The 141,852-nt window shown below is 38.0% G+C and overlaps 1 protein-coding gene across 1 annotated transcript; it reads left to right on the plus strand.

Annotated features, from left to right (window-relative positions):
- The first annotated feature begins 8,374 nt into the window (after nucleotides 1-8,374).
- On the plus strand, nucleotides 8,375-117,202 carry dync2h1 (dynein cytoplasmic 2 heavy chain 1). The gene is made up of 96 exons (XM_014987415.2): nucleotides 8,375-8,912; nucleotides 10,206-10,409; nucleotides 10,617-10,793; nucleotides 11,092-11,230; nucleotides 11,794-11,912; nucleotides 12,187-12,331; nucleotides 12,646-12,791; nucleotides 12,924-13,010; nucleotides 15,650-15,784; nucleotides 17,438-17,551; nucleotides 17,629-17,740; nucleotides 18,392-18,516; nucleotides 18,667-18,842; nucleotides 19,185-19,380; nucleotides 19,475-19,570; nucleotides 19,752-19,913; nucleotides 20,050-20,148; nucleotides 22,100-22,239; nucleotides 22,564-22,792; nucleotides 23,322-23,449; nucleotides 23,585-23,700; nucleotides 23,860-23,987; nucleotides 24,250-24,399; nucleotides 24,808-25,013; nucleotides 25,202-25,357; nucleotides 25,447-25,561; nucleotides 26,066-26,236; nucleotides 26,733-26,891; nucleotides 27,477-27,545; nucleotides 27,675-27,829; nucleotides 28,018-28,150; nucleotides 28,244-28,361; nucleotides 28,512-28,624; nucleotides 28,761-28,874; nucleotides 29,044-29,194; nucleotides 32,343-32,548; nucleotides 32,936-33,118; nucleotides 33,635-33,817; nucleotides 34,055-34,278; nucleotides 34,508-34,623; nucleotides 36,205-36,404; nucleotides 36,511-36,642; nucleotides 37,105-37,237; nucleotides 37,366-37,573; nucleotides 37,806-37,935; nucleotides 38,159-38,314; nucleotides 38,399-38,658; nucleotides 40,491-40,737; nucleotides 40,863-41,014; nucleotides 41,128-41,272; nucleotides 41,686-41,788; nucleotides 43,390-43,554; nucleotides 44,165-44,289; nucleotides 44,534-44,782; nucleotides 44,976-45,084; nucleotides 45,569-45,682; nucleotides 46,127-46,269; nucleotides 46,975-47,053; nucleotides 47,544-47,707; nucleotides 47,972-48,109; nucleotides 49,991-50,104; nucleotides 50,216-50,376; nucleotides 50,460-50,583; nucleotides 50,741-50,862; nucleotides 51,104-51,190; nucleotides 53,962-54,088; nucleotides 54,802-54,943; nucleotides 56,248-56,357; nucleotides 57,664-57,762; nucleotides 58,159-58,282; nucleotides 62,101-62,264; nucleotides 62,516-62,635; nucleotides 63,826-63,960; nucleotides 65,600-65,743; nucleotides 69,286-69,375; nucleotides 72,817-72,882; nucleotides 72,990-73,040; nucleotides 73,113-73,166; nucleotides 73,403-73,534; nucleotides 74,400-74,472; nucleotides 80,496-80,656; nucleotides 81,164-81,289; nucleotides 88,675-88,785; nucleotides 91,669-91,738; nucleotides 92,016-92,101; nucleotides 95,048-95,123; nucleotides 95,963-96,189; nucleotides 97,516-97,620; nucleotides 100,900-101,016; nucleotides 102,692-102,799; nucleotides 104,114-104,215; nucleotides 110,347-110,436; nucleotides 113,398-113,507; nucleotides 113,584-113,665; nucleotides 115,343-115,459; nucleotides 116,610-117,202. Exons 2-96 carry the CDS (start codon nucleotides 10,227-10,229, stop codon nucleotides 116,769-116,771), a joined length of 12,915 nt encoding a protein of 4,304 aa, XP_014842901.2. The 5' UTR covers nucleotides 8,375-8,912; nucleotides 10,206-10,226; the 3' UTR covers nucleotides 116,772-117,202.
- The last annotated feature ends 24,650 nt before the right edge of the window (nucleotides 117,203-141,852 follow it).

The raw sequence follows: 141,852 nt of genomic DNA on the forward strand, positions 1-141,852 counted from the left end.
GTGATTGTTTTGTTTCCTTACTGATAGGAAAAAGAAAGCAAATAACCAATGCTGATCAACAAGATTCAGTTCTTCTACCATTTTCCACATCATTCTCTGGTAATGAAAGTGATATTAAATGAACTACTTTTCTATTTGGTTAGACGAATGTTTGAGTCCAACACGGCATCAAACAAATACATCCTCTATTCACCATCTCTAATTTGTTCCAGAATAGAATAGAAGATGTGCTAGCAGCATTAAGGCGTGTAGGTTCGTAAAAGATAAAAATACTTATAAACAGACCAAAATAAAAACATAAAACTAATACATTGTGTAGCAAGGACAAGTTTATCACACGAAAATACTGCGTAGTCATCAGAAATGGAATTTAAAATGTGCTACATTTATGGGCTGAATGACAATAGATGTGATGAATAAAAACTCTACAAACAACAGAGATGTGCAATAACAGAAATGCAGGGATCAATAAAACAGTTGCTGATTAGAAGTTATATAGAGTCAAATGAATCATCTGTCTGTAGATGTTTTAATTGAGGAATCTTTTAACTAATTTATTTATGACAGTGTTAACTTTTTCCATGTTGCTGTGAATATTCTGTAAACTCTGTATTCTGCTGTCAGTCTTGGCCAGCATTCTCTTGCAAAAAGAGATTTTTAATCTCAATGAGATTTTCCTGGTGAAATAAAGGTTAAGGAGAACAGCTCCTGGGAGGAAGGATCTCCTATGACATTTCTTTGTGCATTTAGGATGCAGCGGTGTGTCACAGAAGGAGCTTTCCAGCTCATTAACTGCTTCAAACCACGTTCTCCTGCAGGGATATTGGTCATGTCAAATCCCACGTATAATCAGTCACATGCAGGCTACCTCTTTCCGCTTTTCAATGAATTGTTTCATTTCCTCCCTGAGGCACGTCTGCCCTGTTGGCACTTTCCAGTGAATATGAGTTGCTTGTTGACAAGTTTGTTTTTTAAAGGCCAGGGTATTCCGAACAACCACAACATCCTGCTCAGGTGGACTGTGTTACGGTTGAATCTGAATTAATGAAAAAAACAGGAAGATTGACGCAATTATAATTAAAAACAAATCAGTAGACTCTCACCTTGGTTATCTGTAAAACACCATGCCAAAGCATGACCTTTAAAGTTAAAGTTTATAAATTGCCTATTAAAAATTGGATTGGTGGGTTTTAACTCAGGTGTCAGAATGTAATTAACTCTCCCACAAACTAGTGTTATTTTAACTTTTGTCTCTTGACAGAAGTGCAAATAGATTCCATTTTATTTGCAGTGCGTCTGAATTGCCACAATACATTCAACTTAAAAAAGCTTTTTAACTTATTATTATTTTATTTTTATCATCATTATATGCATGACTCTTGATATCCATAACTCATTGTCTTTATTTATAAAGGAGTTTTCATGGGTGACATAAAACACTTTACATAAGATTAAAGAAAAAAACAGCAATGACCAATAAAACAAACATAAAATTTGGGGCTAAACAAATCTGGGTTGGTTATAACGAACTACAATAGACACAGGTGACATTTGAAGGTCACCTGTGTGAGACGACATATATGCCTGGAGGGGATTTTACTTGTGTGTGTGAGTAAAATCACACGTGTGAGTAAACAAGCACACTAAATACACTAGAAGCCTTTAGACCTGCTCAGTATCAGGGTTAATTAGTTCCAGCAAATTGCGTTGGTGATGATGAGGAGGAGGCACTGAAGACAGGCATTATTATAAACTGCTTTCAATTTCTTGAAAAGAATCTTATGATTAATATAAAAACCAATAAAAAGAGAACTCATATATAATAATTTGCTTACTCAGTGTAATAGTGTAGAAAAAAGGGAGGGGGGTAACCTTAATAACGATGAGCCAAAAAGACGCAGCATCCAGGGTCTTTAATGCCTGCTGGTCTGCTTGGAGGTTGTTCAGCAGGTGAGAGCCATAAGAACAACATAAAGACTTCAGTGTGGTTTTTTGAAAAATATTTTTGAAAAATGTTTTTCAGAAGACTTGTGGGGTGTGTATAGCTTAAACAGTAAATATGCTGAATTCATATAAAAAATGTCAAATCAATAGAGCTAATGCAGACGCTTCAAAATTAGAGTAATGCCAGCTGTTTTTCATCAAAATGGGGTTAAGCCTCTGACAGCTCTTGGAAAGCCTGACTACATAATACAATTATCATGAATGATTGATTTTATGGATGACAAATAATACATTTCAAAATATGTGCCTAATTATTCATGTCACATAAAAGGAATACATAAATACTTGGTGTGGAGAGCACAGCTTTATTACCCAAAGTTGAATAATTGCACACAGAATACAATGGGCTGTTCTGATGGAGCTCTGTGGTTAAGTTTGCGGTTTATATTAACGTCTGTCTTTGGTTGGTGTCTTCACTTGACCCCTTGTGACCTGATCTCACTTCCTCACTTGACTTGCAATTTAAGTCAGAGCCTGCGTCATAAAGCCAGCTTACTGGTGTAAGAGGTCCAGTGAAGACTTTTTAGCTGTAAGTAAAAATGGCAGAGTGGATTTGCTCACTGAAATGAAACATCTAAAAGGAATGATCACAGCCTGAAATATGCAGCATTGCTCTCACCGGCAGACAGTCGAGCAGTATTAGGAGTGTGAAGCTGTGGGTGATTTTTATACTTTGAAATAGGATTAATTGCAATGGCTTTATTGGTCTAAAAAAGATGGAAAACTGTGAACACATCTTCAGCACAGCCTGTAAAACACTTAGAAATTATTAGGTTCTGTGTTTTCTGTGTAGTTATTTTTGAGGTTTTCTGTGTTTAGTCCTGTTCCTGTCCCGTCTTCCTTGTTGATTGCTTCCCATTCCCAGGTCTGTCTAGTTACCTGATTACCCTCCTTGTGTATTTAAGCCCACCTGTTGTCTTTGTCTCTTGTCGGGTCCTCGTCGAATGTCATTCGTCGTATGTCAGTTGTTGTCTCACGTGTCTGCTCGGCAGTAGAACTGTAAAGTCCTGGTTAGCTTCAGCTCTCGTTTTAGGTCCTCTGCCAATCAGTAGCTACCGGTAATTAGCTGTGTGCTAAACTCTCTGCCGTGCCGCCTGTGTTGGACTGTTTTGAGCTTTCACCATTAAATTCATCATTTCTTCTACAGCCTGGGTCCCCGTGTTCAATCTCACCACCTCCAAACCACCACATCATGACAGAAATGTCAGGAGAGATTAAATAAACTAATGTCAAACTTATTCATAAAGCACATAAGCGACAGAACTGCTTTATAATAACCTCCCAAAATATTTCTTTAAAATAAAAATTATTAAAAAAAAAAGCATACAAAAAAATTAAATAATATGATCAAAATAAATTATTTGGAGTGAAAAAATCAAAAGCAGTCACCACTTTTTACTAAACAGATCCATGATGATTCCGCAAAACATCTGAAAAACTTAATCACACTATTCCTATAATCTTTGTTAAAATCTATGGCATTTAATTCATGTTAAATAAACCAGAGATTAGCAACAGATATGTATCTGTTAATCATCTCTAAGGCAGGATTGTAAAACTCCTTCTCATTTGTGGCAACATCAAGATCTTGAATGTCCTAAAAAGAACCAGTTGTGGAAGAATCTAGTGATAAAATTACCCTTTAACACACAGTTAAAATATAAATCAATAACAGTCTGTATTTAATAATAGGGCCTTGAGTTGCTTTTAAAAGAAAAAAAATGAAAGACTTCAACACAATGTTTTAAATAATGTAATTTCATGTAATGATTTTATGAATGAGTCTTCTGTGGTGAATGACGCTGAGGATTGGCACACATTTGGTCAGATTGTTGGGTAGCATCAATTTAAGATAATTTTATGATAATTTATGTTGCTAATGTTTGTCCTACTATAAATCAGCAGTGTATAAACTGCTTCAGGCTAAAACGTCACTGACCTGAGCAATAAAATCTGTTTCAAAGCTTCACTTTAAAATAAATATGACACTCAGCAGCTGCCTGAGGCTGACATGCAAGTAGTAACATAAGAGATTCTGCAGCTTGGTGACAAGTTAGATATTGCAAGTTAAGAAATTATTGTCATTTCATGTGTTTTCACTGAAAAATAAGCTGAATCAGACATTCAAGAACAGCTTCAAGAATTGCTAATAACGTTCAGGGTCTTTTTCTATCACTGTATACTTGGAAACAGAAGGGCGCCGGTTTTTTAGAGTCAGAATGAATTTATATCCCTTTTTTTTCAAATGCTAATCAGCGGGATATTATTATATGAACAAATAAATTGTGGCCTTTTGCAGGTCTTTCTGTTTGTTGAACAGATAAATAACTATTTACAAACATTGTAGTTTACGATTAATTGGACTCCTATAAAACTAGGCCGGTTCCTATAGATGGTGACTTAACCTTCTCAGTTTATATTGACACTTTGTTTACTGATTATCTTGATACGCTGTTTGTGGCCTTTATTCAACACTAGCTTGACAGGAAGAAGGGCAGAGCGAAAAGAGGAAGACGCCCAGCAAATGGCCCAGGGCCGGGAATCAAACTGGGGACAACAGCATTGAGATATGTAGCTTCTGTGCATGGTGCACCTGTGCTACCACTGAGCCATCTGGTGCCTCACTTGACTCTTTTTATGTGGACATGCATTTATGTAACCTGAGTGAGAAATCTGCAGGATGGTGTTAATGCATCCTTTACATCATGTACAAAAGATATTAAGAGTACAGTAAAGCCATTTTTGTTTGATTTCAGTGAATTCACGGCATTAGTCAGTCACGAGTGTTTAGAATCTAGAGTGTAAAACAAGTTAAAGGTCACATCAACAGATCGGGTAAAGATGAGGGGAAAACCCACTATAGTATTTTGTCATTTTTACTTTCTCATTTGTAAAACGCATAATATTGCTGGGAATCAAAATATACATCCATGTTTGGATGGCAACATATTACCAACTATGATTATTAATTTACTATTAAAGTTAGTTTCTTTGAATTGGGGCACTATTCTAGTTTGCTTGAATCATTAGCCAAACTTTTCAGCCTCTTACAAAGGAATAAATTCAAAGTTACAAAGAACACATACTCTTCAGGGAAAGTAAGTTGTGAAGAAATGTAAAGCATTACAAGCAAAATAAATAAATAAAATGATAATAATAATAAAAATAATAAAAAATATATAATAATAATAATAATAATAATAATAATAATAATAATAATAATAATAATAATAAAACATCTCTTAAACTTTGTCCATCTCAGAGAGCACTGCTTAATTTATTTTCCAAACATAATCTGCCAAGGCATTATTGTTCACTAAAACTGATTTGACTTAACTAGAAGAGCATTAATAAAGAGTCCCATAGTAACTCTTGAGGAGTTGCAAATATTCAGAGTTTAGAAGGGAGAATATTTTGATATCCTCCTGACTACCAGGAAAAAAAATATTGTCCAATCACCATTTTTTTTAAATTCCACATTCTGTGTAAGGTAATTAGCATACTGAAAACATTTTTTTTGGAAAAAAAGTTTTTATTTTTGAAATATCATGTGTCCACTACAGTGGACATCGGAACCCCATACATTTGAAATTGAACCTTGATGGCAACCAGTTTGTCCGAAAGAAAATATCCAAACATCAAGATAAGAATGAATTTCACATTGACAAAACTGAGCACTGTTGCCTAGCAAGAAGGCCAAGAACCCAGAACCTGGCCCAGGGTCTTTCTGCATAGAGTTTGCATGTTCTCCCTGTGTATGGTGGGTTCTCTCCGGGTTGGTTGGTTGGTTGGTTGGATAAATGGATGGATGGATGGGTGGGTGGGTGGATGGATAAATGAATGAGTGGATGAATGGATGGATGGGTTGGTGGGTGGGTGGATGGATGAATGGATGGATGGGTTGGTGGATGGATGGATGGATGGATGGATAAATTAATGAGTGGATGGATGAATGGATGGATGGGTTGGTGGGTGGGTGGATGGATGGATGGATGGATGGGTTGGTGGATGGATGGATGGATGGATGGATGGATGGATGGATGGATAAATTAATGAGTGGATGGATGAATGGATGGATGGGTTGGTGGGTGGGTGGATGGATGGATGGATGGATGGATGGATGGATGGATGGATAAATTAATGAGTGGATGGATGGATGGATGGATGGATGGGTGGGTGGATAAATGAATCAGTGGATGGATGGATGAATGGATGGATGGGTGGATGGATGGGTTGGTGGGAGGATAAATGAATGAGTCGATGGATGGATGGATGGATGGATGGATGGGTTGGTGGGAGGATAAATGAATGAGTCGATGGATCGATGGATGGATGGATGGATGGATGGATAAATGAATGAGTGGATGAATGGATGGATGGGTGGGTGGGTGGATGGATGGATGGATGGATGGATGGGTTGGTGGGAGGATGAATGGATGGGTGGGTGGATGGATACAGAAAAAACAGAAAAATAATTACAAATGTCCACTACAGAGGACAATTTTTCAACTTTTAAATACTACGATAAAGTACAGTCAAAATAATTCCTAGAATGTTTTAATATGCTGCTAACAGACTTATTTAGAATATGCCAACAACATTTTAAACCAAAATTTGCACAATAAAAAGTTTTATGCACTTACTTTGTCTCCCTCCATAAAATGTGCTTGTACTGATGAACGCCATTTTTCTGAATTAGAAAAAGGTACGTACAAAAGTCCCACCCCTTCACATGTGGTATCATTGAAAAGCCCTAAATGTCCTCTGTATACAGGTGCTGGTCATAAAATTAGAATATTGTGATAAAGTTCATTATTTTCCATAATGTCATGATAAAAATTAAATTGTCATATATTTTAGATTCATTGCACACCAACTGAAATATTTCAGGTCTTTTATTGTTTTAATTTTGATGATTTTGGCAAACAGCTCATGAAAACCCAAAATCCCTGTCTCAAAAAATTAGAATATTATGAAAAGGTTCTCTGAACGAGCAATAAAAATAATCATCTGAATCAACAAAGTAACTCTAAACACCTGAAAAAGATTCCTGAGGCCTTTAAAAACTCCCAGCCTGGTTCATTACTCAAAACCGCAATCATGGGTCAGACTGCTGACCTGACTGCTGTCCAGAAGGCCATCACTGACATCCTCAAGCAAGAGGGTGAGAAACGGAAAGACATTTCTGAACGAATCGGCTGTTTGCAGAGTGTTATATCAAGGCACCTCAGTGGGAAGTCAGTAGGAAGGAAAAAGTGTGGCAGAAAACGCTGCACAACGAGAAGAGGTGACCGGACCCTGAGGAAGATTGTGGAGAAGGGCCGATTCCAGACCTTGGGGGAAGCAGTGGACTGAGTCTGGAGTAGAAACATCCAGAGCCACCGTGCACAGGCGTGTGCAGGAAATGGGCTACAGGTGCCGCATTCCCCAGGTCAAAGGTCAAGCCACTTTTGAACCAGAAACAGCGGCAGAAGCGCCTGACCTGGGCTACAGAGAAGCAGCACTTTGGACCACTGTTGTTCAGTGGTCCAAAGTACTTTTTTCGGATGAAAGCAAACTTTGCATGTCATTCGGAAATCAAAGTGCCAGACTCTGGAGGAAGACTGGGGAGAAGGAAATGCCAAAATGCCAGAAGTCCAGTGTCAAGTACCCACAGTCAGTGATGGTCTGGGTGCCATGTCAGCTGCTGGTGTTGGTCCACTGGGTTTTATCAAGCGCAGGATCAATGCAGCAGCTATCAGAAGATTTTGGAGCACTTCATGCTTCCATCTGCTGAAAAGTTTTATGGAGATGAAAATTTAATTTGGTCTGGAATCGGCCCTTCTCCACAATCTTCCTCAGGGTCCGGTCACCTCTTCTCATTGTGTAGCGTTTTCTGCCACACTTTTTCCTTCCTACTGACTTCCCACTGAGGTGCCTTGATATAACACTCTGCAAACAGCCGATTCGTTCAGAAATTTCTTTCTGTTTCTCACCCTCTTGCTTGAGGATGTCAGTGATGGCCTTCTGGACAGCAGTCAGGTCAGCAGTCTGACCCATGACTGCGGTTTTGAGTAATGAACCAGGCTGGGAGTTTTTAAAGGCCTCAGGAATCTTTTTCAGGTGTTTAGAGTTACTTTGTTGATTCAGATGATTATTTTTATTGCTCGTTCAGAGAACCTTTTCATAATATTCTAATTTTTTGAGACAGGGATTTTGGGTTTTCATGAGCTGTTTGCCAAAATCATCAAAATTAAAACAATAAAAGACCTGAAATATTTCAGTTGGTGTGCAATGAATCTAAAATATATGACAATTTAATTTTTATCATGACATTATGGAAAATAATGAACTTTATCACAATATTCTAATTTTATGACCAGCACCTGTATACCAAAAGGAATTAATTCAGTAGAATGCAGGGGGTGGGAGATATTCAAGTTTATAAATGTCCTCTACAGAGGACAAAAATGAACTACTGGTAGTCACGAGGATAAGATACCTGTAAATTGTGTACTTCCTAAATCTGACCTTCACAGAGGAAGAAATAACCTATTATTGAAGGAAAGACATGTTCAAAGTTACTAAAAAACAACAGCATTAAAAGGAAGTGTAGAATAGATATTTTCAATGCTATTAAAATAAACTGCTAGGACTACACTCGCAGACCACGACCAGTAAATAAAAAAAGAAAAATACAAACCGAAACCCAGCAAGCAGAAACAGCACTTCTCCTCAGCTGCGCACCCGCCCTACGTAAAGGATGTTAGTAAATTTGCGTAGTGTCACGTGGTACAACGTGTCGTAGTTGCTACCTAGTAACCACGCTGGCATTGAGAAAAGCTCTGTTGGTAACGTTGTAGCGCATAGCGTCAAACCAAGAACTGAATTCTCAAAAGCTGCGACAGCACAACGGTTACAGGTAAAAGGTAAATAAAAGTAAAACTTTCTCGTGTTGCTAACAAGTTGCAGTTATCCTTGCTTATCCCTACGATGAATGTTTATTTCCAAGAGAACAGCTAACGTTAGCTAGTACGTTGGCGTTAGCTGTCCATGCAGAGCTATTGCTTTGCTGTAGTAATAGCGTAGTGACTCAGTTACCGTTTAAACCTACGGGTGAAAACAGAAAAAAAATCACAGCTTTGTAGTACATATTAGTAGTGGAAATTACTTTTGAAGTTGTTAAACAATAATATTTTTGTGCTTCTAATGTTTTCTCTCTCGATGTGAAATTAATCATGGTTACTGATTTAACATATAAACCGCCAGTGCAGTTTGTTTATTTCGAACTGTGTTTAACCTCGAAAAAGTGAAGGGTATTACGATGCTAGGGCATCTGAAGCAAGATCCATTTTATTAGTCGGTAATGTACATATTTTTAAAATACCTCAAAGAAACCCTTGCCCTATAAGGTTTAATGTCTGGATCCAGAATTGAGAAAAAAAAGAAAAGCAGCAACATCTTTGGCTCTTTTAAACTGTGGTGCCTTTGATGACACCTGGACCATTATACCATAAGCATAGTCACATTGAGAAAACCATCAGAATGAAAGTGCTCTCTCTTGTTTTTGCTTTTGGTAGGATATAAGTATACGTGGAAATGTGTCTGTTGAGAGAGTGGAATGTATTCAAGAATGTATTCATTTTTGTTTGTTTGTAAATTAACACTGATGTTACAGCAATAGTCATTGCTTTGAAATGACTATTGCTTTGGTCTTGTAAAAAGTTTGAGCATCACAGTTGTAAACAATATTAGGTTGAACTGCACAATATATTGTCTCAGAATCATCATAGCAATATCAATCAGTGCAATATTGCCATTGCAAATTACTGCTAGGATGCAATAGGTCATTGCATATTAAGTTTCAGATGACATGGATAAAAAAAACTGCCTGTAATATTCTATGCATACTGGAAATGCTTTTACAGCCCTCAGTTCTCAAACCTGATCTAAGTTTAATGTCTGACATGGGAAAGCTCAAAAAAGTATTAGGGGCATTTTGATAAAACAAAAGAACAATTCAGGAATAATGAGGGTGAATTAATGTCACCATCAACATATTCAGCGATAATATTGGAGTTTCTTGTTTTACTTATATTCTATTTCCCTGATATAATGTATTAATGCCTATCTTCCACATGTGGCAGGGGATTTCCTATCTAATCCCAACCCTGTCTTTCAGATAGTGTGACTGTGTTATGTTTTTGCTTTGTCATTATTAGCTCGCAACACTGAACTGAAAAATGCCCCATGGTCCAGAGGATCCTCGGAAAAAGTTTGTCCTGACCACTGCTGGAAACTTCTATGGTGTAAAACCTTCATCATCCCTGGTTGACAACCAAGAGCTGAACAACTTCTTGGATGATGGAAATGAATTTATTTTGTCCTTTACCAGAAATAATAATGAGCTTCACTTGTCGAATAAGGTAACAAACAAAATGCAGCAGAAAATGTCTACACAAGTAAACTTTACAAAGCCAACATAGTAACAAATGTTTAATTTGATGTTAGTAAGGAATGCAAAAGTAATTAAGAGACCTCAATTTTGTTTCATATCTATTTAACTACATGTCTATTCTGTACTTGAAAGCTTTTTTCAAGTCCATTTTTCTTACTGTTTCTTTTTTAATCAGATTGAGGCTTCTGAGGGGAATAGCAAAGAGAAGGTGTTGGTATTCTTCAAACTGCATCCCACTGTGATCACAGAAGACAACCTTCACAGGAGCCTCTTGGTGTCCTCCATGTTGGAATCTCCCATCACCACCCTCTATCAGGCTGTAAAGCAGGTTTTTGCACCTGTACTGCTTCAGGTTAGGCTTTTTACATGCATCTTTCGATCAGAAAGATGCATAGACTGTTGCAGGGTAAATTCTTGTTGGTCATGCAATCGGGGAGAAAAAAAAATTCAGCATGCAAAAAAAAAAAATTGTTTGATTGCATTTTGAGACATTTACCATTTTTTTAAAATCCTTCCTGGCTGAGTAAAAAATAATCGTTCTGAGTTAAAGTATATATATATATATGACTAAATTTTCTTACATTTCGGTCTTCCGTAGGAGTAGAGATTGGCATGTTTTTTTTTTCTTACAAGTCCTTGTATTCTTCAAGGATGAGCGCTGGCGCTCAGCTTTCGACCCTAAGCTCGCAAGTCTGCTAAATGAGCTGGAAGCGGGCCTGGGCTCTGTGGTCCGCCAGTCTGGAGATAAACCTTCTGCCACGAAGGGTCGCACAGAAGATGATGTCCTGGGTATGTTCTTATATAAACTATTTAAAGAAATATCGTGGTCAAGGTAACAGCTCCTTTATGGTTAAAGGTACTTTAACCTTTTAACCCTTTTAGGACAAAAGAATACCCATCTGCATAATATTTGCAGATATTAATATTTAATATTAAGATTGATTTATACTCCAATTTAATAGTCAGCTAGACACCCAAGATTTCTGTTATATTTCTCTTTAGAAAGCAAAAGGTAAATTTCTCACAACAATAAATAAGATATGAGTTATTCATTTGGTAAGTTATTTATTAAAAAAAAACAAGTATTTCAACAAAATTTAAATGATCAATTGATTCTTAAAAAAACTGAAGATCAAATAAAACTTGGTCATCTGCAATATACTGTACACCTTCAATAATATTTTCAATAATGGGAAGCACTGAAAGAAATGCTCTCCACCTAAAGGAGAAAGCTTTGCAGTGTAGATTCAGATCTAATGAAGTATACAAAGAGAAAATATCAATTTGTTAATATTAAATTGTTTTGATGATTATTTTGGTTTGATATTTTATTATTTTAACACTTAATGCAGGAATCCTGACCCCCAATGATGAGTTCCAATTTTGGGCAAATCTTTCTGAGTCTGCAGAGAAGAACAGTTTGAGAGAAAGGGCATCGTATTTCACACAGCAGTTCAAATCCATACAAAAGGTATGCAGGAGTTTTTTTTTTTTTTTTGATATCATATAACAAGCATACTGTTAAGGTAGTAAAACAAAACCATTTACAGTTTGCTACATGAAACCGTTTTCTTTAAGTTGAACATCTTAAAATGTGAATTGTCTGATTTTAGTACACATATAAAAACACTGTCATTACTAAGATATTTTTTTTATTTAGCAAATAAAACTCCACATGGTATATGTGTGTGTGTGTGTGTGTGTGTGTGTGTGTGTGTGTGGGTGTGTGTGTGTGTGTCCACCAGGAATACGTTGGTCTTGACAGCTTGTCCATGTCGGATGTCGTGGATCTAGTGGAACAGAGCAAAGATACTCTTGATGATGTTTGGAGACAGACAGATTTCCAGCCCTATCCAGAGCTACGAATGATCCGGCTAATGGACATTATTGGTGGGAGTCTCACTGACAGACATGAACCAAAACAAGGAACTAAAAACATTTTTTGCTGTTGTAAAGCAAAATGACATCTTACTGTGTTTATATTTAGTCTAATAAACCGCTCTACATCGTTGAAATGGACAGTTTGGAGAACCAAAACTGAGTTTGTTTCCATAAAACAGCTTCATGTACTTAACATTTTATGCTGACACGTATTTTTTTCTTTAAATATGAAAATGCTATTATTTTATTAATAATGTCATTTACTGTACGTGGTATGCTTAAATTAGTCTTTTTTTTTATCTTTGTGGTTGTACCTGTGACAGGTGGAGCTTTAGGAAGGTATGTCCAGAAGAAGCTGAGTGGTCTTAAACTTTTTGAAGAGCCATTTCTATTGGTGAGAGAGAACCTCAGAACAGGGGTCTCCATCTGTGAGCAGTGGGTGGTAGCCTGCGAGCATTTGACTGGACAGGTATGACAGAGGTTGATCTGTACAAAGATTTTATTCAGAGATGCAAGTCTGACTCAAAAATATTGTTGGTCACTTTATTAAAAGAAATACAATGAATGCCAAAATTATGTTTGCCTTTATCTTCTTTCTCAGGTGTGGAAAAGACATGCTCCACACCCTTGGAAAGGAAATAAGCACTGTCCACAAACCCTTCACTGCCTTGCAAAGCGGCTAAATGAGGTAACTAAAGGTTCTAACATGATTTTCATTCAGGAACACGAAAGAATCATTTCTCAAATGTTGTTTTAAAGCAATCAGTGGGTGAAATAACATGCTTTCAGTTTTCCACATTTACGCAGGATTTGACTTGTTTTCCTAAACATGAAAAAGAGGAAGCAACAATGAGCTATTATTAAGAAAAGAATATTATATTTTCTTATGTAGTGTTTTTGTTTTCTCAGAAGGATTTTCAGCCAAAGGGCCTTGTAAATTCCCATTTTTACAAAGTGTAAAACCTACAACTTTTTTTTATAATAAAGGGGAATTCAAAAATCTGATCAAATGGACTATATTGTGAATTTGACTGGACAGGCATGAGGTGTAGCAAAACACATACAACAGAGTAACATGAGAAAACAGCGTTGTATTGAATTGGAGCAGGGGTCTTCTTGTCCAACATTAGTGTTTGACTTATTTCTAGAAGAATGGTTAAAACATTCCCCATAAACATTCTCTTACTCTTGTTCAAAGCCTTTTTTGAAGTCTGTAACGTGTTTATAGCTGTGAAGACTAGGCAGACATGACAAACTCTAAGAGCTAAGGACAGGATGCCATTCAAGTTTATATGCGTCTGAAGACATAGCAAATACAGGTGCTGGTCATAAAATTAGAATATTGTGATAAAGTTCATTATTTTCCATAATGTCATGATAAAAATTAAATTGTCATATATTTTAGATTCATTGCACACCAACTGAAATATTTCAGGTCTTTTATTGTTTTAATTTTGATGATTTTGGCAAACAGCTCATGAAAACCCAAAATCCCTGTCTCAAAAAATTAGAATATTATGAAAAGGTTCTCTGAACGAGCAATAAAAATAATCATCTGAATCAACAAAGTAACTCTAAACACCTGAAAAAGATTCCTGAGGCCTTTAAAAACTCCCAGCCTGGTTCATTACTCAAAACCGCAATCATGGGTCAGACTGCTGACCTGACTGCTGTCCAGAAGGCCATCACTGACATCCTCAAGCAAGAGGGTGAGAAACGGAAAGACATTTCTGAACGAATCGGCTGTTTGCAGAGTGTTATATCAAGGCACCTCAGTGGGAAGTCAGTAGGAAGGAAAAAGTGTGGCAGAAAACGCTGCACAACGAGAAGAGGTGACCGGACCCTGAGGAAGATTGTGGAGAAGGGCCGATTCCAGACCTTGGGGGAAGCAGTGGACTGAGTCTGGAGTAGAAACATCCAGAGCCACCGTGCACAGGCGTGTGCAGGAAATGGGCTACAGGTGCCGCATTCCCCAGGTCAAAGGTCAAGCCACTTTTGAACCAGAAACAGCGGCAGAAGCGCCTGACCTGGGCTACAGAGAAGCAGCACTTTGGACCACTGTTGTTCAGTGGTCCAAAGTACTTTTTTCGGATGAAAGCAAACTTTGCATGTCATTCGGAAATCAAAGTGCCAGACTCTGGAGGAAGACTGGGGAGAAGGAAATGCCAAAATGCCAGAAGTCCAGTGTCAAGTACCCACAGTCAGTGATGGTCTGGGTGCCATGTCAGCTGCTGGTGTTGGTCCACTGGGTTTTATCAAGGGCAGGATCAATGCAGCAGCTATCAGAAGATTTTGGAGCACTTCATGCTTCCATCTGCTGAAAAGTTTTATGGAGATGAAAATTTAATTTGGTCTGGAATCGGCCCTTCTCCACAATCTTCCTCAGGGTCCGGTCACCTCTTCTCATTGTGTAGCGTTTTCTGCCACACTTTTTCCTTCCTACTGACTTCCCACTGAGGTGCCTTGATATAACACTCTGCAAACAGCCGATTCGTTCAGAAATTTCTTTCTGTTTCTCACCCTCTTGCTTGAGGATGTCAGTGATGGCCTTCTGGACAGCAGTCAGGTCAGCAGTCTGACCCATGACTGCGGTTTTGAGTAATGAACCAGGCTGGGAGTTTTTAAAGGCCTCAGGAATCTTTTTCAGGTGTTTAGAGTTACTTTGTTGATTCAGATGATTATTTTTATTGCTCGTTCAGAGAACCTTTTCATAATATTCTAATTTTTTGAGACAGGGATTTTGGGTTTTCATGAGCTGTTTGCCAAAATCATCAAAATTAAAACAATAAAAGACCTGAAATATTTCAGTTGGTGTGCAATGAATCTAAAATATATGACAATTTAATTTTTATCATGACATTATGGAAAATAATGAACTTTATCACAATATTCTAATTTTATGACCAGCACCTGTATGTTTTGACAATGTGCTGAATAGGGTGCTTTTAAAATATCATTACTGTGAAATCTTTTTGGATCTTTTAACAAATTGTGGAAAAACACACGAACCTTGGAAAATTATTTCAGTATTTTCTTATAATGACTCCAAATGTTTTCAGTTAGTACAACATAATGGAGCTTCTTTTCCCTTCAGTTTTGTGCCGTTTCATTTTTTCTCTGCCTTGTAGGAGTTTTTTCTGTTGAAGTTTTAACAGAAAAACTTCAACAGAAGTTGTTGTCTGGTGATGTATCATGTTCATGGATACTTCTGTTTTTGCCAGGTTATTCTAAGGAACCACAATCTAAGGCAAAGTGCAGCTGTTTCTGCTGTGCAATATTAGAGAAAACAATCATATTTGATCCTTGTTGTATCTCTGTGTCTGCTAGGTGGTGACTGTCCGCATGGTCCATGAAAAGCTGCTGTGTTTGCTACCGGGAGGAAAGCAGCAGGCCCTGTCTGCTGACCGTGTGTTTGAACCGTTTTCTGGACTCAATCCTGTACATTACAATCCCTACACTGAGGTCAGATTTAGAGCACTCTGTCAAAACATGGCATCAATAGGCATTTAGAATTTTTTTTTCATTTGCTAAGTCAGTTTTCTGCAACGTTTCCTTTTCAATGGACATAGCAAAATAACTTGCATGACCTATTCTCCTCCATTGCCATAGTAAAATTACATATATTGCATTAAGTCTTCAAAATAAAATTATTTTGAGTATTTAAGAACTAAACATTCTTGATGAAAATACAAAACCAGTTCTGCTCTCATTTTAATTTACAGAAACTTAATGCATAGGCAATTTAATCCAACTTATCCACAATTTAATTAACGGTAGATAACACAGGCCTAATTAGCTTACGCCTCTGCACAGATGACATGCATTGTCACTTTGCTGAAACTGCATCATGTGTGAACTTGTAGCCTGGACTTTTTGTTTTTGCTGACGTGATGTGGTCATGTTATGGTATGTCGGGGACTACACAGCTCCTTATACTCAGTCATTAAAAGACTATAGCTGTGAGATGTAATATGTAATCTCTCCAGACAGGGAAATCCCCTGCCAAATGTGGAAATTCTATCTCAATAAATCTGTTGTTATTAAGTTAATAAGATGTGCTTAAATAGTTGTGACCAATAGAAGTACAAGTAATAGAAAATGTGAACTGAGTGATAGAGCTCTCTCAGAAAAGCCAGTCATAATCCAAAAATTATAAGCCACTCATTATTCTGAGCATAAATGAGTCTAATCTCTTTGGTATTTTTCTTATTAACACCCAGCTTCTGGTGGTGTTTTCACTTTCCATTTGTGAGATGATCTTACTGCTTCACTTTTTGTGAAAATAAACTCATGGCCTATTCCACACATCCAGCAGATATTTTGGTAATGATGTGCTTGAATCTGACCATTAGTTAATTGTGGAGCACCTTAGGTTTCAAAACCAATGATGTCCCTTAAGGTTTTAGTTTTCATTGACAAAAGGAAAAGTTTCTTTCCCAAGAATAATCAACGGCTTCAGTAGGAAATAAACAGAAAGATAAACATATCCGGATGCAACATTGGTATTTTTACAGTAAAGGAAAAACAAACATGGTGAAAGCAGTGAGAGTCTACTCTAATATATTTACATCAATAGCCTCTCTCATGTTGTGGTTTCTCAGTTAACGCCCAAACACCAACCTCTTTTATAGATCACTTTGTTCTTTTGCAGCGTGGCAGGTGATCTACTGAGATCACCCTTCTGCAATAGCAGAATCAAAGAAAATGTAGCTTACAAATATATTTTCCTATCCGTTTCCCCCATGGCATTGCTCTGTGTCGTAGTCCTCATGTGTGTTCTCCAAATGGATTCGGTACTTTAAATACATAAAAAGTTGTGGTGCACCGTCCTCAGCAGGTTTTTATCTGCGTCCGATTCTGCTGAGCAACATATTTCTTGGATCAAGCAGCCATGAAAGCCGGTTCATCATGACTTTGTGTTTATTTCTACCTCCAGAGTTTGGCCAGGGTGTAATATCAGAGGTTCAGTTTTAATTGCCATTTCCATCTGGTCCTTTCAGTTGATCATCACACGAAATAAACATGTAGACATCAATATATATCATGGAATGAGAAGATGTGGAAGCAATGAATTTTTCCTTTGCTCATGCTGTGACTGTCTTGCGTTTATTGTAGCCTCTTTGGAGAGCAGCAGTGGTTCAGTTTGAGCGAGTAATAGCTCCGTCGGAGCAGGAGGTTGCTTGCAGACTAAAGAGCCACATCGCTGATGTGCAGGACAACCCACAACAGGTATTGAAACTCAACAATTGAACAGATGATTTAAGTAACCAGAGGGAACTTATGTTGTGTGTTTGTTTATTATGCAGCTTCTGCAGGTATTTCAGAAACATAAGGAGTTAATCAGACGCCCAACAATCAGCAAAGAGCTCCAGTCAGAGAGGGAGAAGCTGCTGGCCAAGCTCCTTGACTACAACAAGGGTACATAATTATCATGTAAAATCACTGTTACTGTCTCAGATAAGATGTGATTGTGATTTATTGTGCTTACGCAGGATGGAAAATCTTTAAAAAATGGATTGTACATTTGATCGTAATCATTGGACTGTTTGGATCTTATTACAGAATTAAAACAGTTGTTTCAACTTAAAATTGACGATTTAGTCAATTAACTGTGTAATCAGATATAACAGTGAAGGTCAGAGAACTTTTAGAAAGTTTTATTAAAAAGCAGAATCAAAAAGTAGTCATTTCTGAAAAGGAACACGTGATAGAGGTAGTTTCGTGAGAACTACTGTTGTTCTAAATATGTCTTGAAGGTGCCCTCTGTGTCAGACTGTAGACAGCGTTCTTCACCAGTGGAACATGCTAATACACTCACACTCCTGCCTACCTCAATACAGAAATGATTGAGCAAAACCTGAGTTGAGCCTTTTGTTTTTACAGTGAATGCCTTTTACTGGGTCTTTTCTGAAATCACTAATAAATCCACTCAATCAAAGTATCTGAGTCATAAAACAAGTTTTAGCTGAAAGCTAGTCCTTAAAATGGACTAAGTAAAGTGCAGCTTTGCAGTCAGTATTGCTTGTCATTATTGACTCAATTCTGTGCTATTGATTTTTTTTTTTTAAGGCCTGAAGAATGATTTTGAGAGCCGTTGCCATGGAGGCCCTGGAGACAAGACTGGCCCGCTTGTTGGCAGGAACCTCCCTGAGGTTGTCAACAAAATTGTTTGGGTGCGACATCTCTTACACAAGGTAAAGGAGGATGTTTTACATGAGTTAAGAAACTTCCAGTATTACAACGCAAGACTTAAAGAACAGACTCTCTTTGGTTAAATGGAAAGAGAATGACCACATGAAAACGCCCCAACCCTTTTCATTTTTATGCTTGCTCTCTTGTGTCAGGTGGAAGACTCTGTCAGGATATCGGAGGCTCTGCTTTCAGACCTGTCTGGCTTCAAGAGTTTTATGCGGTTCTGCGATGATCTTCTGGAAGTGTTGAGGGCGTATGAACAAGAACAGTTTGAGGACTGGTCCAGAGAGATACTTTTTGGATTGGCTGACCCAAAATTAGGGATCAGGTTAGAAATATAGAATTTTAAAATAAAAGAAGCTTTTAAACTATTTATGCAGAGTTTTGAAATACAGTTCTACTTGATTTACTACAAGTCATTAAGTAGGGCATTACGGTAACGTATAATGCTTGTAATTTACACAAGTTCAAAGTTAAGTCTTAACTTTAATTCAGCAAATCTTACAAAAACCATGTTTTGTATGATTTTTATGTCACAGATACTAAATTCCAATAATGCTTTGCACATAATCAGCATTGGCATCAAAACAAGGAGGTCCAAGTGTTTGTTTGTTTTTTTTGTTCTACAAACAACCTCATGTCTCAAAGTTGATTCCCTCCGTCTCTGTAGCCTTCAAGCCAGTAATCGGGTTATGGAACTGGACCATGTGGATGGCAGGCTGAAGATCCAGTACTCAGACAGATTGGTCAGTCTGCTCAAGGAGGTCAGGCAGCTTTCAGCTCTGGGTTTCCCCATTCCAGCCAAGATACAGCAGGCAGCTAATACAGCAGACAAATTCTACAGGCAAGCCATCGTCCTAAAACAGGTGAGGCAGTAGGTTAGGATCCATAGTGTCTCCTTTTTACGTAAAAATGTATTCTAAATGTAAATGTTCTGTGAACAATGTCTCTGTGTTGTAGGTGGCCCATTTCTACAACACAATTGACCAACAAATGATTCCCTGTCAGAAGCCCATGATGCTCGGTCTTGCATTGGGTTTTGAGCAGGTCATAAAGGTACAGAGGCAAAGCACGAGACAAAAGCATTAAATGTGAAATGTAAAATTATAATATTGTCAGACACAAGTACTTACTGTATCTTGAGGAACAAAGCAGATTGACCGTTTTAAACAGCGTCATACAATTTTGTGCTTTTAGATTTGATGTGATTTTTTTTGTTTTGTTTTTTTTTTGTCAGAATCATCGTTCCCAGTCAAAGGAGTCGGGTAGTAAACTCCAGATCACCTGGGATAATCCCAAAGAGTTGGAGGTATACATCAGCAACCTGCAGTCTGCTGCAGAGAAGCTTTCCACTGAGAACAGAAAGCTACGGAAATGGCACACTGATTTCATCGACAAGGTGATAGCACTGAGACAGAGCAACAGTAAATTGAATTATTGCCATAAGTCTTTGGAGCCTGATTCTTTCCTCACTCAATCAGATAGTGATAATTTGAGGTTATGCTTTTGTCCATACCTCTGGGTGGACTTCTCAGGTGGTGATGCTTATGAATGTGGACCTACTAAAACATCAGCAGAGATGGAAAGATGGCCTCCAGGAACTCCGCACTGGCTTTGCCACTCTGGAGGCTCTGGTATTTACAAAATTATAGAGTTGCATGTATTTATTTGTTTTTTTATTACTATTTTTTTTATTACAGGACAGATTATATTAAAAATGGTCTTATTAACCTGACTGTAAATATTAATATAAACTATAAAAGTATGATACAAAGTTACCGTATTTTCCGCACTATAAGACGCACCTAAAAACCTTCAATTTCCTCAAAAGCCGACAGTGCGCCTTATAATCCGGTGCGCCTTATATATGGACCAATATTGAGCCACAACAGGTCCAGCAACGGACCTTACCACAGGGGCCGCGTTTCATTGGCTAATGCCCATTTTAGGTCACAGTGCAGCTACCACGTGCGTGACCGTCTCACAAACACAAGCTACAGTAGTAAACATATGCTAATGTACATTGTGGACCATCAAAACCATGAATGCCGACTTACCCAGCCTTGCAAGAACAATAGGCATCAGTGATCTTGTCCACAGCTATATTTATGCTGAGGGTGTGAGGATCTGCTGTTTTCCTCATCTATCGGTAGCTTTTAGCTGTGACGCGCACAATGTTGGAGGCATCCAGTGGCTCAAACACCTTGATGTCGTCCAAAAAAGATGACATGAACTTGTTGGTTCCCCTGTCCATTGTCGTGGCTGATATGTTGTGAAAATCCGGCAGAAATGCTACGCTAATTAACTCAGATCGAAATGAAAGACGTCATGTTTACACAGACATGCAGTAGGCTGCTTACGACCAACTACGGTAAGCAGCCGCCAACTTCTTTTTCCCCGTAGAAGAAGTAGTGCGCGGTGCATGCTGGGATAGTTGTCAGAACACTGGTTTGTTAATAAAGTTTGATAATACATTTAAAGGGGGGGAGGGGCAGGGGAAGAGAGACAGAGACTGCAGCGGCAGCGTGTCGGTTGGTCTGTGTTACCCAGAAAGCATTTGGGAATAATATCGCAACACCAACACCGTGAGTGAAACAACGACTGGGCCAGCCTACTATATAAAGTACTCGGGGACCATTTCTTTATTAATGTGGATGTGTAATAATAGAGTATGAAGCGCCTTATAATGCGGTGCGCCTAATGTATGAAAAAAGTCCTAAAATAGGCCATTCATTGAAGGTGCGCCTTATAATCCGGTGCGCCTTATAGTGCGGAAAATACGGTAACTTTAAAGCAGACCACAACAGATTTTTGTTGGGACTTCCCCTCCATCACTGCACCACCACTTCCTACCTATGTTCTGTGCTTGATGAGTTTTTCTTGTTTTTACATTTCACCACAGATGTTTTTCAAGCTTGGATACAAGCAGCAAAAATAGCTTTAAATCCCGACTCTGTTAAAATAACATTTAAGCGATAGCCCTTTTTCTAGAATGTCTGGTGCATAACTTCAGTCATGCCCTGCGACTTCTAGATGAATCTCTTCTGTAACCCTCTTAAACAAATGGCACCTTGCCAGGCCTCCGCAGAGCTAAATGACTGAATGCTGATGAGGGAAATTCAGTCATTTGATTCTTCTGTGATGGAGGAGAAATGAATCTAGAACAGGAATGCTTAAGTTCAGTTCTCAAGATCTACCACTGTGTAAATTTTAACACACCACAATGACCTACAAGTTACAGGATATTAGTTCTTGAGAACTGGATCAGAGCTGGTTAGCCAAAAATTGTACCCAAGAAAGAGTAGCAAAACTTTTACAAATGTTTTACCTAAGTAGAAGTAAAACATAAAAAAAAATGTACTCAAGTAAGAGTAAAAAACTGTGGAATAACTGACATTAAAATGTGATTTAATATTTTATAGTAGTATCATCAGATAGATGGAAAATAAAAAAGTTATGTGCAATCTCTGATATTTTGAAGACAAATAATAATATCCATAAATAACATAGTTACAAGACTTCTTTCTCATTTGAGAGATAACAGTGAATTTACCTGTATCCACATTTCTCTGTATGTTCATATAGGGGTTCAGTTGGGATGACATGCAGGCTTGGCGTCAGCACTGGAACTATCAGCTCTACAAGGCTCTTGAACACCAGTATCAAACTGGTCTGGAAGCTCTGAATAAGAACTTGCCTGACATACATGTTGACCTCATTTTCAAGTAAGCGCACTGTTAGCTGAGAAACTATTTTTCTCTATGTTGCTTTTGCCTGCCTGTGTTTTTTTTTTTTTTTTTTTTTTTTTTTAATATCATTTTTTTTTAATATCATTTTCCCCCCCACTCATTTTCACCCCTATATATATATATATATATGCAGATCGCTAACCAGACTTGTTACTTTGCCTCCCACCTCTGAATTTCCACACGTCTACCTCACATTTTTTCATTTCCTGTCCAACTCTTCCTCTTTTATGAACACTTTTTTTGTGCTGGTATTTGTAATAAATTGTGAGCTCTTTTATAGTATCGTGACCTTCTCAACAGGCAGGGCCGTTTACAGTTTCGTCCGCCATTCGAGGAAGTGCGAGCTCGATATTTCAGGGAGATGAAGCGTTTCATCTCAATCCCAAACCAATTCAAAGGAGTCAGCATCCAGGGGGAGGAGCTTATCTTCAACATAATGATAGACAGAAACGCCTCTGGGTTCCTCACTATTTTCAGCAAAGCTGAGGACCTCTTTAGCCGCCTGCAGGCCACACAAGATAAGTTCAAGGTGAATTACCAGAACAGAATGTGACTTTGAAGATGAGTATAACAGGAAGCTATTGTAGAACTTTATGTCCAGATTGCCTTAACACAAGTGTCAGAAATTAGACCAGATTTGAAGATTTGAAAGAAGGTTAAATATTTACTCTCCTGCCACCTTTTTGCTAAGTGAGTCTTTTCTCAGTTCTCTAATTTGTTTTCTTTGACAGAATGAAACTTTGATCACTCATGCTTCTCCATTTATATACTGTAGCTCTGTTGTTTTTACTGTCAGCATTTTCCCCCTAGGAGTACCCCCTAGAGAACATTAAGGAACAGTTTGCTGTCTTGTCACTTCTGGCACTTAGTCAAGCATATCTAACTCACAGGGGAGAAACCCTCAACCTCATACTTCTCTATTGTCATCTAGTTCTGTTTTTATTTCGTCATTTGTGTTTCATGGTAGGGCGTTCGGTTTCTGTCACCTTTAACACAAAGCTATTTAAAAATGGGAAATAATGCTCTGCGACTAACTGACATTTGTCTGGCTTGTCTAGGAGTGGGTGGTGCTGGGCCAGGTAGATTTAGAGAAGTTGGTCGAGACGCATCTCACGTCTGTGCAGGACTGGGAGAGAAATTTCAAGGCACTCAAGGCCAGAGGGAAAGAGTCAGAATGCCTCCCCAGGTACATGTAACAACAACAGATTTAATCAATTAATAAATCTAATCCAATCATACTAAACAGAATGGTGAATACAACAAAAATGGAAATAGATTCCATAAATACAATTAACAACAGATCTGGTTTTCTGCTCGTCAGCCAGGAGAAGGTAGACTGTATTACAGTCAACTGTGATCCGGTGAAAGCCACCATTGATGACCTGATCCAGAGATTGTTTGACTTGCTGCTCTTATCGCTTAAGAAATCAATACAAGGTAACCACATTCACATTTTCCCCTCCAGTCATTTCATTCTTTGCATTTTGTTAATGCCTTTTTTGCGCTTTTTTTTTTGCTCTAGTGTTAGGCCCAGTGAAATCCCCTTTTACAGTCAGTTTGTTTTTCTATGTTTATTTTTTCCCCCCTCAATTTCAGGCCATTCACAGGCCATAGAGAGCTTTGTTTCAGAGTCAATGGAAGCACTGGTCACACGCCCTGAAAGCATGGAGGAGATTGGTGCAGCTTCTGGCAAATACAACCAAATCGTTGCTCGAAAACCTGAAGTAAGACATACATACACCTGAAACCTGCTTAACTGGAAAAATAGTGTTAATCAGTTAGACTGTGTTGGGTTTGCTACCTTACTCCCTTAAGTCAGTATAACTATTAGAGATATTAGGTTTTGTCAATATTAAGTCAAATAAAATTTAGATACATTTCTTTTTTACAAATGTATCACATTCCAGACACTTACATTGCAATGCAGTGTAGCTCAGATGTTGACTATGTAGTATGAAAAATATTGTATTTGATGTCTGTTCCTAGATCTTCCCTCAGTTCCAGTTTGCTGAGGAGAAAAACTGCCTTCTGCGTGCTGTGGCTGGCGCAGGTCTGGACTCATTATCCTCACTGAGGGCCAAGTGGGACAAACTGGAACTTGTCATGGAGAGCCATCAGCTAATGATCAAAGACCAGGTGAAGTCAACACATATTAACTTAGAATCATTACTCGGCAACTAGGAATGCACAACACATCGGCATTAACATCTGCATCGGTTGATGTTAGTGTTAGACCAATATATATATATAACATATATAATATTGGTAAACATCAAATTTCTGCCACAACAATATTAGTATTGGGTATTGACATCAGCCCAACATTTAATATCGGTGCATCCGTATCTGCAACCCACTGCAGATGCGGATCCAGAGAAGTATTCACATCTCTGGACTTATTTATGTTTTCCAGCTGCAAACTTCACAAAGCAGATTTGTCAAAGTAAAAACATATAGGAGTTCCAAGGACACGAGTAATTTATTTTAGCTACTTTTTGTCCTAACAGGTGATGTTTTTGCTGTTTTTGCTGTGTTTGTTCTTAGGTAGAGGTGATGCGAAATCATGCAGCTGGTCGTATCAGTGCCTACAGGGCAGATTTGGAGCGCTTCAAAGCACGCTGGGACCAACTAAAACCTAAAGACGAGATGCTTGAGACTGGTGATCATGCCGCCCTGCTTGCTTGCCTTCAGACAATCAGAGACAAACAGCAGGAGTTCCAGGATATGGAGGTTGTACGTAATAAACTGCTGTAAGTTTGGTGGAATTTGATGAACTTATGTTAAGGGTAGACAGAAGACCAGGCAGGGGGAACTTCTTCTTGTATAGTATATTCTACATATTCTGCTCTAACCATGGTTTTCACTTCCACCTCAGTTTAGAACAAAGTGAATTTTAATAGAAGAGTAAGCAATATATTTCCACATTGCTTTTTTGCAGTGAAGACTGCACATATTTTAATCTGGAGCCTCCAGATTTCTCCCTGGCAGAAGACACAAAAAGAGACATGGATGAGCACAGTCAGATGTGGAGTCTGTATGAGGAGTGGCAGCAAGGCTTCACAGAAAAGGCCCAGGAAGATTGGATCACATTCAGGTTTGGCTGCCAAGATAGACCCAGAAGATCCTAATGCGCTTATTACGTCGAATGTATTTTCTCATGTGTTTGTTTGCTGGGTTTTACAGGAGTAAAACATATGTGTTTGAGGAGTTTCTCTTTACATGGCAAGACCGACTGAGAAAACTAGAAAAACCAACAGCCATGTCTGTTAAACTCCAAGGAGAAGTGGACAAATACAAGGTATGGACAATATGAAAAAAAAAAAAAATAAATAAAATATATATATATATATAATATAAAATTTTGCTGTGTTGGATTTTTTTGGACTTTTTTTTATTTTTGCAAAAAAAATAAAAATTTTTTTTACAAAGGAGCAAAGAGTTATATCTGGAGATGTTTTGTTGTATTGTTTCTTTAGTTGATACAATCCAGTTGGAGGTAAAGTACCGTATATTATACCTGTACTGGAAATTTTATGTTGATGTACAAATTTACTCTTAAATGTCATGAGAGTTGATGTTTACCTCATTACAGTCGAGTCGTTTGTGTTTTTGCCGTTTCATCCAAAGATTTTCAGGAATTTAGTTTATAAATAAAAATCAAATATTGGTTGTTGCACCTCAGAGGTCAGGAATTGAGCGGTGCATTACAACGAGTTTCTATTCTAGATATATTTGGCTAAACATTTGGTGCAGCGGTTTTGTGTTTGTGTATTTATGTCTGTATTTTTCTCTGCTTGGTCAGAACATGGTGCCTGTGCTGAAGTATGTTCGCGGGGAGCACCTTTCACAGGACCATTGGTTGGACATGTTTCGTCTGCTGGGTCTCCCACGAGGGACCACCTTAGAGAGACTTACCTTTAATGACTTCCTCGGAGTAGCAAATACCATCATAGAGAAAGCGTTGGAGCTAAAGGTTTGTAGGAACATGCTTGTGGATGAGAATTACTGATCTGATCAAAGGTAAATGTGACAATAATTTCAGCTTCCTTTTTTAAAAAAAAAGCATTATTCAAATGTTGATAAGTCAGGTTAAGATATTATCTAAACATTTCTTGGGATGAGATGTAAGATTTACCCCCTTCATTTTTAATGGTTGATGATTCTGAGGGGTTTTTTTGTAAAAAAAAAAAATATATATATATATATATTAGACACTGTACTTAAAGAAAATCTGTTGCAGCTTTGCACATCGAAAAACTGAAATTTATCCATTCTCCTCTGCAAAAAAAGCTGAAGCTCAGTCAGAATGAATGTAGAACAAGTCTTCCAGCAGATTTTTGGGCTATTTCAAAATGCATTAAGCACAGCAACGATGTGAGCCGAGCCAGCAACTTTTAATCATCTCTCTTTAAGAAGCAGTAAGCTCTGAACATGTTGTTGTTTTCTCATGTTTTCTTTGTGTACCGCAGGATCTGAATAGCCGTGCTCAGGCAGAGGTGTCAATCAGAGAAGCCCTAAGGGAGCTGGATTTATGGGGTGCTGCAGCCATTTTCACTCTCACTGAGTACACAGACAGCAGTGGGCGCACACTAAGTCTCATCAAGGACTGGAAGGATATAGTCAACCAGGTGACGTGAAACCTGCTTGTTGATTTAAGTGGATGTGTGTGTACAAGGTCTGTAAAATAATGACTGCTGGGACACAGTGATTACACTTTATTATCATAGAGTTGGAAATGACTTCATTATAGTAAAAAATTAATTTAACAGTAAATATATCACCCCAGAGTGAGTGCTGAATTATATTCAGAGTAACTTACAGGAGTCTGTTTGACTGTTTGCTTACATTCTTTGAGTAGGTGTCACTTGCATGTTTAATTATCTGTTTACTTGCAAATGTTAATAGATTTGGCTCAAATTCTGTCCACTTTCTGCTTCTGAAAAAGGCTGCATGTAAACATTTTAGCATTTAATTAAAAAAGAAGAGAATATTATTATTTAACTAGATAAGCTTTCTTTTTGTTACATCCTTTTTCAGGCTGATCTTAAACTCAGACCTAAGAACTTACCTTAAAAAACTGTTTTAGAGGAAAACATGATGTTCACAAAGATACGTTGTAGGAAATACAACGTTAATTAATGTGGACATTAATGTCCACTGAAATGTTACGGCTTAGCAAACACTGGCTCCATCACCACTCTCTGCCCATACAGGTGGGAGATAACCGCTGTTTGCTGCAGTCTTTGAAAGACTCACCCTACTATGGCAACTTCCAGGACAAGGTTAGATCAGATTATTGTTAAACTTGAATTTGTGAATATTTGTTCCTTAGGATTCGAGAAGTTTAAAGATCTTAACATTTTTTAAGTGGTTATAGCCAAAACGATAACATTGATGCGTTGTCTCGTCAGATCAGCCTGTGGGAGGTTCGCCTGTCAGACTTAGATGAGTATCTGCTCAACCTTAATGCCATTCAGAGGCGCTGGGTTTACCTAGAGCCTATTTTTGGAAGAGGAGCATTGCCTCGAGAGGAGGCCCGCTTCAAACGAGTGGATGAAGATTTCAGGTATTCTGTACTTGGATTTGTTCCACATGCACATACATTCTGTTTGCTAGTTCTTTTTTATAAGTGTGTATTTTTTTATATGATAGTTACACAAAAGACACGAGGAAATAGACAGATAATCAATAAAATGCGTTTTATGGAGAGAAAAAAAAAGAAAAAACATAACATTTTCTTCACGAATGCAACAGATCTATAATGTCAGACATCCAGAGGGACAACAGAGTTGTTTCTCTGAGCTCACGGGCTGGCATCAGAAACTCCCTGGTCACATTACTGGATCAGCTGCAGCGCTGCCAGAAGTCACTGAATGAGTTCTTGGAGGTACATTTACAGACTTTGCTCTGTCCAAATATATTTTTGCTTATTTCGCTTTCCAGCAAATTGTTAAACTGTCAAATTGTGTGGTTTTTGCAGGAGAAGCGTTCTGCTTTCCCACGATTCTATTTCATTGGTGATGATGATCTTTTAGAAATTCTGGGACAGGCGACGAACCCGAGTGTCATCCAGTCTCACCTGAAGAAACTCTTTGCAGGTCGGTCACCTCTGCTGGTTTTCTATCCAGCTGTTTTGATCATCTACGTTGTCCTGATACATCTTGCTTCATTCCATCCTTTTGTTTCCCTGCCGTCCAACTGGGCAGTAATAATTTAGACACTGAAATCTGCATGTGTGTATTGTGCAGGCATCTACAGTGTGGTGTTTGACAAGCCATGCCAGAACATTGTTGCAATGTGTTCTTTGGAGGGAGAAGTAGTCCAGCTAAGAAACGTTGTGCACATCTCCAGTCTTGTTGAGGTAGAGAATCTTCTGAAGGTTTTTAATAGTCCATGATGTATACTCAAAGTTTATGGTAAAAATATTGTTTCCATTGTCAAGAATTGTCTGTTGGTGCTGACCGGAGCCAATGCATTAAGTCTTATGATTTTTCAAGGTTTGGTTAAGTGAGCTGTCCTTGGAAATGAAGGAGACTCTGAAACATCTGCTGAATGAATGTCTGTCTATGGAGAGGAAAGGGGAAGTGGATCCCTCACGCTTCCCTTCACAGGTACACACACAAACACCTTGACACACTTAACTGTTTTTAAAGTCTGGTGAAACTGGACCACACCACTGTTTCAAGTTATTAAGTTATGTCAAAGGTGACTTAAAGTTTAAATCATATAATTCACTCTAAGAAATACATATATATTTAATTTATTTTATGTTTGATGTAGATCCTCTGCCTGGCTGAGCAAATTCAGTTTACTGAAGATGTGGAAAGAGCTATAAAGGAGAAAAGTTTGCATCAGCTGGAGTTGGAGCTTAACAGCAAATTGGAGCACTACACCACAGTAGAAACCAGCTCAGATGACCATCCTAACACAGGTGGGTTGTTGTGGTTAATATTATCTTTAAACATTTTGTTTTGGACTTTTTGTTTCACTCCAGAAAATGGAAACACAACACATCCTGACAACAAACAAATAGATCTGAGATGGTTTTTTTTTTTTTTTTTTTTCAGATCTACAGAGCTCTCTCACTTTTCAATCATTCCACATGCAATTTAACATCTCTGCATATTCATTAGGGCAGGGCAGAGATCATTATATATAATGTGTTTGAATCAAATGGTGTTATAGCAAACGATCCCCACCCCTGATGGTCATCCATTTTTTTGACAAAAACTTGCTGTACTTCGGTTCTATAATTTAGTTAACCGTGTACCAGTTCACTGTCATATTTATTTGATTTATAATGTATATCATTTTGCTCACCCTCAAACAGAAAAAAAAAAACCCCTGCTAGTCTTAAGAAATATTTATTTGCAAAAATATTTTGGACCTCTTTTACTTCTTCATAATTATGTTGTAATTCAGAAATCTCAGAAGACGTAGGAATGTTACCCTAATAACTGTTTTGAAGTTTTTAATCTTTTATTTCCATAAAGGACTATTAATTTCTTTAAAGGCAGCCACACAACTGGTATCATATCATCCTAAATTTTGAAGTTCAGTTCTCACTTTCCCGGAATTTTTTTTTTTTGGAGACAATGATTTGCGTTCTGCATTACAAAACACAACATTAATCACACTCAGGCCTTCATTAATATCATCTTCTGACCCTGTTGACCTTAAATTAGGTTGTTAGACATATAACCCACTAGTGCCATGCCCCTTAAGATAAATTATGATTCTATAATCATTCTTAGTAGTTGTTGTCGCTTCTAGTGTGCACTTTACTCATTATTTTTTGTTTTGTGGAAGTCTTCTTTCAGATAAATTGCATATCATTATGATTGTATAGGAATGTTTTGTGGAACCTCTTTAAAATTAATCTCACATTATCCACTGGTACTCATTTGTTTTATACTTTCTGCACAGTGATGTGTTAGTCAGTAATGTCCCATGATGTAGAAAAATGAAGTAAAGGATTTGTGTGTTTGATTGTTACACAGTCAGACAGAAACTGTCTTTTTATGAACTTCACATCCTCTTGCATTGTTAGTGATCTCGCTGTGATTGAAATGTTTTGTTTTATTTGTACAGGGAACTTTGAGATAAGCTGTTCATGACTGATCTCATGTGAATTTGTTCATAGGGGCAGTACCGTTTAAAACTCTAGACAGTTTCTGACTTAAAGCTATAACGACCCAAGGCTTAAAATATGGCTTCACAAAGTGTGACAATCTTTTTTCTTCTTCTTTCTCATAACTAACATATAAAGAAAGAAAAAAGAACTTTTCTATTTTAATGCAAGTTTGTTATTCATGCATGAGATGAAAAGTTCCTCCCTTGCACTTGTAATGGCGCCATTTCATGGGACGTTGCTGAAAAATGCTAATCCAGCATGACTTTCAAAAATCCACATTCTGTAGCAGCATTGCTTATTTCTATACTTTCATCTGTGAAATGTAACTGGGGGCAATTTTTTCTCACTTTCAGAAACTGGCAAAATGTGACTCCAGGCTTTTAAGCACGGTTATAGAGGACCTTTCTGTGTAATTTATTAAAGCATTGCATTGTAGATTAGGCTTATAAGATGTTTACAGATAACAAGGTTCATTCTGAGACTATTTTGCACTTAAGCCTCAGCTATTCAAATGTAAAATGTTTTCAAGATAGCATCTCATTACATTACGGAATCCCTTAAGTACAACCTGGAGAGGCTGTAGCCTGTTCACAGTAATTAAAGCAGCTAAAGTAATGCCAGAAGGGAACATCTAATTTCCAGATTTACATAAAAGAGCTGTTAACCAAAAAGGAGAAGAGGAACTTTTTTTCCTTTGCCACAGAGACAAAACAGGTTGGCAATTTGACAACATATTTGGCTACATATTTTATCTGCTCCCATGCACAGGCTTGGATTCATCTCTTTTTAACATCAGTGAAGTAAATTTGCTCTCTTTATCTTGGGAATTTTTTTATTTTTTATTGTTGCTTATAAAAAGGGTTAAACATTCTATATTAAATTACATTTTTCACATAAGATTTAGCAGCCATACTCTGCTAAATCTTATGTGTTTGCCCGTGAGAATTAATCTGTCCGATAGCCTTTGAGTCATTTGACAACATATAAACATGGTATTACTTAGAATTAGGCATCACTTTTGTGGAAACATTTTAAATCAGGAAGTTGCCTAAGAGAAATGACCTCCAGTCACAGCATTTGTCGTGCAAGCAAAATTACTGCTGCAGCTTGGAAACGGTCTTTCATCAGCCATGACTCTTCTGTTTCCATTCTGTGCACCAATAATACTCATCTGGATGAGTTGGAGACTAGAGTCACTTTCTACATTGCCTCAAGTGCAATTTTCAGGATTTTATACTTACAACATCAGGCCAAAAAAAAAAAAGAAAAACAGCATCCGTTTTTTTCTGTTCACTGATCTGTATCAAAAATAATAACTATCAACTCATCGACAAACTGTGTGTGATTTGATGTGCTTCTTTGTAGTTGAATAAATATTAGATCTAGGAACATGCTTTGGTGCAGACTAATTCTCACGTAGATTTTTAGTTGTCTCTTGGATTCAAACATTCTATGTCTATTAAACAATTAACATCTTATTTATTTGCCTTTTATGCTGTGTAATCTTTAGTAAATCAACAGTAAATTATTAAATACCGCAATTGGTCTGAAAGAAAAATGGAAATTGGCGTTGGCCAGAAAATGTCTGATCGTTGCATTTCTAATTCTTTCTTTGCATTTCTAATGAGAGCAGCCTGTTTTATAATAGATTAAAAGGTGTCATCTTCTCATCTCCATTCTGTTTTTAGCTTGGAGGAGATCTTGACAGAGTAATCTTCTAACCTGAAGATCGACAAATGAAATAACAAACAGAAAGATTTCCCTGTGAACCAAAAATACTTTGTACATATGATTACATTACACTGTTTTTCTGTTGTGCACTATATTGGATATATTAGGGATTACTGCTTTGCACATGTATCTCTTAATACATGTGACGATCTTTTCATGTGATAAGATTTTGCCTGTTTATGTTACTAATATTTATGCATGTCCTGCTGCTTAGAGTCCAGTATCCTGCAGCTGAAGCTGAAAGCGTTGATCTTAGATATCATTCACAACATCAGCGTGGTGAAGCAGCTCAACCAGGCCGGCGTCGCCAGTACTGACGACTGGGCCTGGAAGAAACAGCTCCGCTTCTACATGGGAACAGACAAAAGCTGCCGCATACACATGGTGGACGCACAGTTCAGCTACACCTACGAGTACCAGGTGGGACGGAAGCAAATAATAATCATGTCAACCACAAACAAGCTGCACGTTAACTTAAAATGAAGTCACTTATTCTTCACACCGTGCAGGGATTTTATTGTACCAGAAATGGTAATTCCTCTTTTGACCTTTTGGGGGCACTGTTTATGCAAATATCACAAGCTCAGAATAACCTTGGTGCAGAGAACAGCTTTTTCCCCACTGCAGTTCTCAGTAAACACATGCTATACTCTTTACCTGTATTTTGTTTCCCTTTTCTTCAAAGATGCCTCATTGTTTGCCTTTTAGTAGTTGTTGACGTGTTTTCGTACCTTTGGTGCCCTTTTGCTAAAATTTTTACTTCTTCTTTTTAACTGACTCCTCTATGTCTCTCTCTCTGTCTCTCAGGGGAATGCTGCTAAGTTGGTGCACACACCGCTGACCGATAAGTGCTACCTGACTCTGACTCAGGCCATGAAGATGGGGCTCGGTGGGAACCCCTATGGGCCCGCTGGCACAGGAAAGACTGAGTCTGTCAAAGCTCTGGGGGGACTCTTCGGACGCCAGGTGTTGGTGTTCAACTGTGACGAGGTGCAAAGAAACTTCATATGTGGGCAGGAATAGTTGACTGTTAAGACTTTCTAAAGGGTATTAATGCTTACAAAGTATTCAAATTACATCCTTCAATAAGGATGTAATTTGAAGAACTTGAAAAATGTTTTAAGTTAGTTGGATGAGACATATTGTTTTATGATATATTTGCACCTTGTTTATGTTCTTTTGGTAGTAGGACTGACACTGTTTCCGATTTCCATTTAGTTCCCACATGCATTTTTTGGGGGAAAAATTTAGATGAGCATAACTATTGTATGATATTCTAATAAGTTGATTATTCAGTAAGGATTTAGTTATTTATTCCATTATTATTAGGCTCCATTATTTACAATGTTAGTGGCATACAGTGGCTCTCAAAGTTTGACCACCCCTGATAAAATACCAGGTTTTGAGATTCCAAAATTTGCCAATGATAAAAGTGATGGGTGGATGAATGGTTGACTCGTTATTGAAGAAAACACAACATTTTTTTCCCCCTCTTTCTTTTCCCAGGGCATAGATGTGAAGTCAATGGGAAGAATATTTGTTGGGTTGGTAAAGTGTGGAGCGTGGGGCTGCTTTGACGAGTTCAACCGTTTAGAAGAAGCTGTGCTGTCTGCAGTTTCCATGCAGATTCAGGCCATCCAAGACTCATTGAAACACCACAAAAAAGCCTGTGAGCTGCTGGGAAAGGAGGTAAGACGATAAAAAAAAATAGAACCTGACAGATTTCTTTTAAACTACTGTTTTGTGTGATTGTGCAAGTTTTGTATTATAAAATTGTGTATGCTACTTGCTTATGGTACAGTGCCTTTTACTGACTTTCACCTCAAGTCAAATTCTGTTTTAATTGGTTTTATATATATATATATATATATATATATATGCTTCGTTATGGAGAAGAGTTTTTTTTTATTTTGTTCCATTTTCCAGGTGGAATTGGACCCCAACTCTGGGATTTTCATCACTTTGAACCCAGCAGGGAAAGGCTATGGGGGGAGGCAGAAGCTTCCAGACAACCTGAAGCAACTGTTCAGGCCTGTGGCCATGAGTCGGCCAGACAATGAGCTCATTGCTGAAGTCATCCTCTACTCAGAGGGCTTCAAAAATGGAGAAGTACTGGGACGTAAGCTTGTCGCAATCTTTAACCTGGCCAGGTAAAAACTATGTGGGGGAGTTTTTTTGGTACCGACATTTGTTTTGAAAACTTCCTGTTGCAATTGTCACTCCGATTTTGTGGTTCATTAAGTATTACAATCACTAGTGCCTAAAAGTGTATGTTAACTTTGTGAGTATATTTTCTCTAAATGTCCAACCTTGGGCGCTACAGTTGGTGCTGAAGTTAACTGAAACTTTGTGGAAATAAGCCTCTATTTGTATATCCAGGGAGTTGTTGACACCCCAGCAGCACTATGACTGGGGTTTGCGAGCGCTGAAGACTGTGCTTAAAGCCTGTGGCAGTCTTCTGCAGCAACAGAGGAGAGGTCATAACAAGGAGAGGAGTAAGTCCCCAACTAGCTCTGTTTTTTTTCTCCAATATTTTTCTGAGGCAATTTTACCTCTCCAATCTCAGAGCATGACAAGAAAATTATAAGGAAATGGTTGCAGTCTTTGCTAATCTCTCAAGAAGCATCCTTTGCTATCCTTAAGCTAAAACACACTTGTGGTACATAAATCTGTCAGTGACTATCATATTTGAAAAATGTTGCAAAAGCAGAGGGAAATATTTGAAAATCCTATTGAGTGGTATGACCATAAATCCATCAACTGCTGAAAGAGAGACATCTTCATTATAGCCAGTTCTACAATCAAATGATATGACTGATGCTTTCTTTCCTTCTGAATTTGAAGTGATTCTAATAAAGGAAGTCATTTGATTTGGAGGATGAATGGAGTTTGGAAGAAAGAAAAAAAAAACTGTAAAAATTGCTGCAAGTGTCATGAATTGATGTTTTGACTGATTACACTCCCTAGTCTGAAAATATTAGTTTATGCTATCAGAACAAAGTTAAATAGATTGTTTTTCATCAGTGCCTGAAGGCAGAGGTTTGATTGTCTGACACTTTCCACAGTAGTATAGTCATGCCAGAATCTAATATCACTAAAATACTGACATTAGATGCTGTGCTAGGAAAATGACTAAATTTGTGGCAACTTCAAGAGCATTTTGAAATGGCTTGCCAGACTTCTTATGCAGTCTGGAGAGGAGTGTAGTTTGATTTCAGGTCTGGGTAAGTATGGAAAGAATATTAAGAAATATTGGTTTTCCACACTCCCATACTTTGCTTTACATTGCTTTGTGGTCCGGTTGTAGTTGTGGATGCAACCTTGACAGCCCTGTTAAAATGCCTAATAAAGCAAAAATCATATATGGACAAAAACATTCTCAAAAATCATTGCTGTGGGAGCTTTAAAAACATGTAAATCTTTTGTGTAAAATTTTGCTGGAAGCAGAATCCTGTCCTTCCTCATATATTTTAATGAAATACAATTTTAGTTTCCAAACACCTCACATGTTTAAGTTTAACTGCAGTATCTCCTCTCCTGCTCTTCAAACCTTTTGTTAGCGGTCTCTTATACCTGGCTGTCATTTTTGCTTTTGTTCCACTCACCACTTCCCTAACTTCCTAGTACTTTCCTCCCTGTCTCTCCTCCAAATCTCTCCTATCCCTTCTCTATATTTCTTTCCTCCATTCTGTTTGAAATCCCAATGGTCCACTACTCACTTTTTATCTGTCCAACATGTGGCCAGACACTCTACGAGTCTCCAAGGTTGTCTTGTTTGTCTCTGTGTTGAGTGTAAATAAATGAATAGAAAATAAGACAAACCGCAATTGCTCCTCCAGGAAAGACAAATGACTTTGGAGAGGACAAAAGTATTGACAAACTCTTAGACTATGACAGGTTTTCGCAGTTAGCACAGTTTTAACAAGGGATGTATACAAGAACAAAGGTAATGATGACTTCAGAAGTTAACTCTATTGTCTTTAATTCTACATCGGCCTTTTTTGTTTTTCTTTACAGTTTTTGATTTAAGGCATGTTTTTAAAGTTGTTTCTGTTGTCTCTTTCATCCACAAGCAGTTCAGGAGAGTAATCTGGTGGTGCAGGCACTGAGACTGAACACCATGTCCAAGCTGACATTTGCAGACAGCTCTCGTTTTGACGCCCTGGTCAGAGATGTCTTCTCTGGAGTTAATTTCACTGATGTGGAGGACCAGATCCTGATAGATGCGTTAACACAAGTCTACTCGGAGGCACAGCTGGAACTCATACCCAGCCAGGTGTGTGTTGTACATTCAGAATGTCCTGACGAAACAACAAATGTTTTGTTAGAACAATTAGAAGTCAAAGAAGCACTACAAAGAAGCTGATTGTTGACTGTTTCAGCTGAAGAAAGCAATGGAGCTGAATGAACAGCTGAGACAACGTATGGGTGTTGTGATTGTTGGGCCAAGTGGAGCTGGCAAGTCTACACTGTGGAGGATGCTAAGAGCTGCTCTCAACAAGACTGGCAAAGTGGTAAGAAAATAATGTCCATCTTGGATTTTCAGGAATTAGTATGCACCTCCATCTCAGTTATCAATAATGGTATTAATAGTCATTATAATAAATAATTTTCTGAGAAAATAAATTGCAGGTTTTTATTAACTTTGAGCCATGATCATCAAAAATGAACTGAAATAAACAGCTTCAAATGCATCGCGTTGCGTGTAATGAATCTTAACTTGCATAAGTTTCACCTTTTGAGTTAACTGAAAGCAGTTGAGCTCTTTAATGAAATTCAAAAATCTGAGGTGGAGCTATAAGTTTAGCATGATCAGTATTGGATTTTAACATCTTTATGTTGCAGTTTATTGTTTAACTTGAAGTAAAATTCTTCAGAAACATCCAGATTTGCAATTGTTGAGAAAAATTTTGGAAGCTTAGTAAGTGAGTTAAAAAAGCGATGTCATCAAAGTGTGCTCCTTATGATCTCTGAAGGTGAAACGGTACACAATGAATCCTAAAGCCATGCCCAGGCAGCAGCTCTTGGGACATATAGACATGGACACCAGAGAATGGTCTGATGGTGTTCTCACCCACAGCGCCAGGACTGTGGTCAGAGAACCACAAGGTAAGATGCACCCAAATTCACTGATATGAGCTGCTTATCAATACATTTTGCAGCTGAGATGGAGTTAAAATACTTAATGACGCTGACTGGAGTATGGCACATGCATTGTACTCCTTTTTGTTTTCCAGATGTGAACTCCTGGATAGTGTGTGATGGAGACATTGACCCGGAGTGGGTTGAAAGTCTAAACTCTGTCCTTGATGATAATCGTTTGTTAACCATGCCCAGTGGCGAGCGCATCCAGTTTGGGCCCAATGTGAACTTCCTGTTTGAGACCCATGACCTGAGCTGTGCCTCTCCAGCAACCATATCTCGCATGGGCATGATCTTTCTCAGGTCAGGCAGTGTTCAAAGAAAGCTTAAACATGCAGTTGCGTCTGATCTTTTCAATTTCTTAGTTTGTGGTTTCATTATTTTTTTTATTTTTATGAAGTATTAGTTTATTGATTTTGGCTGTGTTAAGTCACTGGTGTGCAGCACTTTGGTGCAACGTTTGCTTCTTTAAAGTGCTGTTGAAACAGAATTAACCTTTCCATTTATCCCTTATTCTTCCTGCTTGCATCCCTAGTGACGAGGACATCGATGTTGGTGCTTTGGTGAAGTCGTGGATAAGGGGTCAGCCTGAGGAGTGTCGCAGTAACCTAGAAAACTGGCTGGGGGACTACTTCCAAAGAGCTCTAGACTGGGTTCTTAAACAGGCAGGTTACTTCCAATAGACCATGGGGTCAAACAAAACAATCTGTGATTGTATTTAATTCAAAATCCGTTATTTTTTCTTTGAGGTTTATTTAATGCTGACAGAATTTTACACACCCAAAAACTGTGGCCGTGTTTGCTAGATATAGCTAAACTGTAGACTTGTCCAAACACAGGTGAATGTATTGACTAAGAGCTTAGTTTTTACTTTTTTCTCACCTCCAGAATGACTTTGTGGTGGAAACTAGTCTGGTGGGCACAGTATTGAATTCTTTGTCCCACCTCAATGCTGTGTCTGAGAGAGGAGAGTTTATTGTTGGTCTTCTAAGGGGCCTTGGAGGAAATCTCAATCTCAAGACACGACATGAGCTTGCTAAAGAGGTATGGACTGTTTTTTTTTTTTTTGAGTTATAATCTGCAGGTCTCAAAGTCCTAATTAAGCATTCCTGCTTTTTAATCCTGCAGTTGCTGAGCTGGGCAAGAGAAAGTCCACCAGATGCCAGAAAACCACTTGATACCTTCTATAATTCCGACAGTGGCCACCTAGCAGCTTATGCATTTCAACGTCCTGAGGAGCTCACCTTGGAGCATTTTTTTCACACACATGTTCTGCCTGTAATAGAGACTCCTGGCATGCAGAGAGGTCTGCACGGTTTCTCCCCATGGCTTACAGCTCGGCACAGGCAGCCCTTCATGGTGGTGGGACCAGAAGGCTGCGGAAAGGGGTAGTTACACATGCACTGCACAAGTGCACACAAATACTATATGCAGATATGTTTAAGCCATATAAAAACAGTGAAGTGGTTCCCACCTTTTAGGTTTAATCTGCAGTTTCCTCCTCTTGAAAAGACAGCTTTCTTCACAAGATTTTAAACTGGACTTCACCTAATGACTAATAATGAATTCTTTCGTATCTGTCCTATTTTGAAAGTTGTCGCGACTAAAACCGGTGAAAAACCTTCAAACAAGAAAACACACAAAAAAAAGTGTTGGAAATACAACTCAATAAACCAAAATTAGCATAACTTCAAAATTAAACACCACTTAAACAAATAATAATTATCCTTGAAACTAAGTATAAAAAGCTACCCCAAATCAAGTAAACACTAGTTTAGTTAGTTTTAGCTTTTTTGTTTCAGATGGTACCATTTAAAAATACACATTTTGACTACACTTTAATAAACATAGAACATGTGCAACATGAATTTTAAATTTCCCGATTTTTACCAGACTCAGTTTTTAGTGTGATTTTAGGAGGCAGGTGGAATACTCCACAGTCGAGCACGTACGGGTGTGAATGTTATTAAACACTCCTCCTCGGCACTCTGTGGGTTTGGAAACGGGGTTGGGAGTCAGTGCCTGAGGGTACCTGCTGTAACCTGCAGGTTATAGCGGAACAGTGCATCAGTACTTCAGGACCTGATGGTTCGAATTCCACAACTTAGTTTTTCATGGACTCACCAAGAAGCCAGCCATTGGGAGATTATTGTAGGCATGAAGGCTGAACACAAATACACATTTTACAAAATGTCACATTTTACAGATTTTTTATGGTATAAAACAGTGACATTTTTTCCTCCCTTCTACTTTTTTTTCAAGGCAGTTTTAACCAATAGTAGGAAGGCTGCATGAAAACTCAAGATCTGTATCTAATATATTAAATCATTTAACTCTCATGTGACAAAACAGTATATTATTGAATAAACTTTTTCTTCAAGATTACACACCCAATCAAGGTCCCGTTTAGAAATTGTTGCTATTCCATTTTCTTATGTTGTTCTTTTTTTGGAAGGAAAAGGTTAACAAGACCACAGAGGAGGAGAATTTATTATGCTTTAGAGACAGAGTTGTTTAAATCAAGCCCGAGAAATGACAAAATCACACAATCAGCAACAAAATCAAAGCAACTTTTATTCAAAACTTGACCTTTCTTATGAAAGCACTCACAGCTCAAAATAATAATGCAATCTGTGTTTACTGCTCTCAGGTGTGCATGTGTTCACCAGGAGTTGTTCCGTTAGAAATAATTGCATCCTCCATCAGGCACTAAAAGAACAATGGTCACTCAGTTTGCCTTTTACTCTTAAGTTCAGTCTGTTTTTTTGTTTTTTTTTTCTTATCTTGCTTCCCTCTGTCTAAAAGGTCACTGTTCCATCTAGGTCACTGGGCTTGTCCGTTGATTCCTCAGAAAAATAACAAGAAATTTAGTAACAAGCAATATCAGAGCAAAACTTAATCCGCTTGTACATGCAGTCACTTGCCAGATGTTGTCTCATCCTCATAAAATATGTATCCTTCCCTTTGGGTCTGCTATTACAAACGTTGTCCTAAGATCCAAAGAGACTCTTTTATTAAAAGCAACACAGATGTTAGTTCTTCTCATTCTTGCTCACTGTTCTGACACAATCCAAACAGAAACGATACCGAGCTGTGTTAAAAGTAAGCTGTATATTTAAACTGATCTGAAATGTCGCTGCAGTCTGTGATCACGTCTAGGAATACATTAAGTGCTTGAGTGTTTCATTTGTCCCCTTTTTGTATCTTGCTTACTATCTAGCATGCTCCTGCGTTACGCCTTTGCTTCGCTGCGTTCCACACAAGTCGCCGTGGTTCACTGCAGCGCCCAGACCTCCTCTCGCCACGTCCTCCAGAAGCTCAGCCAGACATGTCTGTTGCTCAGCTCAAACACGGGCCGGGTGTTCAGACCTAAGGACTGTGAGAACCTAGTCCTTTACTTAAAGAATATCAATCTGCCCAAACCAGACAAATGGGGAACCAGTAACCTTATAGCCTTTCTGCAACAGGTAAAGACGATCACAAAGATGGAGATCAGCCAACATTACTAATGTTCCAATCACATTAGGAAAGTGAAGCCAGTCTGACATAATCTTACAGTAGCACCTCTTTTACCCTTTCAATTTTGATCCAGGTTTTGACGTATAAGGGGTTTTATGATGAAAATCTGGAGTGGGTGAGCCTCGAGAATATTCAGGTGGTGGCCTCCATGTCAACAGGAGGTACGGTCGGCACCCATTCACTCACCTCCCGTTTCTCCTCAATCGTACGCATCTGCGCCATAGAGTAAGTATGCAACTAGTTCCGCAGACCCCAAGATGAGTTCATTCCCATGTTCATCGTAGTTCTCTTTTGAACTTTCTATTCTGTTTCCCTCTGTTGTTTTACTCTGGGTCTAGCTATCCAGACAGAGAGCAGCTGCAGACCATCTACTCAGCTTACCTTCAACCAATTCTCCATCATAGCCTGGGGAACCAAGCTGCCTGGGCCAGCACAGGAAAAACGCACCAGCTGGCAGGATCTCTTGTGCAAGTCTATGAACAGGTATTGAGGGTATTTATTTTCCGGGGATGTTTTTTTCCTGACGATATGTCAGGGAAAAACATATAGCCATGGCTATGGCTGATTCAGTTTACATGCAAACTGAATCAGCCATAGTGCTTATATGATTTCCCGTTGACGTTTCCCTGAAAAGAACCGGCTTTAGTGTCAGGAGGGTATCCATACCACAACACTCAGAGTTAATCTCATTTAAATGTCAACTAGCTTAAATGGTGACTTTTATTATTCACAAATGTATTAAAAGCTTCCAACCGATGTGGAGGTGATCCTTTGAGGATTCCCCATGTATTAGATTTTAAAGGCTGTGAACAGAACAGTTCTCCTCACCTGTTGTCGAGGTCTGGTTCACTTGGTTTCATTTTAACATATATTGTTTTTGTTTCTGTCCCCATTAGGTCAGAACAAAGTTTACAGTGGACGACCACAGTCACTACCTGTTCACACCTTGTGTCCTCACAGAATGGGTTCTCAGTTTGCTGCGATATGACCTTACTGCAGGTAACTACAGCCAGTAGTCAAATTTCACTTAAATCAGCATCTGGTCATGTTATGGGTTAAAAAAAAAATGTTTTGCTTTAAAAAAAAAAAAGTAAATCTTTTGAAAAAACAAAAAAAACAAAACAACAATTGGTCTTGTGTCTGTAAATAACTTTGTATCCATTTTAGATCCAAAGCTTATGACAAAAAAAAAAGTGAATTTAATGACAAGTATTAAGTCCTTAAAGTCATTTCAGGAAAAAAAAAAAAATGTTGTGCAAGATGAAGCTTCAGTATTTGTAGTCATAAAAAATCTGTTTGGATGCTCTAAATTTTCACCACCTCCCTTTTTTTCTTTCATTCTTTCTCCTCTTTGTTCAGTTCCTTTCCGTCACTTGTCTTGCTCTCATCTTCTCTTCCTGTTTCTCTTCTTCTGTTGTTCATATTCCAAAGGAATATGTCGAATGTATTCCTTCTGTGATAATCCCATTATTTACTTTAATTAAATGTCGCTTTACAAAATTTATTTTCCTGTGATGATCAATTCTTCTGACTTTGCATCTTCCTCCCATTTCCCTACCTTGCTGATTACCTTCTTTCTGGTATGTATAAACTTTGTCTTCTTTCTTCTGTGGTTTCCCTTGTGCGTTTGTCTTTGCTGAGTTTGGCTGTGCGTGGACGCATTAGTACCATTTTTATTCACTTTTATAGCTTTAGTGTTTAAGTCATTACAATGTGACTTTTTGACAGCAAATTTAAGGCACGAAATCATCTTGTAATCTTGCTATAACATACAGTTCTGTCAGGAATACCTAGATCTGGCTGTGTATATGGATATTACATTTAAAACCGCCACCTATGGAAAAAAAAAAAACATTTTTCAGAATAGTCACCCTCACCTACACACACCTGCCAGAAGGCCTTCCTACAGTGACATCGTGCTCTGAGAAAGAGACAGCTGGGAGCCCTACAATAACTGGCGTGAACATTTTCTAACAGCACAGCCTAATGTGGTACACATAGCCCTCAGACACTCCAAATACCAATTTAATGGGATATGAAGGCGTCTGTAGAATCCAAGTCCACTCCACAGAGATACTAGAACAGTCAGAGCCTAACAAAGAGTCTCTGTCACCCTGGGAAACGTTTGTTTTGTGATTTGTCAGAAAACAAACTTTTCTGAGCAAAAGAGGTTTTAGTAGCAAAAGAGGAATCTACTCGTTGTAGTGGTCTTAAAATTAACGATTTGTGTATAACATGTTTTTTTTTTTTAGTTTTTAATAATGTCGCCAACTTTTTATGTCGATTTCCAGGTATGAATTGTGTTTTTCTTTAGAACTGAGAGAGTTCTGTTTTACTTTTTTTTTTTTTTTACCAAGACAGCTGCCACAGAAACTCAGTTGGTTAATACTTTGCTACTTATTCTTATGTTAAAATATCATACTATTGAGCAAGTTATGAAAAAATCTGTAAAGTTTTTTTTTTTCTTTTCTATTTATTTTATTGAAATAAAAAAAATATGGGCAATAGAAGTTCATAATTTTATTATTCATAGCAAATCTATATCTTTTTTTTGTAAGTCAAAGTGTGAAAATGTCTTTGTGTATCCTCTTCGTTTTCAGCTCAATCTAATTTAACAGACAGCATCTTGGAAGTGGTTGCTTATGAGGGCAGGAGGCTGTTCAGAGACCGGCTGGTTTCTTCTAAAGACATTCACAACTTCGACAACATTCTCTCCTCCATCATTCAGGGAGACTGGGGCTCTGCCGCTCTGGACAACATGAGTGGTATGAAGCCGCTCTTACTCAGCTAAATCATCAGCCGTTATGTTTATTCATAGCAGAAATATGTTTTATACTGGAGATAATTTGCTTCAAGCTGTGCATATCATGTACATTTACCAAATGCCACTCATGCCTGAAGAATAGCTGTAATGTATAACCTCAGAGCTTGTTTGACAGTTTTGCATCTGGCAGTTTTTCTGCTAATGGTCTTTCCACGTTTCTGCGAACCTGCAGCAAATTAATCATTTCTTTCTTTTTCCCAGTCGGTTTCTTTAAATCGCATGACTAACACACACACTGTGTGATTAGTGAAGTAGTTTATCCACTGATTGTAGAGGAATGCCCCCCAGTGGTGATAAAATCTAATTTATATCCACATGTTGCAGGTTGGAGGTGTCAGGAATTGGCTATAAATTGGGATTGTAGGTGTCAAATATACTTTGCTTGAATAAAAATAGATCAAGTCATATATGAATTAAGAATACCATCTCTTAGTTTCTATGCTGTATAGCTCATCAAAAACAGTGTGAATGAGTAATAAAAATTGTGCTTACACCATTTCATTAGCACATAAGTTATTAACTGTTTGGACTATTTCTTTCCCTTTCTGAAGATGGTTTCTACGTGACATGGGGCTCCTCTGAAGGGCCTGTCATGGCTCCAGGCCAGGCTCTGCCTCCTCACGGAAAACAGCTTGGTTGTCTGGGTTCTGCTGATTTGAAACAGGTTATACTGAAGGTATAAAAAGAAAAAAAACAAAATAAGAAAAACTTACATATTTTATGTATCGGCTTCGACTGTTTCATAAATATGGATTTAATTAATCGCATTTTTTACACCTCAATTATAAACACTGTTGTTATGTGCTGCCACTCTACTCTTGTGGGGTCACACGCTTGTTTTTTTTTTGTCGTTTTCTTTGTTGTTCATCACATTTTTTTAATTCATTTTATTGTTTGGTTCATGCTTTCTCTTCTAACAGGGAGTTACACTGTACAGTCGAGACAACAAGGAGCTCGACCTTCTACTGTTCTGGGAAGTGTGTGACTTTGTGTCCAGAGTGGATCGGGTCCTGAGTCGACCTGGTGGCTCTCTGCTTCTGGCAGGAAGGAGCGGAGTGGGCCGGCACACCGCCACATGCCTGGTGTCACACATGCACGGATACACGTTGTTCACACCTAAAATCTCACGCGGATATACCCTTAAAAATTTCAGCAACGATCTTAAGATGGTGAGAAAGGCCTAATTAATTGCCTTTGCCTGGTTGATATGAATGCCAAACAATTGCAACTGTTTTAGCATAAAGGAAAAAAAAAAGTAGTTATTAAACAAAAAAGATTTTCTCTGTATGTCGCTGTTGTATTTATACTGACCTTTTTTTATGCATCAGGTATAACAAATATGTTTGTGTACGTGACACTTAGGTGATGCAAATAGCCGGCCTGGACGGTCAGCAGGTGGTTCTCCTGTTGGAGGATTATCAGTTTGTCCATCCAGCTTTTTTAGAGATGGTAAACAGCCTGCTGTCTTCAGGTTTGTATTACATAATCTGCTTGATCCTTCCATCAATGTGACTCCAAGTACCAAAACAGTTATTCTGAAAATGCTATTTGTGGCATCTATGGAACTTTAGGTGCTTTTTTATTAAATATTAAAAACAAATCTTAAAAGTGGTTATGGCAACACATTTAAAAAGCTGAGAGAAAGGGGAAAAACTTCACAGAAAACTGAAGAATTTTAATACCACTAGAAAAGGCTCGTACATTTATTCCATTGTTTGATGAGCGACGAAAAGTGATGCAAAAAGAAACATCTATGAAAATGTGGGATTCGTGTTTAAACTTCAACCACTGCTGAAACACTAAATCATATTGGTTTCTTTGGATTCACAATTTTAAGCTTGTATCGAAAACACCTGGCAAAGTTAAGTCAGGTAAAGTCACGTACTTTGGCATTAAAAGTGTACAGCAACCCTTGTTCTGCTCTTTTTCTCCCAAACAAACTGTTCTGCATGTAGGTGAGGTTCCAGGTCTTTATACCCCAGAGGAACTGGAGCCTTTGCTTTCATCACTCAAGGATGAGGCGTCCCAGGATGGCTTCACCAGACCACTCTACGACTACTTTTCCCACAGTGAGTGCAGGACAATGATTATAATAATATTCCATATATGCCCATATATTTTTTTATTATTATTTATTTCAGTATGTGCTCATCTGTAAAGTACAGACTGCACACTCAACCTCCTTTCTCTGCCAATCTTTGTTACATGTGTTATTTCCTATCACAACTTGTTCTTGCCTTTGATTTTATCTGACTCTGGTCTTCTGTGTCCCCGCTGTGCAGCGGTGTGTGCTGTAGATACAGTGCCGTGCCACCGAGGCTGAGGTTACTGTGAGGGAATCAAATCAATAGCTCTATTATTGTCACAGTTAACCCCCTAAAAAGCTCCCTGCTCAATTTCACTTTCCACCTCTGCTGCAGCAGTGTATGCTGGAAAAAAATTATCTTAGACACAAAGCTAGTTTCTGTCTGTGTACCCTTTGCGATACAACATCCAGTATTCATGTTATTCAGGAATTCAGCAGAACCTCCACATTGTCTTGATCATGGACTGCTCCAATTCTAACTTCACAATCAACTGTGAAAGCAACCCAGCTTTCTACCGCAAGTGCTCCGTCCAGTGGATGGAAGGATGGTCGGAGAGCAGCATGAAGAAGGTCAGTGCAGGACAACCAATTAACGCTGCTGAGTTTTTCTGCATTTTTATAATTGATTTTGAACTATAAATTAAAGACAAAAAAGTAATGCACAAACAAAATGTAATTGTTTGCTTGATATGAGATTTATATATCAGAAACAGCAGATGTTTAAATGAAAGTCATTTCCTAAACCAGAAGCCTGATCCAGTTTCTCAAACATCCCTTATTAGGAGGTGCTCTGATGGAGAGGTTTATTCTGGGGAAGAAAAATGGTAAATGTATTTTCAATAGGCATTAAAACAGCATCTTTAAAACACTGCAGTAAAGATTAGGTACAGGGAACATGTCTTATGGACAAATTATTGGACAAAACATAGTCTGACTTTATAAATACACCTATAGATCTTCTCTCCTAATGAGCGAAGATTACCTTTAAATGAACCAAGTAGTAGAGCTACTACTGACATTAGCAGTGCTTTGTCAGACTTCCTCTCCCACAGGCAGCGCTTATGGATGAGGGTTTTGTGTTTTTACCGTTTGCCTTTTGGCTTTTCAGAAATTATCCACATTCTTGCTCAGTACAATGAATCTAGTCAGTGACTAAATACATAAAAAGATATAGTTTTAAATTCACATAAAACTAACTTGTTTTATCTGTGACTCCAAAGGAACAGATTCATCATTGCTTTCTATGAAAATCTGACATTCCCTATTTTGGATTAGATTCCTGAGTTAGTGCTGGCGAAAACAGAGGAAGGAGATGAGAATGAACAAAAGAAGGCAACCAAAAGGAAAAGCTCAGGTAGGAGCGGCTGGACAAAAGTACAAATATAATATTTTTAAATTATTTAGGATATGGTTCTATTTGTGTTTGTGTGTGCGTGTGTGTGTGTATTAATGAATTATTTTTGGGTTGTTGTGTCATTTCCTTTTGTGAGTTCATTAATGCATGTGCATTAATTTTTAAGAAATGTATCTGACACGTCCTAATTGTATTGCTCACTGTGTTAATGATCCAGAAACAAATTTGTGTTTTTCAGGCTAAAGTGCTTGTAACAGCTGCATCCATGCGTGCAATAAAAAGAAGATTACTGAACATGTGTCTTGCTAGATATTATTTTTCTATGTTTCGCTTATTTATTATTTTGCTCTCATTGAACTAAATCACTCTTGAAAATAACACTTCAGATGTTCGATTGAGTCCAAGTCAAGACTGATGCATACGTATAAACTAAAAACAAATTATAAGAAGTTTGTGATTAAAACCATTTTTTTTTATCCTTGAATATCAGCGGGGTCAGAACCAGGAGACCTGGGTCGTTTGTTCCTGATGGTCCATGAATCATGCAAGGAAAACGGTGCGACGCCAAGCCAGTACATGGCCTTCCTGCACGTGTACACGACACTACACAGTCGGAAGCAAAACCAGCTTACGACGAGACAGCAGCATCTACAGGTAAGTGTCAGCCACGCGTCATGCACCAAATGGATTTTCCATCTTTACATCTGTTTGATTAAAACAGATTAATGCAATGTTTTCTTAATTTGCTAGAGGATTTGGGATCATGCAATTTTTGCACGATTAGATTAGTCGTTTTGTTAAGGCATCGATCTTAAACATTTACAGGTGAGTGTTTTAGTAAGACGCCACATGTTCCCGATTTGCATAAATCCTGATTGTGTCTCATCTATCACGGCTTAAGTTGGCTTGTGTCTTCAGGCAGGTGTGTCCAAGCTGAACGAGGCCAAAGCATTGGTTGATGATTTAAAGAGGCGGGCTGCCGAGCAGAGCGCGCTGCTGAAAACCAAACAACAGGAGGCAGATGCTGCCCTGCAGGAAATCACCTCCTCCATGCAGGTGTGTTTGTGTCTGTGTTGCTTTCTGTGTACATGTATGTTTGTGGCAATCATTGCTAAGCCGGGCAATTCTCCTCCAGGCTTTCATGTCTTTTACAACCCACCTCTTCTCATAATGCACCAAACTTTTCCTGGATTTCCCCTGGCTGTGCCTTCCTGTAGTGAAAACTTTTTTTTATTTACCTTATGAGCATATATGTGCACTTGTTTGTTTTGTTTCTTCTCATCTCTTGATACTTGTTTCCATTTTGGTTTCCGGGTTCTGTCTTGAGGACAGACGGCTGAATGAAAGGACTGATAAAAAGGAAGCTGAAATTCTTCAGTATTCACTCTGTGGGGAATGTGCATTTTCATTTTGGAGTAAGGAGGGAGAAAAGTGAAAAAGTAAAACAACAAATGTCAGTGGAACCAGTTTGCAGAGAGATAATTAACCACTAGACTCGTCCCCTTGGACTGTAGCAGCGAGGCTGCCTGTGGAGAGCAAAGACAGCAGGAGAGAAAAAAAAAACGAGCTGAGACAACAAGAGGAAAGCTGGAAACACACATCTGTTGAAGCTTAATCATAATGGGAACATTCAATCCAGCGTGTGGTAAAGGCAGTATATTAGTCACCTTTTGACTTTGGAAGAGTTCAATAAATTAAGAGTTTTGCATTGAATCAACTGTGGCTGGACGATAAGGCTGAAAAGTGTATCACGATATAAGCATTTCATATCAGTCGATATCGATAATTATTGATTAATTTTTTTGTTGTAAATATCTGAAAAGCTGCCAAACATCCTTTTCTGTTTTATCCACAGTTTTTACTCTACGCCATTGTATTTTTTAAGCAGGTATGAAGCACAGTAGCAAAACCTTAAACTGTTGTTGCACAAGTTACACAATAAGTTGTTGCTAGGTAACCAAAGAGTGAGTGAATTAGTTGATGCCAGTCACCATGCTTAGCTGGCCGTAAGAGGTTGAGTGGCTATTTCTCGTCCAGTTCTAGTATAAAGACATATGTCATTATTAATAGATCGCAAAAAAAAAAAAAAAAAATTTCCCTTTCCATCCTGATTTACAATTTCTGTCTTTGGTAATCCCAAAACTGGATCCACGAGAAAGGCTTACATAAATTAAAATAGAAATTTCCCATTCACTCAACACTCAGCATGGCATCTAAATTTTAGGCATTTTCAGATGCATGTGAAGTTTTTTCCCTGAATTTTCAAGTTGAGCATTTTTCTGTACATGCCAGCCAATTTCCTTTTTGCATGACAATCACAGTTGAGGTCAGATGAGTGCTTTGATGCAGTGGGGTTTTCTAACACGACACTGATCCCAAACATATATGGAAACTGGTTTTAGGAATGGATAAAGGAGGCATCTGGAATGGCCTTCCCAATGCCTTGTTATGAAAACCATTAAAATGTAGAGTTTTATGCTTAAAAGTTTTCTCTGTTCCAGGAGACCAACTATTTTAATTTTAATTCTAGCAATTCTGCCTAGAAGAGTGGTTAATAAGCTGGGATTATCCCAGAAGCTTTTTTGCTTCAGATTGTGAATTTGAGGTGCATCACAAGGGACTGTTAATCTGATATTAGTTAATCTAACTTTAGTGTGATTTTGATATATTTCTTATTTTATATTAGCAAAAAGCATAATAAATTCAAACTTGAGCACTCAATTTTTGATTTTGTTATTCATTCAAAATAAAAATAAAAATAGAATAATAAGCCTTTGCTGAATGACTGTAAACATTCACAAGAACTGCATAAGCAATAAGTTTTGAATGTCAAAACATTAAATATCCCCTTTTTTTCTCAAGCACTGTGCTATTTTGGAGTTTCTTTGTTTTGTACTCTACTTTAGTTTTTTTTTTTTTTTTTTTTTAACAATCCAGAATGCCAGTGACCAGAAGACAGAAATGGAAAAAATCAAAGAGAAAATGGCTCAGGAAATGTCCAAGATTGAAGAGAGAAAAGCCAAAATAGATGATGAGTTGAAGGAAGTTCAAGTAAGTTCTTGGCTTGACTGCCTTGCCCATTACTAGAAAAGCATGCGGTACATTTTCGATTCTAGCAATCTCATCTGCATTATCGCTCACTTAACCATGCTGCCCCTGCAGCCTTTGGTAGATGAAGCCAAGCGTGCAGTTGGAAACATCAAGCCTGAAGCTCTGTCTGAGATCCGCTCTCTCCGCATGCCCCCCGATGTCATCAGAGACATCCTTGAGGGAGTGCTGAGACTTATGGGCGTCTTTGACACCACCTGGGTCAGCATGAAAAGGTAACTTTTCAACTCCTTACTGACTTATCTGACACCAGAGTGCTCTCTCTCTTGCTTCTCTTTAACTCTGTTGTTTTCTGCAGCTTTCTGGCTAAGCGTGGTGTGAGGGAGGATATTGCTACGTTTGATGCTCGAAACATCACCCCAGAGATCCGCCAGAGTGTGGAAGAGCTCCTCAACAGGAACAAGGCTTCTTTCGACCCTAAGGTCAGACAGCCGTGGTTGCAGCTGAATGAGACATAAATGTGTTTTTTGGTAGATGTTAGTATTCTCTTGATGCTGTTCTGTTTCTGGGGCGTGGAGGTGACACTGTGACTGCTGTGTCGGAGCTGTTTCTGACAGTAGGCGCTGTTTTTGCTCTCAGAATGCAAAGCGTGCGAGTGCAGCAGCTGCTCCTCTGGCCGCCTGGGTCAAAGCAAACGTCCAATACTCCTTTGTACTGGAGAGAATCGAGCCATTGGAAAGAGAACAAGCTGGACTTCTGGAGTAGGAGACAAACACACCTCAGAAAAAACACCTGATGCAATTTTAATGTTCTATGGAAGCACACCATTTTGTATTAATGGATTTTTATAAATTATCTATTCATGTGAAAGTGTGAACAGCACCTGGCTGATAATATTATATTCTACTCTTTCAGAATGCGTAGCCTCTGTCAGTCCTAAGAAAAACACATGTATGGGAAACAATGTTATGTGTGTTTGTGTGTGTTTGTCTGTCTGAACAGAAACCTTAAAAAAACTGAAAGTAGGAAGAATAACCTAGAGGACCAGCTCAACAATGTTGGAGCGAAAGTCAGCAAGTTGAAAGAGAAGTATGCCCTCTCTTGTCTTCCATCCATTTTTATTATCTGTTAATTCTTTTATTTTTGTTTATCCTCCTTGAGAAAATCTTGTGAACTTATATACAGGTGCTGGTCATAAAATTAGAATATTGTGATAAAGTTCATTATTTTCCATAATGTCATGATAAAAATTAAATTGTCATATATTTTAGATTCATTGCACACCAACTGAAATATTTCAGGTCTTTTATTGTTTTAATTTTGATGATTTTGGCAAACAGCTCATGAAAACCCAAAATCCCTGTCTCAAAAAATTAGAATATTATGAAAAGGTTCTCTGAACGAGCAATAAAAATAATCATCTGAATCAACAAAGTAACTCTAAACACCTGAAAAAGATTCCTGAGGCCTTTAAAAACTCCCAGCCTGGTTCATTACTCAAAACCGCAATCATGGGTCAGACTGCTGACCTGACTGCTGTCCAGAAGGCCATCACTGACATCCTCAAGCAAGAGGGTGAGAAACGGAAAGACATTTCTGAACGAATCAGCTGTTTGCAGAGTGTTATATCAAGGCACCTCAGTGGGAAGTCAGTAGGAAGGAAAAAGTGTGGCAGAAAACGCTGCACAACGAGAAGAGGTGACCGGACCCTGAGGAAGATTGTGGAGAAGGGCCGATTCCAGACCTTGGGGGAAGCAGTGGACTGAGTCTGGAGTAGAAACATCCAGAGCCACTGTGCACAGGCGTGTGCAGGAAATGGGCTACAGGTGCCGCATTCCCCAGGTCAAAGGTCAAGCCACTTTTGAACCAGAAACAGCGGCAGAAGCGCCTGACCTGGGCTACAGAGAAGCAGCACTTTGGACCACTGTTGTTCAGTGGTCCAAAGTACTTTTTTCGGATGAAAGCAAACTTTGCATGTCATTCGGAAATCAAAGTGCCAGACTCTGGAGGAAGACTGGGGAGAAGGAAATGCCAAAATGCCAGAAGTCCAGTGTCAAGTACCCACAGTCAGTGATGGTCTGGGTGCCATGTCAGCTGCTGGTGTTGGTCCACTGGGTTTTATCAAGGGCAGGATCAATGCAGCAGCTATCAGAAGATTTTGGAGCACTTCATGCTTCCATCTGCTGAAAAGTTTTATGGAGATGAAAATTTAATTTGGTCTGGAATCGGCCCTTCTCCACAATCTTCCTCAGGGTCCGGTCACCTCTTCTCGTTGTGCAGCGTTTTCTGCCACACTTTTTCCTTCCTACTGACTTCCCACTGAGGTGCCTTGATATAACACTCTGCAAACAGCCGATTCGTTCAGAAATTTCTTTCTGTTTCTCACCCTCTTGCTTGAGGATGTCAGTGATGGCCTTCTGGACAGCAGTCAGGTCAGCAGTCTGACCCATGATTGCGGTTTTGAGTAATGAACCAGGCTGGGAGTTTTTAAAGGCCTCAGGAATCTTTTTCAGGTGTTTAGAGTTACTTTGTTGATTCAGATGATTATTTTTATTGCTCGTTCAGAGAACCTTTTCATAATATTCTAATTTTTTGAGACAGGGATTTTGGGTTTTCATGAGCTGTTTGCCAAAATCATCAAAATTAAAACAATAAAAGACCTGAAATATTTCAGTTGGTGTGCAATGAATCTAAAATATATGACAATTTAATTTTTATCATGACATTATGGAAAATAATGAACTTTATCACAATATTCTAATTTTATGACCAGCACCTGTATATATATATATATATATATATATATATATATATATATATATATATATATATATATATATATATATATATATATATATATATATATATATATATATATATATATTTTTTTTTTTTTTTATGTGTGTATGTTTTTTTTTTTTTGCTGCTGTGGGCAGTGAGCCAAATTATTGATATCAATAACTTAGTGAAAAACGATCTGTATTGAAGTGCAGATAGTCCTGTCAAGCACACACCCTACGTCTCTTTGAATCTATGTTGCTTTGAGTCTTACAAAACAAGTTAAGCTGGTGAAATTACATTAGCCCTTCCTTGGAAAAGACAATGTTTGTTTGAAATTCAGATAAAAGCCTCTCTATCAATGCTCTATTCTTGCATACACCTGTCACTGTTAGTACCACAGATAATGCATTTTGTTGAGAAAAGCGTTTTTTTTTTTACCAGATTGTCTTTTATCAATTTCTGTTTTTTGTAAAAGCAGTCTTGTACATAAACACGTCTAGTCCCAGAGCGCATCCTCTGGTTTTCTGTTGGATTTAATCTGTCCTTCTTTAGTCTCATGTCATATAGTTTCATGTTACATGATAATATTTTTTCCAGGTTCATCGAACGTGTTAGTTATGGATCAGGGTGGAAAAGCATTTTTTTCTGTCATGTTTCTGAGATTGGTCCATATTAACCCTCTGTTCTTAGACCTATTTTCTGTTCTTATTTTCTTGTGTTTCATAATTATCTACTGTTTAGTCATCTAATCGGTAAAATACAAAATGTCTAAACGTTCCAGTGGAAGCCACTGGATATTTTAACACTCTGAGCCTTTGCTAATTAATAAGACCAGATAATCCTCCCGAATATTGTCACATAATTTGAATGAGTCTCAATTTCTGAGATGATCTTTATGTTTGTTTTCTAAATAAAAAATGGCCAGTATACAATCTGAAAATAACTTTGCTTTTCACATTGTTCAGGCAAATTAAAATAATGTATAAAACTACTAAGATGATTCGACTCTAAGCTTATTGTTTTAGCCACAAAAATCCTTCCACACATCTCATCTTCTGAACACAATCTTCACTCCTCAGGTTTCAGCGTCACACTGCCGAGGCTGCAAAGCTGGAGGCTGAGGTGACTAAAGCTCAGGACACGATCACTGCAGCCCAGCAGCTCATATCGCAGCTGGACGGAGAACACACACGTTGGAATGCACAGGTAGCTTGATGCATGGGTGTGCTGACATGCGCACTGCTGTGGTGGGGGGGTTTACAAACGTACTCCGAAAGGGGCTCGTTTACCATGTAAGAAGCAACAGGAGCCGTCAGTGTGAGTGTGCGTGAGAGAGAGAGGCATAGAGGAATGGATCCCGCTGCCTAGGGTCCCCTCTGGCTGTTTTTACTCCTCTCCACAGCATCTGTCTGCGCCTTAATTAAAACACTCAATCTCAGGCTGACACACTCACTCACTCATGCACACACACACTCCCACGCTCCCATGGCCTTTTTCAAGGCAGCAACTTAACTTTCTGAGCACGTATTTCTATACAGTCTCGCTTAAACATATGCACGTTGGCACTTTTTTTTTTTGCACACTCATCACTAACTGTGCATTGCTATATGTTAATTTGTTTAAGCTATTTAACTTTTTTCTCAAAGAAAGGAGACCTGTACTCAATTAGCCTAATTTTATCCTCCGTTATCATTTGGCCTACCACCAAAGTACTTTAAAGGAATCCTGATCAAAACAGAAGTGTGTTGCTGTCACTTAGCCGTCCTGCTTGGCTCGTTCTCTTCTTTCATTCTCACCTTTCTCTGCAATCCTTCCTCTGATTTCTCTCAAATCCCAATTGTGCCCAGTGTTTCATACTTTATTGACCTGCTCCTCCGTCTGCTCAGCAATCTTCTCTGTCTTGTTCGTTTTTGTTTCAGATGTCTGAGATACAGAATGAGTTGGACACACTTCCTCTCAGGGCTCTGCTTGCTGCAGCCTTCATCACCTACCTGTCTGCCGCTTCTGAAGATCGAAGGAGACACTGCCTGGATACGTGGATGGCTCAATCTGGATTACAAAGTAAAATACAGAAATTGTGCCTGTAGCATACTGTGACCACCATATGTATGAGTCGTGCGCTTACAATTCGCACAAACGCTCCTCCACCCACACATGGCCCAATGCCCTGTGCTGATTCTTATTGTGAAAGTACTTACTATGCCTTTACTTGTTTAGCAATAATTTAGGAAAAAATAACCTTTTTTATTTGTCAAATTTGAATGATTTTGCGTAATTTTTTTTAAAACTTGCCTTCTTATTCTGTTTTATAACTGCTGTCTGATCTACTTACACGAGACACTCATTCAAGCATTTGCACATCCTTTTGTTTTATAATTAATTGCTAGTTAGTTCCCAAGACTAATTATACTCATAGCTCAAGCACTTCTGTAAAATATCGGGACCGCAGTGACTGTAAATGAACATTGACAATTACAGTAGAGTGTTTTACTAGTGTGAATTGATTAATGTTCATTCTGTTTTGTGTAAAAAATAAACAACAAAAAACAAATACCATGTGGGGTTGAAAAAAAGGTTAAAACTTTTGAAAGAATGGACGAAGAGAATGAGGAGAGAATAATTCACACATTGCTAAAAATGTTTATTGATATGTCCATTTATGAATTAATAATTTTCCTTTGCTGTCTGGATGAAAAACAAACTAAGGTAATCTAAGAAATAATACTAAACAGGGTGTATTATGCAAAATATGACATTTGTGAGCTTAATAACATTTAATAATGTTACTACCTCATCAAAAACACACATGGAGTGTTACTTTGATTATTTCCTGCATGTTTGAGAAATCCTTGAATCTCCACTGGGTGCCTAAATGTGTGCTCATACAATGCAAAGCCTATTTACCCTAAACCCCTGCATTGGAGCTTCAGTCCCCAGCTGAGCATACCTCCCCTGAGCCTCCCCCACTCAGCGTTACCAGACTAGCACTTAGCAAACACCTGGTGGAACTGCAGGTCTGCTGAGCTTCTCATACAAACGACAACAACTCTAAGAATGACTGTGAACAGAATCAGTGGAGGAGCATTATTGCGATGACCTGCTGAAGGGGGGAGTGTTGGGAAGGAAGGCTAGGAGGTTCTTAAAGAGACAGAGGTTAATTTTAAGGCATTAGGTATGGCTATGATGTGGAGTCAGTTTTTTTTTTTTTTTTTTTTTTTTTAAGATCTACTGGTCTCTGCTATAAAATAGCTCTGTGCGCCAGGAAAAGACTTAATAATGCTCCTTTATAACAACAATAGCATTAAGGTTTAAACAGAACCAAAACACGCAAACTATAGCTGACGATCTCTATTTGTATCTGTCAGAGTTTGACTTGCGATCGTTCCTGTGCTCGGAGAGTGAACAGTTGATATGGAAGAGTCAAGGACTGCCATCAGATGACCTCTCCATGGAGAATGCACTGGTTATTCTACAGGTAAGACAAATACTCCACCATGTTCTACCGGCTTTTGGTTTAATAAAATAAAATGTGCATGTTTATGTCTCAAACATCAACAGCAACAACAGTTATAAACTAGGTTGACTCTGAATGGTTATTTATTTTTTGTGAAGTCGCAGTAATATGGGGATATCATTGGAAAATAAGTAGATCTAAGAATTAAGCATAAATAAAAATGTAAATTTGTGTCACTATTGCACATATAAACTAGGACTACAATTATGGTAGTTCTAGCAATCCAAGCAGAATGTGGTATTTTGCTCATGACAAGTTGGATTTGTTCCCTCAATCAAAGAGGGAACCGATAGCGGACTTGTGATTTTAGTGTTGTGAAATATTTAGATTTATCTATACACATATTAAAACAGAAACTGAAGAACTTAACAGTGTTTGTACTCTTTGAAAAAGGAATGCTTTCATCATTGCCTTTCACCTGTCCTCCATTTGCATGTATTTATTTTGTGTGTTGTTTCTACCATTGCTGCCTTCAGATTAATACTCTCAAGTTACAGGTAAGACGTTGTCCCCTCATCCACCCCCATTTGTCCACATCTAGTTTCTCTTTTGTCTCTCATGTTTTTGTCACCATTAGAAACAGGTCTTTTTTGCTCTTTATGAGGTGACATATTGTTAGTAATGTAAGAAAGGGAGGACATGTTTGTTTCACTTAACATAAATCTCAGCTGATGTACATTTCCCCATTTAATGATGACATTTATTGACATTTCGGGGACACTTGATGGTTTTCTTCATTGCAGTGACTGAATCACCTGATTGAGCCTGTGTTGGTACTCAGAGCTGAAAGCACTAGAGTTTTATTTTCAGTTTGTTCAAAGTTGTTTTTTTTTGTTTGTTTTTTTTTTAGTATAATCATCTGCTATCAAATCCGTGATAGAAGCACCGTTTTGTCAAAAAATGTTATGCATATGAAGGTAATTAAAGTGTGGCTATATTTAATTTGTCTTTAGTTTATGAGACTTAAAAATGTTGTATTGCGTCAAATTACCGTTTTTTCTTTTTTTTTCTCACCTTTTTATTTGGTTATTTCAGAAAAAAGAAAAGAGACAACTAGTCTCCAGAACAGATGTTAAAACTGAGGCATAAAACTGCAGAACTGACAACATGAGAACATTAACCTTCTTTGACTTGACGATTGTGATGCCATTCAAATAGGATGGCAGCACTGTAACAACATGATTCATGAATTCACAATTACATAACCCTTTTCCAAATAATTTTGTCTTATCTTAAAACGTGGTGTTTTATGTTTCTCTCTTGTCAGAGTGTTGCTTGTCCATTCCTGATTGACCCATCGTCCAGAGCCACAGAGTGGTTACGCACACATCTTAAGGAACAGAGGCTTGAGGTTATTAACCAGCAGGTAAAAATTCACCAAGTGATCCAGTTAATCCTTGATTTTTTGTCCACCCCCCTATTTCATCTTTCCAGGTTAATCTACTCCACTAAGGCAATATTTAGGATATAAGTTGCTATAATTTTGGGGTATCGAACAAAAAAAAAATAGAATAACTAAAGAATTTTGAACTTTATTTCTTTTACTAATTGAAAATAAAAAGAATTAGTGTTTTATTCAGATTTTTGAGTGGTAGAGAGCGTGTGCCCCTCATTTACAGCAGGTTTAGTTCTTGGCGCAGCCGTCCTGGAGTCCTGGCCTTGATGCCTCTGCTGCATGTCTTCTCCCCTTTTCCATTTTCTCTCTGATAACTCTTAATAGAGGCCACTAGTGGTTTTTATGTTTATGTGTCTGCCTTTCCAGGACAGCAACTTCATGACATCAGTGGAGCTGGCAGTAAGATTTGGTAAAACACTTATCATCCAGGAGATGGATGGTGTTGAACCTGTGCTCTATCCGCTCTTGAGGAAAGACCTCATAGCTCAAGGTATTCACATCCACATACTGATGCGTTTCTACGATGTCTGCTTCACAATCTTCCTGTAAGTCAGTAAATGCTTACATTTACTGACTTACAGTAAATGTAAGCAGTAAATGCTTACATTTACTGACTTAAATGTCAATGTAAGTCATTGATTGCTTGTAGCTTCAATCAATCAATCAATCAATCAATCAATCAATCAATCAATCAATCAATCAAGTTTATTTGTATAGCAAATTTCAGCAACAAAGCAGTTCAAAGGGCTTCACATCATGAAAACAAAAAATGAAAAATCATAACAACAAACAGTCACCAATTGAAAAATCAGTGACACATATTACATTTTGTTGAGTGTCATCATCAGAATCATGTTGGTCAGTGTTCTTTATTATGGTTCAAAAGCAACAGGTGGGTTTTTAGTCTTGATTTATAAGAAAAGTTGCTTAACAATTCTTATGAAAGGAGACATCAGGCATACAATCGGAAATCTGTAATTTTCTTTCTACTGATAAAACTTTGTAGTATTTCTTTTAGTAACAGTATCTAAAACATGTATTGTTTGTTTAGATGTTGTTACACAGATGCACGCGTGGAGGTAAAAAGACAAATAATGAGGATCGTTTTCAACAATTGATTTTTATTTATTTAATTTATAGAGACAGACTGGTTGTCAATTCTGGGTCAAATATAAAATTCGCTGTATGAAAGTGATGGGCTGTGCCCTTTAAGTGCCCGCTCAATGATTTTCCAAACAGCTATTTGTAATATGTGTAGTAAAATCTAACCTCCCGAGAATAAACCTCTGCTGGCAGAAATCTCTCTGGACATCAGATAAGCCGTCAATGTTCTTTTGAGTTCTTCCATTTTTTTATTACTATAAAAAATATATATTATCCTTACTATTTTTTCATTTGCAGTTTCTCCTAAAAAGGTGTTTACTTGTATTTTAAGCAGATTGAGCAGAATGTTTGAGACGTGAAGCCACTGGATGGAATTTAGTTTGCCAACTATAAAACACCTCTTGGTGGTTTGTAAAAAGAAAAAAAAAGTGGACTGCTGCAGACAGCATTGCCCAAGTGTCATAGCTAAAATCGTTTAAGACTCAATGAAATTTCCTGCAGAACTGCTGGATCACTCACGACATCCACAAAAACATTATCGCCAGCTTGGCAGATTTATAAGTTTAATCCCACCAGTTAAACTCCCTCCTGTACTTCCTCATGCAGCTGCTTTACAGAAGAAGGTTAGAAAAAATAATAACTCATCACCTGGCGTTCTGGCAAGCTACAGTAGTATGAGTTTATTTACATAACTAATTAAAGCAATCCAAGCAGAATGTGGTATTTTACTCATTTTCCAGGAGGCAAATATCCATGGAAACCAGTCAGTTAGGAAAAATCGAGCTGGAATATAAACAGATTTGCTCTAGTTCTGAAGTCAATATTCAAGATTTTATTTTCCATCCACAGCTGTATTCATTATGGTTTGGCAGTCACCAAATTAAGCTGTAGTTGAAACACCCTTGAATGCATTAAAGCAACTTAAAATCCATGTCGAAATCCATCAAGAGCCTGTTGTCTGTCAGAGTTTATTAATGACTGCTGATCAGCTCGCCAGGGTGAGCAGTTTTAACACTGCTGGGGGGCAAGAACGAGTGGCAAAAAATTATTATTGGACCCCAATATTGTTGACACGTGGAAAATAAAACTGAGGTTGGTTAAACTAATTAGTACTGAGTGAAACCAAGGGAAAATAAAGGAAAATCTGATATTTGGAAAAGCTCTAAAAAAAAATTTTCCAACCAAACAAACTAAAGAGCCGGACTTGTGTGTTCTGAGTGGGGCAAAGAGCTTTTACATAACAGACACAAATCCGGCACTTCGGGTGTGAGATGACGCACCTCCTCCTTGCTCCCTAGTCAGAGAAAGCTGTTTTTCAGAGATAAAACTGCAGTTCTCAATACACACCTCAAGCATAGGACCACAGAGGAACTGCTTAGAACGGTGCTGACAAGATGTTTGTCCTCATGATTTGGTTGCTCTGGATTGCTTTGCTGACATGCTTCAGCACGTCGTCAACACCGCTGCTAAACACGGCCGGTTAAGTCTGAAGGACATTCTGCCTCATCCAATGACGGTACGAAGGCATGTTGGGAGAAAAGGAGCAGAGGTTTAGTTGTTTGTGGCAACAGACACAACTAAACCTCTCAGTTTAAATTAGAATTTATGATTTCATATTGAGATTTTTGTTGACTATTAAATTTTGATTATTGTGCTCATGTTCACCTGAGATAAAACGTTCAGTGAATATATACATTTATTTACATATACAGCCTATCAACCAATATGTCAGTGGGTGCAGGTGGTGCTATATATAAATATACCTTTAGACTAAACCAGCACATGACTTAAAGTGAATACACACATTTTTGACAATCAAAATGTTAAATTCCCAGTGCCAAATTTATCAAAGGAGGGACATTTTGAAGGAATTAAAAACAGTGTTTTGAAGTAGCCTATCACAGAATTCAATGGGTGAATGTCATCATAGAGTGTGAATAAATAGCACATATTAAAGAAGAAATGAAGTGTCACATTGGTGCCGCTTTCTCTTAAGGTAATTACTTCGGTTTATTATAAAAACTTGCTCTTGCCTATCAATTTCCATTATTTGCACAATCCAAGAATAAGGGCAGCACCCATCATAAGTGGCTGGTTTTCTTAGCTCCTGAAATGAATGTCTTTATGATCTAGAGATTTTAATAAAAGAGACCTCTGAATATACATACAGTGATAAAGATATACGTATATGTATCTTCTTATAGATTCCTTATTTTGATTGAATGTATTATTTGATCCATTTAATTTATCAAAACAGTCTAGAAACTAATATGACAAAAAAAAAAAGAACACAAACTATCTTGTTTTCTATTTGACTGTTTTGGATTCTGTGATATAACCAATGATATTTATAAGGGTAACACTTTATTCGAAGGGGTGTGCATAAGACGGACATGACATTGTCAAAAACATGACATAACACCTGTCATGAACATGAAGAGTCTTTATCAATGTTTATGACAGTTGTCATGAAGAGTTATTCGGTAAATAATGCCACTTTTAATGCAAAGTTGCTCTAAAAGTTGCATTAAAAGTCCATTAAAAGTGCCAACTTTGCATGATTTTGTAAATTATGATAATTTAATGCAAAGCTGGCATTTTTAATGGACTTTCAATGCAACTTTTAGAGCAACTTTGCATTAAAAATGTCATTATTTACCGAATGACACTTCATGACAACTGTCAAACATTCATAAAGAATGTTCATGACAGGTGTTATTTCATGTTTATGGCAGGGCCATGTCAGTCTTATGCACACCCCTTCAAATAAAGTGTTACCTTTATAAGTTCTTGGTTTACTTGTGGGTAATTGCATACCGATCACATAAATATAACTCCGACTGGAAGCCTTACCTGTGAAAATGAGCATGACTCATAAGGCTCTGAATCTTCCAGAGAAAGGAGGTTGTCAATTTGAAGCTAAATTAGAACAAGTGGAGACAGAAGAACTATGTGAAAGGGCAAGTTATCCACTCTGATTTGATGCTTAACAAGGTGGAAAAAAAAAGAGTGAGGACATAGGCCTGGAAATGCTGCACTGCAGAAACCAGAAGACAAAAAGCAGAGGACAAAATATGAGTAGACAGGTTTTTAAATGGCCATTATAGGCACACTTGCATGTCTGAGTAGAACAGTATGTCATGAAGTGACTCGCACCTTAATGTCGACATTCACACACACACACACACGCGCACATACTTGCAGGTCCCAGGTACGTGGTTCAGATTGGGGACAAAGTTATTGATTACAACGAGGACTTCCGTCTCTTCCTGGCAACGCGGAATCCCAGTCCCATCATCCCCCCCGATGCTGCTTCGGTGGTCACAGAGGTCAACTTCACCACGACCAGGGCAGGCCTGCGAGGACAGGTACCCGAGCTGACACAAACACTCAAGCAAAAGCTCATCAGCTACATATTTTAACAACCCCATTGGGAAATAAAGCAGAGTTACTGAATGTGCTGCCTGTGTATGATTTTTTCCCCCCCAAGACTTTATGAGTTTAATATCCAATGAGCAAAATCTACAGAATTTTTAAGTGGAATATTAGAATTGCTTTGTCTGAGTCGTAATTGCGTTGTATCTCATCTTAAGGCTCTGCGTTTGTGTGAATGTTTTAGCTGCTAGCCTTGACCATCCAGCATGAGAAGCCAGAACTGGAGACTGAGAAAACGCGACTGCTGCAACAAGAAGAGGACAAGAAGATACAGCTGGCACAACTGGAAGAATCTTTGCTAGAGGTAGACATTACACAACATTAACAAGCCGCACATGTTTGACAATTTAAGATCTTTGTTTGTGTGCATATGCAATTATTAACCAGTGCACCAAAAAGAAATGTGTGCGGACAGATGGACAGGTTGTATTCTTTTGTTTCTGGAATAATTACTGTCCACTGCACTGCAGATGTTGAAGTTGCTAAGTTCCACTGCTAGTGTGATGAAAGTGAACTAGACTTTGTAAGGCTTTGTGTACAGGCGAATCAGGAGCAGTGAGTACTGCTGCAATCACTATACCTGTCCAATGTATCAGATGAAGGTAGAAACAACCAGTCCTCATTATTGATCCTATGTTTCTGTGTTGCAGGAAGAGGGCTTTTACTACTGCACCACTCATCCTCCTTAATCAGTGGGTCCCTCTTGGGGGGTCGGGGCGGGGTTTAATGGCTGTGCTTTTCCTTTTGTTCATTGTACTTCTCTGTGTTACTTGGAAATGTACAGATTAAACCCTGTGCAATAATTTCACAACAACACAGTAGGTTGAAGCATACAAAAATGACATTATGTGCCGTGTAGATTCTATCATGATGTTTCCACCCCTCCACATAATCAGAAAGTTATCATTTGCAGTCTAACACCGTAATATTGTCTTCTTGTAACCACAACAGCTCAATGCTGATGTACTTTCACATTCGAAGTTGCACACCATTCTGATGGATATCCAGGCTTAGAAATACAGCGTAAAAATCCTTTTTCGTGTGGTCAGAGGGACATTTGGAAACTCATACACAGAGAGAATTAATGCCAATAGCCAGATGTCGGTGCTTCAGTGGTATTAGACATGTAATTATTCTTGAATCGTAGGAGCATATTTGACTTGACATTTCCATGCTCTGCTGGTTTCTCATCTATTTTACTTGAATTTATTTGAATACATTTTATCACTTCGTTTCAGAGAGTTGGTTCCTCAGAGCTGAGGGGGAGAGTTTTAGAACTCAGTGAGCACTTATTTTAGGAGTTTGAAATTCCTTACACAAGGCTGCTGAAGCCCTAGCATCACCCCTTCTTGCAACTTTTATCAGATTACAGACTTGAGATAAAATCACCGAAACCCAACAACATACTCGCTCTCTCTCCCGTCCCTCTCTTTTTCCCATCTCTCCCACTCATCTGTTACAACCTGTCCATCTGTCTGTTTTTCTTTGCATCAGACTTTGGCTACAGCTCAAGGTAATATTCTTGAGAACAGGGAGCTGATTGACAGCTTAAACCAAACCAAGGCAAGCAGTGCCCTCATCCAGGAGTCACTGGTGGAATCACACAGGCTCCAGGTGTCTTTGGACCAGGTACTGTAAGTCATTTGTGTTCTAAAATCACGAGAAAAAGAAATGCAGTCTACTCCTTTACATGTGTTGGTAATGCTGATACTTGTTTTTAACTGCTTTTTTTTTTTATAAACACACACATATGCAGTGTCTTTTTATCTTGACAGAAACTTTGCATTGACTTCTATTCATGTTTCATTCATTTCTATAGTCCAACCCTGTAGCGGCATTGTGTGTTTGTAAACACAGCAGATGCACGCGCAACTTCACTGCACAAAGAGTCGGCTAGCCTTTACGCAGACTGGTTGCCATGGTTACCGGCATTTGTCTTGCTGTTTTAGCGTTAGCTAGCATGTTGTCAGCGCACCACAACTCTTTATCATCGTGTGATAAAATAAGTTATCAAATTGACATTAGTGAGCCATGAGTGACCCATACACATTACATGCAGGTTAGTGGACAAATGGCCCAAACTTCAGTGGCCAGACATTACTTACAGCAGTATTAAAGCAACTTTGTTCACAGTACGATCATTAACTTTCAATGAGTTTCGCTAAGCAAGACAAGCATCTCCATGGTTGAGCAAGAAGGGCACTGGAATACAGTTTTCCTAAAATGTAAGATTTCATAAAAAAAAAAAAAAAAGAAGAAGAAATGAAATTCATATTGAAAGGTGGATGCACCTTTAACCTCAGCTAGAAACCCCAGTGGAGCTGTGTCTTCTCCATTATTAGAAGATAAGCAAATTTGGTCAGCGGGTTTCACTGCCATTTGCACTGTGCTGTGACTGCTGGAAAAGACAAGTGTTTTGTTGTCGACTTGTATTCAGAAATTGCTTCATTCTTGATGGTTGTGCAGGAGGTTCCACTCCTTTTGCTTCTCTGACCCTGATCAAAAATGCATGGCTATACATTTGCGCATCTGTTGAAGCCTTATTACAGCTCATTCTGAGCTCAAAATAGGCAGAATGGACTGAGTTAAATCTTAGTATCTTAGAAGGATTTTGTGCAGTAAGTGTAAAGAACATGTTTTGTCCATGTAGCCCACTGACCTATCCTAACTTGTTTAAATGGAAGCATAATAGGTCTCATTTAAATATGTGGACCTAAGTTCTTTTTTTTTTTTTTTTTTGATAGATCTTCCTCCAAACTTTGGAAAAATGTATTGAAAGGAATATTTAGACTGAAAATATTGTGTAGCTTACAGCTAAATCTTGTCTAAATAACTACAGTACATGGAGTACTGCTGACCAAGGGAACACAGGTTTGGAAGCATATATGTTGAAGCTGCATTACCAGATAATCCTTTAGGGAGCAGTGTTAAACCAGAACTGATGTTAGTCTTTTCTCTGTTGTTTTTGTTGATGCATTATTCTCTGCTCTCATTTTCTTTTATGCATGTCCTGTTTTTTTCTCACATTCCATATCCCATCACACCTCAAGCTTCCCTCTCTTTCCTCCCATCCTTTTTTTTTTTTAAATAAAAACATAAATACAATCTCTTCTGGCTTTCTGCTTATCGTCTACATATCAGTTCTCTTGTCCATCAGCAACGTGTTGTGTTTTATGTAACTCGTTACAATCTGTAAAATTTCTTTTTTACTGTTTCTTGGTTTCATCTTTTCTCCTGTCTTTTTTGACATGTTTTTTTCCTGCTCTAGGAGAGAGATGCCTACCTGCCCTTTGCAGAGAGTGCCAGCAAGATGTATTTTGTTATCACAGACCTGTCAAAGATCAACAACATGTACTGTTTCAGTCTTGCTTCCTTTTTGCGCCTCTTCCAAAGGGCTCTTCAGGCCAAGAAGGTAAAAGGATAACATTTGTACTGCTTTGATACTTCTCCCATTTTTACCTATATCAAAAGACTCTTAAATCCTTTACCGCATATTGAAATACTACATATTAGGGAACTTGAAAAATTATAACAGTCAAAATGAACCCAAATAAAACAAGTTGTTATTACTGTTCAGGAACTGTGGACATTTTTAGACTCAAATGGACCCTTAACAGAAACACAAAGACTCCTTGATGTGCTGATACAGCCAAACCTGGATTACATCATGTTAAGAACTAAAGCTGTTGTAGAAAAACCTCATTTGTTTTCTTTAGTTTAATGATTTTTGTAATATCGCAGTGGAATTAGCTCTAATTGGAGATGAACTGATACCAACCCCCAGTTGACTGCCTGGTTCCAGGCCTTTTTTGTAAGAACTGCAATAATAAAATAACACATTTAATTTAGAATCGCCTTTCAAGACTTTCAAGGTAGTCAAGCAAGTATGTAGAGCGGGTGATGTTGTATATATGAGCTGTGAAACGTAGGTTTCTCTTAAGGATGACACCAAGGCCCTTGACCAGCCGGGAAGGGAGGACAGTGAAATTGTCAATGGAGAAAAATAAATTAATCCAGATTTGTAGGTTGCGGTATTTTTTGCCGATGAGAAATATTTCAGTTTCACTTGCATTACTTTTGAGAAAACATAGCACCTAAAAGACGAAGAAGAAATTCCTTCGTGTTCTTTCACGTTAGTTTAGAATCCAAGAAAAAAAAGGAATCATATGCAACAGAGCCCCGGTTATTAACTTTTGTCAGATTTTTTTTAAACTCAGTGAATGTTCAATGTCTTTATTGTCTGAAATCTATGAAAAGGAGAAAAATATGTGGAGCCAGTTGAGGAAAAATTGTCTGATTGTGATCTCTGTCCAATCATTATGGGCATCTCTGTTTGTAATCCATCTCTTCCAAAATGTGACAAAAGTGCAAACTATTCTTCTGCTGGGTTAATATAACTGACAACATGATGGATGATGCTGTATTCAATCAACTCTACTAACACCAGACTGTCTTCATTGAGAAACCAGATAAATTTAATTTAGGTGGTTAAATATGTTTTTTTTATTTTTTGTTTGGTTGGGTTTTTTTTCAGTTGAAAGTGGCTTTGTTATTTGTGTGATTAAAACAGAGTTGGTCCAGCTTTGTGGGATAGTGTGACGTTTTTGAAAATTAAGTTATGCTAAGCTTGTTTTTCAGAGTGTTTGGGGAGCTTAGAAGAAACACCCAACAGCAGAAGAAGTGGCTGGCGTCTCTTAGTCAAGTAGTAACAAAAAAAACCAAAAAACACTGTAGCTCCCTGATTAACATGTTATGTATAGTAAGAGCCCTTACTAGTTGCCTGACAACAGTTCAGACACAGTATTTAATCCAACAGCGCCTCTTATATTTTATTTCTCAATACCTTTCATCCAATCTCAAACTGTTGCTTTGAAAATCTGTGTACTTTTGGCTGGCAGAAGGTCATTGATTACTTTTATTTTAAAGGAAGTGATGAACTATTGCTGCTGTCTTCCAAGGATTTTTTTCTTACTTTGCAAAAAAGCGAACAACCTTGATGCCGATGTGTTCTGTATCTATCATAACTTTATTGCACGAACATGCAGCTATCCTTGAGTTAAAATGCAGCAGAACAAGTATTTTTATGTGGCTTGAAGCTTTTATGTGAGGCTAAACTTTGATGCTTACATGGCTTAACAGCAAAGAATATGTTACATAGGATTTCCATAAAATACAACTGTAAAATAAAACCTGAGCAAAGAGTGAAAATAATTGAATGAATAGGAGACGTCGCAAAAAATCAAGAGATGGGGTTAAAACTAAGGTCAGACAGAGAGCAACACAGACTGTCACACTGCTGTTTTCGAACTGAGCTTAAAACACTGCGATAATGAGAGCCCACACCCACACACACATGTAGGTATACAAAGAGTTGTGAGATAGAGAGCACTAATTTCTGACATCCTGTGTGGGTTGTCAGAGCCAGCGCTGCCATCCAAGAGTATCTATCACCTGACGACAGAAGCTTGCCACTGCTATTGTGCGTGTGTGTGTGTGTGCGTGTGTGTGTGCGTGTGTGTGTGTGTGTGTGTGTGTGCATGCAGGAAGGCATGTGGACACTGTCAGCAACTGTCATCATAATGGGTGCACTGATTTACAGAGTCTAATTCACTTTGTGTTGTTCACTTGCTTGGTGTAGTGAGTGAGCATTTTTAATTTGCCAACTGCTGCATGTGGTTCCTGAGATCTGGAAGAGGACTTTACCTTGTAATGGCTGATTTAACACACTGATGTTTTCATACGCATACAACACATCCTGCTTCGCAAAGTACGATGTAGCAGTGACGTAGCAGTGAGGAAAGAAAGGCTACATGGATTTTATGTTTTACAAAAAAAAAAAAAAAGAAAAGAAAGTTCTTGCATTTTGCATTTTGCCTCCTAACCCCTAAGTGAAATCCACTGAAAGCAGTTACCTTCAGACGTCACCTAATGGGTGAGCAGTAAACTCTACTCTTACAAATCATTCATTAAATTATGAATGTGGCTGATTTGTGAAGGCATTAGAGGTTTATTAGTGAACAAACTTCATAGTAGAGACCAAGGAATACGTTGTACACGTCAGGGAGAAATTTGTGAAGGAGGTTAAATTAAGTTTACATTTACTACAGTATCCTAAGCTTTTAACAAAGCTCAGTTCAATCCACAATCTACAGCTGCATTTTATAAAAACAAGGATAGTTACTAAAACTGACAGGCAAGAAGACCATTGCTACAGGATCTCCACATGACATTATCCCTGTACACATCAGAGAAGCAGCAAAAAGCTCAATGGTAACTCTGGAGGAGCTGCAGAGATTCACAGCTTTGTTGACAGCATGTCCAACTACTACATTCTATAACTGGTCTTTATAGAAGAGTGGAGTTGAGAAAACCACTTTTAAAAGAATGCTACAGGAATTTTTTGCCATAAGATGACAAAAAAAATATATAGAAATGCTTATTTTTTATTTTATTGTATTTTTTTTTTACGTCACAGAAATGCAGTTTGTGACAAAATGTGAAACTATTCAAGGGATTTGAATACTAGAGTCGCAACACATAAACAAACACATATACATAGGGAAGCTCCTTTCCTGTTGGTATATGTTTATGCTCTTTCTATGAAGTCATAATTTGTAGTCAAAATGTCAATTTATGTGAGATATGTTCTTTTATGTTAATGTATATCTAGACAGATTTTGTTTTGTCTGTTTGTCCATTAGAGGAATCCATAATGAAACGATCCGGAAGTAGAGGAAGGCTTTGAGGAAAATACACATTTAAAAAGCAATACCATCATTAAAATGTTCCTTATGGTGCTGCTCAAATTCAGTGTAAAGCACTGAATTCAAAAGAACTGAAACAAGCATATCTGTCTCTTTTTTTTTTTTCAAATTCATTCTGATAATAAAAATCCTCATTATATAATCAATGCCCATCAAACTTAACCATGAAATATTTCACTGTACATTTTAGGAGGACCTAAATACCGAAGGCAGGATTTCTGCCCTGGAGAACAACTTGAAGATCATGGTGTATGAATATGTCTGCCGGTCACTTTTCAAGGTAAAATACATTCATGTGAGCGAATGGAATTTCTGAGGATCTATGAAAATATCTGTAATCAGTTTTATTTGTTCAGGTGATGAATGGGTAGTGACAAAGTAATGCTTCCTGCTGGCTGCAATTTGTAAACATCATGTTCTTTGGCAAATTTATTTCAAATCAAGGATAAGCAGTTGATCTAAAATATAAAAACAGTCCACAAATAATATTTTCATATATCCACAAAATCTACTCCCTTTGTCTCTATTAGATACAGAGCTATCTTTTCTTCTTGAGACTAGATTTATGCACTGTTTTATATTCTAAACAGAAATGTGGACTGATACAAAGTGCTTTGATTAGAAATATGACGTCTTACTCTTACCTTGACAAACACCCTTATATTTTTTTAGCAGTTTAATTAGATGTGCATTAATCTCTAACAGTGTTCTTACGGATCCTGTAGGTCAAAGACGCCATCGCATAACCTTAGATATTAACTCCCTTCTGCAGTGTAACCTTTGAAGCCAACACACTAACAATGTGTCACAAGGGTAACAACAGGGTTATTGATTAGGCAGTGGATGTTAATTCTAATGTTTGTGCTCTGAGTGTTGCTATGTTGATCTATCACCTGTGGGATTGTGGGACTTTCAAGCACTGCAGGTGGAGGATAATATATGTATATTTAGTTAACATCACACATCTATGATCAGCAGCAGCTCAGCTACTACCTGATAGAAAACAACTGAATCTTTTCCTCTTCACTCAGGATCAGCATGTGTGCAGCTCACATGATGAAGTGTGGAAAAGATATATAGCAGGTTCACATTAATAGATATAGGTAGGGTGGATAGCTTGCACTGTGGGAAACTAATGATAAAGCTTGAAAAACTAACCCAAACATCTATATGATCAATAGACTAGAAATTGTTACTTCGTACTGTTGAATTAAAAATTTTTTGTATAAAAGCAGATTAATTCAATTAAATTACTAATTTTAACATGGCAGTTTGGAAATATTTCTGGTGCAAAAATACTGTGCACCACCCCTTGTTCTTATTAAGATAAAACTGTTTTAAAACTAAAGTTGTACTTATGTTGTATATAGTAACCTCCTAAAAACTGCTACTAAATTTAGCAGGCAGTATATTCTATTTATAAAAATCAAAATAACTACAAATAAAGGTAACATTTTTTACAAACACAATGGTCAACATATTTACCTGTAGTAGGAATGATCTTTGCTGTTCTGTTTTGAATAACAACTTTTGGGATATCCTATATCTTTTTCATTAAATATTTGGAAAATTTTGTTTTAAAACCATGATACTGTTATAATTTTACTCTGGTAAAACCATCACAATCTCACACTGAGTCATGCCTATTGTTGATTATTGTTGATGGTACACTTCTCACTGAAGAGAACATTACCTGATGGCGCGACAGGAACTGATTAAGCCAATCTAATGAGAATGTTACCTGGAAATGCTGTAAACGGTTTCCACATCTCTGCTCAGTAAAACATGACACATCGTGAAACCGATGTGTGTCCCAAATGCTTGAAATAAAGTGCTAAGCGGAGAAACATTTAGGCTGCGTTCACACTGCAGCCTAAAGTCATCCAATTCCGATATTTTTCGTCAACTCTGATTTTTTTTTTTTTTTGCCGTGGTCGTTCACATTTCCATATAAATGCGACCTGCTTGTGTTCAGCAGTGTGAACGGGAAAACGACCTGAAAGTGTCCCGCATGCGCAGTTGAGGGAGCAATAACAGCGTTCTTGGTGTTCTGCCAACTGCCATAAAAAGAAGAAGTGGTGCTCAGTGTTTGCAGAAGTAAACATGGAGGCTAACGGAGGAGCTTATTTGAAGTTGTTGTCCGACCGGAGCAGCATATTAACAACTTCATCCTCATTATAGTCCGTCATGGTTGTTGTTGTTCTTCCCGCTTGCGCATATCAGGACACAGAATAGTGAGATTTGTCGAGTATCAGTGACATTCAGGTCAGATGGAAGCGACCTGGACGTTAGGTCGCATTTGAATCAGATTCGTATCGGATATGGTCGCATTCGAAAAGAATTTGTGTTGTTCAGACTGTTATGAAAAGTTCAGATAAAGGTCGCACTACATCAAAAAAAAAAAATTGGATTGAGTCACTTCAGACTGCAGTGTGAATGCAGACCTACTAATTTCAAAAAGGGTATGTTATTTGTCCAAAGATTACCAAGAAATTTCTGATTTCTGCTTCTTGCCAAATCAGAGCTGAATTTATGAATCATAACATGCAACAAAGTTCTTGCGATATAAGGAAAGCCTAAGTCTATAGGTTGTTTCACAGCTAAACATAGAGCTGTAACTGTTGATATTAGAAAGCCACATCTGCACCTGTTGAACTATTTATTGTGTGGAGGTCCGTTACTTCATCCTTCTGTATTTGATTAAATCTACAGACTGGATACAAAGTTACACAGACCGGAATTGCAGAAGTAGAATTCCTATGTAACGTTAGCACTCAAACATTTAAAGCAAAAGTTTCCCAATTTGTCTCCAAAGGCTATTTGTTTTTCTCAGATTTACTAGGCTTACACTAACCATTAGCAAACTCTTCAATGGCAGCATTTATGTATGCAAATGGATATTAAGCTCCTATATGTACTTGGTTTACACATAAGGGAGATCTGACTGAAGCTAAGTGATTAGATCAACAAGGTCTCTTAACTCCGCCACTTTACAAAGCACAGCATCGGCACATATTACTCCTGTATTGTAATTCTAATTCAGCTGTCCTTGCGAGCCACTTGTTAAGTGCATAAAAATTAGATTTACATAAATTTGCATGTCAACCACTGAGGCATAATGCCTGTATTTCATTGTGGGTGTAAATAGGGGCACAGTTTCCATGTTTGTTGTGTTGTTACACAGGAAAGAAAATTGATACTGTCACTCCAGTGACCAGCGTTCATTTATAAAGTCCTATCTTCACTCTCTTTGCAACATGAACTCAAAATATAATTCTCAGATATTTAGGAAAACACATACTGGATTAACAGGGTTTGTGTTAACAGTTAAAATCCCTTGGCAACTGTCTCTCCGTTTCTCTCTGTGTGGGAGCAGGATAAGCATCTAGATTAATGGCTGTATCTGTTATCTTTATTCTAAATCACTATCAGATGTGAAAGACAGTGAGGTAGGTACACCAGAGGACTGTTAGTGTTTAAAGATGATTCAGCAGCCCATGCAGTACTTTCAGTCTTCGGAGAGCTTTTTCCTGTCTCTTATGAGCTTTTACAAATTCGCCAGATTGTGCTCTGCACCAACAACATCCTCTTTTTCAGTCAACATACCGTTTGATCTGTTTTCTATCCATTATTAACTATCCATTATTTTTGATATACTGAAGACAGTTAAACTGAATGTATATAATTGACTTTATGTCTCATCTCCCTCTTGTTGTCTCAGGCTGACCAACTGATGTTTGCAATGCATTTTGTGAAAGGGATGTACTCTGAACTCTTCCAGGAGAATGTGAGTAATTTTTTTTTATTTTTAGGTTGTCTGAAGCCAGTGACAGTTTGATTGCATAAATTCTAGTTTTGCCCAGATGCAACTTTTGACGGAGCTGTTTGTTGCAGGAATGGGAAGTTTTAATCGGATCCATTGTTGGAGAAATGTTTAAAAAAGAGGTAGGGATGCTTATTTATTCATTTGCACCATAAAACAAATATATCTGTCTCTAACGGGGTTTTTTTCGTCAGGAATTCCCTTCTTGGATTGATCAGGAGAGGCATGGAGCAGTGGCCATTTTGAAGGTATGTGCACTAAAATATTATTTAACAGGTTACTTTATTTAAAAGGTGATCAAACATTGAAACAGAACACTAGATATTTAATTCAACTCGAGACATCGGTAGTGTAATATGGGATCAATTAACATTTGATGGCAAGTTTATCAGTAAACAAATCTTTCCCCATCTGAAGATTATATTTGCATCTCTAATGTAATATCTTTCATCCTTGTCAATTTTAACCACCTCTTGCTTTGCAGGCTACTTTCCCAGCTCTGTACCAGACTCTGTGTTTGAGTGACTCAGACCTTTGGGTGTCCTTCTTGCAAAGCTCACAGTGTGAACAGGAAATCCCATCTTCCATCACCAGAAAGATTAGTCTCTTCCAGCAGGTCAGCTTCCATTCAGCTTTTAGCTGTGAAGTAATGAAACTAAATCAGATTTTCCCAGCTGTTTGATTAACGCTGGCTTTCTGTTTTGGCCAGCGAAATCCTTCTAATTTCTGTCACGACAGCAAGCTGTCAATCTCTTTTTATTTCTAATAAACTAATAATTTTAACAAATATTTGTTAAGTAAATAAATCATAGAAAAAAATAAGGGAGTGTTAAATTTTCAAAATGATTTAAAAAAATATTAACTATTTCTTCTGACTAGAATATCATCAAATATGTCAATTTATTTCTGTAATTCAATTAAAAAACTCAGATTCATGAGTTATCCACTTGCAGGTGTTTTTTACTTAAGTTTGGTTCATTGTAGCTTAGTGCTAATAAAATTAAAAAATCTGTTTCTCAGACATGTCATGTGTAAGAAACATTTTGTGTCATTTATGTTATAAAGGACCCTTTTTAACAATATGTTATGCTACTGATCGCTTAAAGGTTTTGAGAGGCACGTTTTGAGGTTTTATTTGATCTGAGTTATATTATCCTAAAGTCTGGAAATTGATCACTGTGTGTGGAGTAAAAAATAAAGAAGTGTCTCTTCTTTAACTGAGTTGCTGAAAAAAAAGTATCTTTATATTATATTTGGATATACTGAGATGCACCTGCATATGTTAAAATCCTAGAAATGGCATAAAGTACATTCTTCTTACAATGACTGTACCAGTTGTAAGTTGAAGTCCAACTGTTTAAATGTGTGACTTAACTCCTTCAACATAGGTGAATTCAACCTTTTTTGCAAAGTGTTATTTTCTGATTTTATTTTATTTTATTTTTATTTTTTTACTTGTATGTACTCTACCATATATGCAGCTGCTGTTAATTCAGGCAGTGAGACCTGACCGTCTTCAGAGCGCCATGACAGCCTTTGCCTCTCAAGCTCTTGGTAAGAGTTTTACATTTTTTGTTTAACTTTTAAAGGTTTTGTGGGGGTCCACACTTTATCAGACAAATGCATTTGCACTTCTTAATTATTTCACCTTAATGTTTATTGCGGATGTTGGATGGCATATAATTTGACCAAATAACAGAGCGAGAAAAGAATAACCTTTTTTGAAAGAAATTTAGTTAAATGTTTTCTGTGTTTTCAAAATTCACACATAAATAAAATTGGCTAAAATTGGAGCCATTTGTAGTGGCTTGGCCATCTGGTAAGGATGCCTACTGGATGGCTCCCTGGTGAAGTTTTCTGGCCATTTTGCAATGTTAGGATACCCAGAGGAAGTGGAGAACTATTTTTTCTCGACTGACCTTGGTATTCTCCTGGATGAACTGGCCCAGGGCTTCTCTGATTAGGTTGTTGCCTCTGCAACCCAACCAAGGATTGGGTGAAAGATAATGGATGGATGGGTTTTATCTGTCGGTGCCTATCTCAGTTATTTATCATGACCATCCTCTGGTGGAAGACAAACCTGAGGATGTAGGTTCCTTTTTAACTAAAAGTGTAGCAGCAGGGCTTTACAACATGCGTCATCAGCCTCCTTGAAATATCCACCATTTCCACCCTAATGGGGCAGGGGAGGTAGTGGGAGAGGGTAATTATGTAGGCAAGATTTGAATAGGTGGCTTTGAGAAAAAAATAAAGCTGCCACACAAATCAGCAAAGAGTAGTAATTCACCCAAAATGATGGCAGTATTAAGATATAATAGCTGCTAATAAAAGATATATAAGCTTGCATAATTTGGTAACGAGATAAATGGAGATGACAGTCTGCATTAAGCAAGTTACTGATCAATGTTCTTACCTCCATTATATACAAGACACCCTTTACATGAACCTTACAATTTGTCTCTTTTTTTTTTTTGTAGTATTTTATAGCTATACAGCAGTTAAAAATAAAATTAAAGAATACTTACATTTGCTAAGTCTCAGAGAAACGTTTTTCCTACTGCTGCTTTGTGTCATTGTGGTTCTGCATAGTTTGAAGAACATATTCTTCCCGGCACTGACATTTTTTTTTTTTTTGCCTCACTCTGGAAGAGTCTTGCTGTAACTGTGTCTGTGGGGAGAATATTAACTGGAGACATGTGACCCTCACCTACATTGAATGTATTTAGTAATTCCCTTTCTTGCTCTCACATGGATCAAGGCTCACTGACCAGGATTTCATCTTGTTTCCACATGACTAAAACTAGACCTTATTAGATTTCTACTCCTTCTAACATTTTTGCCAATGAAAAAAATTGCACTAACATATTCATTTTTTTTTTCTCAGAGGTTACACTGTTCTACGTCTGTTATTACTCACTTTCACCTGGTTTTTGTACAATAAAATTGCCATTGCATGAATATTTGCATCATAATTTTAGTCATAGGAAATAAACACTTATATTCTTATAATCTCTGAGGAGTAAAATATATCCCTGTCCGGATGATTCGCAGAATATTCCAAAAGTGATGATGACAAAGTCCTTTTAAGAGTCTGACTAAAATCTTGTCTTCCAAAATTTTAAAATAATTTAGCAATAATTTCATCTTGCTAACATGTAGAGGTTAGAACTTCCAATTTTCAGATTTGAAGAATTTATAAAAATGTTCCCTGATGTTGGAAATCCAGCCGTTAGTAGCCGAAATCTGTTTTGGTATGTAATGAGCACACCCACTGTTTACTGGCACATTTGATTATTTTGATGCTATTAAATTTGTCATCTTATAATTTTTGTAATGCAGAGAAGTACACGACTACTTCTTGTTGAATAATATGTCTTGCGTGAATCTCAAACTCAAGAATAATGAGACGATTCCACTAACACGCCTCAGATGATGTTCGTGCAATGCCCACTTAAATTTATCACATTTATTTGGCTTAAAAGCTTGGACTTTCTGCTGCTCTCTGTGTTCACACAATATGAATAAGAATAACTCTCTTGCTTAAGGTTTTTCCTAATGATTTGCCATCCACATTGCAACACTTTTTGCAATGTGGATGGCACATATTGCATTTATCCATTTTTAAAGGTATATTTTAAATTTTATAAAGGTTTACAAATATGTAAGAGTTTGTGTCTATATATCTATCTATCCATATATATAGATATGTTACGACTGGCTCAAGGTCATAACAAAACAGGAGACCACGCAGTGGTTAAAGTGCATACAAATGGGCTTTTATTAACAAAAACAACAATTGATTGTGGATATCAGTATCAGTGACGTAATGCAAATGCTTGGATGTGTTGTATGATGCATATGGAAGTGTTGAAGTGCAAAAACAAAGACAAACACAAATGTGCAAAAAGGAGGGGAGCTGAGGCCTGGCAACAAAACACCACAAGCGTCAAGCGGCACAGTGGATGCTGAAGGCCACCCAGAAGATGGAGATACCCAGGTTCAAATGCTCTGCGCTCCCAATCAACCTGATCAGCAGACTTTATAATGACAACTTAAACTGTGCACAAATTCTTTATGCTTTAAGTATTTGGGCCAATTGTACCAAAACAAAACAAGATGACATATGTAACCTTAAAAACAACAGTGTCAGTGATACCATTTGTACATTTATTCTTAGTAAAGCATCATCTTTTACATATAGATTGCTGGTTTCTGTCATACCATCTCTTTTACAAGAATAATAAGATTATTTTTTAATTTGCTTTCGTAGGTTCTTCAAAATCTTTAGAATCCTTTTTCTTTCTTTTCTTGTTTGTTTGTTGGTGATTGTATTGAAATGCTAACTTAATCATGACACAGTGATAGTCCTCAAACTCCCAGTGAACTCATTCAGTGAGTGGATAATGCATGAGATGATAAGATTGTGCATGGTTTTGAATTTGGGGGCGGGGGAGGGGAGCATGCAAGACAGAGGGATGAAACATCAGAACAGGACGGCGGAAGAGTTTTTTGTGTATGCGTATGTGTTTTTGGCAGTAAATCAGTATGCTAATGAGGCATGGTCTGTAATCCTCTTACAGCTAATCTCACTCAATCCCTCCAGTCCAGGCCTGGGCACTGCTCTCTGTTCACACACACACACAGGCATGCCTCAGTGAACACAACACACACATATGCAGGACTTTTCAAAAAGTACTAAATCTTTTGCACTTATACAGGTGCTGGTCATAAAATTAGAATATTGTGATAAAGTTCATTATTTTCCATAATGTCATGATAAAAATTAAATTGTCATATATTTTAGATTCATTGCACACCAACTGAAATATTTCAGGTCTTTTATTGTTTTAATTTTGATGATTTTGGCAAACAGCTCATGAAAACCCAAAATCCCTGTCTCAAAAAATTAGAATATTATGAAAAGGTTCTCTGAACGAGCAATAAAAATAATCATCTGAATCAACAAAGTAACTCTAAACACCTGAAAAAGATTCCTGAGGCCTTTAAAAACTCCCAGCCGGGTTCATTACTCAAAACCACAATCATGGGTCAGACTGCTGACCTGACTGCTGTCCAGAAGGCCATCACTGACATCCTCAAGCAAGAGGGTGAGAAACGGAAAGAAATTTCTGAACGAATCGGCTGTTTGCAGAGTGTTATATCAAGGCACCTCAGTGGGAAGTCAGTAGGAAGGAAAAAGTGTGGCAGAAAACGCTGCACAACGAGAAGAGGTGACCGGACCCTGAGGAAGATTGTGGAGAAGGGCCGATTCCAGACCAAATTAAATTTTCATCTCCATAAAACTTTTCAGCAGATGGAAGCATGAAGTGCTCCAACATCTCCTGATAGCTGCTGCATTGATCCTGCCCTTGATAAAACCCAGTGGACCAACACCAGCAGCTGACATGGCACCCAGACCATCACTGACTGTGGGTACTTGACACTGGACTTCTGGCATTTTGGCATTTCCTTCTCCCCAGTCTTCCTCCAGAGTCTGGCACTTTGATTTCCGAATGACATGCAAAGTTTGCTTTCATCCGAAAAAAGTACTTTGGACCACTGAACAACAGTGGTCCAAAGTGCTGCTTCTCTGTAGCCCAGGTCAGGCGCTTCTGCCGCTGTTTCTGGTTCAAAAGTGGCTTGACCTTTGACCTGGGGAATGCAGCACCTGTAGCCCATTTCCTGCACACGCCTGTGCACAGTGGCTCTGGATGTTTCTACTCCAGACTCAGTCCACTGCTTCCCCCAAGGTCTGGAATCGGCCCTTCTCCACAATCTTCCTCAGGGTCCGGTCACCTCTTCTCGTTGTGCAGCGTTTTCTGCCACACTTTTTCCTTCCTACTGACTTCCCACTGAGGTGCCTTGATATAACACTCTGCAAACAGCCGATTCGTTCAGAAATTTCTTTCTGTTTCTCACCCTCTTGCTTGAGGATGTCAGTGATGGCCTTCTGGACAGCAGTCAGGTCAGCAGTCTGACCCATGATTGTGGTTTTGAGTAATGAACCAGGCTGGGAGTTTTTAAAGGCCTCAGGAATCTTTTTCAGGTGTTTAGAGTTACTTTGTTGATTCAGATGATTATTTTTATTGCTCGTTCAGAGAACCTTTTCATAATATTCTAATTTTTTGAGACAGGGATTTTGGGTTTTCATGAGCTGTTTGCCAAAATCATCAAAATTAAAACAATAAAAGACCTGAAATATTTCAGTTGGTGTGCAATGAATCTAAAATATATGACAATTTAATTTTTATCATGACATTATGGAAAATAATGAACTTTATCACAATATTCTAATTTTATGACCAGCACCTGTATATACAGAGTGACTTTGGTAGAGAACTTAAAAAAATATATTTTATTGAATCTATATCTTGGCCTTTACAGCAGCCTTAGTGAGACTTGTGCTGTTATCTTCTTCACTTATATTCACCCTGTTGTCTGTTATGTGTTATTGGGTCCAAGGTGAACTTTTCTATTCACAGGCAGAGGACGGTGGACTGCAGTGCGAATACTGATTATCTGACCATGCCAAAGCCAGTTGTGTATGAATTTTTGTTAGCAGATCTTATGCAAATGCTTCATTTTTTTTGCAGACAAACATCTGTTTTTCTTCGTTTTAGCAAATCAGCTCATTCTCCCAAGACTTTGTGCATGTTCTACTGTGCAAGCCATGGTAAAACACTCTGAATTTGGTAGCACACACCAAGTTAATGTTTAGGTTTGGTCTTTCGCCTCAACCATAGTGGACAGCATTTTGCGCAAGTGTATGGTTGTGTTCACATTAATACTTCTTTTAATATATCCACCAGTAACATCCCATCAAAAATTTCCAGGACAGGCTCTGGTGCTGTGTGGGCAAGCATTTCACTGTTGACTCATACCTCACCATCAAAATCAATACATCACAGGAGCATAAAGGTTTCAGTAAAGCAACACAGACTCAATTACATACTTAGAGTTGCACCTATGTATAAGAGGCTGTTCTCCAAACACCAGCTGGCTGACGAGGTATTATTTTGCTGCGTGGTGATTTCTGCTGCCGCAATCCTACCTCTCAATATGCATAGCACGTCACCCTCCCAAACCCCCTCTCTGTCTTTCTTAGTGTCTTCTTTTTTTTGCCCTCTCCCCTTTCCCCATCATTGCCTTCCCTTTAGCCTCCCCATCCTCCTCACACTTTCTCTCCCAACATGTCTGGTTAACTTACTCTATTCAGACTCTTTCTTTGTTTTATGTTTGCCAATAAACTTCCATATCTTACCACACCTAAAGTGCACCAAATCTGCCTCAGCTCTAATGTGTTTCCATTTGCCTCCAATTTTGTTTTGTTGCTATGCTCCATGATTTCTTTGTCCATCCAGCACATGAACAGTGTTACTTTAACACTCATTGTTATATTATCTTCACACATTAAGGTCTATGATGTTCAAATGCCAATGTTTAATTGGCTAGTTCACTTTATTAAAGACACGTGGGTCTATAGCAAAATGGGGCAGGGGAAAATATTTAAAGACATTTCACAGATATATCTTTCACGCTCCTCATTATCATTTAATATGTCTCCTCCTCTTCTGCAGGTATGAAAGAGCTTTCCCCTCCTCCTCTGAATTTGCGACGTCTCTACACTGAGACAATGGAGTGGGAGCCGGTGTTAATCATCATCTCTCCAGGGGCAGACCCATCCCAGGAGCTTGCAGAACTAGCAGCAGAAACTATTGGCAGGGACAATTACCATGAGGTAGGGAACAGCAGAATACAAATATAGAACACACAGGAGATTAACAGGGGCGAAAGGGTTTTCGACAGACTAGCACAATCACATCCACAGACTAGTGTGCCATAGCTTGTTGAATGTTTTTTGTGTATCGCAGTTTTAACATAAATCCTGTGCCACTGTTCTACCTATAAGGTTTATAATACACCGACTAAGGGAAAGTGGTGTTTAAAGATTTTTTTTTTATTCCTTAAATTACTTAGCATTACATTAAGACAAGAAAGTCAAGTTTTAAAGAGTATTATGGCTAAATAGTGTATGTAAGTAATCAAATAAGTGATATCCATTTTATGCCACTGGCTTTAAATGAGAAAATGCTGACTGAGGACATAGGTGAGTTAAAATGTTAGGCAAAAGTTCAGCTCTCTAATTTTGCAAGGCAGCATTGGACTGAAAGACACAACATGTTTTTTTTCCCAACTGATTCCATTTGTCTCCCCTGTTCCCAACCTTTCCTCTCTACCTGTTTAGATCTCCATGGGTCAGGGACAGGCTGATGTGGCCCTGGCCACACTTAGAGAATGTTCTCGAAACGGAGACTGGCTTTGCTTGAAAAATCTCCACCTCGTCACAGCCTGGCTGCCCCTTCTGGAGAAGGTGGGTTCTTTGTGTTTATGCTGTTTTTGTGGGATATGGCTTTAAGCACTAGATTATATTTGTTTTATATTGTTTTCTGTGTTAGTTTTGTGGTTTTTGCTAGATGACAATGAAATTAATCCACAGAAAGATTATTTTATTAGCAAAATGGATTCAAACTACCCATACTCACTACAGATTTGTATCTTTACTTCTTCAGTCCCTCCAGGATTTCACTTTTTTTTGTGCAGATTATGTGGTGATGTAGAAATTTTGCGATATTTTTTCTTCATATATCTACATATATAGAAGAAAAAGAGAGTCAGTTGACCTGAATTGTCCACCAGAATGAGCCTACTCAAATGTCTCAGGGTTTTGATGTTCATCTGGAGGATGAATATCTCTGCTGCTCACAGTGGAGACTGGAATTACAAGTGTCAGTTCAGCCAAAGTTTTGAATTTGGGAAACATTTCTCGAACTGAAGCAATCAGAAGTCAGAAAAGCTCTGTGAATGAGGGGCAGCGGGAGGAAATCCCACAACATATGTGCTCCTTCTGGTGCACCAGACGTGCTCCTGTCCATAATCCTGCTGCGCTCTGTCAGCTCACAGATAGCGAGATGCATTGAGTCCAGGTCAGAGATGATACTCAGATGAAAAATTTTGATTGAGTTAGTTATCTGTACTCTGTGTGTTAAGTTGAGAAAATGTTTGGATGTCTGCACCTAGTGGTCAGCGGTGTGAATTGTGATTTGTTAAAATGACGGACGACCTTCAGATTTTTCCGTCACCATTTTAAAATTCAGTCAAATGAAAAATATTCCATTAATGCAACCCAGGGCAGAAATAAGAAGTACTATCATTAGTGACTGAGAGTTAGCAGTCACATAAAACCAATGTTTTTAATTGTGAATATATGTATTAGTGCTGTCAATTGATTAAAGAATTTTATCAGAATAATCACACTCTAGCACTGTGGTTCTTGTGGAAATGGTGCCCTGGGTAAATCTCTTCTGACGCACCCCAATTAAAATTCAAGTAATTATCAGTTGTTGTTTTGTAGCAGAGAGCAGATAATGTAGTCTCCCAGTACTCAACAGCAACTGTGGAGTAAGTGAGTAACTGAGTAACTTACTCCACTACACATACATGCAGACTTACAGATAAGATATACTGTATTTTATTTCTTGTGTGGGCCACCCTTTTCTGATGCTGCCCAGAGCAGCTGCCATATAGCCAGTATCAAAAACTTGTTCCTCTCCATTCATTTCCTATGGAACTTGTGTGATGAGTCACCGGTCACCTCTCCTCATCCAGCTGAGTGGCTGGCCTAATTCTTGCATATGAAATTTTGAGCTCGTACACGAAGATGCTTGCACGCAGGCTAGCGATGCAACGCATTAAAGTTTAAAATTTTGTTACTGTCTGCTGTCAAAGAAAACTTGCCTTTCACTGTCATTTGTCACTCTGTGTGTCAAGTTCATAATACGGTGCCATGAACTTATCGACTCTCTGTGGGAGAGAAGCTTCAGAGGTAGTTTGATCAGTCCGTGCTATGTAATATTAACATATATGTATGTATGTGTTTTGTGGTGTGTTTTGGGGGAGGGGGGCTTGTTGTTCTTTTTTTCACTCTTCACAATAAGATCAATGTAGCATACTGAATAAAATGTGATAAACTGAAGCGAAGCTTAGAAAACTATGCCACATAAATTAAGAGAAAATTCTGTTTCAATTTACTAAGTTTAGACAAAGCCTGCCACTCAAAGGAAGTGTGGAACTGAAGACATAAAATCCATCTGTTATGACCTTATGTAGCCGATTCAGAGAGAGAAATACATTTCTTGAAGTCCATTGATTAAAAAAAAATAAAATAAAAAAAAAAGGCACATTGGACTATTCAGCTCATTGCAAGTCTACTTAATTCTGAAATCTGTTCCCTGCACAGAAACATAAAAGAACAAGGGGCTGTTAGATTTTGTAGAAAAGTCTCCACATATGTCCAGTGGAAGTAAGGCAACTTTATACCATCTTTTGGCCAAAGTCAACTTGAGGTTATATGTTTGTTGTTATAATTGGAATTAATAACAACATAAATAAAACACATCACAATAGATTTAGATTAAACAGATTAGAAAATAAAGTAATTGCTTATTTTAAGATTAGGCAACAGCAAATAAAAACGTTTTAACTTTGTTTTGAAGGAGCTCAGGATGGCAGCAGTCTTGTATTGTACAGGAAGCTTATTCCAATTTTTTTGGTGCATAAAACCTTTAGGCTGTTTCAGAATGTTTGCTTCTGACTTTTGGAATAGTGAGTAGGTTTCTAGCCTTGTCAGAGATTTTTAAACTGACAGACTGAAATCATTCATTTTTAGTCTATACTGTTTTGGTCCATAAACTAAACCAGCAATCAATCTGTTCAGTGCATTTAATGAGAAAGGGAGAGCACAGAATTGCTGTTGGTGCAAGAATAAGAGAGAATGCCTTAGAGTATATAGATATATAGTGTACCTTAACTCCGATATTTGCAAAAGCCAGCCAAATTTAGGCTGTTCCATAACGGTTTGTTTAATCCTTTCAAATTGAGAGAGTAATTTTACTATAATGTCCTTAGCCTTTCTGTTATCTGCCAAACATTCAGTGCTCTCTCACATCCTGAAAGGACAACAGAGGTGTCTCAATATGTTGTGATAGCTTCTTGTATCTCTGAGCTTACAGAACTCATCAGCACTGAAAGTAGATGATTTCCTTCACTCACACCATCCACAACAAAGAGTGTTGTTGTTGTTGTTGGGGTTACCCAGTAGAACTTGGGTACATTTACCTACATTAAAATTATTGGGGGTCATGGTCAAGCTAGGTGAAAGTTGCCCCTTTTTTGCAGTCTTTCTTGTGATGGGATCATTTCAGTGCTACACCCCAAAACAGCTTGCTGCATGGACAGTCAAATTCTTGTCTTCCAGAGTGATGGCTGCCCTGGCATCAAAGCTTCCTGTTTTAGTTGGGATTAGGGTTAAAGGTCAGTGGAAAGTACAGCCTGGAGGATGTTTTATCATAATGCTGCATATGTGTCCCTTGCTTCATCCCAGCTAATTAGTGTTTATCTGTAATAGCACACTGCCACACACACACACACACACACACATGCACGCAAACACACATCCTCGCATGTGCATTCTGCTGCCTGGCCAAATTATCATATCTAAAATTACCTTCTGTCCTTTGCTTTCTCATGCACATTTTGCATTCCACCTGTCAGGACATATTAGTGGCTTTGGAGGTGCTTGTGTGCGTGGGTGTGTGTGTGTGTGTGTGTGTGTGTGTTTCCTGCCTTCGAAGATATACATGTAGGTGTGCGTTTTTTTTGATGACATTGGTTAGAGTCTATTTTTTTGGGAATATCGAATCGTGGGGGAATTTATCTATTCCCTGCAATTTCTTAGATTTTGTTTGTGCTCCCTGGTTTTCCTGGGGCTCTGTTTTAGTGTCGTATTAAAGTAGTAGGTCATTTCTTACTGGGAGGCACAACTGTTGGTCATAATTGGTCTATGTGTGTGTGTGTGTGTGTGCGTGTGTGTGTGTGTGTGCGCGTGTGTGTGTGTGTGTCTGTATGATTGCATATATGTGTGCTCTCACCTATGTGGGCGTGTGGACCAGAGATCCCCTTCTGTTTGGGCTGCTCACCACTCTGTCTCATTGTGTGCCCTCTGCATCCAGCTCCTTCCACTTCTACATTTGTTACTCTTCAACTTTTATTGCCAATTTTATTTCTTCAATTGCATGACGTAAACTACTCGTGTTTCTTGGCTTGACGTTTTGCACATCCACTCATAAGACTGAGGTATGAGCTTAAAATGAAAAAGCTACACAACCCTAGGAATAATAGTGGTAATAGGTGGAGGAAAGAAGGAACAAAGCAGTGGAGAGATGAGGTTAAGGAATAGTGAGATGCTGTTCGTAGGGGGAAATCTGCAATGGGAATATTATGTTTGAGCATCTCTCTGTATTTCAGTATCTATGTCCATCTGGTCAGTCTTACTGTATATCTGAGTTGAGCTTCTTCATGATCTTGCGTCTTTTCACCATCTGTCTTTGTTGAGCTCACCTTGTTCTCTTTAGCAGTTGGCTCGTTAAAGAGAGCAAGAAGAGGCAAGATGGTATGTGTTCATAATTTAAGTTGACAGTACAGATGTCATCTCATTCCCATTTGCTCATAATCATTCCTTTTCTTTACATCCCTATTCTCTCCATCTACCCCTCTAAAACTACTGAATTGTTTTGGTTTTCCACATACTGGGTTCATGTGGTTAGGCCTGAAGTTGAGTAAAGTTAGCCAAACATTTGGGTTAAAAACTGTAACCCACTTTATTACATCAGAGAAGACAGACTGCAGTTTTGAAATGCGTCAGACTTCAGTGAACCTTTTCCACAGAATTAGATGAGGGCTGTTTAGATCAGTGTTGACCATTTCACTTTCTCAAAGGGCCACTTGAGTAAATATGATTGTTATTGATTTGATGTCAGAGAATATTAGAAGAGGGCCTGCCTCTTGATTTTAGTCCTTCATTTGATCTTGTCACCATTTCCATTTCTATTTTTTATCTAAGGTCTGAGAAGTATAGTGTGAAATCATGTTTCGCAGGGAAATGAAAATGCCAGCATGTATAAGTCACCACTTCCCATTGTTGTTATTGTTTCTGTACGTGTTCTTGTGTCCTGCATAGTTGCCCTTTGATAGACTGGTGATTGTGCACACAGTATATCCCATCCTCTGCCCACTAATTGCTAGAGAAATTCACCACCCCTGATAAACTTGCAAAAAGAAGGCATGTATAGAAAATTGAAGGATTTAATAAAAGTCTTCTGTATATTTAAAACTCTTTTAACTTATCAAATCCAGGGTTTAGTTTCATTTCAGCCCACTTGGTGGGCTGAATCTTGAACTTAAGTCACTTTAAGCTTGTTTTGGGTTGAAAACCTGACCCACAATGCCAGGTCAAACCTATAACCCCGCTCTCTCTCTTACTTTGTGTTTAATCAATCTGTACCTGGATCCCACCAACCAACATTTGACCCTTGACTAGATCATGTAGATGAAGTTGTTTGTGTTAGAACAGACTGATCTTTCCAAACAGTCTGTTTGTAAATGTTTGTGTATTACAAATTACAGTGACGTTATGGGTGATTTGCGTTTGTTGCTGTTGACAATCACCATTTAATATGTTGTGATTTGTTTCTTATCACTGTTCTAAATAGGGTGTCACGGTATTATCAGGACTTGTAGTAATTCTTATCGGTAGTGTGCAGTTACAAAGCCTGTTGGCTTGAAATATATCCTCATCTATTTTTGGCTAAATGATTTGGCTTTCAGTCTCTCAACTGCATGAATAAATTCCAGCAATGACACGTTTTCATGTCCAGATACTAGAAGAGATTAACTTTTACTTCCATCTCTATTTGCCCTTCATATATCTTCTTTTTTTTTTCTTTGTCCTCTTGTATTTTATGCTGCAGCCATTGTTTCTTCAAGTGGAATTGTGATTATAAACAAATCACAAAAAAAAAACCCCAAAAAACAACACACACACACACACACATGCAAGTACAACAAGGGTATGAAGAGTTTCCTTTGAAGGCTGTCACTTCTCGTGTTCTTTGATTATCTGTGATCACGTGTGCTTCCACAAGAATGAATTAGGCGCCAAATGATGCAGAAACACATTGATTACAGTTCATTGTGTGTGCCCTTGTGTTCGAGTACCCAATCTGATGACACAAGACCCTGAGCTGCCAGGAGGCTATTTTTAACCGCCTTTGAGTAACACAGAGGGAGGTGGGGGATGTGGAGGGATGGCTGAAAGTGAAGTTTGGAGGGGGAAAAATGCAGAAAACTCAAGGACAACAATGAAGACTGTGAAAACAAGAGAAAAGAGAGGAAAGTATGATAGAAATTATGTATAAAAGTAGGTGAATGTTTTGTAATTGTGGAGAATTAGTCACAGTTCAAGGCTTTAAAGAGATTAGAATCAGTGGAGAAAGCAAATGAATGGCAGAAATGAAGAAAGTTATTAAAATTCATTATGATTAGCTTCTACTTTGCTGTGTTCCCGTGACAAAAAAAAAGTGTGTGCTCTTTTTCTCATTATATACAATTACACAGTAAAATATGGTTTATCACATTTATTTATTTATTTGTTTGTTTGCCTGTCTGTTTATTTAGCTCCATGTTTGGTCTTTAGTTGCAATCAGATTTTATGCAAAGCAACTAATTGACAGATTTACAATGTAAAATCAGCTGTGCTCTGTAGTCCATTCATCCATCCGTCTATTAATTCTTTGGCTTCTGCTTTTGTGACGCTGGTCGGTTAGGTAACAGGTCCAGAAATCACTCTCCCCAGTGACACTTCAGCTCATTCTGGTGGTCCCCGAATCCTCTGTCCACCTCCTTGGACTCACCTTCAGGAAGCTCATTCTAACTATCTGGAGTTGCTCTTCCATTCATGATCAATATGACCATAGATGGGGGTTGAAACAGGCCAACAGAACCACATTGTCTGCATGAGGCGGAAACGAGGCCCTCAGGTCCCGAAAGCAGACTCGCTCATCTCCACATCCACACCATTACATCCTGCCCACGAACAGCACAAAAAGAATCTTAAACAAGGAACAGCCCTGACAAAGTCCAGCCCACACTGAAAACAAGTTTTACTTCATGTCGAGCATAAAGGTCCAGCTCTTGCTTTGGTTATGTAAGGACTGAATTGCTCAAGGCTCTGCAAACCTGTTGCTCCAGAACCATGTGTGGTTCCTTAAGACTATCATTCTTAATCATTCTGACATGAAAAGAATATCCAAAAGAGCATTCTGTCTTGAAATAAATATCACAAAAAGACTAATGGTACTTACATACATATGAATATGTATGAAATATACTGTCTCATGCTACTCATAAAATACCAAAGGGTTTTTCTTTAGTTTAAATCTAAAAAGAGAAAATTAAAATGTAGTTCTTTAATGATAACTTAAAACTGATTTTGTTTTTAATTCACTAGCTATTAATCAAGCTTGTGGAGCGTGTGTCTATTTCCAAGAATTAGCTTAGGTCTTGCTGCTCTTAAAGTTTATTTAGTAGGCGCATCCCTACCACTCCATAGTCATGTAACACCTCCAACAAAAAGTCTCAGGGAACAGAGTTTTAAGCCATTTCTAGATGCACGAAAGACATGTTAATTGGACACCAATATCCCTTCAGTTATTTAGTGAGAGTAATTCGCTGCTGGTCCAGCCTGCCACAGTAAGGATGTAAATCAAAACTGAGCATACATAGCCTAGTAATAGTCTAGTTCTGCTCTGAGCTCTTGGTGTGTTTAATTTATCTAATTTCTCCTCTTATTTTCCTTCACAGGAACTAAATGTCCTTCATCCTAAAGCAAACTTCCGTCTTTGGCTGACAGCAGAAGTCCACCCAAGATTTCCCCCAATTTTACTGCAGTCCAGCCTTAAGATCACTTATGAGGTTGGTAACATATAACATTGTAAGGCTAAATGATGCACGATTCTGTGCAACACACACAGAATCATGTACCCAAGCAATTTTTTTTTGTCAGTTTCTATGTATCTATGCTAATATGTCTCCACTCATCCTCCAGATTGAAGTGTGAACAGCATTCACATGTCTCTCTTCTGCTGTTTATACCTTGTAGGGATATGCAGAATTGCACAGCTTGTATGTGATGCATGCTTTAGTGCTCAGTGTGTTGTTGATGGGAGCCATGCTCATGGGGTTAGCTGCTTCAGCAGCCAAGCATGCTGCACCAACAGCCTCTGTCTGTCTGCTTTCTCTCTATAAGTCAGGCCACTTTCTTTTTCCTCCAGCAAGCTCATAGTACAGGTGCTGGTCATAAAATTAGAATATTGTGATAAAGTTCATTATTTTCCATAATGTCATGATAAAAATTAAATTGTCATATATTTTAGATTCATTGCACACCAACTGAAATATTTCAGGTCTTTTATTGTTTTAATTTTGATGATTTTGGCAAACAGCTCATGAAAACCCAAAATCCCTGTCTCAAAAAATTAGAATATTATGAAAAGGTTCTCTGAACGAGCAATAAAAATAATCATCTGAATCAACAAAGTAACTCTAAACACCTGAAAAAGATTCCTGAGGCCTTTAAAAACTCCCAGCCTGGTTCATTACTCAAAACCGCAGTCATGGGTCAGACTGCTGACCTGACTGCTGTCCAGAAGGCCATCACTGACATCCTCAAGCAAGAGGGTGAGAAACAGAAAGAAATTTCTGAACGAATCGGCTGTTTGCAGAGTGTTATATCAAGGCACCTCAGTGGGAAGTCAGTAGGAAGGAAAAAGTGTGGCAGAAAACGCTACACAATGAGAAGAGGTGACCGGACCCTGAGGAAGATTGTGGAGAAGGGCCGATTCCAGACCAAATTAAATTTTCATCTCCATAAAACTTTTCAGCAGATGGAAGCATGAAGTGCTCCAAAATCTTCTGATAGCTGCTGCATTGATCCTGCCCTTGATAAAACCCAGTGGACCAACACCAGCAGCTGACATGGCACCCAGACCATCACTGACTGTGGGTACTTGACACTGGACTTCTGGCATTTTGGCATTTCCTTCTCCCCAGTCTTCCTCCAGAGTCTGGCACTTTGATTTCCGAATGACATGCAAAGTTTGCTTTCATCCGAAAAAAGTACTTTGGACCACTGAACAACAGTGGTCCAAAGTGCTGCTTCTCTGTAGCCCAGGTCAGGCGCTTCTGCCGCTGTTTCTGGTTCAAAAGTGGCTTGACCTTTGACCTGGGGAATGCGGCACCTGTAGCCCATTTCCTGCACACGCCTGTGCACGGTGGCTCTGGATGTTTCTACTCCAGACTCAGTCCACTGCTTCCCCCAAGGTCTGGAATCGGCCCTTCTCCACAATCTTCCTCAGGGTCCGGTCACCTCTTCTCGTTGTGCAGCGTTTTCTGCTACACTTTTTCCTTCCTACTGACTTCCCACTGAGGTGCCTTGATATAACACTCTGCAAACAGCCGATTCGTTCAGAAATGTCTTTCCGTTTCTCACCCTCTTGCTTGAGGATGTCAGTGATGGCCTTCTGGACAGCAGTCAGGTCAGCAGTCTGACCCATGATTGCGGTTTTGAGTAATGAACCAGGCTGGGAGTTTTTAAAGGCCTCAGGAATCTTTTTCAGGTGTTTAGAGTTACTTTGTTGATTCAGATGATTATTTTTATTGCTCGTTCAGAGAACCTTTTCATAATATTCTAATTTTTTGAGACAGGGATTTTGGGTTTTCATGAGCTGTTTGCCAAAATCATCAAAATTAAAACAATAAAAGACCTGAAATATTTCAGTTGGTGTGCAATGAATCTAAAATATATGACAATTTAATTTTTATCATGACATTATGGAAAATAATGAACTTTATCACAATATTCTAATTTTATGACCAGCACCTGTATTTCATGGCCAAGCTTACAGACATTGTACATATTTGCACAGATTTTTGAGTTCATCTCACTGCCAACCAACGTATTAGACACATTGTTTCCTGGCTGCAAGGCAGCTGTCAGTCTTATCATTTAAAACTTAAAATCAATACTGTAAATTCTGCTAATTGACATGGCAGAATTTACAGGCTTTGTGGTATTAGGTTGCTTTTCAAGAAGCTTTTCAACCCGATGAGGCTGACTTAACCAACTGGGTTAACAGCACATATCCAGCAAATCTTAGCAAATTTGGTAGATGCATTAGTGTTTGTGTGTATTATCAAAACCTCCAGATGGGGCTACCACATGCTCAACAAGGCTGATAATACATGAACAAATGCCATTGTGTACTCCTTATTTTTGTTATAAATTGGACATATCTCAAATATTTAAAGAGCCCATTCTAATTACTGGTTAATATAAACTGCCAAATAACAAAAACTCCTAGTTTTAAACGGCACCAAAATGTTTCTGCATTCCAGGTCCCCCTGTGGTAAATACTATGAGGCATCCAACAGTGACAACCTTGCATGTTTATTGCTTTACTTGATGTCTGTATTATTTTCTCATCTCAATAAAATTGGCGGTTGGCAACAAATTGCTATAACAGCGGGGTATCTGTTGATAGTAGAAACGTTTATAAGCCCTTGTGGTATTTTATTTAGTGACCTTGTTCAGAGGATGTGTCTTCCTCTGTGTTTATGTTTTGCCTTACATTTACCAAATCAGAAAGAAAAAAAAATGTAATCATCTTATGTCATATCATATCCTAACCCCAATATTTGATTTGTATAGAAACTCCGGTTTTCATTTATTATGAGGTAAAGAAAATTTTCCTTTCTGCCGGTAACTACGTTACTTAATTGCTTTTTTGCCATCTGCAGGCTCCACCGGGGTTGAAAAAGAATCTGCTGAGAACATATGAGTCCTGGACTCCTGAGCAGATCAGTAAAGGTCGTCTCCCGTCCTTCACTCTCTTTACTTCACTTCTCAAATATTACAAAGCAAAGAGTAAACAGTACTAAACAGTTATCCAGCTAGTCAAAGCCACACTCTTTGTGTCCCTTCTTATGTTTTGTTGTTATGTAACCGCAGAACAGTGCCTGCCCTTTTGTTGTACAATACACTCTGCGACGATATAACAACATGATTGTTAAAACCAAGGTACATATGACTGGGCATTGCATTTGTTGTGGCTGTGAGATGCTGATGATTTTTTTTTTATGTGTAGGAGGCAATCTGGCCAGAGCCCAGTCTCTGTTCTGTCTGGCTTGGTTCCATGCTGTCTGTCAAGAGAGACGGAACTACATCCCCCAGGTAAAACACACAAACCCAGCAGTATGTATTGGATAGAAAAGATCTTTACTCTTTTATTAAAATGCCAGGTTTTTCTGACATAACAAATTGAGACTGCAATGAATCATTTAAAATGATTTTTTTGTGTGTTTTATTGTGGTTTTTAGTATGTGCATTACATCTGAAAAATAAATCTAGGAGTGAATTACAAAATAAAAATGAAATAGATTTACTAACCTGGTTGCATAAGAGTCCACACCCTTTGCAAATATCTTACTTATCCCACGTTTAGATTTAATTTAGGAATTAAGTCTTTTTTGGTAGAAGTCTAACAGCCTGCCAAATCCTAAATAGCAATATTTACCCATTTGCTAAATTTATTAGATTGTGAGAATGTCTCTTTGCTATATCCCTCTTCATGTCAAAACCATAATTTTCTCGCTGCGAAGTTATTTCTTTTGTTAAGTTTGATATAAATTTGGCATCACCGTGATGCTGTTGATGTCTGTTTTTATGTTTTTGTGGCTGAAAGTTCTAGTTTGGTTTTATATAACATATTCTTCGAATGGGAAATATTTAATCCAGTACTAAAGGGTAATTGTTTTGTAAGAAAATGGTTATTTCTTTCAATTCTTGGAAGCCTCCCTTGTCCAGTTTCAGTTTTGTCGTTTCATTCTAGTTTTAACTAGATGCATAACCATAGTGTTCATAATCATTGTGCACATCTTTATATGCAAACACCTGTCTGAATTTATAACTAGTTCATTTACACACATTATCCTCAAGCACTTACGATAAATAGTTAAAGAAAAAACTGTTTCCCCAGAGGTCAGTTTTGTTTTCCTCACTGACTTCTGTAATCGTATTTAACGTTGTGCTGGGCCTCAGGCTTCGGGGAATGTTTCTCTGCGTATGGCCTTGTGCATGAATGTATAACCCTTTATAGAAAGACCGTCTGCTGGCCAGACTGCACACCACACAATTTAAAACTGCGCCCACTTGAAGAATTTAGAGCAGCCTGTTGACCCGATACTCCTCGTTCATGCTGCGGGTAGACTAATGGATCAATACAACTGAATTAATGCTTTTGCTCCCTGAGTTGTCAGACAATGGAAATGTTGGTTCCCCAGCCTCCATAATGTCAGACACTGTCAAGGGATTTTCAGAAGGTGCATGCTTTAAAAATGCAGTCACTTGATGACAAGTGATGGTAGTTGAGGAAGTATCATCAATAATGACATATTGTGACAAAAAATGGAAAGTACAGTCATTTAAGAAGCACCAGCCAGCCCAGAACACCTCCAACACTCTCTCTTCACATAGATATTATATCGTTTTTATGTTTTCTAAGAAATGACATCTCTATAGAAAAATCTCATATATATATATATATATATATATATATATATATATATATATATATATATATATATATATATGTAAATACATTAGTGTGGTAATGACTCTTATGACCCCCTTCATACCACAGTGAGTTTACTTTTTAAAATAACCTTATTTGTCCGTCACATTTTCAGCATTTATTCTTGTATATTATTGTGTGAAGTAATAATTGTGTTCTACAATTTGCATATAGCCTTCATTATTATCCATATTTAATATTGTTTTGATATTTGTCACTTTACTAAACTTATTTTTTTTCATGTTCTTGTTACATTCGCCTGTAATATCTCTCAGTTCCTATCATCCTATTCCAGAATAACCCTCTAATTAGTCAAACTTACTTACACTTTTCTTTATTTAATTCCCTGTCTGCTTTTCATCCTTTGTTCCATATTTCTTCTATTAATACAGTTGTGCAGAAAACACTTAATATTAACCGAAAGTTTCACAGTAGCAAAAAAAGGTTTGAAAAGTGGAGATATGTTTCTTGTTATAGATACCTTCATAGAGGTATCTATGTCTTTATCAGTCGACAAAATAAGCAGCCAGTGATGTATAAACAGAATGAATGCAGACATTCATCTGTCAGCACATTTATCAAATGTGATACCGACCAGTCCCATCACTACGAATGAATGTAAACTGAAGCTCAGAATCACTTCATCACTCACAGTTATTAAAAATACTCTCAAAGTTTTGCTCCAATGCCTTTTCCCACTGCAGCATCCGTAAACGGATTACATCTGCTGACTGGATCGCTGTGAAGCGCATTAAACACATAAATGCAACCTGAGATAGCTCTCACACTCCATTACATTTTAACATCTCTGTCGATTTTCTGAAATGATCAGCACCAAGTAATTGCTTTTTTGTCTTGGCATGTTCTTATGTGTGATAATCTGAGTTGGCTGGGATTGGCCTTTGATTGTTCAACCCTAAAACTCACCTTTACCTCTCAGTGCTTCAGAACAGAGTGTATGTTCCTGTTCTCATGTCAGCTGAAGTTTGTTGCAACAAAGTAGTCGCAGTCCAATACTAAAACATGGACTACTGGCTCAATCAAAGTTCAAAATACCAAAATAAACGATGCGCATGGGATCTAGAAGCTCACAGATGAGCAGAAGTTGTTCTTTTCTACGACTCTTCTTTGTCTTGTTAGTAAAACAAGATGGGTCTCAAGGGTGAATCGTAAATTATACTCGAATGTGATAGACGTGATAGAACTCGATGTTCCACAAACTCGGCTAATTGATGTTTGGATCCAAGTAAAAAGTGTTTCCAGATGTTCTTATAATTAACAGATATTTAACTTTAGCTGCTTTTTGCAACTTTGTGTTGAGGGTTTGTTTTTTAAAATGACGATTAAGGATGGTACGTTTGACGGGTCATTCTGAAGCAAATCTTGCAATATTTATAAATAATTGTCTCAAATTAGAGGCGGTGAAACATAACAGCACTATATTTATGATTATCCAGTTGCAAAAAAAAAACAAAAAAAAAAACACAATTTATCTTTTATCTTTTCAGCTTTAAATTCTTGTAATGTGAAATGTGTTTTGTTTTCAGGGATGGACAAAGTTCTATGAGTTTTCCCTCTCTGACCTCCGTGCTGGCTTTGAGATCATCGACAGGCTCTTTGACGGTAGGAGCTTTGCACACTGGACAGCTGTAGGTAGTTCTTTGCATCTGCAGAAAATTAATAACTGGAAAATGCGAAGACTCCTCACAAATGAGCATCCGTTGAAAATGTCTCACTTCAACAGCAAATATGAATCAACGTGCCTTTGTGGCACTATTTATGGTAAATGGACGGAATTTATACAGGATTTTTTAATGTGTATCCTCATTGAATGTGACTTCACATATGGTCATTTAATATGAGTTCTTAGTGTTAAAGTGCAGCGTTCAAATACACCATGTTTTCATCTTTTTTTTAAAATAATTCACTGCTGAGCTCAGTCTCCGTAGTGGGTGATAGATTTGAGCTTCATCTTTTTAACAGATGCCTGAACCAAAACTGTGAACTGAATAATCCTCTTTACAATGGGATGTGTCCTCAATGGGTTAAAAAGTGAATCTTGCAGCTTCTAAAACCGATTTAATGGATATCTGTTTTAAAATTGGAGGTCATCTGACCTTTAAGACCTTTGTTTCTTTTTTTTTTCTTTTTTTTTTCTTTTTTTCACCTGAACTACAACGAAGCAGTACTCTTGGCTTCTTTTAGTGTGATTTTAGCCATTTGAACACCTTCCTAAATCTTACAGCCCTCATTCACTGTGTAATACAATCAATGAGCAAATCACAGTGTGCGCTGTTCCAACAAATGAAGTGGCTCTGTTCTCTTTATTCCCACAAAATGTTCTTTCGAACAAATTGTTTGGGAACAGTGCAACCCAGACAGGGTTGTTTTCCATTTGAGTGAACTCACTCCACATTTTTATAGCTTACATTTTTTTTCTGTTTATATTCTCTATGTCAAAGGTGGTAAAATTTTCCAGTGGGAGTTTGTCCACGGCCTGTTGGAGAGCGCCATCTACGGCGGACGAATAGACAACCCCTCCGATCTCCGCATCTTGCGCTCTTACCTCGAGCAGTTCTTCTCTGCAAGACACCTTTCATCCACCCACTCTGCTGGACAAAGGAGGAGTAAAGGGGTGGGACGCATTTTTCCATCTCAAATCAGCCTCCCAAACTCCTGCTCCATCATGGTAAGTTGCTAAGATGGCACAGACGGTTAAAAAAAAAATTCAACACTGCAGCAATGGGTAGATCAGTGTTTGGAGTGTGTGACTGAATACAATTAATGCAGCATGGTATGATTTTTGTGACATGGCAGTTCAGTTTTAAAACTGCTTCCCAAGCAAGCAAAAAAAAAAAGTAAACTGAATGATTGTTCTGAATTAACATTGGAACTCTTTTATAGTCGTTTAATATTGTTATCTTGTGCTAGATAAATTTTAGGTTAAAGATACTGTTTAGCAAAGCATTTCCTTTCACCAACAACTGTACTGTGATAATGGAATGAAGCATTAATTCCCACTGTAAGATTTTGCAAATGTGCAAAGTTTTTAATAAAGCTTTCTTATAGAAGCACAGTTTCCATATTCTAATCCCTCTTTATCTGTTTGGGTCAATTGCATCTTGCGAGGCAACAATATCTGACAGCAGTCACTGAGGTTTAAAGTGATCAGATGGCTGTTGTAGATATTTTGAAGTACGAGCACCATTTGGCATGTTCCAATATAGACTCTTAAGCTTTTTAAACTAATCTGCTTGACTTTTTCCCTCTGATGACTACAGCTCAGATTTATAATCGTGCTATATATGAAAGGATTATGGCAACTATAAAAATAATAAAACATGGCTTTTCTTTTCTGCCCTCGCCCTCTGCAGGAATCACTTCTGATTTATTCTTTTCCAAAAAATTTCAGAAATCCAAGCGCACATAATTTATGTATTAGTCTGCAGCCACGCAAAATTAGTTGTTAATACTACGGAATATTTTGTTAAAAACCTTTTAATAAGATTTTAAAAACTAAAGAGAGAAATACTGGTGAAAACGGCCACAGGAACTCTGATTAGTCGACTGCTTCCTTAGGTGACGTTAACAGAGGTTAATAGATGTAATAAATAAAGAATATACACTTTTAGCTACTCCCAAGTTTTGAGATTTATTTTTCTTTATTTATATTTTAGAAAACTATTGATATTTTTTATGGACAGTGTGCTATTTTTTGTTAAAAAGTAATGCAGAATATTACAATATCAGCTAGCTATACTGTTAGCTTTTCTAAGCCAAATCACAAACTATTAAGTAATTTTATTTCTCAAACGTATTACTTAAAATGCAATTGTAATGCTTTATTATAAAATAATTAAAACAAAGTGACAAGCAGTCTACAATATTTAGCTTAAGTGAAGCTAAATCTAAAGAAAGTGACTTATAATAACAGGAACTCAGGAGGTTTCTTTTCTTTCTCTTTCGGCACTATGGCTATGTATGTGAGATGATGTGTCTGTGTGTGTCCTCTCAGGATTACCGCAGTGTGGTGGAGAATCTCCCAGAGGATGACAGACCTGCGTTCTTCGGTCTCCCTGCCAACATAGAGCGATCCTCACAGAGAATCATCAGCTCCCAGGTTCACACAGACACCACCATACAGCCTCCCTCCTTCTTCATTCGCTCACACATCCCAATCAGCACCACACCTTTCCTGAAGACAGACATAATGGTGTAGATCTTTACAGTTGTCAATAAAAATAAAGTAGGTGGATCTTTACACGCAGGGATCCAAAATCTAACCACAAGTTAGGAGGCTTTTCCTGAAGTTTGATTTTCTATTACAGCATTACGTGACAGTGTTTCAGTAAGCTTCTTTTGATGTCAGAAGTGCTTGGCTTCCTTGCCTCTAAGGTTTCCTCATAGAAGTTCAATGGGGCTGAGGTCTAGGGCCCAAAAAGGAAAGTATGTAAAAGTCAACTTTTCATGGTCAACTTTGATCTCTGAGTTGTTTTTGCATACCTTTGAGGTGTCCTCGGGGCAAATATATTCTCTTGCATCATGAACTCTTCTCCACAAAAATGGAAACCGGAAGGTGTGTAGCAAGTTTCTGATGAACCGAGTAGTATGTCTCCTTGATCAGTGTAAACTTACTGTCATTCATATTTCTAACCCTGAAAAAATTACAAGCAGGGCAGGCAGATATAACATTACGCCTACTATTTTTCACTCGGATGTATCAAGGATGTTCCAATCAGTTTTTTTTTTTTTTGTTACCTGATACTGATCCAAGTTTTATATTTAGACCTTGTCCCAAGTTCCAGTCCAGTAGATCATTAAAGTTAATAAAATCAATGCCAAGTACATGCTTGAAATCTTGGCAGCTTCAAATTGCAGTAAAATAACACTACATTTCATCAGTGTTACACTGATTCACTCACTACAGTCTCTTGTCCAGTTTTTCTTTTTTTTTTTTTTTTCCCCAATAGATATTTTGTCCCACCAGAGTTTCTCCAGTTTACTCTCAACATGGTGGTCTAACCACTCCTCCTTTACTCCTCCTTTGTTAACTATAATAAAGCTAATATAATGCAATATTAGCGTTCTTATATATGTTTAGTATATAAGTTTGATTGGCAGATACAACTGCATTGATAGAAAACAATGTATGTGTTGACCAATGTTTCCATTCATACCTTTTCTTTAAGTTCTAGATTAACACTAGCATGTTTATTTTCTGCTTTCTATTGACTTGTTAAAAATCTGAATCATTGCATATTTCACTACAATATTCAGGCAAAGAGTTATCTGGCTTCATAAATGAAGAACTTTGTTTTGAAGATCAGAAGATTTAGTATAGACTTATTATATTACCTTATTCCTTAGTGAATGGTTCTGTTTACTGTTTTTAAACACAAAACATTCTCATAAATCTTTTCAGGGAAATATGAACAACAAATTAACAAAGGTCTGACAGGACAGAAAAGGATTTACTAATGCAAGTTATCAATTAATGAGCTAAACTAAAGTTGATTGATCTTGTTGATCTATGGCTGCTTATTACTTCATAAGCGGCCATTTTCTTAAAAAAAAGAAAACTGAGTTTTCTCTTGTAGCAAGAGGGTCAACCATCTTCCCATAACAGGAAACACTGATTTCTTTTTTATTTTATTTTGTGTGTGTATGTGTGTGTGTGCGTCTGCGTGTGCGTGTGTGTGTGTGTGTGTGTGTGTGTCAGATGTACCACATACTGACTGAATAAACAGGAAATTGCTTTATTTTTCATATATTATTGAACTTAGACATATTAATAAGATATAACAAAACAGGAATCCCATAGGATGCTGAATAGAAAAATCAAAGATAAAAAGAATAAAATATTTGAAGCATTTATTCTCCCATGAAAAGAGAACCGTTACATACTGTAAGAAGAACCACAGACTTTACTTGTCATCACGTCTCAAAGAAAAGGACAAAAAGTGTGATGTGATATCAGGGCAGTCTACAATCTGTGGTGAGAGCAACACTTTGTGCTGTTAGTCATGCTTTCAATTCAGCATCCCTCTGAAAAGGCGGCCATGTTTGCTGTCGCAGGAATGTTATAACTTTGCTCCATGCAGTCCTTTAACTCATGACAGCCCTCAAAATCTACCATGCTTATTCTATTCATGTCTTTCTTCATCAAGTTGGATTTTTTTCTGTGTTTTGTCCTTCAGTTTTGTGTCATCACATCCCCGCCTTCATAGTAAATCAATAATTTCTAATTGAGAATTTAATGCTGCTCTCCACACAACTGATTGAGCGCTAATAAGTTGAAACGTAAGGAACTTGTCCAATGTTTATATTTCAAGGCAGATCCACATAAAGTGGACGCTTTTTCTTTCCTGTTCTGGGATGCCTCCGCCATCTTTACCCCTGCATCAACTCCCCTTAAGGAAAGCTAGCTTCGCCCTCTTCTGGATGGTGGCCACACTACGACACTGAAAGAGTTTCTAGTAAATAGAAATGGAAGTAATTTTAATCTAATAATCAATTAATCAACAATTAATCATAAATTGAATGTTTGCGTCCCTAAAAAGAATAGACTAATTTAGGTCTCGTCCATCCTTGTTTATTTGTAATTATCTTTGGTCTTTGTCTGGTGATCACTCAAACCAGCAACCAAGTTCAATTCATGTAGCACTTACAAGGTACTTACATAGATGTGCTTGTGTGTATGAGTGTTCCTGCATTTCTTTCTTCACCTGTCCTCCACATATGTTACTGTCTCCCCTCCTGCTGTCATCTGTCACCAACACTTTCATGCACTCTCTTTTTAATTCTCTCTTTTCCCCTAATATACTCTCTCTATTCCCTAAAGGACCAATGTGACTGTCTGTGGGCTATGCAACTAACCTTGCACACCCACGCACACATGCGGCAGTTTTAGAGCATGCTGTTAAAAAATTAAAGTCAAATTCTTGTGGGACTGACCTACCTCAGGTCAGAGTGGCTGTGAATGAAAAGTTAGCTTTCCTTTAGTTTACTGTCGCTGGTTAATAATTATTCTCAGTACTGTAGCTGCCAGGTAAATTAATGTCAGTTTTCATCTACTTAATTGATGAACAATACCAGATAATGACATATACTTTCTGTTGAAAAAAATGACAGCTAAGAAGCTATCCTGGTACACTACAGCTTAATAGGAACAAAACATTGTTTTTCCTAGGATAGATAGTCACCAATGCCCAGTTTACTTATGTCTAGGCCTCCATTTCCAATAGGAATTGTCCTTTAATCAGGTCCTTTTGTAAAATCCAGAAAAAGGTTTCAACAGGTTGCATGTAATTCAGTTTTATGTGCAACACACTAATTAGAGATGCATGAATGAAAATATCCCTGTTTGCATATTTGTTTGACTTTTTACTGTTTTTTGTAGGTAATTTCACAGTTGCGTGTGCTCAGCCGCTCAGTGGCAACAGGCTCCAAATTTGATCGGGAGCTGTGGTCAAATGGACTTTCACCTGTTCTCAACTTATGGAAGAAACTTAACCAGGTCAGTTCATCCTTTTAAATTATTTCTGGTTTTCTGAATCAAATATTGGTTTTGCTTCGGCCTTTTAAAATGTCTGTGATTCCTCTGTGTTGGAGGAATGCAATAATGCAATAATTGAAAATGTGTGAATTCCCCAGCATTTTGCGGCGCTAATATCAGAGCAAGTAGCCAAGAGATAATTGTAAATTAGTCGTCAGTGACAGTCACAGTATAATAGATCCTAGGTTGCCCAGTCAGCCAGCAGTCTTGTGTGTGGTTGCTTGGAGACAGGCACCTTTTTCTTTTTTAAGTCAAACGGACATGTACCTTTATATTAAATAATTTAACTTCCATATTCCCGTCCTCTTGCTCTGCTTCTTTTATTCACTCCAGTGCTATAAAACACACATGCTTGCTCTGTCCTTGCACCTTTGCTTTGCTCAGCTTCTCATTGCTCTCTTAGTTCATTTTAACCAGAGTTGTTTTTACCTGCAGAGGAACAGAGAATGTCTGAGTCATTCATTACAGCTGTAACACTTTGTTCTGAATCTGCTGCTGTATGCTTTCAGCTAACTGCTTATCAGTCGTGAGTCGGCCTACAGTGTTTGACCATCAGTGCCTCAGAGTGTGACTTGCATTGTTAAGTTCATTATGCCTGTCAACTGCTGAAGTGTAACTTGTAAATGTCACATTCAAGCACTTCCATGCATACAAACTATTTGTTCACTGTAAAAATGTTTGTCGTTGAGGGAGAAGCGAGAGAAGCGAAACAAAACAGATAATTTTAATGCGGTTATTAGATTATATTTTTGAACAGATAATGGAGATAGGCTATCGCAGCTTTGCTCTGCCGCACTCTTCAACATCCACATTCATGCATCTCACAGCCCTAACTGTGGGTTTGTACAAGAAACGTACAGAACAGCACAGATAAGAAGTCTGCACTCTTCATTAAAAGGGCAGCATCATGTAAAATTGGCGTTGTTAAACTTTACATCATGTTATAATGTCATTCCCTCATCAAAGATGTTGCCTTGATTCTTTCAAGCTTGTTTGAGAATTTTTTTAATTTCCATGGAAACCATCAGATGTGCAAAACACCTGGGTGGAATTAGCCCCGCCTTCGAGGCACAAGCTCCTAGCTTCCGAGCTTCTGCCTCATAGAGAATTGCTCCCCCCGCAACTCCGACGCTCAACTCCTTCAGACTAGTCAGCAGGAATTGGCAAACACCTGGTGGAACTGCGCACCTGCTGAGCTCATTATACGAGCTACTTCTCAATAAAAATGACTTCTAGAAAGGTGGAGTTTGAGAAATAACAGCAGTTTTTAAAGAGACAGAAGCCCACTTTCAAATCATTAAATTACGATGTCAAATTTATTTTACGTCGTATTTGAGATATGCAGCACTTTTATAACAACCGAAGTTAACTTAGTTACTTGATTGTGCTATAAAATGGCACTATGTGTCTGGAAAACACATTATACTTCCCCATCTGAGTTTGTTGCCTTGTTTACTCACCTAACATCTTCTTTATTCTATGCATTAGATTTGTTATTTTTAAATCTTTGCATCTGGTGTTTTATCAGTAATGCACATCCTCTTAGTCTAACTGCACTGCAGAAAAATGTTCTGTTGTGGATGTGGATACCATGCAGTTCTGAAAGCTGATGGTGTCATTGTCTGCTTTCTATCAGGGTTCTACTCTGATCCATCAGAAGGTTGAGCCTCCTACAGAAGGTCAGAAGTCACCAATCCTATCGTTTATTGCTCTGGAGCAGTTTAATGCCATCCGCCTGGTCCAGGTGGGTGTCTGTGACAAAACTATTTTCTCATTCTGTTTAAATGGTGTTTGCTGATTCCTGTGTCTGTTGTGTACGTTTGTGAAAAGGATTTCATTAAAGAGCACAGGGATTCAACATAAATGCCATTGACACAACAAGCTTTTAAATCAGTTATTGATTTGGCAAGCTTTGCCTCACATAGAGTGCCTTACAAAAGCATTCATAACTCTTGAACTTTTCAGCATTTTTTTCATGTTGCAGCTACACATGCACAATTCATATACATGGTTTTCAGTTATTATTTTTACATTAAAATCTGATGTGACTTGCATTTGTATTCACCCCAGTTTACTTTGATACCTCCAAATAATGCACTGAAGACAGTTGTCATCAGAAGACACCTGTTAGGTTATTCGACTTTGTGTAACTGATTACAGTATAATTACAGGTGTTCTGTAAAAGCCACAGAGGTTTGCTGGAAAACATTAGTGAACAGAAAGTATCATGGACACCAAAGTGCAAAGTTTTTGAGAACTTTAAGCTGGTTAGGTTATGCAAACAATAATAATAGCTTAGGCATTATACAGAGCTCTCATCAAGACATCACCTAAAAATGGCCACAAGTGACAAGCTACCATGACATTGCTGTTCATTTAAACATGCTGGGATTTCTTCCATTTACTTGGATTTCCCTGGTAGAATTTCTTGTGGGCCAATCAGTGAACAGAAGCAGAAGTTGTGAACGATGTCATTGACTTTATGCACCACTTTAGAATTATAGTGTGCCGGTAGTTTTAGCAGTGGCAGCGGAGGAAGTAAATGAAGCCATTCAGTCCGAGTTGGTCATTCTTCCAAATATTGAATTGACACTAACGGCTGCCTCGTTCGGAGAGGAGAATGGTAGTTAACAGTGCACACCGTTTCCTGCAAGCTTCATAGCATCAAGCTGGCACATTACACGGACACAGCCAAACGCTAGTGATTGGTTAACATTTAAAACATCAACAGAGTCCCCGCCTTCAGGAAGCAGTTATTTGGCGAGACCCCAAACCCTCTGTACGCAGCAAAGCACAGTACAAGGGGGCTGGTTTTTACCAAGCTACAAAACGGACCTTCTGTGTCTTTAAACTCAGTGTATTTTTCTAATATAAAAAAATTTTCAAATTCAAGTTTAAAAAGAAATTTAAATTAGTGAAAATAAAAAAAGAAGTCTGCTATGGTGTGCACAAACAGTCATTATGGACAGGGTAACTCCAGTAAACCTTTTGGTGAGCAGCTGTACAGTTTGTGTTATGGACAGGATGTCCTGTATTTAAAACGTACTTCTTGTCACAGAGTATTCACCAGTCTCTCGCTGCACTGAGTAAGGTCATCAGAGGAACCCAACTGTTAACCCCTGAGGTTCAGAAACTGGCCACTGCCCTGCTAAATCAAGAGGTAAGAAGCTGATTCCCAGAAGGGGTTACACTGAGAAACGCAGAGTTGGCAGTAAGTAAGACCACCAACTTACTGCCAACGGTAGTAAGTTGCAAGACTAAAACTAGTTTAGTCTTGCTGAGAAATTGTCTATTCAGGTACAGATTTTTTATTTTTTTTTTATTTTTCTTGGTGAATTATAAAGTGGCAAGTAATAAGATGCTGCCTCACATTTTCCCTGAAGGAGTTCCCTGGCACTTGCTGAAAACATAAACTACTTGAATCACTGAGATTTAACATGTTTTCCACAGAAAGATTTATACATTACTTTTAAATATTTATATATTTTTGTCTTCCTCCACTGTTGTATAACATAATGCCTTCCTTTCCCTCAGTTATTTTGGAATTATCGCAAAAAACTTTGTGGAGAAATCAAGGCCACGGTAGCATACGGCACATAGTATACGGCTCTGACATGTAGATATCTTACAAACACAATCTGTATCTGTGTATATCTTAAGGCTGAATTGAGGACAAAAGGGAAAAGATGATGTGGAGGGGAACAGACTCCCAGTTCCCATCTCATTTCTTTTGTGTTTATAATCCCCTAAGAGAAGCCTTGGGTCAAAATCCTTCTTCAGTACATTTCTCCTCTTTTTTTTTGTTTTTTTGTAATGATCAGCAGGTATTAAGTCCCCCTCACCCACTAATCATTTCTACCTCATCATTCTCTAGTTTACAGCTACTTCATTATGCTTTCTATTTTTCCCTATTCCAATCTGTCACCCTTCTACTGTTTTTCCTATGAATTATGTCCATACAATACTAAATTAGGCACCTTTTTTTTATTTAGCATGTGTGCAATTTAGTTTTTAAATAATTGTTTACATCTACCAAAATTAAACAAAAGGGACATCAATGTTCAATGTTTATCAATGTTCAAAAGAAAGGAAGCAGAGGAAACAGATGAAAAGAAATTGACATCATATGAAATTTTATAGTTTTTATAGCTAATAATTTTAAAGATCCCTAGATTATGATTTTAGAATACAAGCCTTGGACAGTTGTTCAACTTTTTTTGTGATTTTAGTGATCACATGAACCTGTGTTGTTATTTATTTATTTTAACATTTAATTTTTTCTATTAAGTTTCCATCTTTTGAACATCCAATGCAGATCCCAAATATGGATACAGTATACTGCATAAGAAAATAAAAAATAAAAAGAAGTGGCAATCCCCCCTGCCCCCAATAAGTATCAAGTGTCTGAAGTTTTATCTGGCCTTATTTAGCGTAATGTATGGTATCTCTTTGTCATTATCAAAATAGTCAGGAAATGGTTAAGAAAACGTAATTGAGAGAGTAATATCGATATGTTAATCACTCTTTGCTAATGGAGGAATAATTGAGTAGGAGTGAAAAGATATTCCACGGGATCTGAAACATCCCTGCCACACTGCTGCGTATCTGCCTGTCATTTCAGGAAACAAGAAGATACAATGTCATAGGTGATTGATTGATTGATCGATCGATCGATTGGTTGGAAAATAAAACTCTGGCATTGCTTTGCTACACATTTGAGTCTATGCTGTTCATCATGATTTCTCCAGTGTCTGTTTAATGAAAAGAAATTATGTGTCAAGCATGCAGCACACAGAGCTGCTATCTGTGTTTTTGCTTTGAATCCCAACCCAGCTGGCCACATAGTCTCTGTAAACACCGTCACACAGTGGAGCTGCAACGTCAAGCTACCATTTTACAAGCCAGCTGGTACACAGCTGTGACTTCTTTGCTAGGTAAATTTGAGGTGTGAAGTAGTGGCAGGTTGACTTCAAACCCCCCCCCCCCCGTTGCACCTTGATCTTTTAACACAACACATGGAGCCAGCAGAAGTGTGTCTTTATGTCAAAGTGCTTTTTGAAAGGGGCTTACTGTAGCACACAATTTGACCAGGCTGCCCCAGATTTTTTGGACATGTCCTCATACAGCAGTAATTTTTGGTAACGGCTTTCACAAGCCAAGATGTACCTCACGTGTGCTTCACTGCAACAGAATTGACTCAAAGGCTACTCAAATATTGCAGCAATGATATAAAAATAGCGTTACACACACGCTACTTAATGTAGATACTTAATTTGGCTTGCAGGATTTAGGAGGATGTTGCTTGGTGTTCCACAACATTTTTATTTCCATTTTCTCTTGTACAAACCTGCAGAACAGCTGGTCCTTGTCCTGTTTTTCAAAATGTCAGCATGCATGGCACGACCAGAACCAGTTTAATAACAGCTTTTGTGTTAAAACATTTCAAAATTGAAGTTAACTATTTATTTATTGAAGCCTCTAGTTTACATTCTGGTGGCTGAACAGATTGCACTGGATAAAGAACGGTTTAACATCAGGCATCTCTCAGGAAGTACGTTTGTATAGCTAAGCCGCACATTTATGAGCTCTGATGGTTAAAGTAGCATTACCCTGTTTGCTGACTAAGCCTGTTTTGTGACATCTACGTCGATCATGATCAGTCACCTTTTAACAACACTTATCCTAACAGTCCAAGGACCAGTGTCCTCAACATTTAGCCTCGTTTCTGCTTCTGCAGACCTGACTCTAATTTTTAGCTCATCACTAGAACTCTAAGATTTGATGCATGGTTAGGAAATATTTTGATCCAGGGGATGTAGGACTAAGCTCTCATCTACAAGTTGCAGGACTGTCTCTTGAGGACTGGAGTTTGAGACCCCTGTGTTAATCTGCTCACATGTTTACCCAACCAGTAGAGTTTCTTCTTCCTGCACAAGAGCTGAAGACTTTGAAAAAAGTTCCCATACAATCCCAAAGAGCACAACAATGAGTCGCCAGAGCATCAAATCCCAAAAATTCAAATTCGATGACATTTTAGGATTTGTGTGTCAAATTTTATCTAAGCTGAAAACCCACAAAAGTTAAAAGGTCTACCACCAAAAAAAGAAAAAAAAAAGTCATGACTGATTTGTGTACATGTACATGTCACTGTATCAAACACATAATGGTTTCTAAAGCTTCAGAGAAACAGCAGTGACTTTCATCTTTGATTATGCTTTTCTGAATTGCCAGGCCGGGGCATTTTAGATGAACACTACATTTATTTGCTGCCAATTTTTTTTTTTTTTTTATCAAACATCTGATGACTTTTGTAGCCACATTTGGCAATGCATTAGACATCACTGTTGTAAGCCAATGTTCCTCCAGCAGTACAAAGAGGACACACAGTGACAAAGTGAAATGAAGTCACCCAGTGCAAATTATTTTTGCATAGCTATGCTGACTTTGGTGCCTCTGCAGGGCTTGTTTTTTTCTCAGAACAGTTTAAGTTAAGGTTACTAATAAAACCAAATAAAATCAGTTTTTATGACCTTCTGAGCTCAAAGACATGAAGCAGTACTTTGGCAACTACTACTTCAAAAAGACCTAATTACATCTAATATTTATCTAGTTAGCAGATGGTGGTTGTCACTGCATCAGAAGCCTGTTTGTAAATGAACTGTGGAGACTTTTTCAGAAAACATTATGATGCATAACTGTCAGATCACAGGCTTCAACCACCCGTCACTGATTGGGCCATTTTCAACTAGGGGGAGAGGACCAGAATGAGCTGGAGAGGTGATTTATCTATTTGGAAAATGGACCGTTTGGGGTTGTAATAATGTAAAGTATGGTATGCATAGCTGTGAGAGATCAGCTCCGCTGCCCCTCTGCTCAGCTGTGCAGTAAAACATAATTAGTTGCTTGGAAAGTGGCCAAGATACCCATCAGGGGAGAGTGGTAAGCAGTACTGCAAAACAGAAATAAATATCTGCAGTGCCTTCCGTTAGGGTAAAGATCATTAATGTGAAGATGTGACGCTGGTAAGACATTTCTTTATCAGAAGTTAAGCAGTCTTTGGCATCCTTGAGTTTTTCAGTACCAGCTGTAATTGCAAGAACATCAATATTTTCTGGGAAAACTTAGGTTCTTGAATAGGTTAAAAAAATATTAATGATCAAATTATCAAAAAATGTAGTTTATGTATCACCCTGTTTCCGTTATTGTTGTTTTCTGGCATCTTTCTCCTTTCAAAATGACGAGTGATTATAGAACATATTTAAATCCCTTGCTTGTACCTCCGACATGACACAGACTAAACGTTAGCTCCTACTTTTAAAGTGTCATCTTAATTAGTTTCTGATATTGATCCTTGGACTATCCCAAATTCACAATCTGTAGTCTCATGTTTTGTTGTATTTTTATATAAGTGTTTGACCTTTCTTTGTTTTTGTCCAAGAGTTCACAGTAAGTACTGCAGGATGCTTTAGCTGTTTGAGACATAACTGTTGTCTCTCATTTTTTAGTTTACATTTTTTAATTTTTTTATTAAAAATGTGAACATTGTAGAATATTTTAGTCTGTAGATCAGCTTAATTCTTTTCTATGCAGTATATTAGAGAAGAAATGTCTCAAATCTCAAACTGTTTTTTTTTTTAATCTGTTCATTTAGGAATATTTTAGCTTTTGAAGAAGAGATAGCCAAATACATCCCATACTTATTAAAGAGACCATTTAATTTAGTGCAGCTGGGAAGGTATAAGTGAGATGCCAACTTTTAATACCGTTAGCAGTAAACAGGTAGCTAAACCTGGTAGTCCCACAGCTAAACCTGGTAGTCCCACAGCTAAACCTGGTAGTCTCACAGCTAAACCTGGTAGTCTCACAGCTAAACCTGGTAGTCCCACAGCTAAACCTGGTAGTCTCACAGCTAAACCTGGTAGTCTCACAGCTAAACCTGGTAGTCTCACAGCTAAACCTGGTAGTCTCACAGTGCTTCCAAACCAATTTGTCTGACACTGTCACTGTTTATTTTTGTAATGAGTTCCCACAATGCTGCTACGCTAATTATTTAAAAGTAGTTGCGGCTTCTTCAATGGTTTTTGTAAATGAGGAGTCTCAACCAGCCTAATGAGAGGTAAACTCCATCAACATTCCTGGGTAACTCAAGGACTGCTTGCTTTCAAGAAGACAGTAACACTCCTTATCAACCAACATGAAAACAATTACACTCGTCTGTGCCTTTGCAATGCTTGTAGGTCACACATCAAAAGGAAATGACTGAGTTATCATCTAAAAATAATGTTATAAGCATAATGCTGATACAACAGTATCAGCAATATATTCCACTCTGCTTTAGCAGTATGGTTCAAATGCATTCTATTATAATAGAATGTATTATGCAATGAGACAGCATGAGCATAATATTACTTGAGTTGATGATTAATTGAGGTTTTATTTACTTACTTGTATGATTGTGTATCGGAGGAGGGTGTGCAATTACCGGTAACACTTTATTTGAAGGGGGGTGAATAAGACTGACATGACACTGTCATAAACACCTGTCATGAACATCAATAAGCCTTCATGAATATTTATGACTGTTGTCATAAAGTGTCATTCGGTAAATTATGACACTTTTAATACAAAGTTGACATTATTCAAAATGTCTTTGTCATGACAACTTGACATTAACCAAGAAATCATTACTGATATAAATTTGTTATAAAAGTATTACTGATTGCACTTTAAAAATTAGGTAACTTTATGTTATTAAAGGTAAAGTTTAAACAGTAATGATTTCCTGGTTAATGTCAAGTTGTCATAACAAAGACATTTTGAATAATGTCAACTTTGTATTAAAAGTGTCATAATTTACCGAATGACGCTTTATGACAACAGTCATAAATATTCATGAAGACTTATTCATGTTCATGACAGGTGTTATGTCATGTTTATGAAAGTGTCATGACAGTCTTATTCACCCCCCTTCAAATAAAGTGTTACCCAATTACCTGATACGTAAGAAAACATGTGGAAGATTAAATCTACTTTTGAGAAGCAAGTATTAGGAGCAGTTAAAGAACAACTGAGCAGAGTTAAAGCTTCTCAGTTATATCTATCTATCATTGGAAATTATTTTATCAGTGAGAGAGAGAGAGCAGAGAATGATAAGAGTCTTTTGTTAAAATAGTTTTAATGTCAAATAAATGCTGTAGCAACATTTATTACATATTAGGTGGAGTGTTTTCTTCATTATATGATCTAAGACCAAATTTTCTGTCTTTTTCTGTGTGTTTGCCAATGCGTCAGTGTCCCATAACATGGCAGAATAAATGGGAAGGACCAGAGGAGCCTATGCAGTACCTCAGAGCTGTTGTAGCACGGGCTGTAGCCACACAGGTAAGGCAACAGTGTGCATACGTGGAATGAATGCTCTCCTCTTAAAAACTGCAAGCTCAGCAGTTTTGCCCAGTAATGGATGCTAGTATAAAGCATTTTAAATTTATTACATCACATGCTTTTTTTTATTTTTCTATTTTATTTTTCATTTATCCAAAGGTGACAAAAATGCCGTGGATGCAGGATTTTAAAGTTTGATTTATAATCATGAGAGTTATTTATAGGTGTGCTTATTAATTAATACACCAGAGAAATCATTTCACAGTTTTCTACATTATCTGATAGCAGAATGGTGTAGGAAGTCTCACTCTTAGGTCAGTGACAGAAAATAAGGGTTCTTCCTCTCAGCTGTGTCTGACTGCACGCCTACCTCAATATGCTCCAACAGACTACTACACACACACACACACACACACTTAGACATCTGAAAATAATTCATTTCTGTGTGGATGCATTTCATTATTGGAGTGCGTCGCAAAGCATTGTGTGCCTGTTTCTGTTTGCAGGCCTGCTTGTCCTTCTCTGTGCATATGTCTTCCTGACACTTCTCTCTTTTTTTATCCTTTATTCTAGCCTCACTGTCTACCTGAACTCTATCAGTCTTCATGTGTGTCTGTCTGGAGGCTGCAGTGTCCTTCACTGTCTCTTTCAGCTCATCAGTGCTGAGCGATAACTGTGTTAGCAGCTTTTCTGTATTCTCTCAGCTAATCAAGGCAGAGCCATCCAGAGCGGCTAAAGAACCGAGAGCCAGCAGCACAGTGTCCCCAGACATATGAATCAACCCTGGCAATAAGCAAGCTCAGATGTTTTAACTCTACCCCAAGTTACCTGTGTATAATTAGCACACACTGCCAAGCTTTAGCATATATTCCTCGAAGTTCGAGCTGCACCAATAAGGGCATTTGTGACAAAAATCTAATACCTGTTTTGTTACAAAACCCTAACCTACTAATCTTTGATTTACACAAATCAAAGGCTGTGTGTGTCTTATGGACAATCATAGAAAAAAAACTAACTTCTGAAAGCTTCCAACATGATTTCTCCTTTTAGACGTAGCTCTTACACATTTTAAGGAGCATTATGTCAGGTCAGAATCTGGAGTTTGCCATAAGTTATTCAAATTTTAATCAAAAAAGTGAAAAAAATACATTCAGTTTGTTTTATTATTTCATTCCAAATGTTGTGCTTATGGCTGCCAAAAGGATAACTGTGACCTGATGAGAATCTGTTTGCTAATAATGTGTTAAAATCACATTATTAGTTGAAAACACATTATTTGCCCTGGAGATTGCTCTGCTTTGTGAATTTCCCATTCATTTTTTTTTCTGCTGCAACAACTTTTACCCAAAAATCTGTCATGTCAATGTGACCATTATCATTTACGTAGAATGTGTTAGCTAGTCAGAGCTACTTGACCATGAAATTGTCAAAGCCGATCAATGCCCAATTTCTAATACAGACTGATACCATGCTATAAAAAATCACCCATTCTTAACAAAGATTAAATGAGTTCACTTTGATTATGACATTTTTTCTTCTGTTACTGACCTAGAGTTTAGGCTGCTCTGACGTTTTTTTGATACGCTTACAGTACCTACAGCACAGAGAAAACTAAATGGGATAAAGCAATGAAATTGTATTGATCAACTTTATGTTATTATATAATTATATTATTATCTAAATAGACGAGCATGTAGATTATCTTGTTGAGGAACAAAAGTAAGGTGGAGAAGTTAGATTGGAAGAAGCGCAGCACACTGTACAGCCAATTCTCACAGCCCTGGCTTGGACACAGTGTCTATACGCTCGGTGTTCATCATGTTGGATTTTTTTTTATGCCCGATTTAAACTCTGTGACGAAGTTGCTTAAATACAGCTGTTTAAGGGAAGAGAGAGTAGATAGAGACCAAAATCAAACATTGATTCTTAAATCTTTCCACTTTTGTTGTCCATGCATAAATGAAAAGATGCTTTGCTCTAAGAATTAAAAAAATATATGCTCAAGTGACTTCCTTTCTGAAGTTCTGCAGCTTTTTCCCCAAAAAACATAAATGTAACTAAAAAAAGATGCAAAGAAGCAGGACAGTGTTCTTACCCGATGAGTTGTCCTGGGGACAAAACTAAATGGTTTTTGCAGTGACACAGAAGGAAGCCGCTTATCTAATCAAAGCAGATGTCTGATCTGATGCCCTAGATCACCATCATGGATAAGGCTCTTATCTCTGGCTCTTATCTCTGGCTATGCAAATATTCACAACATACTGGTTATTTCTGTTTTTCCTTTGGCCCCTTTCTCTCCATTTATGTATTTTTTGTACAAACAGTTACTACTCTGCATGTCTATAGCTCGATGTGTTCTTTGTTTATCAGGGCCTGCCATAGCAATGCATAGGGAGAGCAGTGCTTATTTTTTATTTTTATTTATTTATTTTTTTTCTGGGGATTAAAACAAATTGGATTCTTTTGATTAAAAGCAGGTCAATAATTGTTGTTCTAGTTATTCATTATGTTCTCATTAGCAGGTGATTGTGTTTGCGGTATTTTCAGGTTGTTGTGTGGTAATAAAAAATACAAGGAAAGTCGGAGTAGCTTATTAATCGCGCATTTCTATTAAATATTCTATTTTATTAGTTTATATTTCTAATGTCCTATCTAACTCAGACATGGACTGTCAGGTTGCAGATTGGCTCATTTCGAACATGTCTGTGACCAAATAATACCATTAAACTTGATCAATGGTTAATAGTTTTTTTTTTTTTTTTTTTTTTTTTTTTTTATCCAAACAATTTCATTAGTATAAGTACACTGTAAGTACTCTCATCTTAAAATCACCTGTAAAATTTTTCTTTCTGACTTGGAGAAAATTGATGTAATGCTTGAATTATATATTATCTGAGTCTGTTTATCTTCTAAACGATTGGTTTACAAATCCGTGTGCCTCTTGGTATAATTTTTACACAGAGTTGGGTTGAACGTGCGAGCAGACAGGCTCTCCTCTCTGACATCCTTGATTTATCAGAGCTCTTCCACCCTGATACCTTCCTGAACGCTCTGAGACAAGAAACGGCCAGGTAGGAATGAAAGTTTGCATTTTTTATGTGAGCCAATCACAGTTTAAATCGTTACTTTTTTCTCTCTTTTTTTCAGATCCATAGGCTGTTCCATGGATAGTTTGGTGTTTGTCTCATCATGGAGGAGTCCAATTGCTCAGGCCAAGCTACAAGTCAAGGTAGAGCATATGAAGCAGCTGACAGTCAGTTTAAATGACTTTATTTAGGAAAGTCATGCTCAGTTGCTTTTACACATCATGTAAATTGCACATGAGTATTGATACTAAAGAATCAGTCCAACTATTACTCAACTATATTAACAATGACCAAAGGTAATAATTCATAATCTCCTTCTATTCTTTCCAGATTTTTCACTCGTTTCTAGAGGTTGAATTCTTCAAAACTGACACCAAAACTTAAAAACTCCTCACAGTCTGATGTGATCAGCTACGATTTATCTGACCACTTGGGGGCATTGATAGATTATTAACAACAAGACAGTGATGTTAAAGAAAGTAACATACCTGGTTGTAAGGCAACTGGACACCGAATTTTCTCCCCACTAAGTACTTCAAAGACTTTGCAGGACTCTTGACGTGCCACACAATCCTCTCCATTACGGTTTTATGATGCCAACCCTAATTTTAAAGAAACGTTTCAGGGAGAGAGTGGGAGAAGGTAACAGAACCATCAGGTGCTCACTGCTGTTTCTCTGTCAAATATCCAATTTAAGAGTAACTTCATTGTAGGAGTAGAACTGCTTTAAGTAAAACGAGACGTTTGGAGCAAAGGAGAAGGATCGTCTAATTGAAGCGGCTTGAGGGCGGAGTCAGATGTCCAACTTGGCCTACTATCTGCAAACCTACCTGTAATCTGATTGGATCGGGAAATTTGTGATTGACTTGACCTGGACCAGATAATGTGTGCCAACTGTAGATCCCACCATTGGGTTGCAGAAAACTGAAACCATAATCAAAATGGTGTATGGTAGAGTGATAGGCAATTGCAAAATAATTGAGCAAAAGACAACAAGCAGGGATTTCAAAGATTGAAGCAGAAACTGAGAAGAAAAGAAAATAAGATGGACGGCAAACGGTTTTCTGCACAATAATTAGAGACGGACATGTCTGGTGTCTTTGAAAGCTGTCTTGACTGATTTAGAAATTTGACAGATGGGAATATTTAAGATTTAAAAAAGGCTGTAAATCATCGTAGCAGCACAGCATATTTCTGTCCTTCATGCTGTGACAGAGGTTGATGTAATTTCATTGTCTTTTATCCTGTAGAGTAAGGTTTCATTTCTAGTTATGCCAATAGAACTTGGCATGACTTAAGATGCACTTTGTTAAACTACACAAAGGAAAGAAGGAAGGGTGGAGTCTGCAGCTGCAGGGAGGAAAAGGAAAATAAACATCACACAAAAAGAGAGAGAGGATAATTGTTGAGCTTTCTTACGCACAGATAAATGCATGCACACAATGATCTCTCTTCTAGATTTGTCTCTCCCTCACTTGCTCGTTTTTTTTCTTTTTTCTTCTTCCTCCGATTATAGTGATTTAGAGTTTTAGTCGTCTGTGCTTGTCACATTTGGTGCCAAGGTTTCTTTTGTCTGGCCTGCTGTGGAAAATCCCTGAGTCACTCAAACAGCGTCTCTCATGTAATCTGTTTTGCAACTTCTTCATCGAGTGACCTCAGTGTTCGTCACCCTTTCGTAGTTTGTATTTGCTCCATTAGGCTATTTTAATGCACGAGCCCCAACTATGCCGCTCTCGTCACTCTTCTCTTCGACGTCGATTCCCCTCTTCGTCGTCACAGTCAGATTCATTTTGTTTCCTTCTTTCCCTTTGGATTTGTAGATCGGTGGCCTCCAGTTGGAGGGGTGTCGTTTTGACGGGATCCACTTAAGTGAGAACCAGCACGATTCCCCCAGCGTCTCGGCGGTCCCAGCATGCTACATGGCCTGGGCTCCACAGGTAGCTCACATTCGGCGTTGTTAAACTTCCTTTACATTTACAAAGCTGGCAAGGTTTTCTGAGACTTGGCTGGACTTTAATCAGTTTGCTTCACCTTTGTTTGACATTCTAACTTGTAAAAAAAAAAAAAAGAATTGCTCACATTGAGTAAATTTTGGAGGCTAAATTATTTTTTTATCTAAATGTAACAGTCAAAGTGATTTGCTTAAAAAAAAAGACTAAACGTGCATTTAAGAGTTCATTTTAACATTGCAGCTGAGGTGCACCCTTTATTTGAGCAATCTTCTCTTTCCACAATCCTGTCAGCAGTTTTATAGGTCAAGCAAAAGCCTTGTTAATTCACTGCCTTTGCCTGTGCAAATTGAGTGGACTTGCATTCTGTGTCTACCTCATTTTTATTACAATCAGTGTGGAAACCGGAGAGAAAGGCAGTTATAGTCTACTTTAATCTGTGATGTTTAAATGTCATTACGGATATTGAATAGTGGGTGCAAAGGTAAAGCATGCCTTTACTGAGCTACTGTTGCAGTCTTTACTGACAGGCAACACAGCATATTCTCTAGGAAAATGGAGGCCTGCTTTATAGGAGTGACACTAATTAAAATCTACCAGCTGACGCATAAATTCACAGATTAAATCATTTTTTTAACTGCTTAATTTTAGAGTAAAATAGCTCTGAAATAGAAGCTAGTTTACAGTGACGTTGCATGACTTAAAATTTAAAAATCACTTGTGAATTTCATGGACCACCTTTAAAATTCACCTGTGGTACACAAATTAAAGTCGTTTAAGTCACAGAAAAAAAACACAAGTAAATGTGTATTTGGTACAGTTCTTTGTAATAAAAAAACAACCATGTGATAAACATGTAAAAACAATGGTGTCAGTGTTCACATTTCACTCTCTTTCCGTTTTTAACTTGCACAACATCCATCCATCCATCCATCCATCCATCCATCCACCCACCCACCCACCCACACACACACACACACACACACACACACACACACACACACACACACACACACACACACACACTATCTGACATGCTAATCCTCAGTGATCTCCAACAGTCAACCTGCGAGAGGCAGGGTTTGCACATACAGTAAATATTTTTATATAGATATTGCACTTTTACCCTTTATTCCAGATCTCTACAGCCGACTCCACTGACTCGGAGGAGAGCATCTGGCTGCCGCTGTACACCAGCGCAGAGAGAGTGAAGGTGGTCACTCACATCTCCCTGCCCTGCGGACCAAACCCCAACCAGTGGATACAGACCGGAGCTGCTCTTTTTCTCAAACAACAGTGAAAGGGTGTCATCATCGTGACGAGGCCGAGCACAGAAAGATAGAAAAGAAAAAAAAAATGTCTTCAGTCTCCAGTACTGGTTCTCATTTTGTTGCTTGTGCTACAAGAAGTATCCTAAGTTGGAAGACAAAACCTTTAACTTCTCTGGTTGATGTTGACATCTTAATACAATAAAAGCATTGTTATTGTTCAGTTCTTAGGTTGCAGATGAGTTTATATGTTATTAGCTTAACTTGTGTTAGTTTAATATAATTTGGTTCTGGACATTCTACACATTTCATAAATGAAGGAATTCATATTTATCACCAGGAACACTTAGCCTATGTTATATTCCAGAGAACGGCTTTAATTCTGAATGTTTGCTTCAAAATATTTTTGTTACCGTCATTATTTATGGACCCTATTTATCAAAAATAAACCTATAAAAAAACATCATGGTTTATTTATTTAAATGAGTTTGGTCATGGTTTGCGTTCTGCAAAATGAGAATCGGTACGTTTATCAGGCCTCGGATAATTTTCAGTGTATTTCAGAGAGCAGCTGATCCTCAGTGTCAGTGGGCAGAATGTTTCCACAGTAAACAATACAGATCACCAGGAAAAGCCAGCAGATTGTGATCCTCTCTCAAACACACACACACAAGTCAGTCCCTAACCTTTGTGTGATTGGTTGTGAGTCGAGGTTGAATGGAGTCAGTGAAGCTGTGATGAATGTCCAGAGAGCAACATGGCAGAGTGTGAGGTGCACCTCACAGAAACACACATCCATGGATGTGTGTTTCTGTGTGCACAAATCCAACTAAGAGCTCTAAATTTGATTGATGGACTAATTAGGTCTTCCTCTTTCTCTATTGGCCGACGTTTCAATTGTGTTAATGCAGTTGTACAAATGTTTGATAATATGTCAGCCCGTATGTTTGTGCTCATGTTTGACCGGGAGCGCGTGTGTGTGTGTTTTGTGGAGACAGAGAAAGAAGCTGAAACGAGGGAGGAGCGGGGTTTTGTGTGCGCACTGCAGTGTGACAAAATGGGAGCAGAATGGAACAGCGGGTTTAAAAAAGTGAGAGGATTGGATTTCTGTGAAACGAGGCCCTCTGGGTCAGATGGGGAAAGAGACATGGGGACGGAGGCAGAGAGAGAGAAAAAAATAGATAATGTAGGCAACAGGAAAAAGTAATAAAAGACCATAAAACCTGAGTGAAACAGGAAAGTAAGGGTGGCACAGTTGACATAATTTAAGAGAAAAAGAGCGGCTAAAGGGAAAGATAGGTAGGACTAGTGGTGAGTGATTTGTGTTAAAATTAAGGAAGGGTGCATCAAAGACAAAAAGTAAAACTGTCACTGGTTTACATGTCAGGAAGTCCAAGTTTAGGAACTTTAACGTCTTTATTCAAACATATTTGTGCATATTTACCACTTTTTGCTCGAATAAGTATTGGTCAGGCTAAATTTGCTTTCACATAACTCATATTTGCTACATTTTAACCTATAAAACAAAAGACATTAAAAATATATTCAAGGTTAGATCTGACTTTTTTAAAATAATTTGTGGATTGATCAGGGTTGGCTTGAGATCTCGGAAAATTAAACTTTCTCTATGTTTATTTTCTTAGGGAAGCCTGTGCTATTCAGTGGCAGTTAGCATTTGACCTCTTTTGGTACAATACGTGTGCCAAAAGTGTGTGTTTGCGTGTTTTTACAGATACGGGTAATATACCTATAATATCTAACGTTATTGTTGAATAATTTAATCCAGAATAATTTTCCTTTGGACTTCTCACGCTGTCGTTTGTCTTAAATCATTAGTGATGCCCTGGTAGTGAGCAACTTCAGTGTCTGTAATCATAAGTTGAAGTTAGCAGTGTGTTTGCACTTTGAGAAGATTTATCTGCTTGAAAGTTGAATGAAACCTAATGTTTTTAAAGAGACAGACACCTCAACAACTTGTTCAAATTGGATGATGAGGTTTTGGAACAAAATTGACTTGTAAAAATTCAAAAAGCAAGACCAAATTACTAGTCTGAATTACTTCTAGATGCATCACATTTCACCTGAGTTATTTATTTGTCTACTAAAAGCTTTTCAGAAATTCAGAAACAACTCTAAAACAGCAGCTGCCGTTGAGGAGTTGTTTCTTAACCTTTGAGGACTAATCCTGCAAGCAGAGGTTGGAAAATTGACATTAAGCACTGCAGCAAACAGAAAGTGATTTAAAACACAACAAAATTATTTGTTTCCAGGGTGACGTATTTAGAGGGTTTGTCTTTAAAACACATGAGAGAGATACATATTTAAAGAAAAACGAAGAACTATTGCGGGGTGTGTGTTTTTTATTTTTTATTTTTCCTGTGATGGTGTTCAGCACCTGCTTTTTAGTGAGTCAGTCTGGTTTTGTTTGTAAACCACAGAAGCATCTTGGGAAAAATTCAAATGCAGCACACACCGACTGACAAAGTTATATTTGCATCTGCAAATTGGTAAAACTGGTCTTAAATCAGTCTTACATAAACAAGACGCATACCCATTACAGTCATTTCTCACTACATTACAAAAAAAATGTATTTTGCCTCTTTTTAATTTCTCTCTTTTCTTGGAGACGTTCTCTATTCTTCTTGAACTTCCCCTCTTCTTTCTGCTCTGACGTCCCGCCATTCACTGTGTTCAGAGCCGTAAACACAGAGACAATGCGTTGCTTCTGTTTGCATTTGGATGTCGGACATAAACATTTTATTCCTCACGTGCATATCTCGCATACACATCTTTCAAACCGTAGAAGTGACTAAAATGCAGGAATACAAACAAAAACTAACTTGGGACTTTTCATTTGTTTGCCTTCAGTGCAGATATGTAATCTATCCTGCCTGTGATTGGGGTTGGATTAATTCACTGCACCACATTTATTATTTATTCCTCAATAAAATATCCACACTTTGGTATTTTAGCCTGTGGCAGACAGCACTTTAGTGTGTGTTAGTGTTCATAAAACTACAGTGCTGCATTTCTTTTTTTTAGTTTTTTTTTTTACTTTAAAGTAATCCCAGATGAGCCTCATTCACAGGGCTGCCAAAGTAGCATTACCACTCTGAGCACATCATGTCATTTGTCTAAATTAGCTCAGTGGAAACAATATGAGTGACACTTGATTTTTTTTTTTTTTCATTTTATGCCATCTGTACTTTTTAAATCTGTCTCTGGACAGTCTTCTCTGGGTTTTCTGGCAGTGACATGGGTGGTTTATCAGGACAATATTCAGTCCAAACTTGTCACTTTGCTGCTTCCCTCCAAAAACAACCGCTGGATAAGAGAAGAGGCCACAGTTTGTCTGACATCAGTAGACGGGTTTGATGTAGCCAACAGTGCTAATTGAGATTACAAATCACACTAGAAGAGAGTTGGAACAGATGGAAACACAACATGAGAGATCAAAATGGACGAGATCCATAATGAAATGAAAGCAAAACTGACTGAGGGAAAAAAAAGTAAAAGTAAAATTGTTTTAGTTTATGCAAATGCTAATGTTAGAGAATAGGTGTTTGTAACACCAGGGGAAAAAAATTTCAAACACAGAAATACTTATAACATTTTATTCCTACCAGTCAATTTTATGCCAGTTACCATTTATTCTTGTTAGTTTTGTCTTCAGCTATTTCTGCTGTGTATGTAAACATAATATGGCAAGTGTAAAAAAATAAATAAATAAAAAAATCAATGTACAAACCCTCCAAGTAGACAAAATTCTACATTTTCTTAGTTCTCAGAGAAGATACACACTTGAGCTCCTGAGACAAAAACATTTGATTGAAATATTTATTAAACTAGTAACTAGTCACTCCAGACATTCTTTAAGCATGTTTACCCATAAATCTATCAGCAGCATGGAGTTGTTTCTCAGTGTCTGAGCTAAATATATATATATATATATATATATATATATATATATATATATATATATATATATATATATATATATATATATATATATATATATATATATATGTTTCTTTTTCAACTAACTATGTTTCAGAGCCAAATGTCACTTGTCTTTCACTGAGTTTGGCAGATTGTGTGCTTAGATTTGACAGCTACATTGCTTTAGTGCTGGTAAACCCTCAAAGTAAAACACACAGAAGGGCATATTGCAGACAAACAGTCAGCCACTACAAACCTAAACACAGTTGAAAAAAGATCGTTCATATCTGAAACAAACATGAACAATCTTTTTTCAACGTTGTTTGTTTCAGACCCTCCTGGCAGGAGCGACATCTTTCTGTCTCACAGGGCACATGCAGCGGCGTCCTAACTGGAAAGTTAATAAACTGGCATGGGATGCGTGTGCAGCCAGAGATAGGACGCCAGACTCAGCGTCGGTGACCTGAGGTGTCTGCACAGAGGCCACAGGATGCTAAAAGACAAACCCGCCGCAGCCTGTCCACCCTGCTGCCCACTGGCAAGCCGTACATAAGTATCTGCTGCTGTACCGGCAGGCTTCTTCCCTCAGGCTGTGAGGCTCCGGAGTTCATCTCTGGACTAAAGCGCAATAATAGTTTTATTGTGTCTAACTTCATAACTCATTCATTCATACATACAAAACCCATCATGGTAAATTTCAGCGTATAATCTCTGTCTAAATAACTTTAATAAAACTGAATCTTGACTCATGAATTCTTAACCATTACTTACTGACATTATGGCATTACTAATGCTATAATGGCTTTTTCCATTCTCTAGAAGAGAGCACAGATTATATTTAAAACACTAAAAGCCCCTACTCTAAAAAATGTTTTGCTCCTTGTCAGGTATAAAAATAAAATGTTGCAGGATCACGGGGGCTTTCCTTTATACATAAAGGACTAGAACAATGTGTCAGAGAAATGCATTGCTCTGACAAAAGAAAGCTTTCAATTGTTGTTTTTTCTGATAACATTGTGCAGACGCATTAGATGGTTCAATATGTAGCATTTAAATTAAACATAGAGAGGAAATGTCAAATAGACATTTTGAATAGACGGATCTAAGCATTCGAAATTGAAATTATGCATGTTGGAAAGTAATTAGGGGTCTAGGGAGAAAGGTAGCTCTGCCCTTTGGCTTTCCTTCCTTTTCCCTCCTTGCAGCAGCAGGTGCAGCATCCAGGATTCAGGTGGAAGGCAGGAAACCCTGCCTGGGGCATTTTATGCTGTAAATAGAAGCAGTGTTAGTGAGTGTTTTTCATAAGGTCAGAAACATTAACCAGTTTAATCAAATCAATAAATTATGTTATTTTGCTAGCAAGTTGAAACCATATACCATTTCAAATTACGCAGGTTTTCTCACTTCTTGGCAATAAGTCAGGCTGATTCGTGTTTTAGTTCAGCTCTCACTGCTAAAACGATCAATCTATGATACATTTGTGAAACATGCAAGATTTTTTAGATGGCACTGTCTATTTATTTAAAGTCATATATCTACACACAAGGCTTACTGTAACGTTTAGCAGTTCATGGAGGCTCCGGTGATTTATTCACAACATTTGAGTTAATAGGGGGCCAACGCCTCAAATATTCTGCTCACTTGTTCACAGTTTTCCTCAGCCACTTTGGTGTGTTTCTCACATCGCCATTAACATGACATTCACTTCATTTTTCAAAACGTTTAAGTACAAACTGCAAAACCCGGTTGATAACCTGCAAAAGTGTGTCACTTGCTCATAAATGAATAGTTAATTCCTCAGTCCTTGTGCGTCAGTGTCATCAAAATGAAAGTCCTGACACCATGTTTATGAAGGATATAGTGAAAAGGCTTTGTAATGTATTCAGTGTGACAGCTCAGTCTGGAAGTGTTTTCCAATGCCACTGCACACTATTTCCAGATAAACGAGTGCTTAACACCGAATTCATACTGTATTCTTTACTTTATTACTTTTTGCTATTCTTTTTTTTTTTCCACAGCATTATGCAAATAAAAGTGCAAACTTGTTTGGAACAAAAGAAAAAATACCTTTGGGTGAAGCTGTGGAGAACAACATCAGACTCACCTGATAAAAAAATGGTTCAGTCAGGGAAGCACAATTAAGAAATGCATAAAATTAACAGATTTGGACGTCTAGTTCAACATGTCTGTTTGCAATGACGATTTACTCTAGAGGGATTGACTATTCAGCAATTATTGAGTACAAACCATTTTGACTGACATGACATAAGCATTTCAAGAAGACGTACAACATCATAGTTACTTGAATTGAATTTGAATGTGTTTTTTAATGCCTTTCCATTCAGTAGCCCAGTTCTACCCAGTAAGGAGTCAGCAAGTTGTTTTCCTTGGTTTTGCAAACTCTTTCTCACCATAACTCATTTTATTTATTTATTTTTGTTGTTGTTGACTTGCTAAAACTTATTCAGGTCAAGAAGACACTTTTAGGTCCAATCTGTGCAGCTTGCTTGATCTTGCTGCTTGTGGAATTTATTTACTTTTTCTCCTCAAAAAAATGTCCTACTGACAGATGGCATTGCAATCCTAGAGAAGGCCCATTAGATGTGGTTATAAATGTTATCTATCCGGGGTGAACCGTGTCCTTCTGCTCAGTATTTAATTTAGAACATCTAGATCAAAACATGCTTGCATTTTCCTCTGCCGTGTCATGTATGAGATACCGTGCATATGTCAAAGTAGCTGACAAGTTGAATGAAGTTCAAAGGATGTCGGCGAGTGAAACCCTTTGTGTTGTAATTAGGGAGCATCTTGAGGGAGAGCGGCAGTCGTCGCTTCCACGTGGAAAACAAGCGTTGCATGCTGCAGGAAGTTACCTCGTGCCTTCGCTATATCTGTATGCGTGGAGGTGTGAATGAGAATGTGTGAGGAACACATATGTTCTCCTCAGTGTGCTGCACAATGGTTTTTGTGCTCAAACGTGTTGTGTATTGGTGGGTGATTTTTTTTTTTCTTTCCCCTTCGAGAGATATTCGGCCTCCAGCTGAGTCAGAGGGGCTGACAGATGACTACAAGGTCACTTGCTCTCAAATCTGTGATCCTCTCTGGAGACGCAGACGCACTTCAGGGGAATGTCTGACTTTTTTTCTCTCTCTCTCTCTCTCTCTCTCTCTCTCTCTCTCTCACTGCACTGACTCATCTCTATTCTCTCCTTCTCTACATGCTGCCTTTCTACCATTTCCTCCGAAATCATTTTTATATTTGATGTATTGCTTGCTCTCCATCTGTTGAAAATAACTGGGCTTCTTAGGTAATGAGTCTCTTTGGTTCTGACACTGTTTTTTTTTTTTTTTTTTTTTTTTTTACTTGAACATTTGATAGAGTCAATTGTATCATTACTGCAGTAAATATTACGTTAAATCCCCCTGTGAACTTATAAAAGGAACTATCTGGATTTGGAAGTGCTAATTTAAACAAATAGAAGCTAGAAAATAAAGAGTAAAATCTTTTGTTTAATTTTGCTATCCAGCTTTACATTGTTTCTACTTATCAAACATCAAGAGAGATCAAAATCTGTTGGAAACATATAAATCGTTGTAATGGAATTGAATCAAAGCTTTAGCAGCCCAGCAATATTTAAATACAGAAAAGTTCAGGAGATGATCGTCGCCTTCCTAAAATAATGGCCTTTTAAAAAAAATCATGTTTTGATTTTTTTGGGGGGGGCGAAAACAAAACTCCACCTTTTTCCAAAAGATGTTTTAGGCAAAAAATAATCATGTTTGGCAAAATAAATATGCCTTAGGGCCATTATTTTAGGAAGGTGACAATATGCTGCATTTACATGTAAATTTACCTGTGGGAAAGGTTAAGGAAATAAAAAAACAACAAAAAAAAACAATATATAATTACATTGTATGACTTCATTTACAACTGTCTATGAAATCAAATTATTTACTCATTGCATTAACATCTAATTCTGAAAGCTGTCCTTTAATCATCATTATGGTTCTGACACATCTCAGTGATTTTTGGATTTTTATTTATTTTTTTTTTTTTAAATCAAAAATCCAATCCAAATACCCAATGCAGTGGAATGAACAGCTCTTCCAGACATCACTGCAATGTATTACTTTAGTTGGTATTAAAAACATGCGCCTAAAGGACTAATAACATATGGTTGAATATGCTCTTTCTGTAACCAGTGCCATTCACAAAGCGTGTGACCTAAATAGTAAAACTGTCACTATATCCCAACAGTTTTATGGGGAATTATTGTAGAAGAGAAAAACTAATCTGGTGCTCATCTGCTCTAAAAAAAACAACAACAAAAAAAAAACATAAATGATGACAGATATGTTTCTGAGCCCCCTAATGAGACTAGCTGGAACCTGATTCAATGGAGCCAGCTCAGTTCAGCTGTTACTGCGGCAACATGAGAGTCGATAATAGTTTTGGAGAAGAGGAAGCTAACTGTATGACATTCTGCAAGCACACTAATTAATATTAAAGTGCACAGTTGCATTTCAGAGGCTCGGTGAAGGCTTTTCTGACAAATACAGCATTCCTCCCAATCTGAAATTTGTGTTTGAATTGTTAATGAAAACATAATAAGCTCTATTGCAAGTGGCTTCCAAGACAGATGTGTCTCTCTTTCAACACACCTGAGTCAAATAATGAGGTCATTAGCAGGATGCTGGAGAAGCTGACTGCATGCAGAGGAAGTCATTCAGCCCTTCGACTGCACATGTTCTGGGCCAGGGACGGATTTAAAAGTTGCAGGACAACCGGCCCCTGAGGCTTGGATTTAAGACCACTGATGTGATTCTTCAGGTTTTTTTTTTGTTGTTTTTTTTTTTTTATCTTTCGCCAAATTCAGATTATTACAGCTTCTACATACCAGAGGTAATTTATTGACAACTAAACAGAAATTTACAGAGATGAAGTTTTTGTTCAGACTCATTGTGAAAACATATTCTTTCAATATCCTGTGATCTGTGTCTCCAGCTTTATTTGAGTCCTCTTTTAAACTTCAGACAGTATTTAGAAAGTAAGTCCAGTAGTGTTATGTGTCCACATAAAGCCTTGGCTTCATTGATGTTTTCCATAGAAGCTTAATAAATATTGAGTTATTAAACTTTTCCAAACATGTTTTCAGAAGGAACCTTTTCTTTCCCAGACCCTCAGTCTCTTCAAAGCTATTTCCATTCAGTGCAGATGCTCAACAGATGGCCTGAGCCGCTAAGATCAATCTGTATTTGTGAAGTTGCTGTTTGGCAAAAACCTGTTTTTTTCTTCTTTTTCTTTAAATGAATGATCAACAAATGTAGCACCATACAGACATCTAGCACCGTAATTCTGTCTGAACAACAAAATGGTAAATAAGAGCTTTATTACAACTTACAGTATTTTCATTTTAGATCATCCTCTACAACCTTTTTCACAATAATAATCCAACAAATGAGATACTCAAGATTGTTGCAAATGTACATTTTTCAAATGAATTCCTGAAAATAAATGTGTCGCAGACTGAAAGATTGGGAAAGATCAAGAGGAAATCCTTAAACGCTCAATAGGACAATTGGTTACAAAATATTTAAAAAGTTAAATGAAGAGGCAGGACAAAGAAGCATTGAGCCCAGTTTGGGCCTGGTGATCGTCTGGCCTCCATCTAATATTGAAGAATGCTTCAGATTAGAGAGCTGACAGCAGCTAACTGTCCAGCTGCGGTAACCCCTCCCCTCTGCCGTCACGGCCAATGGACCGGCGTAGATTAATCACCCCTCAGGACCTCGGCCAATTACAAAAGTCGCCACTCATCTCCAGCCAGGGATGCCCTTGAGAAAACACACACATACGCACCCAAGCTGGGGACACACACAAATTTACACTCTCACCACTTAATTCAGCCTTCTGAGGGCAGCGGACCCGCTCAGTGCGGATGTTTATGGTTTCTGTGAAGCTGTAAATCACCGTGGTAACGGCCAGGCAGATTTATGGCCTCAGATTGTCCACCAGCCCTTAGACAAACTGTGGATCACTTGCTCACACGCTTGTGCGCCCCAGAGTGAAGATGATACTGCATGGAGGCTGCTTGTGGTAGCTTCTGACTTCCCATAACTTGTACAGTATGAGTGATGGATCACATTAGAGGCCATTAACGTTTATCTCTTAAAACATAAAAAGACAGAGACCTTTAGTGAACATTTTGCAAATGTTGGCTAATTTTCAGCTGTGATCTCTGAAGCTGGTGGCACAGGCACTGTTTTCTTTTCCTTACCTGTGTCCGTTTCACATTTCGGATGCGTCATTATGACCTTGGCTGTGGTGCTGTAAGCAGGGAGGCGCTGTCAGGAACTGTCCATACCAATCAAGCTGTGAAGGCCTGCCGATTCAGAGCATCTGTGTGCTGACGTTTGCAAATCAGACATCAAGTGGTGAAAAAAGTGCTACTATTCCATCCAACAAAGTACAGTGGCGGGTAGGGAGGGGGTTTGTGTAATTCGTCAGCGGTCAGCATAATAAGGATTTTATTTTTACAAAATTCAGTCCAATGTTGTTTTCTAATATATGAAGTATTTTTGTTAAAGAAACCTTCTCATCTCTTCAGCACAGAACGTGTTGTCTTCTTGACAATGTTTGGAGAATCTGTTGCAGGGTAACTCCCTCCAAGTGCAATGATCCTCCAATCCCCCAGGTACTGTAGTCTCAGTTTCCGTTCAGGTAAATGATAATTAATCCTTTGCTTCTTCTCTCAACAGGAGGAGATTATCTTTAGAGATAAGGAAACTTCCCCAAAGAGGAGATAAATAAACTGAAAATAATTCAAGTACTCACAAGGGATATATTTAGACCATAAAGCAGGTGTCCACATGGAAATGTAATCCTGGCCCAACCACAGTTGTCGGCGCATTGGTAGAGAGGTGGATAAAGCCTTGAAATAAATGAATGCAGCTTCATAAACTCAAAATAATGTTTTCTTTTGTTTGTTTTTTTATTCCAACCTTTTAGTTTTATATACATTTATTCAGTTGGGTGGGGATGGAATAAAATTCCCATTTTAAGAAATAATTAGTTCCAGGTGGCACGCATACTTTAACTCACATCAACTTTTATACATCGATGTAGAAATTGATATGATTTCTATTTATAGATCTAATATACTTATATTTACAGAAATGTGTATTTGTATAAATAGACCTATGTGGGTAAAGTTTTTTTTTTTTTTGTTAATCAAAGTCTCTGAGGATCTTTAATGAATATTCCATGACTTTTATTGTTTTTGAATAGCTCCAGATAAGTCAATAAAATTCAAGAACATGTATTCCTAGTAATTTGAAATCAAATCAGGATATTAGCCACAAATACTGCAAAAGAATGTCTAAACAGAAAACAGAAAAACCTAGGAAACAAAACATTTACTGACTTTACTGCACCATTTTAAGATGTGCAAAAATTAGCATAAGTAACATAACACTGTGTGTTTCATGTAGCTTCATAAGTACCTCTTTCTTTCTATGTTTGTGTGTGCGTGTGTGTGTGTGTGTGTTTGAATGAAGGAGTGGAGTTCTCTTTCTTCCTTATCGTCATCGTTGCATCAGCAGAGTGTTACTGAAACCTGTCCCAAAGTAGTTCTCCTCGGCTCTCTTCTGCCTAACGAATCAAAAGCAGCTGCTGTATCCACGGCATGCGTTGAAGTTCTTTTGATTTTTGTTTCAACAAATTGTCCTTAATATATACTTAGTTTATTAAACCTTTGTTAGGAAAAAGTCAAATAATTTTATTCTCCTTGACAAAAGAAATCTCACTTTCCCCTGGACTCTCTTCACTTTCAGACCAGTAGCTCCAATGCAACAGATCGAGCTCTTGGGCCTTATGCTGTTACATCAATCACTTGGTCTGTGTATTTGTTTGTGTGATTCTACGAGGAGCTGCAGCCAGAGACTGATCAGCTCGGCGTCTCTGCTACTAACATGCTTCATTAGTGGAGACAAATGCAGCCAAGCCGGCAGACGGATGCAGTCTGACCAAACAGATGGACCAGTGGAGACCATTCAGGAAGATGAGTACAGACAGTTGGTAAAAGAGGGGTGGACCAAGGTCATGGGATTTTCAGCACCTATATTTAATTGTGTTTCCACAACAACATACAGATAGATCAAATAATGAAAATCCAGACATAGTTAGTCCAGGTGAAAGATCAAAATATATGTATGTGCAGATGTGACAAAGTTGTAAAAAAAATTAGGATATCCTAATTAGTCTTTTTTTATGTTTTTTAAAGGGGTAGTATTATATATTTTAAAACACATAGTGCTATTCTAAAGCACAGTTAAAAAACTGTCACCTTCATTTGCTATAAAAATCCTGTATATATCAAACATATCATGATGTAAAAGAAATTAACACCTCTAAATTGAGGCTCTGTCTCTTTACGAAGCTCCTGCTCTTCCTGACACGCTGCCTTTTGCAGATCATCACGAAAACGTTCCTCTATTAAGCTTTTAAGATTGTTCTCAGGAGTGTTGGACTGAAAAGTATGATAAGCTCAGCTGAAGTGCAGTTCCAACGGGTGTTTGCTTATAGCTACTGCCACTAGTCTGTAGGAGCTGAGTGGGGGAGTTGCAGGAAGGGTTGCTCTGTGAGGTGGAAGCTTCACTTGCAGACTGCAGTTCAGAGGAGAAGCTGCGTGGAAAAGGTGACACTCTGTGAGGCCGAGCGTTTTGCCCACCTGAATTTTGCCCCCTTAAAAAATTCACACAGCAGTGTTAAAATCTTGTAGAATTATGTACCTGAAGAAGAAATGTATTTAGATTCATTCAGATAATTCAGTTTTAGAATCTTGTTTGTGAAGAACCATGACAGGAATTTCAGAGACTTATTTTAGCATTTTTGCATCCTGCTTTTGGGGTGAACTTCCTTGGCAAGCAGTACCTGGGTATGTTGCAAATCTTTCACCATGTCCTCCATTTGTAGACAGTTTTCCAAACAATAGATCAATGTCATGATCTATGGTGGTTGAATGGTGAGGAAGGACGCAGGCAGGCCCAGGATGAAGTGATGAATGATTTAATGAAAGTCCAACAGAGGCGGCACAGGGAAACAGACTGGTTACACACGACAAGGATCCGACAAGAGACAAAGACAACAGGTGGGACTAAATACACTGGGAGGGTGATCAAAGAAACGAGACACAGCTGGGAACAATCAACAGGGAGGACAGAGACTCACAGGGGAACAGGATAATAAACCCAGAAAACCCAGATCACAACAATCAAAGGTTTTAGACAGTTTTTTGGATCTTCCCATGGAGTCCACTCTCACTTCACCAGAGAGGAGCACATCAAACTAAATATCTGAAGTTTAAACAGGACAAACCTGAGGAATGATCGCCATGATCATGTCCTCTTAAAATTGATTTTTTTTTCAGTATTATAATAACTGATATTTAATACTCACATACCCAAACATGTTGAAACATAACCCATGCAGGCTGTTGCAGGGAGTTTGGATTTCCTTCATGCTTGTCCACCTTAGAGTGACAGAATGAGAGGGAGACAGAGGGATCCACTGAGGGAAATGACAACTCCTTTAAAGGAGGAGTGTTGCATTGACTCATCCTCATCCAAAATGATTTCACACTTTCTTGTTAAGGCGTACATGCAGTTACAGTACACATCACTGAGAGAGGCACAGTGTCAGAGCGCATCGCTTTTAAAAGGCTGTGGAGGGTGGAGAAAATGCTGTTAATGGGTCCAAAATGCTTTTAACACTCCTACCCACACGAGCCAGACTCCTTCCTTTTTTCTGTCTTACTTTCTCCAGCACAATTATGAACCTCCTGTTTGAAAATTAGGATGACGCAAAACCGCTTGCCTCGGAGGTATTTCCAGCTGCTTTGGTGGTAATGCACCATGGTGACTGCAAAACGTCTTCATCGTGGAAAAAATAAGAGTTGCTTTAGACTGTTTAAGTGAATTTATCACCCACTCGAGTGCATCCAGATTGCAATACATTGGCATGTCAACCTATTGACAGACATGATTTGCCATTAAGAGTTGGATTTTTTTTTTCTTCTTTTTTTAAATCTGAGAACTATAGGTAAAACTTCAGCATCTGAAGAAAGAAAGCTCTGTGTTGACAAGGAGTTAAGGATTATGCTGTCACTTTGAGTTATCGGCGTCTTTATGGCCATAACTTGTGACGCTTATTGTGTCACAAACCTTTTAGTCAATCAATTTCCTGATTAGAAGACTTTAGAGAGAGAAGACCAGAGATCATACCTTTAGAAAACACACAATGGAAGATATACAATGTTCACGTAAATCAGTTGTGGTCTAACTCTCTTATTTATTTCACAAACCTGTTTTGTTTTCTTCAGACATGTTGTGGGGGTTAATTTTATCCCGGCTGTGAATCAACAACAGATGAAGTTCACAATACATGGGTCACCATCAACAAATAGAAAGAGAACCCAGGAGTGGCCTGAGAGTTATGCCACTCAACTGAGTATCTGGTGCAAACACAAACTTGGACTAGGACTTCATGCAGTTTCAAACTCCAGATTTTCTTGGTAAGTCAGGAGTCGTTTTCCAAAGAACTGAGGATGTCCTGAAATGGACATTGTTTTATGGTCCCTTTGTTGGCCAAGAGATGAGTGAATCTCCAGTTCATGTGTGACTGTGTGGAATTTGTGTTAGCTTATTTTAACTCCCCAAGAAGTGCAGCATTTTTATTGGTTACTTTAAGGTCTGTAATTTCTTGTTGGCTGAATGAAATATTTCCTCTATGAAAAAAACAGCTGTTGCACATTCACTCACTATCTGCTGGGCAAGTAGGGCTGTTTCATCCCTCACCACTAGGTTTCTATTTGACATATCTCTTAAAGAGGTAAATATGTTGGTTCAATTGCTTTTGCAAATAGCCAAGATTATTTTTCCTAGAATAAAATCAGAAGTAAAAAGCAGTGACTAGACTTTTACATGACAAAGTAGCTAAGTGTGTCATGTATTCTTTTTTTTCTTCACACCGTCTTATCAAGTGTCTGAAGGGCCTACTGAGAATTAACAGATGAGTGTGTTTGCCAGGCTTAATGACTCCGAGGCCTGTTGGATAACTCTGTTATCTTAGAAAAACATCAGGTAGATCAAAGGCAGCAAGAAGAGAGCTGAGAGCCAAAACAATTTTTTCCCCCTTTGAAAACTGAATTGCACTAATAGAAGTAATATCTCTCTCTCTCAGGACATGAAAACTGATCCAGGAGTTTCCACCAAGTTCATCAAAAGCAGGTCAGACACTCATCATAAATTATTTAGCTGATCATCACAGTGTGAAGGCAGTGTGGACATAATGCTGTAATTTTGTGTGCATCTTTGATACTTAATTGTGTGCCGCGGCCATGAGGATCAATATTTGTTCTCCTAGCGTCTGAAGTTTGTTTCTGTGTGTTCTGTGGTTGCTGAAAGCTTTGAGTTATGGCGGTCGCAACGAGGTGTCAGGGAGCAGACCTCCTGTCCCAGAGCTGATAACCTGCTTGCAGCGGTGAACGTGCTGATACGCGCACACACACACACACACACACACACACACACACACACACACACACACACACACACACACACACACATGTTTGTTTTGCTATCTTTGTGGGGACTTTCCATTGACTTCCATTCATTTCTACAGCCTAAACCTTACCTTTATCCTTTTCCTAACCCTAACCATCACATACCTAACCCTAACCAAAACTCAATTCATACCTTAGCCCTAAATCTGACCCCTGACCCAAAAACAGGGTTTCCCCTCGTGGGGACTAGGCTCCGGTCCCCACGAGGAGCAATTGGTCCCCACAACGTAGTATATGTCAGGAAAATCGTCCCCACAATGTATTACAAACAAACGCACACACACACACACACACACACACAGTCCTGGGTGCACACCTGCATGTTGATCATCATGTTCACATAACACACACACACACATTGAGTCCTTTCTCCTTTCTTTCAAAGATGGGAACTGTTCTCATGACTGTTTCCTGTATTGTGTGTTTTTGTCTCTGATGTTTGTCTTTCCAAATCAGAGAAAATCTACGGCTTTTACTTTGAATCCACCTGAGTTAGTGTCTGTCCTTCAAACTGACGTTCCTCTCCCCAGATAGCAGTCTGTGATTTGTCTTTTCATTAACACAATGAAAAGTACCAAAATCTGTAATTGTTTATATTACTTTGGCAACTGTTAGACTCTCCCATTAGTTTGAGTAATTAAGAACACTGTGCTTGGTGGAGGTCTATTGTTTGGCAAATGTCTGGTATGTTAGTGGGAGGTTTTTGTAAAATGATTTATTTATTTTTTACCACTTTTTGAACTTGACACATCAGATTAAGTTAACTTTCATTTTCAACTAATTTGTATGAGATTTTTAGTAATTATTTTGTCGACATTTTTACAAGAAATAAAGCATTTTTTTTTTTTCAAACAATCAAGTCGGAAGTGCGTGCAAGAATCAAACCACCTGTCACCACCCACAGCCTTTGTTCGAAACGTTTAGGTTTGGAACCTATAAGGCCGCGACAAATATATTTGTTTCAATTAATTTAGATTTTCCATCAGGCTCAACATTCAGCTCCATGCACCTCAGTGGCTCATGGGGCATTTGTGTTGCATCAGACAGCAAGTCTGACATAAAACCAGTCACTTTCCACACTGGAGGAATGATGGTTCTTTGTGGTGATGATAAAATAGGTTTTTTAAGCGTTATTATTACATTTATTTTCATTGACTGTTCATAACACTCCTTGATTCTCTCAGTTTGATCCCTGTGTTTTGCTTTACTTCTTGCTTGTTTATGTTTGGCTGCCATGCATTTTGACACCTGCGCATGAGCCGTTAAGGAACCACACAGCTGAACAGGGGACAAAAATTGTTTATTAAAAACAATAAAATAGGAATCTGACGGAGCAGCACGGCCCTGAAGCATAAAGAAAGGTCTGAAGTATTTTCTGAGGCAGAGGATGTAGCTGAGATATGCAAAGGTTCAGGCAGTGTTGGTAAGTTAATCATTGTTGTGCTTCCAGACACACTTTCTGATTTTTTTTGGCTGGTGAGTTAAGAGACAATGGAGGAAGTGAGAATAATCCCCAAACCACTGATGTGCTCACACAAGATCAATTTGATTTATCTACAGAGGAAATAGAAGGAAATATTATACACACGAAGAGTAAACTCAGTTTTATTATGATAATAGAGCCTCATAAGTCCCAGTGTACTTTTTTAATGCAGCTGTTTATAGACCAGCAGTGAAAGCATAAAGTAAACAGGGACTACATAGTGACTGCCGTTTCTATAACCAAAGTGAGGATGTGTTTATCAATCCAGCCTGGAAAGCGACCCTGGAATGCTCAGATTCTCTCAAGGTGTTTGCAGAAGGACTATAATGTGTTTACTCTTGCTGAGACCACAGGCAGATCTCCCCAGCTGCATCTGGGATGATGATTTTATTTATTTATTTTTTGAGTTGCTCAGAGAGTCTTTCCACAAGTTCAGAGGAAATAAGTAACGCTATGAAAAATGCTGTTCTTATGCAAGGTTAGTGTGTACAAGTCAGCTGCGTCCTCAAGTTTTCATCACAGTAGACATAACCTCATGACTAAACACTTTGGGAAATTTTGAGTTATTCGTATTTGCATTTCTGAACAATAGATAAGCTAGCAAGGCTGGTGTGAATATTTTATAAACTGATGTTCGAATGGGATTTTTATGGCAACCGTCTCCCAGGTTTATGGAGAATGGCCCATAAAAGAGGAAACATCCTGGCTGTCATTGAACAACTAATTTCCAGAAAGGAATGTGACATAATTCCTGATGTAAATAGACAACATGTTGATCCTGGAAGCAGATGGGGAGCCGCAGCAGAAGACCAAGCTGGGTCCACTACTGTCAGTTAAACTGAGGCTAAAATTCATGCAGCCTCACCAGAACTAGACAATTAGACAATATACTAAAACTACGTCAACTGGTAAAATAAGTACTGAGTTGTACCACTCAGATGATTTGAAAGAAGCAACATGAAAGTACGGATCCATCCTGGTGCTACTGGTCGTATAGTCTGGGGATTTTCTTGATGCACTTTTGGTCCTTTCGTTTCATTTGAGTAATATTTTACTCTAGATGAGGACTGTTTCTTTATGACTCAAATAATCTCAAACTAGTTTGTGATCCAGTATTAAGATCACAAACAACTGGCGCTCCTTTTGTATGTGGTAAAACGGGAGATCGGCATCATGAATGTGCAGGAACTGTGTCAATGCAAACCAAAATCTCGGGAAAATATTTCTGACACCTTCATGAATCCATCTCAGAAAGAAACATAAGCAGCTCTGAATGGCAGATTTTCCTAATAAAGTTCCTAGACAGTGTAAATTGATAGGACTTTACTCCTTACAGAGATGTAATCTGCACTTGAACTGAGCTAAATTTTCTTTAATGCACATTAGCATGACGTTGTTGCGCTTTAAAGTTCTTACATTTCCACAAATAAATGTATCCCAGTTATTTAGATGAGACACAGAGTTAACCGTATTTTATTGAGGAAAATGATCCAATAGATTTTTTTTCTAAATAAATATTGAATTTCTCATATTTGGCTGAAAGGATGGTAGCTGCCTGAGAAACATTTGTGTCCTCTGTCCTGCAGCACTGTAGTTAAAATCATTGTTATTACATTCTGGTTATTGTATCCTAGCTATCAGTCTATGTTAATCTATCCTCAGGTTGTGTTTTTTCCATTAATACGTCCTATTTGTGCATAAAAATAAACTTTAAGTGCTGGGTTTACTTCATAGGACGAATCCGAAGGCCGATAATCCAACCATGTATGTCTTTTTTTTTAAACTGCCTATGTAGTTTGTGTCAAGGCTGGTACTTGTCATCCAGTACAGAGAGCTGACCACAGTTTGTCTGCTCAGATACTTGGTGATGAGTGTCACACACTTTGCTTCCTGCAGACTGATCCATCAGTTGAGACAGGTGTCCTGACTCACCTGCAGTCGTACGGTGAGTGCAGGATGACTGGCGACCTTTCTTCCTGCTTCTGGTGCGCTAGTCTTACAGACTGCAGGTGCTTGGAAGTTTATCTCATTTTTCTCACAGCAAGAAACATGCAAATCCCTTCGGAGGCTTAGATATTTATGTTGTGTAATAAGGTTTAGACTAAGAGTCAAAACCTTTTTTTTGAGTACAGTTAAAATCGGATTATAAGGTAAACTCGTAAATATCAACTTATTTTTGTATCACTGTCTGGCATCAAATTAGACTAAATGTTTCATATTCTACTTCAGTTAGGATCATAAACATATTTCTATTTGTTAAATGTCAGCGTAAGACAGAATGTTTCTGAGTATATTTTCGTTGCTGCCTGTAGATTCAGAAGTTTTCATTCACCAGCTGAACCCAAGACCTTTTTGCTTCGAGGCAAAAGTATGAACAAATGAATTACTGAGCAGCTCTCGGGAATCCCTGTGCAAAGCAAACACAGAGTCAGACAGGAACTCCAATCAATCGAACCTTAGAGGAAAAGTGTATTTCAGGTTACTCAGTCGTTGGTAGCTTGTCGTCTCTGAGCCGTGTGTGGCTTCATCTGTGTATAATCTCCTCTGCAGACAAAATACCTTTCAGCTCAGTGCTTACGCTAGATTCCTTTAATATGTAATTGCCTCGACGCTCCGCCTGCTTGTAAAACAATTCACTAATTGTGCAGACCATTCTGACTTGTAGTAGCAGTTTAAAAGAATGAAAGTTAGGTTAAATGGTGTAATCTACTGACAGTGTCTACTGTATTTCTCTAGGCGCATTTGTTTGTCTATGATTTTTTTTTATTACTACTTTTGTTGGAATAAATTTCTTTGACTGCAAAAGTCACCAGAATAATAATGAAAGTACAAGGGAAAACTCATTCAACCTGTGCGCTGGGTTCTTCAGGTAAAAGAATGAAGAATCCTTAGACTGCATCAAAAACAAGGTCACACACACATACACACACACACACACACACGCACACGCGCACACACACACACACACACACACACACACACAACATGTCTACTTTCACAAGGACTTACTCTTACATTCATTTTTCATTCATTTCTATAGCCCAAACCTTAACCTACGGTCAGTTCATACTTTAGTCCTGAACCTAAACAGAGCACATCTTCTTATGGGACACTGGGTTTGGGTCCCATAAGGAACGGTCGGTCCCCACCATGCAGTATGTATAAGGAAATTGATCCTCACAAATGTATCAAATACAAGATCACACACACACACAGAGTGAGCCCAACCACTTTCATCAAATTAAAGTAAGTCTGGTGCCTCTGGGCTTTCGTGGTTTTTTTCTTCCTGGACTCTCCTCCTCATTGTCTTTCAGGGTTCTCCTTGCTCTGCTCAGTTGCCAATATGATGCTGCCATAAATTTTGTTTCTATCACCAGGCACTCTTAAGAAATAAATTGTTGCTTGTCTTCATTCCGGGTGTAATTCATCAGCGAATGCATCCCAAAGCCACCGAGTGTGAAATATCCCAAACAAGAGAACAGCTGTAACATATTTTCGCTCTGAGTACGCACTAACCTGCCTCTGTAGTCTGACAAAGAAAATAGGAAGAAATCCTGCAGCTTTACTGTCTGTGATGCAAAACAGCTCAGAGAGAGACAGATATCTCACCTCTTTACTTGCACTTTATATTAATAACTTATTTAATGGAACAGTTTGGATCAGAGAATGTCATTTTTATTGGACTATTTTGAATGTGCGGGTGAAGACCGACAAGTACAGCGCTCCTTTTTATCACTATTTCTGCATATTCCTCACACACGGTCGTTTTCTATAATTCAGGAGAAATATCTAATATTCATACCTAAATGAAAGCTGTTCTATAATGTAGGGTGAAAGAAGGGTAAGATGGGAGCGAGGGACAGGGATGAAGGACCCGAGGTTTGTGGTGAACATAAGAATAATGGTGTGGGTGTTGTAGATGGCTGACTGTTTATATCTGTGTGTGGTTCAGTGACTATAAAATATAGCGCTTTGCAAAAGTGTTTGGTTTTTCTTGAACTTCTATGCATTTTTTTTTTGTTTCCTCACTAGAACCACAGTCGTCGGTGAATTTAATTTTGATTTTATGTGATTGACTGACAAAGAAGTGCTTAAGTGTGAAGAAGAAATAAAGTGATACGTGTTTGTAAAATTCTTTTCCATGCAAAAAAAAAAGAAAAAAAAAGAAAAGAAAATTATGATGTGCATTTGTGATGGGTTGAAATTTGGTTATTTGAAGCAGTGGTCAGATTCAACCAGCAGGGGGATAATAATTATCGCTGGAGCAGAAGCACTGTGTCCGGCTCTTTTATTAAAATTCTCCCCTTCTTCAGGTCTCAGTATATATTTAAACACACCTGTAGACTGTAAATTTGTTTCTTAACTTTCAGAAAGATTGTGAGTTTTTCTTGAACGCTCTGAATGTTAAATTTCGTTGTTAGCTCCATTGTTAGCGCCGTTGCTAACATACTGCTGTTTCAACGTTGATATATCGTTGTGTATGTTTGTAAGCTAACTGAGATAATAATAATCGCTGGAGAAGAAGCACCGTGTCCGGCTCTTTTATTAAAATTCTCCCCTTCTTCCGGTCTGAGTATATATTTAAACACACCTGTAGATTGTACATTTGTTTCTTAACTTTCATAAAGATTGTGAGTATTTTTTTGGACGCTCCGAATGTTAAATTTCGTTGTTAGCTCTGTTAGCTCCATTGTTAGCGCCGTTGCTAACATACTGCTGTTTCAACGTTGATATATCGTTGTGTATGTTTGTAAGCTAACTGAGATAATAATCGCTGGAGAAGAAGCACCGTGTCCGGCTCTTTTATTAAAATTCTCCCGTTCTTCAGGGCATTTACACATTAATATTCAAAGTACACAGTAGTAGTCAAATTGACGTTTGTGGCAGTAAAATGATAAAATGTGAGAAGTTTAAATGACTACGGGTTAAAATGTTAGTGAAAGACTCAGACATATGATGGACTTCTGACAGAAGTGAGGTGAAAAACATCTGAGTGAAATCTGCATCTGTAGTCTTTGCTTATCCATGGAAACATCCCAGTAAAGGGGGGAAAAAAACCCTATTTTGTTGCCATTGTTATTGTTCGGTGGAAATTGTGCAACATTAAACTGTCATAGAGAGGAACGCTATCTCTCATGATGGAAATCAGCCTCTGATGGGGGGGGGGACAGCCTGCCAGATTGACAGTAACCCTCCCGTGTTGGTGATGTAGGCCATTGCTGTCTTGCTACATCGTGTCTCAGTTGAGGGTCATATTCTCACCACTCTTTTCTACACGCCTCAGTGACTTCATCGGCTCTCCTCCACCTCCTCATCATCTGTCCATGTGTCGCCTTTTCTCTCTGTGTCTGAATTTTTATTTTTTTATTTTATCTTTGAGCCTTTTCTCTGTTTAACTCTAGTCTTCTCTTCTCCAAAAACTTCTTTCATTGCTTTTCTTCAACTCAGGTCAGGAATAACTCCCAACTCATTGGATCCATCATCCATTCAGATTTTTTTTTTCTTCTCGTCTCAAATGTTGTCCATGCTAATTAAACGCAAAAAAATCCCTCCACCCTACAATTAGCTCATGCTTTTGGCAAAGCTTTTTTTCACCCACCCATTTTTCATTACAAATATAACTCAGTTCTGACTGACAAGAAGCTGAATTGGACTAAATTGCACAGTTCATATGAAATCCACTTAATTTCAATGAATTAAAACAATTTATATGTGCTGTTGAGGCTGTGCAAAAATAAATAGCTGTATTTCCAGAGGCAATTGCACCTAAGTGAAGTATTTGTAAGGTTTGTGATATTTGTAAGCTAAAAGCGTTTTTGACAGTGCTGATGTGTTAGTCAAAAATGCATTTCTGTCTTCATGATTTATAATTGTGATTTGAACCTGCACAGATCATGTCAGCATGAAATATGCAGCGACATTCTTTTAGATTACAGCAGATCAAGATAAAGGAAGAGAACATCAGCTTTCCTTGAAGTTTAGAAAGTAAGGTTGACGAACAATCTTTGTTCCCAGACCCGCTATGATTGCATGGACCTGTCCAGGATGGAGACAGCAGAACCCATCTTCTGCTGCTGTCCCATCCATCTTTCTGGATGAAGTTTGTTCCCATAGTTTTTTTTTTTCTCAAATAAATTTGCTGCATTAGTTAGCAGGACACCACATCAGTGTTAGAAAATAGTGGAGAGTGGCCCAAAATCCAAGCACAACAAATTAAAAATGAGAATAATGCTTATTAATCATAGATATCGGAGACTAAACAAAACAGATGGACTGGCTGTAAGTGGACTGTGGTGGACCACTATGATTATGCAAAGGTACACTGCATACCAGAGGATCTATGTATACGTTTCCAAAGTGAAAATAAAGTACAGCAGCCTGTAATGAAGAGAGCGGCCATGTTAAAAAATAATACTACCGACATCACAGGGAGAGCTTTGATGCTCTTGTTTATTTCATGCACTCTGGGTCCAAAAACATGTTAAAAGGGGTAAATCATACACCAGCTGCCACAACCTCCGAGTTTATGATGAAAATCACAATTTTCAAAATGACGCTTATCATTTTGGTCTTTTTTTTTTGTGCTTTTTTTTTAACTACACAGCTCTACCTTTGTATTAATCACATGCAGTATGTATCAATCAGTCAATCAATCAATCACTTTATTTTGGTAAATTGTCCACATTAAACACAGGAAAGAACAAAAAAATAACAATAAAGAAACCCATAATTTACCAAAAAATAAAAACTCTTCATGTTTTTATTTCTTTTGTTGCCCAGGTAACCTCAGGTTACTGATTAGAAAAGCCAACAGCATCTTGAGCATGAGAGGGAAGAAATACTTAAAGACGTCACTCTGAAGTAAGTTATGGATGGAAATAACAGCGGGATACCAGCATGAAGTGCAGGAAAGGCTGAGTGCATCGTTGAGATTATTCGGTAATAAAGACCAGGGGAGCCTCAACGACTACGTACGAACGTGAGCAAGTTTAGGAAGAGTAAGATCCCAACCTGAGAGCAAGATATTCTGCAGGACAAATGAGTGGTATTTAAAGTATATTTGCTGGACTTAAAGGAAAAGATGAGAAGCTGCCAACAGACATAGTAGAAGCCCTTCTGAATGACGAGTTTAGATAAACAACGTAACCCAACTCTTGCTGACCTTTTTTTCTGATTGATCTCCCTTTCCCTACTGTCTTGTTCTTTGTTTGCTCCACTTTTAAACCTCAATCTTCATGCTGATCACTCCTGTTTGCCTCCATGTGTGTTTTGTATTCAGTCTTGCTCTGCTCCCTCTAGACTAAAGAGTCTACTTTGGTTTGTTGAATTTCTGTGCTGTGGGAAAAAAAAAAAAGCTCAGTGATGGGTGTCAGATGGACAAATGTCTAGCTTGTTGGTAGACTGTGGGATGTGGCTGTCTGGCTGTATGTGGGAGACTGCTGCGTCATGATAACAGCACAGGAAGGGTTGCCACAGCAACCTGAAAGACAGGAAACAGCCTTGAGAAATGTAGAAAAACGCATGGGTACAATGCTAAGGCTTGGGAGTGTTGGCATTTTAAAAAGTGAGAGCTGTTTCAAATACACCCCGTTCTTTTCAAAACCTGGGTTTATTCTCTTTTCATCTAAAGCCCACTTGGATACATTAAAGGCCAAAAGTCCAAAAGTATTAATACCCTGGGGAGAATTAGGTTAAATAATAACAGTATTTTCAGAAAATATCGTTTCATATCTTTATCGAAAAACCCCCAACAGAAATCATGTGGACACAAATGTAGACGTCAATCTTCAAGCAAAAGAAGTTACACAGACATTTGTTCCAAACTAATCTATTTTAAGACTTTGTAAAATGATGGCCTTTATTTACAGTAATCAGACAGGATATGAGCGGAGATATGAGGGAAAAGACAGACAGCAAATGTCCCAAGCTAGAAGCTGAACCCTACTGACATCAAGTCAGCCTCCGTTGTGGTGTCGCCTGCTCTACTGCTACACCGCCTGCCAACCCAAAGTAATGTTTTAATTTGACCGAAACGTTTCCTCTGACTGAAAGTAACATTCATGTTTTTGAG

The sequence above is a fragment of the Poecilia mexicana genome, unplaced genomic scaffold, assembly GCF_051168715.1.
Source record: "Poecilia mexicana isolate PSO_F unplaced genomic scaffold, ASM5116871v1 scaffold_13, whole genome shotgun sequence".
NCBI lineage: Eukaryota > Metazoa > Chordata > Actinopteri > Cyprinodontiformes > Poeciliidae > Poecilia > Poecilia mexicana.

What these genes read in the sequence shown, in the direction of transcription:
- dync2h1 (XM_014987415.2), top strand. Translation starts at nt 10,227, where the DNA reads ATGCCCCATGGTCCAGAGGATCCTCGGAAAAAGTTTGTCCTGACCACT. An exon ending in TCCAGGTGTCTTTGGACCAG is followed by an intron (nt 63,961 to 65,599) that starts GTACTGTAAGTC and finishes TTCCTGCTCTAG; the next exon opens with GAGAGAGATGCCTACCTGCC. An exon ending in CTTTGCCTCTCAAGCTCTTG is followed by an intron (nt 74,473 to 80,495) that starts GTAAGAGTTTTA and finishes CCTCTTCTGCAG; the next exon opens with GTATGAAAGAGCTTTCCCCT.